Source organism: Pseudophryne corroboree, chromosome 11, assembly GCF_028390025.1.
Source record: "Pseudophryne corroboree isolate aPseCor3 chromosome 11, aPseCor3.hap2, whole genome shotgun sequence".
Classification (NCBI taxonomy): Eukaryota; Metazoa; Chordata; class Amphibia; order Anura; family Myobatrachidae; genus Pseudophryne; species Pseudophryne corroboree.
The window spans coordinates 93,306,035-93,450,213 of record NC_086454.1 but is presented as its reverse complement, the minus strand read 5'-3'; the positions used below and the strand labels follow the sequence as shown (position 1 = coordinate 93,450,213).

General features: G+C 48.4%; 2 protein-coding genes across 5 annotated transcripts in view; one reads left to right on the top strand and one right to left on the bottom strand.

Annotated features, from left to right (window-relative positions):
- AGBL2 (AGBL carboxypeptidase 2) overlaps positions 1-26,293 on the top strand; it is a 226,613-nt gene extending 200,320 nt beyond the window's left edge. For all 4 annotated transcript variants that reach the window (XM_063944554.1, XM_063944555.1, XM_063944553.1 and 1 more), the window contains one exon: positions 25,997-26,293. In XM_063944554.1, coding sequence (XP_063800624.1) covers positions 25,997-26,011 — 15 coding nt within the window. In that variant the 3' untranslated portion in view covers positions 26,012-26,293. The remainder of the gene's footprint in view (positions 1-25,996) is intronic.
- A 25,159-nt stretch (positions 26,294-51,452) lies between these two features.
- On the bottom strand, positions 51,453-98,838 carry FNBP4 (formin binding protein 4). Its single transcript, XM_063944552.1, has 17 exons — positions 98,667-98,838; positions 61,954-62,040; positions 61,732-61,868; positions 61,024-61,216; positions 60,610-60,757; positions 60,413-60,533; positions 59,968-60,291; positions 59,114-59,306; positions 58,891-59,006; positions 58,456-58,560; positions 58,233-58,366; positions 57,104-57,291; positions 56,610-56,908; positions 55,276-55,402; positions 54,929-55,185; positions 54,258-54,415; positions 51,453-53,010 (listed from the first exon to the last, which is right to left on the bottom strand). Exons 1-17 carry the CDS (start codon positions 98,770-98,772, stop codon positions 52,920-52,922), a joined length of 2,784 nt encoding a protein of 927 aa, XP_063800622.1. The 5' UTR covers positions 98,773-98,838; the 3' UTR covers positions 51,453-52,919.
- Positions 98,839-144,179: the final 45,341 nt, after the last annotated feature.

Below are 144,179 nucleotides of genomic sequence, written 5' to 3'. Positions count from 1 at the left end.
TGATGGTTACTTGGGGTCGATGGCGGAACACCGATGGTTACTGGGGATCGATGGCGGAACACCGATGGTTACTGGGGATCGATGGCGGAACACCGGTGGTTACTGGGGATCAATGGCGGAACACCGATGGTTACTTGGGATCGATGGCGGAACACCGATGGTTACTTGGGATCGATGGCGGAACACCGATGGTTACTTGGGATCGATGGCTGTATTGCAGAGAAAGTCCATGGGAGGACTGCACACTGGAATCACTGAAGACAATTGAAGCACTGACATCTTTCCACCCCAGGAACAGGATATTTATACCTGCTGGGAAGCAGAGATTGGCTGGCTGATTAAGCAGAGTCTAGAGTGCAGCTGCTGGATAATTAGGTAGAAACCAGAGTGCAGCTAATAGGCTGAAAAGTAACATGTGACTAGGAAAACATGGCTGCGCCCATGTTAGCTTTTGGAGGGAAAGATTGTTTGTAACTTGAATGTGAAACTTAACCCTGATGCTGCCAGAATCACGGGGAAGAGATTTGAGACAATGAGATGCAGCGTGCTTCACACAGACAGCGCAGATGGAATCCAGGCCTGGAACGCTGGGACAGTCTCAGGAGGCAATTGGAAGGTAAATACTGATAAGGAATTACCTGGATCGTGACAGCACCCCCTCCTTTAGGAGTGGCCCCAGGACACTTCTTATAAGTTCTTTACCTGAACAAACGGAAGGATCTAGATTGAATCCTGATGAACTTGAACTGGCTGGAACCAGAGGAGACTGTACCGGACTTATGGACGAGACCAGATTGAGTCCAGACAAACTTGAACCGGCTGAGACCGGCGGAGACTTTGGACCGACGGATAGGACAGGATTAGATCCGAAGGTGCTGTAATCGGCTGGAATCGAAGGAGGCTGATCCGGGCAGACGGATGGGACCGGATTGGGTCCGGAAAAGCTTGAACCGGCTGGGACCGGAGGAGTCTTCGGATTGACAGTTGAATCAGCTGGAACTGAAGGAGTCTTTGGACCTACGGATGGAACCGGATTGGGTCCAGAGATATCGGAATCGGCTGGAACCGAAGGAGTCTTCAGACAGACGGATGGAACCGGATTGAGTCTGGAGACAGTTGAATCAGCTGGAACTGGAGGAGTCAGAATCCGGTTAAAACCGGAATGAGTGGTATCCGAGTGTTCAGTTAGACCATCCTGGATCTGGTCCATGCTGGATGCCAACAAGGTGGTGCTCTCTGAAGACTGCAAACAGGAGTTCATAACTGCATCTGTAGCACAAAAAATTCCATCTGGGAACTTGGCTCTGGATACTTCCCTTGGGGCTGAAATTCCGGTGACCCCTCCTGGGGTTGACGAATCAGACACCTCTCTCAGGGTTGTTTTCTCCAGCACCCCTCCTGGGGTTGACAGATCAGAAACTCCTTTTTGAGAAGACTCATATGCCCCTACTAGAGCTTGAACATTGGAAACCCCTTCTTGGCCTGTAGACACAGACGCCCCTTCTTGGGCTGTAGACACAGAGGCCCCTTCTTGGGTTCCATCCAGCCAGGTGGAAAGGTCCTGGAGACAGCGAATCACATGGCCCTGTGCAGCCTCCTGACGTTCAAGGCAGGCTGCAAGTTCTTGCATCGGCCTGGTCGCTTGGACCTGGTCTCTGGCCGGATCCATTAGGTCAGTGCTTACTGTCACAACTGAGGGCTGGTGCTGACCAGGGGAAGCCTCAATTGTAGGGGCTGAGGTATATGTGAACCTGGGAAGCAGTACAGAGTTCTTAGACATGCAGGGAACCTTTACCACAGATGCCCGAAGGCGTGACCACGACAACAAAGGAAAGTTCAAAGGTTTTATTGAAACTCAGCTCACAAGCATATGTCGGCAGTTAGCAAGATTAAGAACAGCATATAAGTCACAGTTCCCAGGAGTGCATATAGGCAGTCTCTAGGTGTGGTATAATTAAGCACAGTCTTGAAGGACTTGGAGATGATATGTCCTTACCAACACCGATGCACTGGGTAGCTGATGGGAAACATATGCCGATGACTGAACTGCCGGGAAATGCCGGATAGAACCGACACAGGTGGTGAGCTGTGAAATGGTGTCAGATACCAGTGTAATGGAAGATCAGATGCAGAAACACTGGTGATGCTAGAGATCGATGACAGAGCACCGATGGTGACTTGGGATCGATGACGGAACACCAATGGTTACTTGGGATCGATAGCGGAACACCGATGGTTACTTGGGATCGATGGCGGAACACCGATGGTTACTTGGGATCGATGGCGGAACACCGATGGTTACTGGGGATCGATGGCGGAACACCGATGGTTACTTGGGATCGATGGCGGAACACCGATGGTTACTTGGGATCGATGGCGGAACACCGATGGTTACTTGGGATCGATGGCTGTATTGCAGAGAAAGTCCATGGGAGGACTGCACACTGGAATCACTGAAGACAATTGAAGCACTGACATCTTTCCACCCCAGGAACAGGATATTTATACCTGCTGGGAAGCAGAGATTGGCTGGCTGATTAAGCAGAGTCTAGAGTGCAGCTGCTGGATAATTAGGTAGAAACCAGAGTGCAGCTAATAGGCTGAAAAGTAACATGTGACTAGGAAAACATGGCTGCGCCCATGTTAGCTTTTGGAGGGAAAGATTGTTTGTAACTTGAATGTGAAACTTAACCCTGATGCTGCCAGAATCACAGGGAAGAGATTTGAGACAATGAGATGCAGCGTGCTTCACACACACAGCGCAGATGGAATCCAGGCCTGGAACGCTGGGACAGTCTCAGGAGGCAATTGGAAGGTAAATACTGATAAGGAATTACCTGGATCGTGACAGCACCCCCTCCTTTAGGAGTGGCCCCAGGACACTTCTTATAAGTTCTTTACCTGAACAAACGGAAGGATCTAGATTGAATCCTGATGAACTTGAACTGGCTGGAACCAGAGGAGACTGTACCGGACTTATGGACGAGACCAGATTGAGTCCAGACAAACTTGAACCGGCTGAGACCGGCGGAGACTTTGGACCGACGGATAGGACAGGATTAGATCCGAAGGTGCTGTAATCGGCTGGAACCGAAGGAGGCTGATCCGGGCAGACGGATGGGACCGGATTGGGTCCGGAAAAGCTTGAACCGGCTGGGACCGGAGGAGTCTTCGGATTGACAGTTGAATCAGCTGGAACTGAAGGAGTCTTTGGACCTACGGATGGAACCGGATTGGGTCCAGAGATATCGGAATCGGCTGGTACCGAAGGAGTCTTCAGACAGACGGATGGAACCGGATTGAGTCTGGAGACAGTTGAATCAGCTGGAACTGGAGGAGTCAGAATCCGGTTAAAACCGGAATGAGTGGTATCCGAGTGTTCAGTTAGACCATCCTGGATCTGGTCCATGCTGGATGCCAACAAGGTGGTGCTCTCTGAAGACTGCAAACAGGAGTTCATAATGGCATCTGTAGCACAAAAAATTCCATCTGGGAACTTGGCTCTGGATACTTCCCTTGGGGCTGAAATTCCGGTGACCCCTCCTGGGGTTGACGATTCAGACACCTCTCTCAGGGTTGTTTTCTCCAGCACCCCTCCTGGGGTTGACAGATCAGAAACTCCTTTTTGAGAAGACTCATATGCCCCTACTAGAGCTTGAACATTGGAAACCCCTTCTTGGCCTGTAGACACAGACGCCCCTTCTTGGGCTGTAGACACAGACGCCCCTTCTTGGATTCCATCCAGCCAGGTGGAAAGGTCCTGGAGACAGCGAATCACATGGCCCTGTGCAGCCTCCTGACGTTCAAGGCAGGCTGCAAGTTCTTGCATCGGCCTGGTCGCTTGGACCTGGTCTCTGGCCGGATCCATTAGGTCAGTGCTTACTGTCACAACTGAGGGCTGGTGCTGACCAGGGGAAGCCTCAATTGTAGGGGCTGAGGTATATGTGAACCTGGGAAGCAGTACAGAGTTCTTAGACATGCAGGGAACCTTTACCACAGATGCCCGAAGGCGTGACCACGACAACAAAGGAAAGTTCAAAGGTTTTATTGAAACTCAGCTCACAAGCATATGTCGGCAGTTAGCAAGATTAAGAACAGCATATAAGTCACAGTTCCCAGGAGTGCATATAGGCAGTCTCTAGGTGTGGTATAATTAAGCAGTCTTGAAGGACTTGGAGATGATATGTCCTTACCAACACCGATGCACTGGGTAGCTGATGGGTAACAGAAGCCGATGACTGAACTGTCGGGAAATGCCGGATAGAACCGACACAGGTGGTGAGCTGTGAAATGGTGTCAGATACCAGTGTAATGGAAGATCAGATGCAGAAACACTGGTGATGCTAGAGATCGATGACAGAGCACCGATGGTGACTTGGGATCGATGACGGAACACCAATGGTTACTTGGGATCGATGGCAGAACACCGATGGTTACTTGGGAACGATGGCGGAACACCGATGGTTACTGGGGATCGATGGCTGAACACCGATGGTTACTGGGGATCGATGGCTGAACACCGATGGTTACTGGGGATCGATGGCGGAACACCGATGGTTACTTGGGATCGATGGCGGAACACCGATGGTTACTTGGGATCGATGGCGGAACACCGATGGTTACTTGGGATCGATGACGGAACACCGATGGTTACTTGGGATCGATGGCTGTACTGCAGAGAAAGTCCATGGGAGGACTGCACACTGGAATCACTGAAGACAATTGAAGCACTGACATCTTTCCACCCCAGGAACAGGATATTTATACCTGCTGGGAAGCAGGGATTGGCTGGCTGATTAAGCAGAGTCTAGAGTGCAGCTGCTGGATAATTAGGTAGAAACCAGAGTGCAGCTGATAGGCTGAAAAGTAACATGTGTGAAAGGAATACAAGGAAGGTCTCAGTGCGCAAAAGATCAAAGCTGCTGGATATTATCCCCCCTCTCCAAAGAAGGTTCCCAATTCCTTCACCACACGTGTCTAACAAAAAAATTGAGAAAGAGGGACTTATCCTGCACTTCACAATTGGATGACGTCTCAATAGATCCCAGAGTTATTTGTGAACTCGTAGAGACATAAAAAAGAGGAATATTGGCCCTCATTCCGAGTTGATCGGTCGCAAGGCGAATTTAGCAGAGTTACACACGCTAAGCCGCCGCCTACTGGGAGTGAATCTTAGCTTCTTAAAATTGCGACCGATGTATTCGCAATATTGCGATTACTAACTACTTAGCAGTTTCAGAGTAGCTCCAGACTTACTCTGCCTGTGCGATCATTTCAGTGCTTGTCGTTCCTGGTTGACGTCACAAACACACCCAGCGTTCGCCCAGGCACTCCCACCGTTTCCCCGGCCACTCCTGCGTTTTTTCCGGAAACGGTAGCGTTTTCAGCCACACGCCCCTGAAACGCCGTGTTTCCGCCCAGTAACACCCATTTCCTGTCAATCACATTACGATCGCCGGAGCGAAGAAAAAGCCGTGAGTAAAAATACTTTCTTCATAGTAAAGTTACTTGGCGCAGTCGCAGTGCGAACATTGCGCATGCGTACTAAGCGGATTTTCACTGCGATGCGATGAAAAATACCGAGCGAACAACTCGGAATGAGGGCCATTGTACATATATAGTGAAGTACAGTTTTAATTTTATACACATAAAACAAATTAAGCAGACAATAAAAACATCATACACTTTCCAATAGGAATGTATAGCAGCAATTGGATAACAATTTATAGCAGCATATCAAACTGGGGTGGGGAATGGTGAGGAAATTACCAGATAGTCTGAACTGTGTATACAGTTCAAAGCCAGCTTGCGGGTTTATTAGGTGCAGGGAAACCCGGGAATCCCCTGTGCCTCGCTGCACTGGAATGGCTCAGTCCTCTCCTGTCCCCTCCTTACAGTCCTGTAGTCACCAACGCGTTTCTACCTGTAACATAGGTCTTTTTCAAGGTGCAATAACATGTGCTGCTGTGGAGCTTATTTAAATGGTTTCTAGCCAATCAACTCACAGATGCAGCAGCTGGACCCTATACAGAGTAACCACCTAATCAAGTCCCGTGGTCCGTTGCCGCATACTGTGGTTTCCGAATTTGCCCATCGTCATAGTAACTGTGGTAAACTTCCGGTATCGTCATCCGGATTCCTCCCCGGTTGTCATAGTAACCGTTCTCCGCTTTCGGTTACAACGTCCCACAGTATCTTACTGATTGTGTTATACAACCTGATCCACACGGATCCCCATCGTGGTTAAATGTTAAAAGAAAGTCTGAGTCTCAGTGCCATCGCCATTGTAAAATCGCGTCACGTCACTTCCTGTAGTTTTTTTCTCTGGGGAAACTCGACGGAGTCATTCTTCCAAATAGTGGAACGTCACTTCCGGTCACGGATGTAAACAAAGAGCGATGTCTCCCTTGTTATACATATTAGGAAGATACAGATGGGTAAAAAATTCAATATGTAGTAAGAAAACAATAACTTAGATGAATCTTAAAAACTAATCAATACCTTTCAATCTAATTATTCTAAAAAGGGCAGTGATCTTAAAAATGATTTTTTATCATTGCAGAGGAATAGATTAAAAATAGATTAAAATTAAACAGATGGATTAGGACTTTAGAAATGGTATTCTCACCATTATTTCACTCTAAAATCCTTCATAGAAACCATTTAATTTCAAAGTCGCAGTTCAGGCCCTCAGGTTTTTTTTTTTTTTTTTTTAATATTTTTATTAAGTCGAGTAAACTGTTACAATACAGACAGGAGATGACAACTCCGAGTAAATATTGAATCACATACAAGTTATCCCGTGGAGGGGTAACCCAATATAACAAGAACAAAGGAGTGCGTCAATGATGACAAATGTGTATATCGACTACAGTTTTTCTGAGTTTAAACAATGATAAACATAAAGAGGAGAAGTAGTAAGAGGAAAGAATAATCTGAGGAGGAGACAGAAAGAGTGGGAGAAAGAGAAGGAAAGGGAGGGGGGGATGGGAGAGTGGTGGATCGTCAGAGAAGTTAGCAGGGTGGGAGTGTGCCTTGGAGGGCAAAACCTCCCTGGCACAGACCCAGTCAACTGTCCAACCAAGGACGGCATAGCATCTCTTATATTTATTATGACCTTTTTGGTATAGGTTAATGCATCATACCGCATCACATTACATCACACCCCTGAGGTGGAGGGTGTAATAAAGATGAACCAAGGTTCCCATATCCTCCTATATTTGTCCGATCTGTCATGTAGGGATGCTGTAATTTTCTCCATTGTGGAGATATGCCAAATTTTAGCTATTAGCATGCTCCTACGGGGGGTAATGGTTTTTTTCCAATTCTTAGCTATAACACAGCGGGCTGCATGTAAGATTTGAAGTACTAGGCTATTTGCATGGCTATCTAAATTGGGTAAGGGAAGGCCCAGCAGGGCTGACCATGGGCCCAGGGTTATTCGTGAACAGAAGATAGAACTAATGAGAGCTTCCACCTGAGTCCAGAACATGTGTATTTTTGGGCAAGACCACCATATGTGTTTGAAATCTCCGGTTTGGCCGCATTCACGCCAACATAGTGGAGAGGACCCTGGAAAAATCCTGTGCAGGGTCGCAGGGACCCGATACCATCTCGTGTAGACTTTATAAGAATTTTCCTTTACTAAGGAGGAGATTGAAGATTGGGCTACTTTTTGTCTAATGGTTTCCCAGGAGTCTTCATCGGGAGGTGGGCCTAGGTCCTGTTCCCACTTACTTTCATGGGGGAGTAGATCAACAGCCTTCAGGGAACGTAACAAACCATAGAGTATGGATATAATGCCCTGCCGCATAGGAGAATAAATACAAAGACGCTCCAAGGGGGTAGGCTGGCGAAAAACCTGGGATTTGGGAAGGGAGCTTAAAAAGGAGCGGAGTTGTAAGTATTCATATGCCACAGGTTGGGAAATATTATATCTGTCACACAGCGATTGAAGGGACCGCCATGAGGACCCATCTATAAAATCAAACACCAGACCCGGGCGCGGGTCCAAATGGAGCCACGAGTGGGATCGCAATGTTGAGCCTGGGGGGAAATCCCGGTTATCCCAAATAGATGTGATGGGTGAAGGGAAAGTGGACAGGCCGTAATGTCGAATGCAGAAAAGCCACAGGGAGCAGGTGAGTTTTGTTGAAGGGATACAAGTATGCATTGGCCGTAGTGGCTTAGTTGGCGTAAGGAGGGAAACCAAAGTGGAGACCCCGGCCGCAAAGAGTTCAATTTGGATCCAGGGTAGGCGGGGGGTTGGGGAGAACCATGCTAGAGCCTGACTCAGGTGGGTTGCATGATAGTATTTACGGATATCCGGCAATCCCCTACCTCCCATTAATGGGTCACGTACTAGGGTGGAGGTCTTGATTCTAGGGGGTTTATTAGACCATATAAATTTTACGAAGAGTTTCTGCATTCGACGTAAGGCCTCCGCGGGGATACTTACGGGAATTGTTTGAATCAGATACAGAATCCTGGGGAGGATGTTCATTTTTACTGAGACTATCCGTCCGAACCAGGCTATGATCTGTTTATCCCAAGCTCGAAGGTCTGACTCTATACACTTAAACAGAGCTGGGAAGTTCTCCGAGTATAGAGAGTCGTAGGAATTAGTGATATACACGCCTAGATACTTAATTTTCTTAGTGCGCCAGGAAAAGTTAAAGTTAGCAGCTAGGAGAGATCTGGTATTCCCGTCAAGATGCAGAGGGAGGGCTTCTGATTTAGAGTAATTAATGCGATATCCCGAATAGTGAGAATATAATGATAGGGTTTTAAATAGATTAGGGATAGAAATATTAGGAGAGGAGAGAGTTAAAAGAACGTCGTCAGCGAATAATGACAATTTGAATTCCTCCCCACCAACAGGGATTCCCTTAATGTCGGGGTTGGACCTAACCATACACGCCAGAGGTTCGATCGTCATGGCAAAAATTAGTGGTGACAGGGGGCACCCCTGGCGTGTACCGTTACTGATGTGAAAGAGGTGAGAGTCTTTGCCATTAACCCGGACTCTAGCAGAGGGGTTGGAGTATAGTGCCTGAATACCCTGAAGTAGGCTTCCTCCCAGGCCGAACCTGCGCAGAGTGGCGAACATGAAAGGCCATAGTATTTTGTCAAAAGCCTTCTCTGCGTCAAGCGAGAGAAGGATGGAGGGCAATCTGGTTTTGTTAATAAGATGGACCAGATTAATAGTTCTCCGTGTATTGTCTCTAGCCTGCCGGCCTGGGATGAAGCCCACCTGGTCAGCGTGTATTAGATGTGGGAGAATTGGGTTTAATCTTAGGGCTAGGATTTTAGCAAATAGTTTAATATCGTTATTTAATAAAGAAATGGGGCGGTAGCTAGCACAGGAGTTAGGATCTTTCCCAGGCTTATGGATCAAAACTATTCGTGCCTCCAATGCGCGGGGAGAAAGGGGGTTACCGTTTAGAAATCCATTGAAGAGCCTGCAAAGGTGGGGTAATAAAGTCCCCTTAAATTTCTTATAGTACATAATTGAGATCCCATCAGGTCCAGGGGCTTTACCTGGTTTCTGAGTTTTGAGAGCATTCTCTAATTCCTCGACAGTAATCTCTGAGCTCAACTGAGAAATTGTCGAGCTACTCACGGATGGTAGATTACATTTATCTAGGAGGGAGTCGATCCCCTCATCAAATCTCTGTGATGAGGAGGAGGACGCTTCCGAGTTATACAATGATTTGTAAAACCCTTCGAATTCATCCAAAATGCGATCAGGGTCATGAGTCAGAGTTCCTTGTTTGGTGCGAATGGATAAAATATTTTTGGAAGAAATCTGAGCCCTCAACTTTCTGGCTAGGAGTTTATCTGCTTTGTCTCCTTTTTCATAATATAACTGATTAAGACGTCTAAGGCACTGTTCAGTTTTGTGTGATAAAAGCATATTGAGTTCGCCCCTGACTTTAAGTACCTTTTCTAAATCAGCAGATTTTAGGGAGGCCTTATGGGTTTCCTCCAACTGATGAAGTTGATTAGATAGCTCTAAAATTTTTTGGGAATGCTGTTTATGGAGTCTGGCCGCGGTCTGGATGAAGTGGCCCCGAAGGACCGCTTTATGTGCCTCCCACAGGGTCATGTCAGATATACCGGGTGTTTGGTTCTCGGTGAAATAATCAGTCAATGCCTGAGTGGTTTGTTGTAGCACTTCAGGCTGTTGAAGAAGGGCATCATTAAGGGACCAAGAGGGGGGGGAGGAAGAACGAGCCAACCCCGACAAAGTCAAAGAAATAGGGGCGTGGTCGGACCACGTTATTGGGTAAATACGGCAATTCTGTATTTTAGAGGTCAGGTCTCTTCCGACCATTATCATGTCAATTCTAGTATATAAATTGTGGACTGGGGAAAAAAACGTATAATCTTTAATTAAAGGGTCGGCAACCCTCCAGGAGTCAAATAGTAGATGATTTTTAAGTAGCGAGTGCAAGGCTCTGGAGTTACGGGCGCTTAAGTGTGACTGGGAGGGTGGGAGGGGGTGGGATCGATCAAGATTATGGTGTAGTATAGTATTAAAGTCTCCCGCTATTAAGAGGTCACCTTTCCTACATTGGGCAATTTTAGAGTCTAAGGAAGCAAAGAACGAGGCCTGATTAACGTTGGGAGCGTAAATATTGACCATAGTGATGGGAGCATTATTGAGTTTGCCTACTATAATAAGGAACCTACCGCGTTTGTCTTTAATGATTCGGTCTGGTTCCAAATGTAAATGAGCGGGAATCAGAATGGCGACCCCTCTTTTCTTTTGGGTGCGGTCGCAGGCGTGTATGGCGACAGGGTGGCGTCTAGAGCGTAGTTCAGGATGGGAGACACCTCTAAAATGCGTCTCCTGAAGGAACACCAGATCTCCCCCTACCTGTTTCAGGAACAGAAATAATTTGGTCCTCTTTTGGGGACTATTGAGACCCTTCACATTATAGGATATTACATTAATAGACATATTGTTACCAGTATGAGCTTATCATAATTAAACCTGACGGTCCAGGGATGATCTCCCGGGGAGACAAGGGGGACAAGGGGGAAAGGAAGAGAAGGAAGAGAAGAAAGAGGGGAAAGAGACCGGAGAAATAAAAAGAAACATCTAGAAGACTGTAAAATAAACATGTGTATTTGACCGAGCCAACGACCCATTGTACACGGCGTACGGGTCCGTATGTTTGAGCACCCGTATGGGGAATCTAAGGGAGATAGGAACTCCCCTATGCTCAAACTTGACTATAGTGGCTCGGCGGGGGGACGCAGCTCCGACCACCAAGGGGCCCACCAACTAAACCTGATGGGGGCGACCAAGGGGGTCGGAATAACATCCAACCATAATGAACCACCGTTAAGAACCGATAAACAGAATAAACATAAGCTAAATTATATAAGCTCAGCTCAGGGAGGAACTTTTAAACCTCCAAATCAGATAGCATAACAGTATCAGTGAACATATAATAACCCATCAGAGCATCTATAAAGGAGCTTTCATGGTGGGTCCTGATTTGTAGGAATCTTCTCCGGGACTGTCGACCAAAGGCGTCGAGGAGCTCGCTGTGGGAGGGGAGAGTTCGGTGAATGTCGGGGATCTGGTGCTTCTCGTGGGGAGGATGATTTATTGGGCTCCGGTGGGGATAAGTTCAGTCTTAACAGGAGCCTGTGAGCTTCCTCCTTGGATCGTGCCAGCATTCTCTTCCCATCAAGCTGTACAATTAGGGCAAAGGGAAAACCCCATCTGTAGCGTATGTTATTATCCCTGAGGATTTGGGTGTATTCCTTCAGGTCGAAGCGCCTCTTAAGAGTAGTAGGGGATAAATCCTGGAACACCAAGAGCTTGTGAGATTCGAACAGACAGACGTCCTTGTTCCGGGCAGCTATTAGGATTTTATCTTTAGTTTTGAAATAGTGGCAGCGTAGAACTACGTCGCGAGGAGGGGACGAGGTTGAGGGTTTTTGGCGAAGGGAACGGTGAGCCCTATCTAGGAGGAATTGTTCACGTGGGATGTCTGGCAGGAGGTGTTGAAAGAACCGGAGGAGGAAATCCTCCAGTTGTGTTGGTTCCACCGATTCCGGGATATATTTAATGCGCAGGTTATTACGTCGTGCGCGGTTATCAGCGTCCTCCTGTTGGTCCTGGATCAAGTAGATATCCTCTTGCATGACTTGAACAGAATGTTCTAGCTCTTGCTGGAAGGTGATGACCTCATCGATTTTCTGTTCAACATCATTGGTGCGGGCCCCGAGATCAGATATCTCCGCCTTGAGACCGGAGATGGCTTTGTGAATCTCGGAATGGAAGGCCTGTTTTAGCGACTTCATTTCCGTTAAAATTGAGGCGAAGCAATCTTTCATGGAGGGGTCTGGGACAGACGAGTCTTCCTCCGATTCCGAAGCCAAGTCAGGGTGGGGGGGCGGCAGGTAGTTTGGCTGCACTAGACTTCATTTTGGAAATGAAGGACGATATTTCCGCCGATGCTGCTGTGGCTTTCTTAGACTTGGATTTAGATTTAGGCATGGTGTGCGACAGTCCCGAAGATAGAGAGGGTCAAAGGTCAAAGCCGAGCCATAACGTGAGTAGTTAGTGATCCATCATGAAATGAGTATAGAGAATAAACATAGAAAGACCCCCAGGGTCGTACCCGCAGGCACTCAGCAAGCCATTCCCCCGGCCACCAGTATCATGGAGGGCTGATATGTAGAGGTGCACTGCCAATGTAGGGAAGAGAGATGATAGGCCAACATATGTGGGGGCCCAGCTGATCACAGCTTAGATGCCCAGCGCGGCTCACAATTGTGGTCCCGGCTACACACCGAGGGGAAGGCCGCAACCCGCAGGAGGGCTAAAAAAAGCGCTCCCCGATTCCGCGGGTCCCCCTCAGTGGTTGCAGCGGGGCTTATGAGAGTGTCAGAGGGGCTCCTGGGTTCTCAGGGAGGGGATGAAAATCCGTGGGGTTATATATTTTAAAGTGCCCACTGGAGTAGCATAGAATTATTTCTTCTCACTCTGCTAGCCCCTTTCACCAGTAATTTACCCCAAGTTAGCCACCGGGGGGAGCCCTTGGCTTGGGTTTTGCTGTGGAGCCTATGGTTTGGTGGGCCCTGTCATCAGCCAGGCAGTGTGCTTAAAGAGAGTCCCTGGACTCTGGATGGGGGCTAGGCCGCAGCCCGCAGGCAGGCGGCAGGGATCTCGACCAGGTCCCAATCTCCAGCCTCAGATGCAGGGGGGTGACCAAACCCCTTCATTAGCCACGAGTGCGGAGGTAGGGAGAGAGCGTGTGTGCCCTGCTGATCTGCGTAGCAGTGCTCTCCGGCCAGGACAGGTGTCCGGAAGTATGGCGGGTCCCGAGGTCCGCACAGCGCGCGGCGGGAGAGGACAGCGCGTCTCCCCCTCAAGGTGAGCCAGCAGCCAGGTGGTCCGGGCGGGTGAAGCCTCCGCGTCTCGGGGCCGCGGGCGGGGAGCGGCAGCTCAATGTGGGCAGCTGGCGCGGCAGTCACGGGACGGACTCCGGCTGTGGAGCGAACTCACCGCTGCGGAAGGGTCCCTCTCCAGGTCCTATGAGCAGGTCCCGATGGATGCAGGTAGGGGGTCCGGTCTCAGCAGGGTGCTCGCGCGCGCCGCCGGGCGAGCTCCTCCGGCTTCCGCTCCACTCCAGGCCCCGGCTTCCGTTTGGGGAGGTAGGCCGCAATCCGCAGGAGCGCTTAAAAGCGCTCCCCGACTCCGCGGGCTCCCCAGGTATCGGCAGTAGGGTCAGGCAAGCCTGAGAGGTGTTTTATGGCTGGATTGGGGTACAGGAGCAGGGGGAAAAAGGGCTTTATGAGCGCCGTTTAGGGAGAGCTAGTTTGCTGCACGTCTTCCCAGTTTGCCAGCCAGGCCACGCTCAGGCCCTCAGGTTTTAATGTTCCTAACTCATATATTGCCCTCCTCTCCGCTTTTGCTAACTGTGTCGCAATATCTTTGCGTCTCCAGTCGCCCTTAATATGTCGAATGGCGGAGATGAGGTCCGGGTAGACGAACGGTCCTTCTTGAAGACGATCTCTTCTTAGTGGTACAGGCCAAGGGTCTTCGATGGACATGGCCAGAAGATCCGCGTACCACACCCTCCGAAGCCAATCTGGGGCAATTAGAATTGCCTGGACTCCCAGATTTCTGATGTGCTTTAGCACCGTGGGGAGTAATGGAATCAGAGGAAACAGATAGACCAGCTGGTAAGGCCAAGGCGACGTCAGTGCATCCACTGCCCTCGCCTGAGGGTCTCTGGTTCGTGAGCAATACCAGGGAAGTTTCTTGTTGAGACGAGAAGCCATCACGTCAATTTGCAGGCAGCCCCACCGGTTGATGACCTGCTGGAGTCCGCACTCCTGGGTGGAGATCTTGACTACTCAGGAAGTCCGCTTCCCAGTTGTCCACACCGGGAATGAAGATTGCTGACATTGCTCTTGAATTTCTTTATCTTTGCCACCTCTCGCATGCAGGCTCTGCTTTTTGTCCCTCCTTGTCGAATGATATACGCCACTGCTGTGGCATTGTCCGACTGTACCTGGATCGCATGAACCTTGAGCAGAGGAGAGGCCTGAAGCAGAGCATTGTAGATTGCCCGAAGTTCCAGAATGTTGATCGGAAGGAGGCTTTCGTGAGCTGACCACCTGCCCTGGAACTGCGCCCCTTGGGTGACAGCTCCTCATCCTTGTAGACTCGCATCTGTCGTGAGGAGGGTCCAATCCTGAATTCCGAAAACTCCGGCCCTCCAGTAGATTGGAGGACTGCAGCCACCACAGGAGGGAAATCCTGGCCTGAGGCGACAGCTGTATCATCCGGTGCATCGGAATGTGAACAGGACCATTTGCTTAGGAGATCAAGCTGAAAAGTTCTGGCATTGAACCTGCCATATTGGATCGCCTTGTAGGAGGCATCCATCTTCCTCAACAATCTTATGCAGAGATGGATGGACACTCGAGCAGGGCCACCGTATCCATCAACATCCCCGGGAACAGAAGCCACTGAGTCAGCTCCAGGTGGGACTTCTGTAAGTTGAGGATCCACCCATGGCATGACAGAAGTTGGATAGTGTGGTCGATATGGAGCAACAAAAGCTCCCTGGATCTTGCTTTGATCAGAAGGTCGTCCAGGTAAGGAACAATGTTGACTGTCTGGACCCGGAGCTGGAACATCATTTCCGCCATCACCTTCGGGAACACCCTCAGAGCTGTGGACAGGACAAAGGGCAGTGCCTGGAATTGGAAGTGATTGTCCAGCAGTGCAAACGGCAGGTACGCCTGATGAGGCGGCCAAATTGGAATATGGAGGTAGGCATCCTTGATATCCAAGGAGACCATGAATTCCTGATCTTCCATGCCCGCAATCACTGCTCGCAGGGATTCCATTTTGAACTTGAACACTTTCAAGTAAGGATTCTAGGATTTTAGATTCAAAATGGGTCTTACCGATCCGGTTTCGGCACCACAAACAGGTTTGAGTAAAACCCTTTGCCACATTGTGATATTGGTACTGGAACAATGATGTGGGACTGGACCAACTTTAGGATGGCCTGTTGCAACGTAACTTGCATATCCTCCAAAGCTGGTAAGCTTGATTTTGAAAAATCGTTGGGGAGGAGTACTGTCGAACTCCAGCTTGTAGTCCTAAGAAATGAGACCTCTGACCCAGGTATCCTGGCAGGAAGCCTCCCAGATGCGGCTGAAGTGACGCAGTCGAGCTCCCACCTCGAGATCCCCCTCGGGGTTGTCTGTTCTTGAGAGCTGTTGCTTACAGGCTTTCTGGACTTACCTCTGGTTCCTCTATTCGCATTGGAAGCACCTCTGTCCTTAGATTGAAATCTGTGAGAATGAAAGGACTGGACAGACGGCCCCGGGTAGGAGCGTCTCGCCGGCGGCGCCCCAGAGGGGAGAAAATAGGATTTTAATACCTACCGGTAAATCCTTTTCTCTTAGTCCGTAGAGGATGCTGGGGACTCCAAAAGGACCATGGGGTATAGACGGGATCCACAGGAGACATGGGCACTTTAAGACTTTAAATGGGTGTGAACTGGCTCCTCCCTCTAGGCCCCTCCTCCAGACCTCAGTTATAGGAAGTGTGCCCAGGGAGACGGACATTTCGAGGAAAAGGATTTTTGTTAACCAAGGGTGAGACACATACCAGCTCACACCACAACACACCGTACAACATGGCATTTAACTAAACCAGTTAACAGCATGAACTAAAAAATCAGCAACAGGCTGAATGAAACCAAAACACAACCTTTGTGTAACAAAAGCAATAACTATGAACAAGTACTGCAGATAGAGTCCGCACTGGGACGGGTGCCCAGCAACCTCTACGGACTAAGAGAAAAGGATTTACCGGTAGGTATTAAAATCCTATTTTCTCCTTCGTCCTAGAGGATGCTGGGGACTCCAAAAGGACCATGGGGTCTATACCAAAGCTCCAGACCGGGCGGGAGAGTGCGGATGACTCTGCAGCACCGATTGCGTAAACATGAGGTCCTCATCAGCCAGGGTATCAAACTTGTAAAATTTTGCAAAAGTGTTTGAACCCGACTAAGTAGCTGCTCAGCAAAGTTGCAGCGCCGAGACTCCCCGGGCAGCCGCCCAAGATGAGCCCACCTTCCTGGTAGAATGGGCCTTCACTGATTTCGGTAACGGCAATCCAGCCGTAGAATGAGCATGTCGAATCACACTACAGATCCAGCGTGCAATAGTCTGCTGAGAAGCAGGAGCCCCAATCTTGTTGGAAGCGTACAAGACAAACAGAGCCTCTGTTTTCCTAATACGAGCCGTTCTGGCAACATAAATTTTCAAAGCTCTGACCACATCGACAGACTTTGAATCGGCCAAGGCTTCAGTAGCCACAGGTACCACAATAGGTTGGTTCATGTGAAATGAAAAAACCACCTTTGGTAAAAATTGTTGACGAGTTCTCAACTCCACTCTATCCTCGTGGAAAATCAAATAGGGGCTTTTGTGAGACAAAGCCGCCAATTCCGACACCCGCCTTGCGGACGCCAAGGCCAATAGCATGACCACTTTCCAAGTGAGAAATTTCAACTCAACAGTTTGTAAAGGTTCAAACCAATGTGACATAAGGAACTGTAACACCACGTTAAGGTCCCATGGTGCCACTGGGGGCACAAATGGAGGTTGGATGTGCCACGCCTTTCACAAAGTCTGTACTTCTGGAAGTGAGGCCAATTCCCTTTGAAAGAAAATTGATAAGGCCGAAATCTGCACTTTAATGGAGCCTAACTTCAGGCCCGCCTCCACACCTGCTTGTAAAAAATGGAGAAACCGACCCAGCTGAAATTCTTCCGTAGGAGCCTTCTTGGATTCACACCAAGACACATATTTTCTCCAAATACGGTGGTAATGCTTCACCGTTACCTCCTTCCTAGCTTTCAGTAGAGTGGGGATGACCTCACCGGGAATACCCTTTCGTGCTAGGATTTTGCGTTCAACCGCCACGCCGTCAAACGCAACTGCGGTAAGTCTTGGAACACGCACGGCCCTTGCTGTAACAGATCCTCTCTTAGCGGAAGAGGCCAGGGATCTTCTATGAGTAATTCCAGAAGATCCGGATACCAGGCCCTCCGTGGCCAATCTGGAACAACGAGTATCACCTGAACCCTTGTTTTTCTTATGATCCGTATCACCTTTGGGATGAGTGGAAGTGGAGGGAACACATAGACCGACTGATACACCCACGGTGTCACGAGGGCGTCCACTGCTACTGCTTGAGGGTCCCTCAACCTGGAACAATATGTCTGAAGTTTCTTGTTGAGGCGAGACGCCATCATGTCTATTTGAGGAATTCCCCAACGACTTGTCACTTCTGCAAAGACCTCTTGATGAAGACCCCACTCTCCTGGATGGAGATCTTGTCTGCTGAGGAAGTCTGCTTCCCAGTTGTCCACGCCTGGCATGAAGACCGCCGACAGAGCGCTTGCCTGTTTTTCCGCCCAGCGAAGAACTTTTGTGGCCTCCGCCATCGCCGCTCTGCTCCTCTGTGCGCCACTGCTGTTATGTTGTCCGACTGAATCGGGGCGGGCAGGCCGCAAAGAAGATGTTCTGCTTGTAGAAGGCCGTTGTAGATGGCCCTTAGTTCCAGAATGTTTGTTTATGTGCAGACAAGCCTTGGGAGACAGGCTTATCTTCCGGTGCATGCGTAGGTGAGACCCCGACCACTTGTCCAACAGGTCCCACTGAAAAACCCTGGCATGGAACCTGCCAAACGGGATGGCCTCGTAGGCCGCCACCATCTTCCCCAGCACCCGAGTGCATTGATGAATCGACACCCATGCCGGTTTCAGAATCCCCTTGACCATGTTCTGTATTTCCAGAGCTTTTTCCATCGGGAGAAAAATTCTCTGCAGTTCCGTGTCTAGAATCATGCCCAAAAACGTCAGCCGTCGGAATCAACTGAGACTTTGAAAAATTTAGGAGCCAACCATGTTGCTGCAGAACTGTCAGGGAGAGCGCAACGTTTTTTAGTAACTGCTCTTTTGATCTCGCCTTTATCAGGAGATCGTCCAAGTATGGGATAATTGTGACACCCTACTTGCGCAGGAGCACCATCATGTCCGCCATTACTTTGGTGAAAATCCTCGGGGCCGTGGAAAGACCAAACGGCAACATCTGAACTTGGTAATGACAATCCTGAACCGCAAACCTCAGGTAAGCATGATATGGAGGATATATGGGGACATGTAGGTAAGCATCCTCTATGTCGACTGACACCATAAAATCCCCTCCTTCAAGACTGGAAATCACTGCTCGGAGAGATTCCATCTTGAATTTGAATCTTTTCAAATATAGATTGAGGGATTTTAAATTCAGAATCGGTCTGACCGAGCCATCCGGCTTCGGGACCACGAACAGGTTCGAATAAAACCCGTCTCCCCGATGTGACGGGGGTACCGTGACAATGACTTGCTGTTGAGACAGCTTTTGTATTGCCGCGCACACCACTTCCCTTTCCGGAAGAGCAGCTGGCAAGTCGATTTGAAAAATCGGTGGGGGGGCACGTCTTGAAACTCCAGTTTGTATCCTTGGGCCACAATTTCCAGCACCCAAGGATCCAAGCACCCTGAGTGAGCCCAGACCCGACTGAAGAGTTGAAGACGCGCCCCCACCGGTGGAGCCCCAGCATCATGCGGTGGACTTGGCAGAAGCCGGGGAGGACTTCTGCTCCTGGGAGCTTGCCACAGCTGGTGATCTTTTTCCCCTTCCCTTACCTCTAACAGCAAGGAAGGAGGACCCTCGTCCTTTTTTGAATTTACTAGACCGAAAGGACTGCATCTGATACTGAGGCGTTTTCTTCTGCTGTGGAGGGACAAAAGGTAGAAAAGACGACTTACCCGCGGTAGCTGTAGATACCAGGTCCGCGAGGCCCTCACCAAACAAAACACCACCTTTATACGGCAGCGCCTCCATAGCCCTCTTAGAGTCAGCATCACCATTCCATTGATGAGTCCATAATGCTCTCCTAGCCGAGATTGCGATGGCATTGGCCCTTGATCCCAAGAGGCCAATATCTCTCGCAGCCTCCCTTAGATAGACTGCAGTGTCCCTGATATGACCCAGGGTCAAAAGAACGCTATCCCTATCCAGGGTGTCCAAGTCAGATGATAAGTTATCTGCCCACTTCTCAATTGCACTACTCACCCATGCTGATGCCACTGCAGGTCTGAGCAGCGTACCCGTAGTGACATAGATAGATTTCAAAGTAATTTCCTGCTTACGATCCGCAGGATCTTTTAGGGCCGCCGTGTCAGGGGACGGAAGCGCCACTTTCTTGGACAGCCGTACTAGTGCCTTGTCCACGTTGGGGGTCGACTCCCACATTTTCCTATCCTCAGAGGTAAACGGGTATGCCCAGGGCTGTAACTACGTGTGTGCCAAGTGGGCTTGGCACACAGCGCAGTTGCCCTGAGGGCGCACGGCCAGCGGCATGTAATGAGTCAAATTGACTCATTACATGCCGCCTCTGCTGTGTGCGCCGTGCTGTGGAGGGAGAAGAGACCAGTGCCGGGGCAGCGGAGAAGGAGGAGGAGGGAGGGGGAGCAGGGAGCCGCAGCAGCGCTATTTCATTGGTAGTAAGCGCCGCTGCAGCATCCCCATCTCCTTCTGTATTGGCTGCCCGGCGCTGCTGTGGATGCTGGGATGCGGTTCCTCCATCAGGACCCCACAAAGTCCTTTGGGGGGACAGAGAGAGAGTATGCCAGCACACACCAGAGCGCTATATAATGCAGGGATTAACACTATAACTGAGTGATTTTTCCCCCAATAGCTGCTTGTATACATATATTGCGCCTAAATTTAGTGCCCCCCCTCTCTTTTTAACCCTTTGAGCCTGAAAACTACAGGGGAGAGCCTGGGGAGCTGTCTTCCAGCTGCACTGTGAAGAAAAAATGGCGCCAGTGTGCTGAGGGAGATGGCCCCGCCCCTTTTTCGGCAGACATTCTCCCGCTTTTTCTGGAATACTGGCAGGGGTAATTTTACATCTATATAGCCTCTTGGACTATATATGATGTAGATTTGCCAGCCAAGGTGTCATATATTGCCCTCAGGGTGCCCCCCCCCCCATAAATTCAATATGGGTCTGACCGAACCGTCCGGTTTCAGGACTACAACATGGTCGAATAATAACCCTCTCCTTGTTGAAGGAGGGGAACTTTGACCACCCCCTGTTGAAGATACAATTTGTGAATTGCAGTTAACACTATTTCCCTCTCGTGGGGGGTAGCCGGCAGGGCCGTCGGTGAGGGGCCATCTCCTCTAAGTCCAGCTTGTATCCCTGAGACACAATATCTATTGCCTAGGGATCCAACAGGGAGTGAACCCACTTGTGGCTGAAATTTCTAAGACGTGCCCCCACCGGGCCTAGCTCCGCCTGTGGAGCCCCAGCGACATGCGGTGGATTTTGTAGAGGGCGGGGAGGACTTATGTTCCTGGGAACTAGCTGTGTTGTGCAGCTTCTTTCCTCTGCCCCTGGCAAGAAAGGACGCACCTCGGACTTTCTTGTTTCTTTGTGATCGAAAGGACTGCATTTGATGTCGTGCTTTCCTAGGTTGTGCTGGAATATAAGGCAAAAGATCAGAATTACCAGCTATAGCTGTGGAGACCAGGTCCGAGATCCCTTCTCCACACAATCCTCAGCCTTGTAAGGTAAACCTTCCATATGCCTCTTAAGTCGGCATCACCTGTCCATTGCATGTTCCACAGGACACGCCAAGCAGAAATCGACATAGCGTCGACTCTAGAACCCAGTAGACTAATGTCTCTTTGGGCATGTTATATATATATATATATATATATATCTAAGACAGCATCTTTTATATATATATATATATCTATATATATATACATACTAGGGTCTCAATTTCTGCTGATAAGGTATCTGTCCACGCTGCTACAGCGCTATAACCCCATGCCGACACAATTGCCGGTCTGAGTAGTGTAAATGGACTTCAAAGTACCTTTACTGCATGCTATCTGCAGGATCCCTGAGGATAGCTGTTAAGTCAGCGCTACCTTTTGGGCAAATGTGACACCCTAGGGCAGGCTTTCCCAACCACGGTCCTCAAGGCACACTAACAGTGCATGTTTTAGTGATATCCAGGCTTCAGCACAGGTGACTTAATTAGTAGCTCACTTATTTTGATTTAACCGTCTGTGCTGCAGCCTGGATATCACTAAAACCTGCACTGTTGGTGTGCCTTGAGGACCGTGGTTGGGAAAGCCTGCCCTAGGGGAAGATTCCCATCGTATCCTGGCCCTAGTAGGGAAAGGATACTCCCTGAGAATTCTTTGTGGGAAACTGCAGTCTCTTGTCTGGAGATTCCCGCTCTTTTTCTTCATGAGAGGAGGGAAATTTACCTCAGCTTTCTTCCCATTAAACATGTGTACCCTTGTGTCAGGGACAGATGACAGACACATGGTAGTTCAATCAGGGACAGATGAGTCATCAGTGATATGCAAAACATCTTTTATTACAATAATCATATATTGAATACTTTCCTGCCATTTTGGCTGTAACTTTGCATTATCATAGTCGACACTGGAGTCAGACTCCGTGTCGATATCAGTGTCTATTATTTTGGATAGTGAGCCTTGAGAGACTCTGAAGGTCTCTCAAGGCAATTTAAACATGCTTGGGACAGGCATATGAATATCCTTACAAAGAATTAAGGTTAAAAAAGGGTTGAGATTGCCTAAAGGATAAAATAAAAAAGGGGCAGACTAGATGGGCCAAGTGGTTCTTATCTGCCGTCAAATTCTATGTTTCTATGTCTCTGCGACATAGGGACAGACATGGGTAGATTCTCTGTCTGTTCTCTAATCTTTTGTGCAATAAATTTACCTTAGCACTTAATTTCACATATCCAAACAGGTGTCGGCGTTGTCGACGGAGACACCACTCACACACACATTTGCTCCATCTCCTCCTTAGAGGAGCCTTTTACCTCAGACATGTCGACACACACGTACCGACACACACCACACTCAGGGAATGCTCATCTGAAGACAATTCCCCCACAAGGCCCTTTGGAGAGACAGAGAGAGAGTATGCCAGCACACACCCCAGCGCTATAAACCCAGGAATAACACAGTAACTTAATCCCTTAAAACCCAGTATCTGCTGTTTATATAGATTTTTGCGCCTAATTATGTGCCCCCCCTCTCTTTTTACCCTCTTCTACCGTGTATCTGCAGGGGAGAGCCTGGGGAGCTTCCTCTCAGCGGAGCTGTGGAGAAAACATGGCGCAGGTGAGTGCTGAGGAAGAAGCCCCGCCCCCTCGACGGCAGGCTTCTGTCCCGCTAAAATATATATCTTTTTGGTGGGGGCTCATACATATACAGTGCCCAACTGTATATATGAGTACTTTTGCCAACAGAGGTCCATATGCTGCCCAGGGCGCCCCCCCCTGCGCCCTGCACCCTTACAGTGACCGGAGTATGTGAGGTGTGTTTGGGGCAATGGCGCACAGCTGCAGTGCTGTGCGTTACCTCATTTGAAGAATGGAGTCTTCTGCCGCCGATTTCGAAGTCTTCTTGCTTCTCCTTCTCACCTGGCTTCTGTCTTCCAGCTCTGCGAGGGGGACGGCGGCGCGGCTCTGGGATCGGACGACGAGGGTGAGATCCTGTGTACGATCCCTCTGGAGCTAATGGTGTCCAGTAGCCTAAGAAGCAGGACCTAGCTTCAGAGAGTAGGGCTGCTTCTCTCCCCTCTGTCCCACGATGCAGGGAGTCTGTTGCCAGCAGAGCTCCCTGAAAATAAAAAACCTAACAAAATACTTTCTCACAGCAAGCTCAGGAGAGCTCACTGAACAGCACCCAGCTCGTCCGGGCACAGATTCAAACTGAGGTCTGGAGGAGGGACATAGAGGGAGGAGCCAGTGTACACCAGAATCTAAATTCTTTCTTAAAGTGCCCATGTCTCCTGCGGAGCCCGTCTATTCCCCATGGTCCTTAAGGAGTCCCCAGCATCCACTAGGACGTTAGAGAAACATGGATTTCCTAGCAGTAACTTTGGAAATCCAGGTATCCAATTCAATCCCAAAGAGCCATTCCCCAGAAAAGGGGAGGGATTCCGCACTACATTTGGATTCTGCGTCCGCAATCCATTGACGCAACAGGGCCCTGCGCGCCGACACTGCCATGGCAGAAGTCCTAGCATTAATGTTCCCCATCTCCTTGAGCGAATCACAGAGGACACGTGTAGTGTCCTGAATGTGTTTTAGGAGGTTAATCATAGTGACCAAGGGCATATCCTCCGAGAGGCCCCCCTGACTTTGTTTCCCAGGAATGAATGGCATGGGTCATCTAGCAACCTGCAATGACCGGCCTTTGCAATACACTTGCTGCCATGTATAGAGATTTGAGTGTACTCTCTATTTTCCTATCCCCAGGATCCTTTATGGTAAAGGAGCCTGGGGCAGGCAGCACCGCCTTTTTGGACAGAGGAGAGACTGACATCAACCCCTGGGGGTTGCTCCCAAAATTTCCTACCTTCAGGAGCAAATGGGAAAGTGCGCAAATAATTTTGGGGCACTTGGAATTTTTTTGTCTGGATTTTTCCAGGCCAGCTTGAATAGGTCATCTAACTGCAGAATCAGTGAAAGTGACATTGTTTGTTTTGTACAAAAAAAAAAACCGCAGCGTCCTCTAGAGGGAGCTTTAACACATCCCGTATAGCCAGAATTAGGGGTTCAATACCCTGAGCAGAATCGGGATCCCCACTAACGGGGTCTAAGTCCTCCCCATCCTCATCTATATCAGAGAGTAGTGCAGGTTAACCATGCTTTTGTGGTCCTGCATGAGAGAAGGGAGGCTGTGCCGCATCTGCCCTAGCAGCTAAATCTGCAACAGCTTGCTGTAGCAACTACGTTTTCTGTACATTAGCAGTGAGCTGGGATGACATATCTGACATCATAGTTTTAAGAGACCCTAGCCAGTGGGGCTCTGGACCCTCTCCCCCAGCCCCTTCACTGATTTGTGAATATTGACTGCATTGTTCACATGAAATAGAATCAGAAGATAATGGAGAGAATCTGGTGTGGCATACACTACACAGCTTGTGTGTTTCACAGTAAGCACAATAACATACACATACATCCAGACAGTTATATTGCAAGCCTGCCCTACTGTATGTGAGAGCAGACCCACAGAGAGGACACCAGTACACCCTTAGCTGTACAGCCCCAGTGAGGCTGTTAGCTAACTATATCACAGTAAACACTAAAAAATTCTGTCCTGTAGAGGACCCAGATAGTGTACAATAGCGGCTCTCCCCCTTTGCTACACCCTGTACCAGATATCCAGCGTGGCTGCGGAGTCAGGAAGCGCTGTGTGTGCTGTAGATGACTGCAGTAAGCAGAAGAAGGCGCCAAAATGCCTCTTCCCGCTCTGAGGAAGCTCCGCCCCTTCCAATGGCGCTGGAGATACAGTTATTTATACTGGCAATGTCTTCTTTCAGCTAAAAAAACATCACAAGTGCCAGTCTACATGGGGGAACTTAGCGGGGAGACACCCCAATATCCCTTATGGATGTTAAGAGAAATAGGATTTTAATTACCTACCAGTAAATCCTTTTCTCATAGTCCATAAGGAATACTGGGCGCCCGCCTCTGTGGTTAGACTGTTCCTGCAAGTTTTTGTTCTTGTGTGACTAGGTTTCCATCTGTTGTTGCGGTTGCTAGTCTGTTCTGCCGTGTGCTGGTTCGTTAATCTCACCACTAGTTGTATTGTCATGTTTCCTCCTCTAAAGTATGTCCATCTCTTTCGGGCACAGTTTTCCTAGACTGAGCTGTGAAGGAGGGCATAGAGGGGAGGAGCCAGCACACCCCGTTTGAAGAAATTTAAAGTGCACCGACTACTTTGGACCTCATCTATACCTCATCGTACTAAGCGTCCCCAATATCCCTTATGAACTATGAGAAAAGGATTTACGGGTAGGTAATACAAAATACTATTTTTGTTGGGAGTCAATTAACCTACCAGTATATTTTTGGATTGTTGGAGGAAACCGGAGTACCTGGAGGAAACTCACGCAAGCACAGGGAGAATATATAAACTCCACACAGGGCCATGGTGGGAATCGAACCCATGACCACAGTGTTGTGAGGCAGTAATGCTAACCATTACACCATTCGAACCAAACCAGGTGATGAACTGTATATCTAGCAGGCTACCGCAAGGTTCAGCAGTCAGGGTGAGAAGCGTCAGAGGACTTCCTTGTCAGACTACCGCACCCCCCATCCCCAGGCTTCATATGTTTTCAATACCATTTGCTCATCAGACCTCATGACATTGTGTTTATGGAGAGACATGTAGATTTTTGTTTCCTGGCCCTATACTGGAAGACAGGTCATAATCTCAGTAATACCATCATGGGGATTATTATTTTTTTTATGTCTTTGGTTCCTATTTGTACTACAAAATGCAGTGTATCTATTTACCAGGATTATCTTTATTTTAGAAATCTACAATGTGAGCCAGATTTTCAAAACACAAACATGCCAATCTGCAGACCACCTCACACTTCGTGCCAGCAATGATGAAGATTGGAGGAGAGTGAATCATGATTTGGCAAAGTCCATACAAGGCCGGGACATCAGCGCAAATACCCAATGATCGCCAACGGCACACAGCTGCGGTATCCTTACACTACAGCCAGAAATGAGGGCGTCTGACAACTTCAGCTTTAATCAGTAAATTGATTTCATGCCAGTCCAGTATTTTCTGTTTATTGCTCAATAAACTGTAATTGAAGGTGTTAAGTGGTGGGCATTTTCAGCAATGGTGACCGCATGGCAAGTTGTGCAGTTTAATGCTGGGCATAGGTTATACATTTATCTGGCAGATCTGCTTTATAGCAGCGGATCACCCAGATAATTGTAGCATATGCGTTTGAACAATCCAAAACTTTCAATCAGTTGGGCAGGCAGAATTGTCCATCCTATGTGATATTTGGAAGTTGCAGGTTGGGCACATCAAGTAACATTTCCCATGTTCCCTCACAAAGTAGAAACGGGGAAATGTCTCCTGCTCAGGGGAGAAGAGAAGATATTGTAGCCATATACTATTAGAGTTCTACACTGCGAGAGATCTCAGTGTATGCCCAAGTTAACTGCAGGCTGTCAGACTGCCTGATTAAAGTCTGTTTCACAGGCATTTTTTATCGGACTATGTATTCATTTTTTGTTTTACATGGAGTTAACAAATATGTTAAACCCCCCATCCCCCCCAAAAAAAACAATCAAGTCTCTCATTTGAAATAAAAATTAAGCCATTGCCTGTATACCAGCAGTTAGGATGCACACAGGGAGAATGAATTCCAGTTTGGCAGATGGATAATAGGATTTTCTCTAACGTCCTAGTGGATGCTGGGGACTCCGTCAGGACCATGGGGAATAGCGGCTCCGCAGGAGACAGGGCACAAAAAGTAAGCTTTTAGGATCACATGGTGTGTACTGGCTCCTCCCCCTATGACCCTCCTCCAAGCCTCAGTTAGGTTTTTGTGCCCGTCCGAGCAGGGTGCAATCTAGGTGGCTCTCTTAAAGAGTTGCTTAGAAAAAGTTTTTAGGTTCTTTATTTTCAGTGAGTCCTGCTGGCAACAGGCTCACTGCTACGAGGGACTTAGGGGAGAGAAGTGAACTCACCTGCTTGCAGGATGGATTGGCTTCTTAGGCTACTGGACACCATTAGCTCCAGAGGGAGTCGGAACACAGGTCTCGCCCTGGGGTTCGTCCCGGAGCCGCGCCGCCGACCCCCCTTGCAGATGCTGAAGATTGAAGAGGTCCGGAACCAGGCGGCAGAAGACTTTCAGTCTTCATCAGGTAGCGCACAGCACTGCAGCTGTGCGCCATTGTTGTCAGCACACTTCACACAGCGGTCACGGAGGGTGCAGGGCGCGGGGGGGGGGCGCCCTGGGCAGCAATGTATAATACCTGTATGGCAAAAAATACATCACATATAGCCCTTGAGGCTATATGGATGTATTTAACCCCTGCCAGATATCACAAACTCCGGAGAAGAAGCCCGCCGAAAAGGGGGCGGGGCCTATTCTCCTCAGCACACAGCGCCATTTTCCCTCACAGAAATGCTGGTGGGAAGGCTCCCATGCTCTCCCCTGCACTGCACTACAGAAACAGGGTTAAAACAGAGAGGGGGGGCACTGATTTGGCGATATGAATATATATTAAATGCTATAAGGGAGGAACACTTATATAAAGGTTGTCCCTGTATAATTATAGCGTTTTGGTGTGTGCTGGCAAACTCTCCCTCTGTCTCCCCAAAGGGCTAGTGGGTCCTGTCCTCTATCAGAGCATTCCCTATGTGTGTGCTGTATGTCGGTACGTGTGTGTCGACATGTATGAGGAAAATGTTGGTGAGGAGGCGGAGCAAATTGCCTGTAATGGTGATGTCACTCTCTAGGGAGTCGACACCGGAATGGATGGCTTATTTATGGAATTACGTGATAATGTCAACACGCTGCAAGCCGGTTGAAGACATGAGACGGCCGGCGATCAAATTAGTACCTGTCCAGGCGTCTCAAACACCGTCAGGGGCTGTAAAACGCCCATTTACCTCAGTCGGTCGACACAGACCCAGACACGGACACTGATTTCAGTGTCGACGGTGAAGAAACAAACGTATTTTCCTTTAGGGCCACACGTTAAGGGCAATGAAGGAGGTGTTACATATTTCTGATACTACAAGTACCACAAAAAAGGGTATTATGTGGGATGTGAAAAAACTACCTGTAGTTTTTCCTGAATCAGATAAATTAAATGAAGTGTGTGATGATGCGTGGGTTTCCCCCGATAGAAAATTATTGGCGGTATACCCTTTCCCGCCAGAAGTTAGGGCGCGTTGGGAAACACCCCTTAGGGTGGATAAGGCGCTCACATGCTTATCAGAACAAGTGGCGGTACCATCTACAGATAGGGCCGTACTTAAGGAGCCAGCTGATAGGAGGCTGGAAAATATCCTAAAAAGTATACACACACATGCTGGTGTTATACTGCGACCAGCGATCGCCTCAGCCTGGATGTGCAGAGCTGAGGTGGCTTGGTCGGATTCCCTGACTAAAAATATTGATACCCTTGACAGGGACAGTATTTTATTGACTATAGAGCATTTAAAGGATGCATTTCTATATATGCGAGATGCGCAGAGGGATATTTGCACTCTAGCATCAAGAGTAAATGCGATGTCCATATCTGCAAGAAGATGTTTATGGACACGACAGTGGTCAGGTGATGCAGATTCCAAACGGCACAAAGATGTATTGCCGTATAAAGGGGAGGAGTTATTTGGGGTCGGTCCATGGGACCTGGTGGCCACGGCAACTGCTGGAAAATCCACCGTTTTTTACCCTAAGTCACATCTCTGCAGAAAAAGACACCGTCTTTTCAGCCTCAGTCCTTTCGTCCCTATAAGAGTCATATCTGCCCAGGGATAGAGGAAAGGGAAGAAGACTGCAGCAGGCAGCCCATTCCCAGGAACAGAAGCCCTCCACCGCTTCTACCAAGTTCTCAGCATGACGCTAGGACCGTACAGGACCCCTGGATCCTACAAGTAGTATCCAAGGGGTACAGATTGGAATGTCGAGACGTTTCCCCCTCGCAGGTTCCTGTAGTCTGCTGTACCAATGTCTCCCTCCGACAGGGAGGCAGTATTGAAAACAATTCACAAGCTGTATTCCCAGCAGGTGATAATAAAATTACCCCTCCTACAACAGGGAAAGGGGTATTATTCCACACTATATTGTGGTACTGAAGCCAGAAGGCTAGGTGAGACCTATTCTAAATCTGAAATATTTGAACACTTACAAAGGTTCAAATCCAGATGGAGTCACTCAGAGCAGTGATAGCGAACCGGGAAGAAGGGGACTATATGGTGTCCCGGGACATCAGGGATGCTTACCTCCATGTCCCAAAATTTGCCTTTCTCACCAAGGGTATCTCAGGTTCGTGGTACAGAACTGTCACTATCAGTTTCAGACGATGCCGTTGGATTGTCCAAGGCACCCCGGGTCCTTACCAAGGTAATGACCGAAATGAGGATTCGTCTTCAAAGAAAATGGACGACCTCCTGATAAGAACAAGGTCCAGAGAACAGTTGGAGGTCGGAGTAGCACTATCTCAAGTAGTTCTACGACAACACGGGTGGATTCTAAATATTCCAAAACCGCAGTTGTTCCGACGACACGTCTGCTGGTCCTAGGGATGATTCTGGACACAGTCCAGAAAAAGGTGTTTCTCCCAGAGGAGAAAGCCAGGGAGTTATCCGAGCTAATCGGGATCCTCCTAAAACCAGGAAAAGTGTCAGTGCATCATTGCACAAGAGTCCTGGTAAAAATGGTGGCTTATTACGAAGCGATTCCATTCGGCAGATTTCACGCAAGAACTCTTCAGTGGGATCTGCTGGACAAATGGTCCGGATCGCATCTTCAGATGCATCAGCGGATAACCCTATATCCAAGGACAAGGGTGTCTCTCCTGTGGTGATTACAGAGTGCTCATCTTCTAGAGGGCCGTAGATTCGGCATTCAGGATTGGATGCTGGTGACCACGGAGGCCAGCCTGAGAGGCTGGGGAGCAGTCACACAGGGAAAAAAATTTCCAGGGAGTGTGATCAAGTCTGGAGAATTCTCTCCACATAAATATACTGGAGCTAAGAGCAAATTTATAATGCTCTAAACTTAGCAAGACCTCTGCTTCAAGGTCAGCCGGTATTGATCCAGTGGGATAACATCACGGCAGTCGCCCACGTAAACAGAAAGGGCGGCACAAGAAGCAGGAGGGCAGTGGCAAAACTGCAAGGATTTTTCGCTAGTTGGAAAATCATGTGATAGCACTGTCAGCAGTGTTCATTCCGGGAGTGGACGACTGGGAAGCAGACTTCCTCAGCAGGCACGACCTCCACCCGGGAGAGTGGGAACTTCATAGGGAAGTTTTCCGCATGATTGTGAACCGTTGGGAAAGACCAAAGGTGGACATGATGGCGTCCCGCCCGAACAAAAAACGGGACAGGTATTGCGCCAGGTCACGAGACCTTCAGGCGATAGCTGTGGATGTCCTGGTAACACCGTGGGTGTAACAGTCGGTGTATGTGTTCCCTCCTCTGCTTCTCATAACCAAGGTATTGAGAATTATAAGACGTAGAGGAGTAAGAACTATACTCGTGGCTCCGGATTGGCCAAGAGGGACTTGGTACCCGGAACTTCAAGAGATGCTCATAGAGGACTAATGGCCTCAGGAGCTAAGAAGGGACTTGCTTCAGCAAGTACCATGTCTGTTCCAAGACTTACCGCGGCTGCGTTTGACGGCATGGCGGTTGAACGCCGGATTCTAAGGGAAAAGGCATTCCGGAAGAGGTCATACCTACCCTGGTCAAAGCCAGGAAGGAGGTGACCGCACAACGTTATCACCACATGTGGTGAAAATATGTTGCGTGGGTGAGGCCAGGAAGGCCCCACGAAGAAATTTCAACTAGGTCGATTTCTGCACTTCCTGAAAACAGGAGTGTCTATGAGCCTCAAATTGGGGTCCATTAAGGTTCAAGTTTCGGCCCTGTAGATTTTCTTCCAGAAAGAATTGGCTTCAGTTCCTGAAGTCCAGACATTTGTCAAGGGAGTATTGCATATACAGCCCCTTTTGTGCCTCCAGTGGCACCGTGGGATCTCAAAGTAGTGTTGGGATTCCTCAAATCATATTGGTTTGAACCGCTCAAATCTGTGGATTTGAAATATCTCACATGGAAAGTGACCATGTTGTTGGCCCTGGCCTCGGCCAGGCGATTGTCAGAATTGGCGGCTTTGTCTTACAAAAGCCCATATTTGATTTTCCATTCGGACGGGGCAGAACTGGGACTCGTCCCCAGTTTCTTCCTAAGGTGGTGTCAGCGTTTCACCTGAAACAACCTATTGTGGTGCCTGCGGCTACTAGGGACTTGGAGGACTCCAAGTTGCTAGACGTTGTCAGGGCCCTGAAAATATATATATATATATATATATATATATATATATATATATATATATATATATATATATATATATATAATTCCAGGACGGCTGGAGTCAGAAAGTCTGATTTGCTGTTTATATTGTATGCACCCAAAAAGCTGGGTGCTCCTGCTTCTAAGCAGACTATTGCTCGTTGGATTTGTAGTACAATTCAACTTGCACATTCTGTGGCAGGCCTGCCACAGCCAAAATCTGTAAATGCCCATTCCACAAGGAAGGTGGGCTCATCTTGGGCGGCTGCCCGAGGGGTCTCGGCTTTACAACTTTGCCGAGCAGCTACGTGGTCAGGCGGGAACACGTTTGTAAAATTCTACAAATTTGATACCCTGGCTGAGGAGGACCTGGAGTTCTCTCATTCGGTGCTGCAGAGTCATCCGCACTCTCCCGCCCGTTTGGGAGCTTTGGTATAATCCCCATGGTCCTGACGGAGTCCCCAGCATCCACTAGAACGTTAGAGAAAATAAGATTTTACTTACCGATAAATCTATTTCTCATAGTCCGTAGTGGATGCTGGGCGCCCATCCCAAGTGCGGATTGTCTGCATTACTTGTACATAATTATTGTTACAAAAATCGGGTTATTATTGTTGTGGGCCATCTTTTCAGAGGCTCCTTCGTTGTTATCATACTGTTAACTGGGTTCAAATCACAGGTTGTACGGTGTGATTGGTGTGGCTGGTATGAGTCTTACCCGGGATTCAAGATCCTTCCTTATTGTGTACGCTCGTCCGGGCACAGTACCTAACTGAGGCTTGGAGGAGGGTCATAGGGGGAGGAGCCAGTACACACCATGTGATCCTAAAAGCTTACTTTTTGTGCCCTGTCTCCTGCGGAGCCGTTATTCCCCATGGTCCTGACGGAGTCCCCAGCATCCACTACGGACTATGAGAAATAGATTTATCGGTAAGTAAAATCTTATTTTAATACCTACCGGTAAATCCTTTTCTCTTAGGCCGTAGAGGATGCTGGGGACACTTCAAGAACCATGGGGTATGGACAGGATCCGCAGGAGACATGGGCACTTTAAGACTTTGAAAGGGGTGTGAACTGGCTCCTCCCTCTATGTCCCTCCTCCAGACTCCAGTTATAGGAACTGTGCCCAGGGAGACGGACATTTCGAGGAAAAGAATTTGTTAAACTAAGGTGAGATACATACCAGCTCACACCACAAACATGCCGTACAACATGGCATTCAACAGAACTCCAGTCAACGGCATGAACCATGTCAGCAACAGGCTGACTATAACAGAAACAGAACCTGTGTGTAAACATAACTAATAACTGCAGATAGAGTCCGCACTGGGACGGGCGCCCAGCATCCTCTATGGACTAAGAGAAAAGGATTTACCGGTAGGTATTAAAATCCTATTTTCTCATACATCCTAGAGGATGCTGGGGACACTTCAAGAACCATGGGGTTTAAACCAAAGCTCTAGACCGGGCGGGAGAGTGCGGATGACTCTGCAGCACAGATTGACCCAACATGAGGTCCTCATCAGCCAGGGTATCAAACTTGTAAAATTTCGCAAAAGTGTTTGAACCCGACCAAGTAGCTGCTCGGCAGAGTTGTAATGCAGAGACCCCCCGGGCAGCCGCCCAAGATGAGCCCACCTTTCTGGTAGAGTGGGCCTTCACTGATTTCGGTAACGGCAATCCAGCCGTAGAAAGAGCATGCTGAATCGTATTACAGATCCAGCGCGCAATAGTCTGCTTGGTAGCAGGCGTGCCAATCTTGTTGGCAGCGTACAGGACAAACAGAGTTTCCGTTTTCCTAAATTGAGCCGTTCTGGTGACATAAATCTTTAAGGCCCTGACAACATCGAGAGATTTTGACTCCGCGAAGGCGTCAGTAGGCACTCTTCATGGAAGATTAAATAAGGACTCTTGTGAGACAAAGCCGTTAACTCAGACACCCGCCTTGCGGATGCTAAGGCCAATAGCATGACCACTTTCCAAGTGAGAAATTTCAACTCTACCTTCTGAAAAGGTTCAAACCAATGTGATTGTAGGAAATACCAACACCACGTTAAGATCCCATGGTGCCACTGGGGGCACAAATGGAGGTTGGATGTGCAAAACTTCTTTCACGAAAGTCTGAACTTCTGGAAGGGAGGCCAATTGTTTTTGAAAGAAAACCGATAAAGCCAAAATTTGTACTTTAATCGAGCCTAACTTTAGGACCGCATCCACACCTGCTTGCAGGAAATGGAGAAAACGCCCTAGCTGAAATTCTTCCGTAAGAGCCTTCTTGGATTCACACAAAGACACATTTTCTCCAAATACTGTGATAATGTTTAGACGTTACTCCTTTTCTAGCCTGAAGTGTGGGAATGACTTCACTGGGAATACCCTTTCGGGCTAGGATCCGGCGTTCAACCGCCGAGCCATCAAACGTAGCCGCGGTAAGTCGTGATATACGCACGGCACCTGCTTTAACAGATCCTCTCAGAGGAAGAGGCCAGGGATCTCTTATGAATAATTCCTGAAGATCTGGATACCAAGTCCTCCTTGGCCAGTCCGGAACAATGAGGATCACCTGAACCTTTGTTCTTCTTATGATCTTTAGCACCTTCGGAATGAGTGGAAGCGGAGGGAACACGTACACCGACTGAAACACCCATGGTGTCTCCAGTGCGTCCACTGCTATTGCTTGAGGGTCCCTCGACCTGGAACAATATCTCTGAAGCTTATCGTTGAGGCGAGACACCATCATGTCTATTTGAGGAATTCCCCAAAGACTTGTCACTTTTGTGAAGACCTCTTGATGAAGACCCCACTCTCCTGGATGGAGATCGTGTCTGCTGAGGAAGTCTGCTTCCCAGTTGTCCACTCCTGGAATGAAGATTGCTGACAGAGCGCTTGCATGTCTTTCCGCCCAGCTGAGAATTTTTGTGGCCTCTGCCATTGCCGCCGTGCTCTTTGTTCCACCCTGGCGGTTTATGTGCGCTACTGCTGTTATGTTGTCCGACTGTATTAGGACAGGCAGATTGCGAAGAAGACGTTCCGCTTGAAGAAGGCCGTTGTAAATGGCCCTTAACTCTAGAACGTTTATGTGTAAACGAACTTCCTGGCTTGACCATTTTCCCTGGAAGGTTTGCCCCTGTGTGACTGCTCCCCAGCCTCGGAGACTCGCATCCGTGGTTACAAGGATCCAGTCCTGGATCCCGAACCTGCGTCCCTGTAGGAGGTGAGAGCTGTGCAGCCACAGAGTGAGATTCTGGTCTTAGAGGACAGGATTATTTTCCGGTGCATGTGGAGATGGGATCCGGACCACTTGTCCAATAGGTCCCACTGAAACACTCTGGCATGGAATCTGCCAAATTGAATGGCCTCGTAGGCCGCCACCATCTTCCCCAGCAATCGAGTGCATTGATGGATTGATACTCTCGCTGGTTTCAGAATTTGTTTGACCAAACCCTGAATTTCCAGAGCCTTCTCTACTGGAAGAAAAACTCTGCAATTCCATGTCCAGAATCATTCCCAAAAACGACAGCCGTTTCGTCGGATTTAACTGTGACTTTGGCAAGTTCAGGAGCCAACCATGTTGCTGCAGAACTGTCAGGGAGAGCGCAATGTCCTGCTCCAGCTTGTCTTTGGATCTCGCCTTTATCAGGAGATCGTCCAAGTAAGGGATAATTGTGACTCCTTGTTTGCGAAGGAGAACCATCATTTCTGCCATTACCTTGGTGAAAATCCTCGGAGCCGTGGACAGACCAAACGGCAACGTTTGAAATTGGTAATGACAATCCTGAATAGCAAACCTCAGGTAAGCCTGATGCGGAGGATATATGGGGACGTGTAAGTAGGCATCCTTTATGTCGACCGACACCATGAAATCCCCTTCCTCCAGACTGGAGATCACAGCTCGGAGAGATTCCATCTTGAATTTGAATTTTCTTAGGTAAAGATTGAGGGACTTTAGGTTCAGAATTGGCCTGACCGAGCCGTCCGGTTTCGGGACCACAAACAGGCTTGAATAAAAGCCTTCTCCCTGTTGTGACGGGGAAACCCTGATAATGACTTGATTCAGACACTACTTTTGTATTGCATCGCATACAACCTTCCTGTCCGGAAGAGAAGCTGGTAAGGCCGATTTGAAAAATCGGTGGGGGGGGGGAACGTCTTGAAACTCCAGTTTGTACTCCCTGGGACACTCTCTCTAAAACCCATGGGTCCAGGGCCGAACAAACCAGAATTGACTGAAGAGCTTGAGACGTGCCCCCACCGGTGCGGACTCCCGCAAAGGAGCCCCAGCGTCATGCAGTGGATTTGGCAGAAGCCGGGGAGGACTTCTGCTCCTGGGAACCTGCCACGGCCGGAGATCTTTTACCTTTTCCTCTTCCCCTATTAGTAAGGAAGGAATAACCTCGGCCTTTTTTGTATTTATTTGGCCGAAAGGACTGCATCTGAAAGTGGTTAGCTTTCTTTTGTTGTGGAGGAACATAAGGCAAAAATGAAGACTTAACCCGCGGTAGCCGTAGATACCAGATCAGCGAGACCCTCACCAAACAAAACACTACCTTTATATGGGAGAGACTCCATAGCTTTCTTAGAGTCAGCATCAGCATTCCATTGATGAATCCACAATGCCCCCCTAGCTGAAATCACCATGGCATTGGCTTTTGATCCCAAAATGCCAATATCTCTCGCCGCCTCCTTTAGATAGGCCGCAGCGTCCCCGATATAACTCAGTTAACAGGATGCTATCCATATCTAGGGTATCTATATCAGATGACAAATTCTCTGCCCACTTTTCGATAGAACTACTCACCTACGCAGATGCGATGGTTGGTCTGAGCAGTGTACCTGTGGTGACGTAAATGGATTTTAACATATTTTCCTGTCTACGATCCGCAGGATCCTTAAGGGCTGCCGTGTCAGGAGACGGTAAAGCCATCTTTTTAGACAACCGTGATAGAGCCTTGTCCACAATGGGGGATGACTCCCACTTTTCTCTATCCCCAGAGGGGAATGGATACGCCACCTGAATCCTTTTGGGAATCAGAAACTTTGTCAGGATTTTCCCACATTTTTTCAGAGTATTCAGTTCATGAGAGGGAGTAAACGTTACCTCAGGTTTCTTTCCCTTAAACATACAGACCCTAGTATCAGGAACCGCAGGGTCTTCAGTGATATGTAACACGTCTTTTATTGCCACAATCATGTACTGAATGTTCTTTGCCAATTTTGGGTCTAATATGGCATCACTATAGTCGACACTAAAGTCAGTGTCCATGTCGGTATCTGTGTCTGCCAACTGAGCAAACAAACGTTTGTGACCCCGAGGGGGTCTGAACCTGGGATAACAGATCCTCCACAGATTTCTTCCATGCCTGGTACTGAGAATCAGATCTATCTAATCTCTTATTAATAAGAGCTACATTAGCATTCAACACGTTTACCCAATCAGGAGTCGGCGGTGCCGACAGGGTCACTCCCACAGCCGTTTCTGTCCCTAACACAGTCTGCTCCTGGGAAGAGCACTCCGCCTCAGACATGCCGACACGCGCGTACAGACACCCACAGACACACTGGGCAAAAAGGGGACAGACACACTGGGCAAAAAGGGGACAGACCCACAGTAAAGCCTGTCAGAGAAACACAGAGGGAGTTTGCCAGCTCACAACCCAGCGCTCAATCCCGGTTCTGAAACGTTAATATAAAGCTTCAGACCTGTAGCGCTTTTATAATACTTATTTCTCTGACGTCCTAGTGGATGCTGGGAACTCCGTAAGGACCATGGAGAATAGACGGGCTCCGCAGGAGACTGGGCACTCTAAAAGAAAGATTAGGTACTATCTGGTGTGCACTGGCTCCTCCCACTATGACCCTCCTCCAGACCTCAGTTAGATTTCTGTGCCCGGCCGAGCTGGATGCACACTAGGGGCTCTCCTGAGCTCCTAGAAAGAAAGTTTATTTTAGGTTTTTATTTTACAGTGAGACCTGCTGGCAACAGGCTCACTGCAGCGAGGGACTAAGGGGAGAAGAAGCGAACCTACCTGCTTGCAGCTAGCTTGGGCTTCTTAGGCTACTGGACACCATTAGCTCCAGAGGGATCGACCGCAGGACCCGTCCTTGGTGTTCGTTCCCGGAGCCGCGCCGCCGTCCCCCTTACAGAGCCAGAAGCACGAAGATGGTCCGGAAAATCGGCGGCAGAAGACTTCAGTCTTCACCAAGGTAGCGCACAGCACTGCAGCTGTGCGCCATTGCTCCTCATGCACACTTCACACTCCGGTCACTGATGAGTGCAGGGCGCTGGGGGGGGGGGGGCGCCCTGAGCAGCAATAAAAACACCTTGGCTGGCAAAATAATCACAATATATAGCCCCAGAGGCTATATATGTGATAAATACCCCTGCCAGAATCCATAAAAAAGCGGGAGAAAAGTCAGCGAAAAAGGGGCAGAGCTATCTCCCTCAGCACACTGGCGCCATTTTCTCTTCACAGTGCAGCTGGAAGACAGCTCCCCAGGCTCTCCCCTGTAGTTTGCAGGCTCAAAGGGTTAAAAAGAGAGGGGGGGCACTAAATTTAGGCGCAATATTGTATATACAAGCAGCTATTGGGAAAAATTCTCTCAATATAGTGTTAATCCCTAAATTATATAGCGCTCTGGTGTGTGCTGGCATACTCTCTCTCTGTCTCCCCAAAGGGCTGTGTGGGGTCCTGTCCTCAGTCAGAGCATTCCCTGTGTGTGTGCGGTGTGTCGGTACGGCTGTGTCGATACGTTTGATGAGGAGGCTTATGTGGTGGCAGAGCAGATGCCGATAAATGTGATGTCGTCCCCTGTGGGGCCGACACCAGAGTGGATGGATAGGTGGAAGGTATAAACCGACAGTGTCAACTCCTTACATAAAAGGCTGGATGACGTAACAGCTGTGGGACAGCCGGCTTCTCAGCCCGCGCCTGCCTAGGCGTCTCAAAGGCCATCAGGGGCTCATAAACGCCCGCTCCCTCAGATGGCAGACACAGATGTCGACACGGAGTCTGACTCCAGTGTCGACGAGGTTGAGACATATACACAATCCACTAGGAACATCCGTTACATGATCCCGGCAATAAAAAATGTGTTACACAGTTCTGACATTAACCCAAGTACCACTAAAAAAGGGTTTTATGTTTGGGGAGAAAAAGCAGGCAGTGTTTTGTTCCCCCATCAAATGAGTGAATGAAGTGTGAAAAAGCGTGGGTTCCCCCGATAAGAAACTGGTAATTTCTAAAAAGTTACTGATGGCGTACCCTTTCCCGCCAGAGGATAAGTTACGCTGGGAGATATCCCCTAGGGTGGATAAGGCGCATACACGTTTGTCAAAAAAGGTGGCACTGTCGTCTTAGGATACGGCCACTTTAAAGGTACCTGCTGATAAAAAGCAGGAGGCTATCCTGAAGTCTGTATTTACACACTCAGGTACTAGACTGAGACCTGCAGATAGTGCTGCTGCAGCGTGGTCTGTGACCCTGTCAAACAGGATTACTATTTTGCGAATAAGAGCATATTAAAGACGTCGTCTTATATATGAGGGATGCACAGAGGGATATTTTGCCGGCTGGCATCCAGAATTAATGCAATGTCCATTCTGTCAGGAGGGTATTAGAGACCCGACACTGGACAGGTGATGCTCACTTTAAAAGGCACATAGAGCCTTATAAGGATGAGGAATTGTTTGGGGATGGTCTCTGGGACCTCGTATCCACAGCAACAGCTGGGAATAAAAATTTTTACCTCAGGTTTCCTCACAGCCTAAGAAAGCACTGTATTATCAGGTACAGTCCTTTCGGCTTCAGAAAAGCAAGCGGGTCAAAGGCGCTTCCTTTCTGCACAGAGACGAGGGAAGAGGGAAAAAGCTGCACCAGTCAGCCAGTTCCCAGAATCAAAATTCTTCCCCCGCTTCCTCTGAGTCCACCGCATGACGCGGGGGCTCCACAGGCGTAGCCAGGTACGGTGGGGGGCCGCCTCAAAAATTTCAGCGATCAGTGGGCTCGCTCACAGGTGGATCCCTGGATCCTTCAAGTAGTATCTCAGGGGTACAAGACGGAATTCGAGGCGTCTCCCCCCCCGCCGTTTCCTCAAATCTGCCTTGCCGACAACTCCCTCAGGCAGGGAGGCTGTGCTAGAGGCAATTCACAAGCTGTATTCCCAGCAGGTGATAGTCAAGGTGCCCCTACTTCAACAAGGACGGGGTTACTATTCCACACTGTTTGTGGTACCGAAACCGGACGGTTCGGTGAGACCCATTTTAAATTCGAAATCCTTGAATACATACATAAAAAAATTCAAGTTCAAGATGGAATCGCTCAGGGCGGTTATTGCAAGCCTGGAGGAGGGGGATTACATGGTATCCCTGGACATCAAGGATGCTTACCTACATGTCCCCATTTACCATCCTCACCAGGAGTACCTCAGATTTGTGGTACAGGATTGCCATTACCAATTCCAAACACTGCCGTTTGGACTGTCCACGGCACCGAGGGTCTTTACCAAGGTAATGGCAGAAATGATGATACTCCTTCGAAAAAAGGGAGTTTTAATTATCCCGTACTTGGACGATCTCCTTATAAAGGCGAGGTCCAAGGAGCAGTTGTTGGTCGGAGTAGCACTATCTCGGGAAGTGCTACAACAGCACGGATGGATTCTAAACATTCCAAAGTCACAGCTGGTTCCTACCACACGCCTACTGTTCCTGGGGATGGTTCTGGACACAGAACAGAAAAAAGTGTTTCTCCCGCAGGAGAAAGCCAAGGAGCTGTCATCTCTAGTCAGAGACCTCCTGAAACCAAAACAGGTATCGGTGCATCACTGCACACGAGTCCTGGGAAAAATGGTAGCTTCTTACGAAGCAAATTCCATTCGGCAGGTTCCATGCAAGAACCTTTCAGTGGGACCTCTTGGACAAGTGGTCGGGATCGCATCTTCAGATGCATCGGCTGATAACCCTGTCTCCAAGGACCAGGGTATCTCTACTGTGGTGGCTGCAGAGTGCTCATCTTCAAGAGGGCCGCAGATTCGGCATACAGGACTGGGTCCTGGTAACCACGGATGCCAGCCTTCGAGGCTGGGGGGCAGTCACACAGGGAAGAAATTTCTAAGGACTTTGGTCAAGTCAGGAGTCGTCCCTACACATAAATATTCTGGAACTGAGGGCCATTTACAATGCCCTAAGTCTGGCAAGGCCTCTGCTTCAAAACCAGCCGGTACTGATCCAATCAGACAACATCACGGCAGTCGCCCATGTAAACAGACAGGGCGGCACAAGAAGCAGGATGGCGATGGCAGAAGCCACAAGGATTCTCCGATAGGCGGAAAATCACGTCTTAGCACTGTCAGCAGTGTTCATTCTGGGAGTGGACAACTGGGAAGCAGACTTCCTCAGCAGACACGACCTACACCCGGGAGAGTGGGGACTTCATCCAGAAGTCTTCCAACTGTTGGTAAACCGTTGGGAAAGGCCACAGGTGGACATGATGGCGTCCCGCCTAAACAAAAAACTAGATATTGCGCCAGGTCAAGGGACCCTCAGGCAATAGCTGTGGACGCTCTAGTGACACCGTGGGTGTACCAGTCGGTTTATGTATTCCCTCCTCTGCCTCTCATACCAAAGGTACTGAGAATAATAAGAAAACGAGGAGTAAGAACGATACTCGTGGTTCCGGATGGGCCAAGAGGAGTTTGGTACCCAGAACTTCAAGAAATGATATCAGAGGACCCATGGCCTCTACCGCTCAGGCAGGATCTGCTACAGCAGGGGCCCTGTCTGTTCCAAGACTTACCGCGGCTGCGTTTGACGGCATGGCGGTTGAATTCCGGATCCTAAAGGAAAAGGGCATTCCGGAGGAAGTCATTCCTACGCTGATAAAAGCCAGGAAAGAAGTAACCGCAAACCATTATCACCGTATTTGGCGAAAATATGTTGCGTGGTGTGAGGCCAGGAAGGCCCCAACAGAGAAATTTCAGCTGGGTCGTTTTCTGCACTTCCTACAGTCAGGAGTGACTATGGGCCTAAACTTGGGTTCCATTAAGGTCCAGATTTCAGCTCTGTCGATTTTCTTCCAGAAAGAACTGGCTTCACTGCCTGGAGTTCAGACATTTGTAAAGGGAGTGCTACATATTCAGCCCCCTTTTGTGCCTCCTGTGGCACCTTGGGATCTCAACGTGGTGTTGAGTTTCCTAAAATCACATTGGTTTGAGCCACTTAAAACTGTGGATTTGAAATATCTCACGTGGAAAGTGGTCATGTTATTGGCCTTGGCTTCGGCCAGGCGTGTGTCAGAATTGGCGGCTTTGTCATGTAAAAGCCCTTATCTGATTTTCCATATGGATAGGGCAGAATTGAGGACTCGTCCCCAGTTTCTCCCTAAGGTGGTATCAGCTTTTCACTTGAACCAACCTATTGTAGTGCCTGCGGCTACTAGGGACTTGGAAGATTCCAAGTTACTGGACGTAGTCAGGGCCTTAAAAATTTATATTTCCAGGACGGCTGGAGTCAGGAAAACGGACTCGCTTTTATCCTGTAGGCACCCAACAAAATAGGTGCTCCTGCTTCTAAGCAGACTATTGCTCGCTGAATTTGTAGCACAATTCAGCTGGAGCATTCTGCGGCTGGATTGCCGCATCCTAAATCAGTAAAAGCCCATTCCACGGGGGCGTGGCCTGACTGGAGAGACGACTGGAAGCAAGGAATTAAACCTCCTGCTTTCCTTCAATAAAAGCACCTTAACCAGCGTTAATAATCACCCCCAACCTACCCTCACTACCTACACGGAGGCTCAGAGTGTCGGTGTACCTGGTCGCGGAGCCGGGAGACCGTTTGTACGGTCTCTGCAGGTTGTGGCCTACACTAGATACAGAAGCCGCGGCCTAAATTTCACTAGCTGCCCACCGAGGAGCTCCGGAAAGCAGACGCAGACACCGGGACTACCCGCGGCCGCAAAAAACACCCCGAGAGACCCTACGGCCAGCTGGGGAGCCTGAAAGATACCTCCCCCCCCCCCGCCTGCATCATACCTGAAGCCCTGCGAGACGGGAGTCGGGAACCGGAGCTCAGAGAAGAAGAGAGCCGCGGGACCGCACTTCCGGTGCTGCGCTGCCACGGGTCTCCCTCGGCGTACAATGAATCAGCTCTGACCAGGTGACAGCCTCCCTGCACCTCACTCCCCATTACCCCTGGCACTATTATACACATCAGCAGTGGGATCAGGAGGGACCCGGAGGGGAGAAGAAGTATTCATGTAATACATATATGAGCACTTGCCTGTATACAAATAAACACAGAGACACAACAAGTCTGCCATATCCTCCCTACCCCCACCCTCTACAGACTGATATACCTGGATAACAACATACTGAAACGGACCACTATAATTATTACTACAGCTGACCCCAAAATATAAAGCTATTTCTCCAGTCCGCTGCCACAAAGTGAATTACATCTTCACCCCCCCTCCCCACCGCCGTGTGTGTGGGAGGTGAGTGAGACCTACTCAATACCTACTAACCTAGCTCCAATTGGCGTGCTCGCGCGGTGATGCCGCAGGCCGGATTACCGTTGTGATTGAAATACTACATTATCAATATTATCTACCACGCTCTCTGAGTCTCACTACTACCACAGATATTGGCGGTAATAATCTTCTACCTGGTAGACACGACTACATTCTCCTGTCAATTTGGCGTACTACAACCGCTCTCAGTTCTCCACTGATGGAAACATTTCACAGTAAAATGTGAATCTACACCTACCGTCACTGTAATGTAGATCTCCTCTTAGTTTTATAATCAACGGCAAACCATACCACTCGTCCGACCCTCATGAGCTCATAACTACTAGTATGGACAAATACTTAAGATCTTCTACACCGAAACCCCAAAGAGGCAGGAGTGACGAGAAACGTAGAGAATCAGACACCACCTCCCCGCTACTATCCCACCATCCTACCAGTCTAGATAACACAGTTGAATCATTGTCTGCCATGGCACCAAAGGCTCCCCCCGCTCCTCCCTCCTACTCGGATATAGTGAAGGCAATTAAAGAGACTGTGGAACCTTTACTACAAACTCAGGCGGATAAATTTATGTCCGCAGTATCAGACCTGAAATCAGAGCTCGGCTCTATGTCCCGAAGAATTTCGGTAAACGAGAACAGGATTGGAGTTAACTTCAAAGAAATTGAAGACCTTAAAGAACAAGTCGTATCTTTAACAACTACACGTCAACACATGATGAAGATAGACGACCTAGAAAATCGTTCGAAACGTAACAACTTGAGAATTGTGGGTCTCAAGGAATCATTGAAAGGTCCGGATCTTCTGAAATTCCTCCTCTCCGATCTACCAGACCTCTTGGGTATTCCCGAGGAACTCTCGTCGCTGGAAATTGAACGAGCACATAGACTGGGCCCCCCACGTGATTCTAACCAATCTAGACCCCGCCCGGTAATCTTCAAATGCTTAAATTTCAGACACAAAGAACTGATATTGTCTGCGGCCCGAAGTAAAGGCCCACTCCAGTGGGATGGTCAACGGCTGTTCCTTTTTCAGGACTACTCCGCTGAAGTCTCTAGAGCTAGAAAAGAAATGTCTCCAATATGCTCCCATCTTGTGAAAAATGGTATCCGATTTGCTCTTCTTTACCCTGCGCGGCTGCGCATTTTCACCCCCCAGGGCCCGAAAGATTACACATCGGTGGATTCGGCTAAAGGATTTATGATGGAGCTGAGCAGATCCACACGGTCGCCCCCGACCTCAGTACCATCTTCTCCAAGCAAGACAGACGATAATGTTTGAAACCTGATACCGGGACTCGATTCATGTTCTTATACTAGTTGATATGGTTAATCGTTCTGCTCTACGGAGAGGTAATCTGGGATCCATTCCTATCATGACCACCTGGAAAAGCACTTACTTTTCTATACGGGTCATAGGGACGATCCCTTGAATTTATTATCTTCAGATTGTTTGTCGGTTATTATGCTATTCTATTGTTCTACATTGCAGTGACTTCAAGTTGAAAGCCTTTACTGATGTCTGCTAGAGTAGACGCTCGTATAGGTTATTTTTATTTTTACTTTTGTCTCTACCTTTCTTTCTTCTCCCTGACTTCCTTTACTTTCCTCTATAATATCACCTGTTTGCAGATACTTAACTGGCGGGGGTGGAAATTGTGCATCTCTATGATACTCTGGATTACTTGTATAACGATATTCCCTATCTTAAGGCCTCTTACTATACTCCTGTATTCCTCTGATGGTGTTGTAGATGTCACAACTTAATATAATATCGTGGAATGTAAGGGGTATTAACTCTCCTATTAAACGGAGACGCATCATTACATATTTAAATAAGATAAAAGCTGACGTCTCCATGCTCCAGGAGACACATTTGACTCCTCCTGAACACGCTAAACTTACTATGCTTAGACAAGAAGTTGTGGCGTCTTCTTCATTTTCATCCAAAGCAAGGGGGGTCGCTATCCTTATTCGTAAAGGCGTGTCATTTGACATACATCATCAGATTATCGACCCTCAGGGAAGATATATAGTATTAGATATCACCTTGGAGGGTACCAGATTAACATTATGCAATATTTATGCCCCGGCTGTCTATGACAAATCATTTTTATCTGGAAATAACGAATATTCTCCGCCCATATTCACATACCTCTCTCATCGTTGGAGGAGATATGAATATGGTATCCTCTTTGGTTTTAGACAGGAAGGGTGCCTCGTCTCAGAGAACCCGACTACCCAAGATCAACCTTGATTACATATCCAAACAGTTGGGACTGGTTGATATATGGCGCCTCCATAACCCTGTAGAACTAGAATATACTTACTACTCTTCAACCCATAATTCCTTCTCACGTATAGATTATTTTCTCGTCTCCACTGATCTATCACTCAGGATCACTGAGACAGCTATTAACCCTATAACCGTATCAGACCACGCCCCTATCTCACTAGTCCTTCAAGGTAGACTTACTTTAGGTTCTAACTCACAGTGGAGATTCCCTGCTAAGATGGCCGCCTCTCCAGACTTTAAAACAATGTTGGTGAATGCCTGGGACTCTTATGTTCTCAATAACTCTGACCATCTATCTGACCCTGCCTTATTTTGGCAGACTGCTAAAGCGGTTCTAAGGGGGGATATAATTGCATACATGACAAAGTATAAACGAGATCAAGATGCCACATATAGAGCAGCACAATCTGCACTCACTTCCTCATTCCAGACCTTTAAATCCTCACCTACGATAACTAACAAGCAGAAATAGAGACGCTAAGACCCAATTCGACCATACTCTGACTCATATGGATAATAGATTCCTTATAGCAGGTAAACAAACTCTTTCAATATGGAGACAAACCGAGCAGAATGCTTTTCAACTTACTTAAAACTGACAAGGGACCCCAATACGTGACAGCATTGAGGGATTCGGCCTCAGCAATACAGACCGAAGGGAAGGCGGTCACTGACATCTTCTACTCCTTTTTTAACGATTTATACTCCCATAGTAATATCGACCAACCTACCAAAACCTCTTTTTGGGACACTCTACAGCTGCCCCAGATTTCCGCAGAACAATCGGAATCCCTTACGGCTCCGGTTACTGTCACTGAAGTGACGGAGGCTATTAAAGCCCTTAAGACACTGAAGACACCAGGCCCCGACGGTTTGTCCGGGGAATTCTTTAAAATACTCTCACCTAAAATAGTAGATTCTTTAACAGCATTTTTCAATTCCATATTCTCCAACCTTACTATCCCACATTATTTTAACTCAGCTCTGATCCGAGTGATACCCAAACCTGGCAAAGACCCACTTCTCCCGTCTTCCTATCGCCCTATTTCCTTACTTAATGTAGATTACAAATTATTTACTAAGCTATTAGCAGACCGACTAAAATTTATCTTACCTGACATAATTCACAGTGATCAAACCGGTTTTATCACAGGCAGGCACTCGGTGACCAATATTCGTAAAGTTCTAACAGTTTTACAATCCCTGAAGGAGATTGAAACGGATGACCCTGCCTTCCTATTATCATTGGATGCGGAAAAGGCATTCGACCTGGTGACATGGGATCACCTATTTGAGACACTCCGACGCTTCGGATTCTCAGACCAATTTGTGGCCATTATACAAACCATATATCATAATGCATCTACACAAGTGTTCACAAATAGATATTTATCTCAGCCCTTAACGATACACAGGGGGACCAGACAGGGATGTCCTTTATCCCCTTTACTCTTTGCAGCAGCATTAGAACCCCTGGCAATAGCACTGAGACAATTATCAACCTTCTCGGGAATATCAGTGGGGAAAAGGGAAGTTAAACTTGGACTATTTGCGGATGATATGATCTTATTTGTCTCCAACCCACGCACTTCGATACCTGCCATTTTTGACACCATACACCGCTTTAGTACCTTTGCCGGCTACCGCATAAATACTCATAAATCCGAACTACTCCCTTTGACCAACATGACAGAACCTCTTCTTTATTCTGACTTCTCTTCCCAATTCACGCTGACCCCTACTAAACTAAAATACTTAGGTATCTATATCCCCTCGGTACTCTCCCGATTATAGCTATTCAACTATACACCCATTATTCAACAAATCAAAACACGGTTAGAATCATGGAAAGACCTCAAACTTTCTCTGTTGGGTAGGGTAGTAGTGATAAAGGCTATTATCTTCCCAAAATTGGCCTACCTACTTCAGATGCTCCCCGTCACAATCAATAAACAAGACACCATACTCTGTTCGCAAATATTCTCAAAATTTATTTGGAAAAACTCAAAACCACGCATGCCCAAAACCCGAACTTATATTAATAAACGAAAAGGCGGGTTGAGTATGCCCAATATAACAGTGTTTGCTAGGTCAGCACTGTTCAAGTTTGCCTCAGATTGGCTCTTACAGTCAAACACATTCACAAACCTAGAACTGGAAGAGGCATTGTTCTCTCCTTACTCACCTGCAGCATTGCTTCACACACCAAAGGCCAAACTACCTCAAGAAGTTAAGACTAATATCTTGTTTTGGGACACTTATAGAGCCTGGACCTCCATCCATAAACTATTTGGTACTGATCCATATGAGTCACTATACATACCCTTATGGGGAAACCCCAACTTTCCCTCCTCTTTAGACAACCGACACTTCTACACATGGAAATGTAAGGGGATACTCACTATTAGAGATGTTTTTGACCCTGGTGGAAGGATGCTCTCCTTCTTGCAATTGCGAGACAAATTCGCTTTACCCCACTTCAACTTCTTCATGTATCTCCAAGCTCGCCATTATATCAACTCTCTTAATGACCCCTTAGGTAAAATGTCCTCTACCCGAACAGTCCTCGATACTCTCACATTCTGCAGACATAATCCCTTCAAAATCCGGTATCTTTACAATGACCTGGTTGAGATGTCAGCCCCCTCTTGGTCCCCTCTCTCTGATTCCTGGAGACGGGAACTCCCAGAGGCACCTGACATGGGTGAGACCTCCACGAACATTGACCGAGTCCTTAAAGCCTTAAAGTCTGCTAAGTTACAAGAAATACATCTAAGGGTGGTAAACAGGATGTATATATCCCCCTCCCAAAGACAACACTTCCGCCCGGATGAGTCGGGCAATTGCCCTAAATGTGGAGTAAGGGGAGCTTCCCTGACCCACAATCTTTGGTCATGTGGGAAAATTAAACGTTTCTGGTGTAAGATTCTCCAATATCTATCCCGACTACTCAAAGTAACTCTCCCTGCTCTGGTAGCCCCGCTGCTGTATGCTGACTTTTCACCCTGGTTGTCACAATTAGATCTCACCCCGATGATCCCTCTACTGACTGTGATGGTCACGGTAGCAAAACAAGTGATACTGAGGCATTGGATATATAAAACTGCCCCATCATTAGGGGAATGGGAGTCCGCCTTATTGGATGTACTATTTTGTGAGAGAAAAATGGCTACCTTCCAAATTGAAAATGGAGTCATACTTTTTCATAAAAAATGGGGAATATATATTGAGAGTCTACCCTTAGACAGACGTGAATGCATCTGGAGGGTATTCCGGGACACAACGTGGTATTGGACTAACAGGATAACGGGAACTATAAGTTGATCTCAAGCTCCTTACAGATAGAATTACTGAGTGGACCCCACCTATAATATAGATCCTCCAAAAAGATCATACTACACACTACAACGCTCACCCCAAAACCAGGACTTCACCTCCTAATCCAGACTGTACTTCTGACTAACCCCCCACTCCATCCACCACCCCCCCCTGACAATATATACAATATTTGTTTATAGCATCCCTGCAATATCTCTCTATCTTTCCTTTCCATTTCTATCCTTTCCTTTCCTGTCTCCCTTTCTTCCTGACAGCTGAGATGTCTAGTTTACATATTATGTATGTTACCTGATGTTGGGGGTAAGGGCCCACCCCGGTGAATCATTCCCCCTAATATTGTTTCAGACAGCTGGGTAGAAATTACTCCAAGTGAAATGTTTTCGCTTTTCTTTCCCTTTTACTACAAAAAAAACAAAAAAGCTGTACAGCCCTCAATTTAATCTATTTTTATTCTTATTGAATTTGATTGTTTGTGTCACTGTTTAATATTCTTGTAACTCGACCCTGATAACTTATGTTGTGACTCTATGGCTGTATAATAAAGAAATTTATAAAAAAAAAAAAAAAAGCCCATTCCACGAGGAAAGTGGGCTCATCTTGGGCGGCTGCCTGAGGGGTCTCGGCTTTACAACTTTGCCGAGCTGCAACTTGGTCAGGGGCAAACACGTTTGCTAAATTCTACAAATTTGATACCCTGGCTGAGGAGGACCTTGAGTTCTCTCATTCGGTGCTGCAGAGTCATCCGCACTCTCCCACCCGTTTGGGAGCTTTGGTATAATCCCCATGGTCCTTACGGAGTTCCCAGCATCCACTAGGACGTCAGAGAAAATAAGATTTTACTCACCGGTAAATCTATTTCTCGTAGTCCGTAGTGGATGCTGGGCGCCCATCCCAAGTGCGGATTGTCTGCAATACTTGTATGTAGTTATTGCCTAAGGGTTATTGTTGAGCCATCTGTTGAGAGGCTAAGTTATATTTCATACTGTTAACTGGGTATAGTATCACGAGTTATATGGTGCGATTGGTGTGGCTGGTATGAGTCTTACCCGGGATTCAAAATCCTTCCTTATTGTGTCAGCTCTTCCGGGCACAGTATCCTAACTGAGGTCTGGAGGAGGGTCATAGTGGGAGGAGCCAGTGCACACCAGATAGTACCTAATCTTTCTTTTAGAGTGCCCAGTCTCCTGCGGAGCCCGTCTATTCCCCATGGTCCTTACGGAGTTCCCAGCATCCACTACGGACTACGAGAAATAGATTTACCGGTGAGTAAAATCTTATTATTTGCTCCGAATCAACTGCTCTCCCCCCCCCGTTTTTGCACCGTTACTTGTACAGCAGTGTTGAGGAAGGACCAGCGTCTCTGCAGCTCAGTGAAGAGAAAATGGCGCTGAGGAGAGCTGTGAGGGCTAAGCCCCGCCCCCTTAATAGCGCGCTTCAGCCCCGCTATTTTTTTTTATATAATCACACTGGCGGGGGTTAGGATTTTGTGTCTAAGCACTTAATTTCCACTTTGCCTGCCTTAATGAGTTTTATGCTGCCCAGGGCTCTCTTCCCCCCCCCCCCCCCACGCACCCTGTAGTGCCGCTGTGTGTGGGAGCATGGCGCGCAGCGCGATACCTCAGAAGCTGTCACTGAAGTCTTCTCTTCTTCTACTCACCTGTCTTCTGGCTCTGCAAGGGGGGTGACGGCGGCCTCTGGGAGTGAACCCCTAGGCGTACCTAGTGTTCCAAACCCTCAGGAGCTAATGGTGTCCTGTAGCCAAGAAGCAGAGCCTTTAAACTCACTAGAAGTAGGTCTGACTTCTCTCCCCTAAGTCCCACGAAGCAGGGAAACTGTTGCCAGCAGTCCTCCCTGAAAATAAAAAACCTAACAGTCTTTTCAGAGAAACTCAGTAGAGCTCTCCAAGTGCATTCAGTCTGCCTGGGCACAATTCTAAAACTGGAGTCTGGAGGAGGGGCATAGAGGGAGGAGCCAGTTCACACCCCTTCAAAGTCTTAACGTGCCCATGTCTCCTGCGGATCCCGTCCATACCCCATGGTTCTTGAAGTGTACCCAGCATTCTCTAAGACGTATGAGAAATATTTATCCATAAACTCTGTACATCTGTGTCCAGCCAGCTCTGGATCACTACAGTAGATGCTTTAACAAGGGTTTCTTTGCATTTAAGAGGACAATTAGCTACAATCATTTAGGGCCTGATTCAGAGCCAGACTCAATGGCGATGGTTGAATTGAGCAATGTTTCGCTATTGCATGCAAGTCCCTAAAAACTCATCTGGCACATGCGTGACACTGTATGCGCAGAGGCACGGTAGCGATTGTGACAATATCAGGAATGTGTTGGACATGTACTGGGTGGTGGCTATTCAGACGCAAAGCTGGTCAGATGGAAGTGTCGCCTAACTGGTCGCTGCCACTAGAGGCCATACTCCTGTTAATTCCGCACCTTGCAGGAGAATGGCAGAGGACGCCACTACGGCAATATGCTAAAGTCGCAGCAGCGGGTTGCACAGAATCAGGCCCTTCCTATTTACATACTACTATCAGTTCTTGCACAAAGTACACGTATTCTGTAAGGTGTACGGAACAGTTTCATGAATTCGCTGAATACCCATGTTCAGATGATGTCCAACAGAGCTACAATTGACTAGCTTCGTTGGGCACCATCTACTGGCTGCCGGTGGTTCAAACAATTGAAAACCACCCTAAGAGAGAAAAAAAAACTAGAAAAAAAAAAAAAAAAAAAAACACACCAACTTAAAGAACTACATGAATAGTCAGTAAAAATGCATTTTATTGATATTTACAGCATTTACAGAGAACAGTGGAAAATAATGAAGTTTAAAATATTTACTTCCTCATGGCAATGACCAGTTCACGTTTAGGACTGTTTGCTACACAAATTAGATATAGAACTGGCAGGAAATTTAGGAAGGTGCAGGATAGAAAAAGTCGGTGTCATTTTAGTGCTTTCTAACCTACTGCCTCAAAGAGCACTGACGCTTCTCACATCTGGAAAATTGGCAAAACGACCAAGGTGGTTGTCAGAGGGACTTAAGCAGACTAGTCAGCTCCACACCGTGCAGGCAGCCATGTTGTGAGCTGAACCAATATACCGTCCATCATTTCGCTAGAAAATGGCAATATCCCTGAGGATAGGCACTTTTTGGTTCAGCCTACAAAACAGTGGCTGCCACTCAATGTAGGCAACATGAAAGCTTTAAAAAAAAAAAAAAATTTTTTTTGATGTCGCCATCTTGTAAGCACCAAGTGCCTCAGCAATGTCACTGCTTTGACTAAAGTCTCACGATAACTTCCAAATTGTGATGTGTGTCCTTACCAACCCCAAGAGGCCTCTGCTAAATCTCATGGTGAACTGGAAATAATTTATTGCTTCACCCTCAAAATGCTATGGACATATTGCTGTAAAATCACTGTCGCTGTAAGACCACACTAATACAGTCCTAGCAGTAGAAGGCGGCGGCTCAGATTTGACACATTACAGTAGTCCACATTATCTTAACGCACAGGTTCTCAAACTGTGTCCTTAGGACCCCAAACAGTTCACATTTTCCAGGTCTCCTCACAGAATTACAAGCAAAATAAATCAGCTTCACCTGTGAATCTTTTAATAGGTATCAGTGAGCAATGTATACACCTGTGCAACTGCTAGGTAATCTGGAAAACGTGAACTGTGTGGATCCCTGAGGGCAGAGTTTGAGAACCACCATCCTAACACCTCCAGCAACAAAACAATATAAGAAAGAAGAGAAAATAATAATTAGGGGGGGCTTATACATCCTCTGCCTGACCAGTTGCTGGTCTGTCTAATATTATATATAAATAAAATGAATAAAAAAAACAAAAAAAAAAAAAACAAATGGGTGCAGTCACGGTCTACTGTATCATGAAGGAATGTACCTTTGTGTGGGAAAGTACTAATGAAATAAATTATATATTAAGAAACAACCCCCGACCAAAATAGAAGAAAATAATACATTGGGACATGTACAAAAGGAAAAGGCAGCTGTGTATCGGATCTTAAATCATTTGGCTAGAAGACCAGACAAGTGACCGTGAACAACCACATTGTGCAGAACCTCTGGAAATGACAAGCCTCCAGGTTTCTTTAGTCCAAGCACAAGAACCCCGGGGTGAAGGAAAAAAGGAAGGGTGCATTTTTTTTTATTTTTTTTTTACAGTATAAGTTGTGAAATATACAAGTGTACAAAATATTAAGTGGTCACGTGCTTGAAGTCATTTTCCGCCTTTTCAATCTGTTTCTCCAGTCATCTGGTAGCGCTTCAAAGTTGGCATTCTTCTCTGCCATGCCACTAAGAGAAGAATAAGCCATTAGATATCATGTCAGCCAGCAGCACAGGAAGATGTCATATCTTTCAGACCAAAATTTCAACTGGTTACACACTTGGCCAACCGCTCTAACGACTAGCAAGGTGTATGCACATTCGACTTTGTGCATACATTTCCAATCTGCCACCCGATATGCTTTGGCCAGAGGCACTGGTAGAGAGGTCATTGTTGGCGGTTCCTGTGGCCGGCTTACGGGCTGGTCATCGGGTCGTCTGTACACACAAACCAATATACCTGAGAGTTAGAATCTGCATTGGTCATGTGCAGGGCCAACCTGATATGTCTATGAACACTGTTGTTCAGACCCATAGGCTATACTGATGAGTAGATGATCCAGCCGATATATCATTCGTTGGCAAGTGTGGACCCATCATTAGTCTACAAGCTTTGCATTGTTTCTCAAGCATCTAATTAGGGGACACTGGATACCTTGGGGTATAGACTGCACTGACAGAACCTTGGGCACTGTAAATCAGTGATACTGTACTTCATATCTCTTGAAGTCCCCACCCAGGTGCTTTATCAACTACGGTCTTCTTGATAATACACAGTGTTTTTCCTGAGATAGCCACCCAGGAGAAGGATACGGAGAAGCTACTCCAGTCCAGGAATGACACAAAAGGATTGTTTTACAGATGTCTCTTTCTGGTCCAGAAAGAAAACAGTTCCTTACTTATTCTGAAACCCCTATTATTATGCTGAAGGTAAGCCGGCTCTAGATGGAGTCTTTCAGGTCAGTTAAAGAACCGGTTAAGTTCATGGACATCTAGCTTAAGTTACATTCTGAGCCAGTGCCGCCTCAGATTTACAGTCAAGCCACAGCACAGTAAAGGATCACAAAGATGACAGTTATTGATGCCCTTTCAGATCCACAAGGAGGTGGGCGACTCATCACTTATCGGGCAATCTGCTGACTTACTTTTGGGACTTGCTGCGCGTTCATTCTGGGAGACAGCAAAGTCCCTATTGGTTCACAGGCAGGTGTAGATTCACATTTGCCTAAAGGTCTACTCTAGGGGACATAGGGTGTCCACCTTTGAGGTGGTGCCATTTGCAGATTCATTCAAGGTTTCCAGGTCTAAAGAATCTCAAGATGGAACAAGTCTTCATTCTATTGTAGCCACCATTATGGTGTACTTTAAATCCATGTACCCTTATTTAATATCCGATTTCATATATAAAACAGATTACAATAGCAATGTCTGCCTACCTGGATAGCTGCTGTATTCTCCATTCGTCAATGCGTTTCTGGTTAAGGACCTTACGATCCTCATCACTAGAGCTTGAATTTTCCTCCTCGTCCAATTCCTTCTGGATGTTCTGCCATTTTTGGACTAGAGAAGGCATCTTTACCTTATTCTTTTTTACCTGCAAAGAATGCCAGAGCATTGAACAGAAGAGAAACACAATGATCCATCTTTATCATCTTAATACGCTGGACTTGATTCTGAATCTTTGGACCAAACCACTGAGAAAAAGGATAAAGTTTTTCCAAGACTTCTATAGATATTTAGACTGGTCCTGTCAACCTTCGGTACAAGTACTCCAGGTGTTACATAGAATCATAGAATACGACTGCAGATAAGAACCACTTGGCTCATCTACTCTGCCCCTTTTTTATCCTTTAGGTAATCTCAACCCTTCTGGAACCTTAGTTCTTTGTACCTCTAAACACTTGGTACAAACTTTAAAAGAAATAATAGCTCAATAAAACTAAACTAGAAGATCTTGCTGATGGTTGAGCTAGGCTGGATCTCCTCATCTGTGTTATGACCCTGGCAAGAGGTATAACCCTGAACTTGCCCCCTAAAAATGCAACCCAGTTTAAAATACTGTCTCATTTTCAAGAACATGCTCCTCTTATCTCCCAAAGGGCAATACCTTTAGTTTTTTGGCCTTCTTAAGCTTCTCTGTGGGTTGTGGTTTGCTTGCAGATGGCTGAGTTTGCGATGATGGAACTTGCTGTTCCAGGACTGTAGGTGTGGGCAGAGAAGTGTGTGGTAACACAAGTGGCATGGCTGGCACCATAGTACTGCTTGGAATGGCATAGTCCAAACTGCTCATCACTACTGGAGAAGGAACTTGGAGGGGAAGCCCTATGTAATTAGTTGGTACACTCATTGCTTGCAATGCAGGAGCTGAGAAGACAAGCAATTGACAAATGTTAGATCTAGAACTTGGAAGCATCAAACCTCTTGAGTTACAGAAGAAACTACACAAGGACACACCTGCTGATATCGACTGCTGAGTGTAGAGAACTGGACAACTTCCTATGGTGATAGACTGCTCTCCAAACACATCTGTAGCCGCCTTCCTCTTTGTGACCTTCCCTGGTGCAGGAGGTTCCACTTTTGCCTGAAACAAGAGACACAGGAGCTATTGCTAGGCTTTAAGCACAGAACAGAAGTTATCAGCAATAACATTAATGCAAAGTATTTCACTGTAAAACTGCATCTAAAAACAAAGTCCTTGCCATGTGCAGATTTATTACAGTAGCTTCTAAATCACTTAGTAGCCAAATTGGGGGGGGGGTCCTGCTCACTCTCAAGGAAATAGACCATTCTTCATTTTCGGAGCTCAGGGCCACCATATTTTAACTGCGTGGGCAAGCCTTACCATGAGGGGCCTTCAATAGCGAGTGTGGACAAGCATGGCATACAATATACAAAGAATAGAGCCTATAGCCTTCCGTAGTTTGCTTATAGGCGAAGGACAAACTGACCTGATTCCTTTAAAAGAAAAAAAAAGGCCCAAGAAAATATCCCGGTTTCCTACTTCATCCTACGCTCCCAAAGTGGAGCAAATGAGGCTGTTTGAGATGTGTCCCAATAAGACACAGGGCGGCAGAGAGTAGGATTGCATGACCTCCTACCTTGCTGCAAGTCTGGTTGTCAGAGTATGACTGACGGGTATTAAAGGCAAATGGGCACAAACAGCAGCCCCTATCATCCTCGCTGATGGTATTTAAAACTGGGGCTCCATTGTTTGTTAGAGGTTGGTGGGTGTTTGAGTAGGAGCCCAAACTTTAAAGCTGAGCACCTTGATCGGCAATAGAGGTGGAAAGGTTTCTACACATTGACACTAGTATCTCAAACATCTGGGTATACAGTTCTGTTCATTAAAACGTAAAAATGTGACCCTATGAAAAGAGCTGTAACCAATAGCAGTGCAGTAGTTTCAAATGCTGGTAACCATGCATTCCAACTGCTTGGCACAAATCAGAAACCCCAGATCCGTAAGCCATTCTAACAAATACTGAAGGACAGAAATTGCACAAGGACTAACGGCAATACATATTCGGCCACCCTGTGCTCCCATGCACTTGGCAGCTTATCTGCTTTTTATAGTACAGTTTAGAAAGTGCCCGATTAGAGATACCGTTTCTGCAGGTATCGTAGTTCATCACATCTACACCCCGAGCAGCTTGTAGCCATAGATTAAACGATCCATGTACTCTAGCTTAGTTCAGTACTACCAAACCATTTACAGAAGGTCTCTTCCACAACTTGCAGTCAGTACATGCTGATGACAGAGGCTTCATAAACAGGTCATGATCCCTCACCTTGGAGGCTGGAGGTTCAGAGCTCAGGGACTTCATAACCATATCTTCTGTTCCTGGAACAGGTGGCTCCTCAGTATCGTCATCTTCTTCCATTTCGACCTCTTCTATTTCTCCATCCTCAATGGGAGGAGGAGGAGGAGGGGGAGGTGGGGAGGGAGGAGGTGGAGGAGGAGGGGGAGAATCTGGAGGGGGAGGGGGTGGTGGAAGAGGCACTTCTAAAGGCAGAGGTGGCTGCACAAAGTCCCAGTAATGAGACACTGGAACAGTAGCTGCAACTGAAGGTTTATTAGCGATGGAATCTGGAAAAGATGAGAACTTTACGTCACTATGTACTTCTTGTTATTGTAGCGTAGATCACCCTTCCAAACCCATTAACTGCATGATACTCTACTTTAAAAGGAAGCAATGAGAATGGAGTAACTACCCATTTAGTAGCTTAAAGGGCCATAAAGCTATTCTTTAAAAAGGAATTATTTCAAGAATGTCACAATTACCTGGAAAAGTTGTTGGCGGTTCGGGAGGAGGAGCTGGGGCACTATCGAATCTCTCCTTTTCAGCCACTCTAAAGGCTGTGTCAGGTTTATTTTGGGGTGCCACTGCCCCTTCATCCTCCTCCACATCAGGAAACTCCCACTGCGACTCGCCTGAGATTTCGTTAACATAGAAATAACGTCTATGATCCCTGAATCACATAAAAAAAAGAGAGAGAGATTTTAAGTATCTGTTCCCCGGGCATCCATAACCTCATTGGGTCTGCTCTACTGTGGCTGCATCCAGCGAACAGGAGAGAACCAGACAAGAGAACTGCAATTCACAAAAGGAAACTCCATCCTAAAAACAAGGATGGTCTCTGTTTGCAGAGAGACTTTAACCCAGATTTGTGTAAACAGGGCAAGCCCTAAAAGCTAAACAGATATAAAATTTATAAAATTGCATTTGGAAGGTCGTGTGGATTAAACACTTTAAACAGTTGGGAACAGATGAGAGCACCATTCTGGTAATGTAAAGCTCAAATATGACATCCTCTAATAGATCCACTCATTGGGATAAACTAGGTAATTGTGTTTATTTTCTGAGAGCTGAAAGATAAGAGAGCAAAGATCTTCAATAAGCAGAATACAGAGAAAAAAACAAAAGAATAGAAATAAAAAATAAAATAAAAACACAAATATAAAAAAATGAAATAATTCGGTCTGACCTGCGTCAGGAGACAGTATCTTGGTTCTTCGTTGACACTTGGCACCATGAAAGCTTTGCGGAAACTTCACCGATGTTACACGGGAAATGAATGGATCCAGATATCCTGAAATGGTCACAGAGCTCTCGCATGCGCTTTCCCCCCTCTCCCTCCCAGATCAGGGCACTCAGCACTTTGAGCGAGTTCTAACCAATTTTTCTGTCCAATCAGGTAATTGTTTACATGGACACTACGTATACACATATACAAAAACTTAGTTTCTCCAATGTGCAGGCCCAAGTGCCCAGCGTGCTCCAGGAGCTGCCCACCCAGAACCTAAATTGCCGCTGCATTCAGTCTCCAGACAGATGAGGTCACGAGGTCAGGTGGTGATGTCACAAGTCATGTTTGAGATGTGAAAGGTGAAAATTGGGGAAGTTTCGTACCTGTCCCAGTGGCAGGACCAGCCTTTAGGAGTGGCGTTAATTTCATATTGTTTTATTTGTTCTGATGCGTCTTGCAGTTTGCGTTTCAGATAGCTCCCGCTGAGTGCCCCTTCCCGCCAATCTGAGATACGTGTCTGAAGGCGAAAAGACAGGAAGGACAGTATTAACACTGAGCATTGACCATCAATACTATGACAAAGTGGGGCACTGCGCAAACACTCACCTCAGTTTGAAACAGCAGTACGTGGAAGTTAGACACGGACTGTCTGTTAATACCCAAAAATTCCAGTTTACTTATCAGACTGTTAGCCAGTTCTCCAATCTGAAACTGTTAAGTACACGCATCAGAAACAGCCCAGTCCATCCAGCTATCTCTGGGCAAGGTAACTGGTATGCAGAAACAATGTAATGCAAAAGAACACTATACACCTCATCAACTTGAAGCTCAATAACAATGCAGCCTGGGTTGTGCCAAATATCTAACAATAGAGCATGCGACGCTTAATTGCTATATGGAACAACCAAACCGATCATCCAAATACATAAAGCGCTACATCAAAGATTAGGGTCCTACAGACTGTTACTTATCATCGTTTTATATGAAAAACGATGAAGTTAGATGCAATAAGGTTATGACTTCACATCATAACAAGGTTACCTTCAGATCATCGTTTTCCTCGTCCACCACTGGTTTTGGAAGTAATTTCACGGGCAGGTCTTCGTGCTCTGGCTCCTTTGCAGGAACTGGACACTCAGCAGCTTCTGCTCCCATTTCTCCAAAAACAAACAAACAAAAACAAAATAACCACAATGCATCATGACACAAATCCCAGCAGTGTAGTAAGCAGGAAAAGATATGTACAAGTCACGCAGCTGCTCACCTGTTTCGGGCGTCTCTCTCCCAGTTTTGGTGGAGCTGCGGCTAGTGGACTCGGGGCTGGCAGTTGGAACGAACACCTTCCACTTGCTGACGATAGGTTTGGCTTTCTGAGCCTCATCGGCCTGGCTGAAGTCAGAGCGTGGACTTGACCCAGACACGCTCACATCTCCCTCCTCCAACGCTCGCAGTTCAGCCTGGTGTAACAAAAGGAAATGAGCTACCTTGAGAATCCCACAGTGACATTTCATGCCAAGCAGAGAGGCATTCAACATAATGCAACAGGGGATGTAAGAAGCCCATTATTATTGTTTTATTTAAGCAGACCCACAATTTTAACCATCACTTAAAAAAAATTTTTTTTAAAGTGACTCCAATTATCCACCCGTCTATACCCCATTATCTACACTCCAATGTCCCCTAGTGAAATGAAGGATAAAAGAAAATCTGCAATACACCATCATTAATACAATGATACCACAAAGAAGCAGGGTCTTTATGAGGCTATGGTATGTCGTCATTTATTAGCCAGACACCAAGACAACATGTTCAGAATGTGGATGATATTTAAGTTAACACTAAACAATGTTGACAGTCAGAATGTCCACAGCACTTTTTTAGCCTGAAACTAAATAATCTAATCCCAAGTGTATCCTAACTGCATGTTTTTTCATTGTTACTGTTGATATTTAAAACATGTCAACATTCAAACACCATTGATATTCTCCAATATAGAGTTACAGCGCCAAGGTAAATACTAGTATCCAACAGCATTGCTCAAATCAACTGAATCATATGCTCACATAGATCCCTAGGTGTTTCAGTACAGGATATGGAAACTTGTAATATGGAACATACTTTCTTCCTCTCCAGCACCCTCTCCAGCTCCAGGGTATCTGGCTCCTCCATCTCCTCTTCGCTCTCTCCAGACTGGACGGTGCTGCATAAGTCATCCGGTGCCTGCTCATCCGTAGCCATCTCACTATCTGTACAAACAGCAGCCATGTCCTCCTCGTCCTCAGAGGCAGCTTCCACCACATCCTCTTTGCAGATGACTCTCCTCCGCCAGCGTTCCTCCTGCTCTTTCACCGACTCCGGTAACAGCGGAGCCAGAAGCGATGCAGCGACGCCCACTTTTTCCTCTTCCTTGTGGGAAAGGGCCTGAATTGCTTCATTCACTTCCTAAGGAAAAGATACAAACCAATAGCTCCTATTCACTACAATTTAAAGGGCAACTGCAAGTCCCAAAGTTAAAAAGCCGACAGGCAGCCAAGGTTATATAACTGAATAGAGGGAGACATACCTTCTTTATTTCTCTCTTTGCAAGCAGCGGCAAGCTGCAGAGACTGGAGTCTGGGGCCTCCTCCTTCACCTCTGGAAGAGGATCTGCCGTCACCGCACACACCAGCTCCGAAGCCTCAGTGCTAGAAATCAATAACAGCCTGTAAATACCAGTGTCACAACATGGCAGGACACACACTCTCTATCCCACTGCCTCACCTGTTTGTATATCTTTGAGCACCCTGAACCTGGGAAGCCAGACACTGAGGAAGCTCCCAGGTCACTTCATTGGTCTCCGTGTTCCAGTAGTAATAACAGCCGGTGTTTTCATCCCACACTTCCTGCCAGTCTCCCATCTCAACACCGACTAAAGAAACATTTTGGAAATAGTGACATTACATCCATTGATCAAAGCAACAGGTGAACAGTCCCTAAAACAGGGGGAGGGAACATGTGGCACGCTAGCTGCCATGGTACTATACATACCCAGAGACCGTTTTGCTGTTAAGACATGCTAAAACTGTGGGAGGGCATGCTAGGATGTGTAGTTCCACAGGAGTTAGGAGTGGCAAACGTTGCCTAGCCCTGTTATAAAACACTAATTAAGTGGTGGGACTGTGTGGAAGCCCTTACCTCCAGCCAGAGAACACTGCGTATCGTAATGCCACATATCCTCCGCAGCATTCGGACCTGTGCCATTATGTGTAAGAGAAGTCACTCCGTGGGGATCCTTAGGATCTGGTCTTGGTGGGGTTGGCGGGGGAGCGGTGGAGGCAGCTGTGGCTTCGTCTTCCGCTGGGAGAGGTGCAGTAATGGCATCAATCTCCTGATAACATACAAAAACAACATCTATAAAAAAGGTACCAGCACTCAATACCAGGTCGTCCTTCAAACTACTGGCTTGTACATAGCATGAATGAGTAATCACACTGCACCCCAACACCCTTTACATGGTGAGACTTAATACCTTTCATTAAATCCAACATATTCCAGCAATACTGGCACCATCAACTTTCTTATTTACATGACATTAACACTTGGCGGAGGATCACGTAGGTGACTCAACAAACATAAGTCATGGATATTCAGCCAAACAAGTAGCATTTACTGACACGTAGGAGGCAAAAGTGTTTCCTATCCCAATGATGTGCCTCATGCCTCAGTAACATCACTAGTATCAAAGAATCTTGTGAGCATGCACCTCTTAATGCTCAGTCCTGTTTTATTACTTTGTTCCCAACTGTAAAGGGCAATAGAATACGCTGGCACCACATAATTGAGAGTTAATAATGTCACCCAAAGCTGAAAACTCATTCTTAATTAAGCAAACATTACACTTACAGCAAGGAAATTGGCCAGTGTACTGTCAATGTCTGCAGAAGTGTTTCCTTTCCTGACAGGTGTGGGAGTGGGTTTCTCGGAGGAGTCCCCATCCTCATCATCGCTGTCTGTATAGGCGCCGAGCAAACAGAGACCACCTGTGAAAGGAGCAACCACATCAGTTTCCATGCACCATTTGTTGCGAGCCAACAGGACAGTAATGGCATGATAATAACTACGTACCTGTAGGCTTCACCACTGCAGCCTGTATTTCTGTGATCATCCCTGCTGTGGGTGGTGGTGGTACTTTCTGGGAATCTACATCATCCGCTGGGGAGGGAATAGATACATATATGAAAGTTACAGAAGGGTACTCGCCACATAAAGCCTGTACCTTTCATTTTGTTGCCACCGGGTTCACAGGGATTCGGTTATGCATTCCGGCAGTCGGGATGCCGAGAGTCATGTGACTAATGCTGGAATCCTGACACCACTCAGAATCCAGACGCCGGAATACTGACTGCCAACATCCCGAAGGCAAGTATGACGGTGACTTAGCCTTAGCAGTCACCCCTGGCGGGTTAGAGTAGGGGGGACAGGAGAAAGGTAATATAATGCCCCGTCCCCTGTCGGCATGTGCACTGTCGACATGCCAGTCATGTGACCGCCGGTATATGGTACCTCACGCGGTTTACATGTTGAGGGATATATGTACAGTTTGTAGGACGGATTCCTAAAAATAGATATCAAACTACCTTGCTAAGGATCCAACTGACCACATACTGTTCTTAAAGATATACACACACACACACACACACACACACACACACACACACACACACAGTAGATGGAAAAAAAAAAAATCACAATAATCAAGGACAGAAATAAATAGCAAACATTTGGGAACACAGCAGCTGGGCCTGACATATCGGATCAGGCTCTCTTATCTGTTGGAGGTCTCCTGTACATGTCAAAAGTAAAAATCTGCAATGCAAGTATTAACATTTTTGAAGGACAACTACAAGTCCGAGGATAGATTTTACATCAATAGACCTCTTTTTGCACTTAGAGATAGCTGAAATGTCAAGTACAGCACTAAAACTGGTAAATTAATTTATTTACCACTTGACATTTCTCGCAGCCTCCTGAGGAGGAAATGTGGGAAAAATCTGTGGTTTGGGCGCCTTAAGAATTTTAGACAGGCTTGGCCGCTATACACAGCTAAACTACCATCTATTTGGGCACGACAAGGGTGATGATTACTATGTGCGCGTAACAACTGCTCCGTCGTCTGCCCATTAATTATAGCGGCACCTTAAAGAATTACATTCCCCCCACCAGTTACCAAATTAGCACCAATGCCTCTAAAAATAAGAATTTACTTACCGATAATTCTATTTCTCGTAGTCCGTAGTGGATGCTGGGCACTCCGTAAGGACCATGGGGAATAGCGGCTCCGCAGGAGACAGGGCACATCTAAAGAAAGCTTTAGGATCACCTGGTGTGCACTGGCTCCTCCCCCTATGACCCTCCTCCAAGCCTCAGTTAGGATACTGTGCCCGGACGAGCGTACACAATAAGGAAGGATTTTGAATCCCGGGTAAGACTCATACCAGCCACACCAATCACACCGTATAACTTGTGATCTAAACCCAGTTAACAGCATGATAATAGAGAAGCCTCTCGAAAAGATGGCTCACTACAACAATAACCCGAATTTTTTTGGTAACAATAATTATGTACCAGTATTGCAGACAATCCGCACTTGGGATGGGCGCCCAGCATCCACTACGGACTACGAGAAATAGAATTATCGGTAAGTAAATTCTTATTTTCTCTGACGTCCTAGTGGATGCTGGGAACTCCGTAAGGACCATGGGGATTATACCAAAGCTCCCAAACGGGCGGGAGAGTGCGGATGACTCTGCAGCCCCCAATGAGAGAACTCCCGGTCCTCCTCAGCCAGGGTATCAAATTTGTAGAATTTTACAAACGTATTTGCTCCTGACCAAGTAACTGCTCGGCAAAGTTGTAAAGCTGAGACCCCTCAGGCAGCTGCCCAAGATGAGCCCACTTTCCGTGTGGAATGGGCATTTACAGATTTTTGGCTGTGGCAGGCCTGCCACAGAATGTGCAAGCTGAATTGTACTACAAATCCAACGAGCAATAGTCTGCTTAGAAGCAGGAGCACCCAGCTAGTTGGGTGCATAGAGGATAAACAGCGAGTCAGATTTCCTGACTCCAGCCGTCCTGGAAACATATATTTTCCGGGTCCTGACAACGTCTAGCAACTTGGAGTCCTCCAAGTCCCTAGTAGCCGCAGGCACCACAATAGGTTTGGTTCAGGTGAGACGCTGAAACCACCTTAGGGAGAAACTGAGGACGAGTCCTCAATTCCGCCCTGTCCGAATGGAAAATCAGATAAGGGCTTTTACAGGATAAAGCCACCAATTCTGACACGCGCCTGGCCCAGGCCAGAGCCAACAGCATGACCACTTTTTCTGTGAGATATTTTAACTCCACAGATTTAAGTGTGTCAAACCAATGTGACTTTTGGAACCCAAAAACCACCTGGAGATCCCAAAAGTGCCACTAAAGGCACAAAAGGAGGCTGTATATGCAGTACCCCTTTAACAAATGTCTGAACTTCAGGGACTGAAGCTAGTTCTTTTTTGGAAGAAAATTGACAGAGCCGAAATTTGAACCTTAAATGGACCCCAATTTCAGGCCCATAGATACTCCTGTTTGCAGGAAATGTAGGAATCGATCCAGTTGAATTTCCTCCGTCGAGCCTTACTGGCCTCGCACCACGCAACATATTTTCGCCAAATGCGGTGATAATGTTTTGCGGTTACATCCTTCCTGGCTTTGATCAGGATAGGGATGACTTCATCCGGAATGCCTTTTTCCTTCAGGATCCGGCGTTCAACCGCCATGCCGTCAACGCAGCCGCGGTAAGTCTTGGAACAGACAAGGTCCTTGCTGGAGCAGGTCCCTTCTTAGAGGTAGAGGCTACGGATCCTCCGTGAGCCTCTCTTGAAGTTCCGGTTACCAATTCCTTCTTGGCCAATCCGGAGCCACTAATATAGTGCTTACTCCTCTCCATCTTATCAATCTCAGTACCTTGGGTATGAGAGGCAGAGGAGGGAACCCATACACTGATTGGTACACCCACGGTGTTACCAGAGCATCTACAGCTATTGCCTGAGGGTCCCTTGACGTGGCGCAATACCCGTCGAGTTTTTCCCAATGGTTTATAATCATGTGGAAGACTTCTGGGTGAAGTCCTTACTCTCCCGGGTGGAGGTCGTGCTGAGGAAAACTGCTTCCCAGTTGTCCACTCCCGGAATGAAAACTGCTGACAGTGCTATCACATGGTTTTTCGCCCCGCGAAGAATCCTTGCAGCTTCTGCCATTGCCCTCCTGCTTCTTGCGGCACCCTGTCTGTTTACGTGGGTGACTGCCGTAATGTTGTCCGACTGGATCAACACCGGCTGACCTTGAAGCAGAGGTCTTGCTAAGCTTAGAGCATTGTAAATGGCCCTTAGCTTCAGGACATTTATGTGAAGTGATGTCTCCAGGCTTGACCATAAGCCCTGGATATTCCTTCCCTGTGTGACTGCTCCCCAGCCTCGCAGGCTGGCATCCGTGGCCACCAGGACCCAGTCCCGCATGCCGAATCTGCGGCCCTCTAGAAGATGAGCACTCTGCAACCACCACAGGAGGGATACCCTTGTCCCTGGTGACAGGGTTATCCGCTGAAGCATCTGAAGATGCGACCCGGACCATTTGTCCAGTAGGTTCCACTGGAAAGTCTTGCGTGGAATCTGCCGAATGGGATTGCTTCGTAGGAAGCCACCATTTTTACCCAGAACCCTTGTGCATTGATGCACTGAGACTTGGTTCGGTTTTAGGAGGTTCCTGACTAGCTCGGATAACTCCCTGGCTTTCTCCTCCGGGAGAAATACCTTCTTTCTGGACTGTGTCCAGGATCATCCCTAGGAACAGAAGACAAGTCGTCGGAACCAGCTGCGATTTTGGAATATTGAGAATCCAATCGTGCTGCCGCAACACTACCTGAGGTAGTGCTACACCGATCTCCAACTGTTCCCTGGATCTCACCCTTATCAGGGAATCGTCCAAGTAAAGGATAACTAAAATTCCCTTCCTTCGAAGGAATATCATCATTACGGTCATTACTTCAGTAAAGACCCGGGGTGCCGTGGACCATCCCTACGGCAGCGTCTGAACTGATAGTGACAGTTCTGTACCATAACCTGAGATACCCTTGGTGAGAAGGGTACATTTTGACATGAAGGTAAGCATCCTTGATGTCCCGAGACATCATGTAGTCCCCTTCTTCCAGGTTTGCAATCACTGCTCTGAGTGACTCAATTTTGAATTTGAACCTCTGTATGTAAGTGTTCAAAGATTTTAGATTTTAAAATCGGTCTCACCGAGCCGTCTGGCTTCGGTACCACAATAGTGTGGAATAATACCCCGTTCCCTGTTGCAGGAGGGGTACCTTAATTATCACCTGCTGGGAATACAGCTTGTGAATGGCTTCCAAAACTGCCTCCCTGTCAGCGGGAGACGTCGGTAAAACAGACTTTTGGAAACGGCGAGGGGAATACGTCTCGAATTCCAATTTGTACCCCTGAAATATTACCTGAAGGATCCAGGGGTCTACTTGCGAGTGAGCCCACTGCGCACTGAAATTCATTGAGAACGGGCCCCCACCGTGCCTGAACTTGTAAAGCCCTAGCGTCATACTGAGAGCTTGGCAGAGGCGGAAAAGGGTTTCTGTTCCTGGGAACTGGCTGATCTCTGCAGCCATTTTCCTCTCCCTCTGTCACGAGCAGAAAAGAGGAACCCTTTTGTCCGCTTGCCAACCAGGACTGCGCCTGATAATACGGCGTCTTATTTTGAGAGGCTACCTTTTTTAAGGCAATACTTCCAAATGCCGTTTGGAATCCGCATCACCTGACCACTTTACTGGTATAATTGGACAACGCACTTATACTTGATGCCAGTCGGCAAATATTCCGCTGTGCATCATGCATATATAGAAATGCATCTTTTAATTGCTCTATAGGCAATAATATACTGTCCTTATCTAGGATATCAAATTTCCAGTCAGGGAATCCGACCACGCCAACCCAGCACTGCACATCCAGGCTGAGGCGATTGCTGGTCGCAGTATAACACCAGTATGTGTGTAAATACATTTTAGGATACCCTCCTGCTTTCTATCAGCAGGATCCCTAAGGGCGGCCATCTCCAGAGAGGGTAGAGCCCTTGTTCTTACAAGCGTGTGAGCGCCTTATCCCCCTTAGGGGGTGTTTCCCAACGCACCCTAACCTCTGGCGGGAAAAGGTATACTGCCAATAACTTTTTAGAAATTATCAATTGTTATCGGGGGGAAACCCACGCATCATCACACACCTCATTTTATTTCTCAGATTCAGGAAAACTACAGGAAGTTTTTCCTCACCAAACATAATACCCCTTTTTTTGGTGGTATTTATATTATCAGAAGAGTGTAAACTTTTTCCATTGCCTCAATCATGCAATGTGTGGCCCTATTGGAAATCACGGTTGTCTCTTCACCGTCGACACAGGAGTCAGTATCCGTGTCGGCGTCTGTATCTGAGGTAACGGGCGCTTTAGAGCCCCTGTATGAGACGTCTGGACATGCACAAGCTGAGTAGCCGGCTGTCTCATGTCAACCACTGTCTTTTATACAAAGCTGACACGGTCACGCAATTTCAACAGTACATCCACTCAGGTGTCGACCCCCCAGGGGGTGACAACACTATTACAGACACTCTACTCCGTCTCCTCATCATTTTTCTCCTCATACATGTCGACACAAACGTACCGACACACAGCACACACACAGGGAATGCTCTGATAGAGGACAGGACCCCACTAGCCCTTTGGGGAGACAGAGGGAGAGTTTGCCAGCACACACCAGAGCGCTATATATATACAGGGATAACCTTATATAAGTGTTTTTCCCTTTATAGCTGCTGTATTGTTTATACTGCGCCTAATTTGTGCCCCCCTCTCTTTTTTAACCCCTTTCTGTAGTGTAGTGACTGCAGGGGAGAGCCAGGGAGCTTCCCTCCAACTGAGCTGTGAGGGAAAATGGCGCCAGTGTGCTGAGGAGATAAGGACGCCGAGAAAGGGGCGGAGCCTATCATCCGTTTTCTTGTATGTTTTGGCAGGGGTTAAATGCATCCATATAGCCCAGGAGTTATATGTGATGCATTTATTTTAGCCATAAAAGGTTTTCTATCGATTTATTGCGTCTCAGGGCGCTGCCCCCCCAGCGCCCTGCACCCTCAGTGACCGGAGTGTGAAGTGTGCTGAGAGCAATGGCGCACAGCTGCGGTGCTGTGCGCCTACCTTTATCTGAAGACAGGAAAGTCTTCTGCCGCCGATTTTTCCGGACCTCTTCGCTCTTCTGGCTCTGTAAGGGGGCCGGCGGCGCGGCTCCGGTGACCCATCCAGGCTGAACCTGTGATCGTCCCTCTGGAGCTAATGTCCAGTAGCCTAAGAAGCCCAATCCACTCTGCACGCAGGTGAGTTCGCTTCTTCTCCCCTTAGTCCCTCGATGCAGTGAGCCTGTTGCCAGCAGGTCTCACTGAAAATAATAAACCTAAACTAAAACTTTCACAAAGAGCTCAGGAGAGCCCCTAGTGTGCACCCTTCTCGTCGGGCACAGAAAATCTAACGGAGGCTTGGAGGAGGGTCATAGGGGGAGGAGCCAGTGCACACCAGGTGATCCTAAAGCTTTCTTTAGATGTGCCCTGTCTCCTGCGGAGCCGCTATTCCCCATGGTCCTTACGGAGTTCCCAGCATCCACTAGGACGTCAGAGAAAATAGCTTTTGCTTCCTCAATATGTCCCCATATTTTAACTTTTGCTTGCACAGTATACTAATACGGGTGGGTTCACTATGGTATGCCGGCGGACGGGCTCCCGGCGACCAGCATACCGGTGCCGGGAGCCCGACTGCCAGCGTACCAACTGTGTGGCGAGCACAAATGAGCCCCTTGCGGGCTCGCCGCGCGCCACGCTATTTGATTCTCCCTCCAGGGGGGTCGTGGACCCCCATGAGGGAGAACAATTGTCGGTATGCCGGCTGTCGGGATCCCGGCGCAGGTATACTGTGCGCCGGGATCCCGTCAGTCGGCATACTGAAGACCACCCAATACGGGTAGGGGTCATTGGGTCGACACAACTTAGGTCAACATGCATTGGGTCAATAGGGTCACTAGGTCGACATGGCCATTAGGTCGACATGAGTTTTTTTTAAAACTTTTTTTGTGTCGTTTTCTTTGTAAAGTGACCGGGAACCCCAATTAGTGCACCGTGTCCCCAAGCATGGCTCACCATGCTTCGGGCAAGGTGACTTGCTCCGCTACCGCTGCGCTCGGACAGGCTACCGTTCCCAATTGTAGTCTACATGGATCATAAACTATGAAAAAGTTTAAAAAAAACCAAAACAAAACTAATGACCATGTCGACCAATAGTGGTCGACCTAATGGTCGTATCCCACCAATGCCTCAATATGCCATAGTGCACTGCACAGTATACACCAGTGCCCATAAAGACCAGAGTCCCTTTACGGTTCTAGGGACACTACATACTACCCCAGAAACGGTACACACACAAGCAATGCAAAGCCTACACAGTATTGTAATACCCAAACAATGGCCACCAATGTTCCCATGGCAAACTAGCCTATACTCCCATAAACCAGACACTGACTCTCTGAAACGATAATTGGCATGACAAAATCTCGTGGCAATGCTAGTCACTGTGTAACCCACTCATACAAACTTTTCTTAAGAGATGGCTATATTTATTATTCTCCTTTGTCTAAAAGCCAACATGTCACATAGGGCTACACAGATTAGGTTAAAGCAGACTAGTCACTACAATCTAAATACAGTACCCCACACATATACACACTGGGGCCATCTTCACCACACCCCAATTAAGTTGCTAGTATGAACTTATACTGTGGGAGCAAGGCAGACCACACAGGCACGGAGGAGCGTGCATGGGAGAGAAGTGAGCCAATTGTCCCAGTACAAATAATGCTAGTATGGTTTTCTGCTTGTGACAGGACAATCTGTATATCACTCAAGTATGTGGGTGATCCCGCACTGGTCAGATATCAAAACTATAAACTACAAAAACCAAAATAGACAATTGAAAGACTATATTTTTTTGTCTGGTTGGATACACTTATCCACCTTTAATAGATTAAATAAAACTATATTTTTATCTACTTATTTATTATTCTTTTTGATCAATCCTAAGAGTGCACCCACACAAGTCATCTTTTTCTCTCATTTTGAATCTGTATATCACCATTAGTGTTCAGCAGCCGTCACAGGCCCACCATACAGTACCAACTGATGCGTTCACTCTGATTTACATTTGCCTCTTTGTGGTTGGGCAAACAGGCCTCACTGAACCCCATGCAGAAAATAATCTACAGGATGGATTGGCATGAGAGGCAGACAGGACATGGATAATTACGACAAATTGCACAGCACTGTGGCAGTGACCGTAGGACAGACAGAAAACATGTAATAGGCCCTATTATGCAGGTCTATGGAGAGACCCTGAATTCTCAGCCATAGGCCTAAGACATACAAAGGGGGAGATTTAGCAAAACATGGAGTGAGATAAGAATTTACTCACCGATAATTCTATTTCTCGTAGTCCGTAGTGGATGCTGGGAACTCCGTAAGGACCATGGGGAATAGACGGGCTCCGCAGGAGACTGAGTACTCTAAAAGAAAGATTAGGTACTATCTGGTGTGCACTGGCTCCTCCCTCTATGCCCCTCCTCCAGACCTCAGTTAAGGAAACTGTGCCCGGAAGAGCCGACACAACAAGGAAAGGATTTGGAATCAAGGGTAAGATTCATACCAGCCACACCAATCACACTGTACAACTTGTGATAACCATACCCAGTTAACAGTATGAACAACTGAGCCTCAGTAACAGATGGCTCATAACAATAACCCTTTAGTTAAGCAATAACTATATACATGTATTGCAGAGAGTCCGCACTTGGGACGGGCGCCCAGCATCCACTACGGACTACGAGAAATAGAATTACCGGTGAGTAAATTCTTATTTTCTCTGACGTCCTAGTGGATGCTGGGAACTCCGTAAGGACCATGGGGATTATACCAAAGCTCCCAAACGGGCGGGAGAGTGCGGATGACTCTGCAGCACCGAATGAGCAAAGGAAAGGTCCTCCTCAGCCAGGGTATCAAACTTGTAGAACTTAGCAAATGTGTTTGAACCCGACCAAGAAGCAGCTCGGCAAAGCTGTAAAGCAGAGACCCCTCGGGAGGCCGCCCAAGAAGAGCCCCCCTTACTTGTGGAATGGGCTTTTACTGATTTAGGATGCGGTAACCCTGCCGCAGAATGAGCTTGCTGAATCGTGTTACAGATCCAGCGCGCAATAGTTTGCTTTGAAGCCGGAGCACCCAGTTTGTTGGGTGCATGCAGGATAAACAGCGAGTCAGTTTTCCTGACTCCAGCCGTCCTGACTACATAGATTTTCAAAGCCCTGACTACGTCCAGCAACTTGGAGGCCTCCAAGTCCCGAGTAGCCGCAGGCACCACAATAGGTTGGTTCAAATGAAACGCCGATACCACCTTTGGGAGAAATTGGGGACGAGTCCTCAATTCTGCCCTGTCCATATGGAAGATCAGATACAGGCTTTTACATGACAAAGCCGCCAATTCTGACACACGCCTAGCTGAAGCCAAGGCCAACAGCATGACCACCTTCCACGTGAGATACTTTAGCTCCACGGTCTTAAGTGGCTCAAACCAGTGTGATTTCAGGAAATCCAACACAACGTTAAGATCTTAAGGTGCCACTGGAGGCACAAAAGGGGGCTGAATATGCAGCACTCCCTTAACAAACGTCTGAACTTCAGGCAGTGAAGCCAGTTCTTTTTGAAAGAAAATAGATAGGGCCGAAATCTGGACCTTTATGGATCCTAATTTTAGGCCCATAGTCACTCCTGACTGTAGGAAGTGCAGGAATCGACCCAGCTGGAACTCCTCTGTAGGGGCCTTCCTGGCATCACACCAAGCAACATATTTTCGCCATATACGGTGATAATGTTTTGCCGTCACATCTTTCCTAGCCTTTATAAGCGTAGGAATAACTTCATCCGGAATGCCCTTTTCCGTTAGGATCCGGCGTTCAACCGCCATGCCGTCAAACGCAGCCGCGGTAAGTCTTGGAACAGACAGGGCCCCTGCTGTAACAGGTCCTGTCTGAGAGGCAGAGGCCATGGGTCCTCTGAGATCATTTCTTGTAGTTCTGGGTACCAAGTTCTTCTTGGCCAATCCGGAACGATGAGTATAGTTCTTACTCCTCTCTTTCTTACTATCCTCAGTACCTTGGGTATGAGAGGAAGAGGAGGGAACACATAAACCGACTGGTACACCCACGGTGTCACTAGTGCGTCCACAGCTATCGCCTGAGGGTCCCGTGACCTGGCGCAATACTTTTTTAACTTTTTGTTGAGGCGGGACGCCATCAAGTCCACCTGGGGCAGTTCCCAACGGTTTACTATCTGCGTGAAGACTTCTTGATGAAGTCCCCACTCTCCCGGGTGGAGGTCGTGCCTGCTGAGGAAGTCTGCTACCCAGTTGTCCACTCCCGGAATGAACACTGCTGACAGTGCTAGCACGTGATTCTCCGCCCATCGAAGAATCCTTGTGGCTTCCGCCATTGCCATCCTGCTTCTTGTGCCGCCCTGGCGGTTTACATGGGCGACCGCCGTGATGTTGTCTGACTGAATCAGTACAGATTGGTTTTGAAGCAGGGGCTCTGCTTGACTCAGAGCGTTGTAGATGGCCCTTAGTTCCAATATATTTATGTGTAGAAAAGTCTCCAGACTTGACCACTGTCCTTGGAAGTTTCTTCCCTGAGTGACTGCCCCCCATCCTCGGAGGCTTGCATCCGTGGTCACCAGGATCCAGTCCTGTATGCCGAACCTGCGTCCCTCGAGAAGATGAGCACTCTGCAGCCACCACAGCAGAGACACCCTGGCCCTTGGGGACAGGGTGATCAACCGATGCATCTGAAGATGCGATCCGGACCATTTGTCCAACAGATCCCACTGAAAGATCCTTGCATGGAACCTGCCGAAGGGAATTGCTTCGTAAGAAGCCACCATCTTTCCCAGGACTCACGTGCAGTGATGCACCGACACCTGTTTTGGTTTCAGGAGGTCCCTGACCAGAGATGACAATTCCTGGGCCTACTCCACCGGGAGAAACACCCTCTTCTGTTCTGTGTCCAGAATCATTCCCAGGAAAAGCAGACGATCAGCTGCGACTTTGGGATATTCAGAATCCAGCCGTGCTGTTGCAACACTTCCTGAGAGAGTGCTACGCTGACCAACAACTGCTCTTTGGACCTCGCCTTTATGAGGAGATCGTCCAAGTACAGGATAATTATAACTCCCTTTCTTCGAAGGAGTATCATCATTTCGGCCATTACCTTGGTAAATATTCTCGGAGCCGTGGAGAGACCAAACGGCAACGTCTGGAATTGGTAATGACAGTTCTGTACCACAAACCTGAGGTACTCCTGGTGAGGTGGGAAAATGGGGACATGCAAGTAAGCATCCTTGATGTCCAGCGACACCATAAAATCCCCCTCTTCCAGGCTTGCAATAACCACCCTGAGCGATTCCATTTTGAACTTCTTTATATAAGTGTTCAAGGATTTTAAATTCAGGATGGGTCTCACCGAACCGTCCGGTTTCGGTACCACAAACATTGTGGAATAGTAACCCCTGCCCTGTTGAAGGAGGGGGACCTTGATTATCACCTGCTGGAGGTACAGCTTGTGAATTGCCGCCAGTACTACCTCCCTTTCCCTGGGAGCAGCTGGCAAGGCTGATTTGAGGTAACGGCGAGGGGGAGTCGCCTCGAACTCCAGCTTGTATCCCTGAGATACAATTTGTACAGCCCATAGATCCACTTGTGAGCGAACCCACTAGTTGCTGAAGTTTCGGAGACGCGCCCCCACCGCACCTGGCTCCGCCTGTGGAGCCCCAACGTCATGCGGTGGACTTAGTCGAAGCAGGGGAGAATTTTTGTTCCTGGGAACTGGCTGCCTGGTGCAGCTTCTTACCTCTACCCTTGCCTCTGGCCAGAAAGGATGCTCCTCTGACCCGCTTGCCTTTCTGAGGCCGAAAGGACTGCATTTGATAATACGGTGCTTTCTTAGGCTGTGAGGGAACCGGAGGTAAAAAGGTCGACTTCCCAGCAGTTGCTGTGGATACGAGGTCCGAGAGACAGTCCCCAAATAGTTCCTCACCCTTATAAGGCAAAACCTCCATGTGTTTTTTAGAATCAGCATCACCTGTCCACTGCCGAGTCCATAATACTCTCCTGGCAGAAATGGACATTGCATTAATTCTAGATGCCAGCAGGCAAATGTCCCTCTGTGCATCCCGCATATATAAGACGACGTCTTTTATATGTTCGATGGTTAGCAAAATAGTATCCCTGTCGAAGGAATCAATGTTGTCTGACAGGGTATCAGTCCATGCTGCTGCAGCACTACACATCCAGGCTGAAGCAATAGGGCGGCCGTATCCTGAGACGGCAGTGCCACCCTTTTAGATAAGCGTGTTAGCGCCTTGTCCACCCTAGGGGATGTTTCCCAACGTAACCTATCCGTTGGCGGGAAAGGGTACGCCATCAGTAACCTCTTAGAAATCACTAGTTTCTTATCAGGGGAACTCCACGCTTCTTCACACAAATCATTTAATTCATCAGATGGGGGAAAAGTCACTGGCTGCTTTTTCTCCCCAAACATAATACCCCTTTTGGTGGTAACCGGGTTAATATCAGAAATGTGTAATACATCTTTCATTGCAGTAATCATGCATCGGATGGCTTTTGTAGACTGTACATTTGTCTCATCCTCATCTACACTGGAGTCAGACTCCGTGTCGACATCTGTGTCTACCATCAGAGCTAGCGGGCGTTTATGAGCCCCTGACGGCTTCTGAGTCGCCTGGGCAGGCGCGGGCTGAGACCCCGGCTGTCCCAAGGCTGCTGCGTCATCAAACCTTTTATGTAAGGAGTTGACACTGTCGGTTAAGACCTTCCACATATCCATCCAATCAGGTGTCGGCCCCGTCGGGGGCGACACCACATGTATCTGCCCCTGCTCCGCCTCCACGTAACCCTCCTCATCAAACATGTCGACACAGCCGTACCGACACACCGCACACACACAGGGAATGCTCAGACTGAGGACAGGACCCCACAAAGTCCTTTGGGGAGACAGAGAGAGAGTATGCCAGCACACACCACAGCGCTATATAACACAGGGATTTACAAAACTAATAAGTGATTTTCCCAATAGCTGCTTGTTTGTACCGATTTGCGCGTAAATTTATGTGCCCCCCCTCTCTTTTTAACACGTCTTGTACCTGGATACTGCAGGGGAGAGCCTGGGGAGCATGCTTCCAGCGGAGCTGTGAAGGGAAAATGGCGCTGGTGTGCGGAGGAAGAAGGCCCCGCCCCCTCAGCGGCGGGCTTCTGTCCCGCGTTTTCTTTAACTTAATGGCGGGGTTTTTTACACATATACAGTTTACTGACTGTATTATGTGTATATTTAGCCAAAAGGTAATATAATTGCTGCCCAGGGCGCCCCCCCCCAGCGCCCTGCACCCTACAGTGACCGGAGTGTGTGGTGTGCTGTGGGAGCAATGGCGCACAGCTGCAGTGCTGTGCGCTACCTTAATGAAGACCGGAGTCTTCTGCCGCCAATTTCATCTCCTTCTTCTGTCTTCTGGCTCTGCAAGGGGGACGGCGGCGCGGCTCCGGGTTTGCTTCTCTCCCCTCAGTCCCACGTAGCAGTGAGTCTGTTGCCAGCAGATCTCACTGAAAATAATAAGATTTTACTCACCGGTAAATCTATTTCTCGTAGTCCGTAGTGGATGCTGGGAACTCCGTAAGGACCATGGGGAATAGACGGGCTCCGCAGGAGACTGGGCACTCTAAAAGAAAGATTAGGTACTATCTGGTGTGCACTGGCTCCTCCCTCCATGCCCCTCCTCCAGACCTCAGTTAGAATACTGTGCCCCGGAAGAGCTGACACAATAAGGAAGGATTTTGAATCCCGGGTAAGACTCATACCAGCCACACCAATCACACCGTATAACTCGTGATACTATACCCAGTTAACAGTATGAAATATAACAGCCTCTCAACAGATGGCTCAACAATAACCCTTTAGTTAGGCAATAACTATATACAAGTATTGCAGACAATCCGCACTTGGGATGGGCGCCCAGCATCCACTACGGACTACGAGAAATAGATTTACCGGTGAGTAAAATCTTATTTTCTCTGACGTCCTAGTGGATGCTGGGAACTCCGTAAGGACCATGGGGATTATACCAAAGCTCCCAAACGGGCGGGAGAGTGCGGATGACTCTGCAGCACCGAATGAGAGAACTCAAGGTCCTCCTCAGCCAGGGTATCAAATTTGTAGAATTTAGCAAACGTGTTTACCCCTGACCAAGTTGCAGCTCGGCAAAGTTGTAAAGCCGAGACCCCTCGGGCAGCCGCCCAAGAAGAGCCCACTTTCCTCGTGGAATGGGCTTTTACTGATTTAGGATGCGGCAATCCAGCCGCAGAATGCGCCAGCTGAATTGTGCTACAAATCCAGCGAGCAATAGTCTGCTTAGAAGCAGGAGCACCTAGTTTGTTGGGTGCATACAGGATAAAAAGCGAGTCAGTTTTCCTGACTCCAGCCGTCCTGGAAACATAAATTTTCAAGGCCCTGACTACGTCCAGTAACTTGGAATCTTCCAAGCCCCTAGTAGCCGCAGGCACTACAATAGGTTGGTTCAAGTGAAAAGCTGATACCACCTTAGGGAGAAACTGGGGACGAGTCCTCAATTCTGCCCTATCCATATGGAAAATCAGATAAGGGCTTTTACATGACAAAGCCGCCAATTCTGACACACGCCTGGCCGAAGCCAAGGCCAATAACATGACCACTTTCCACGTGAGATATTTCAGATCCACAGTTTTAAGTGGCTCAAACCAATGCGATTTCAGGAAACTCAACACCACGTTGAGATCCCAAGGTGCCACAGGAGGCACAAAAGGGGGCTGAATATGTAGCACTCCCTTTACAAATGTCTGAACTTCAGGCATTGAAGCCAGCTCTTTCTGGAAGAAAATCGACAGAGCCGAAATCTGGACCTTAATGGAACCCAATTTTAGGCCCATAGTCACTCCCGACTGTAGGAAGTGCAGAAAACGACCTAGCTGAAATTCCTCTGTAGGGGCCTTCCTGGCCTCACACCACGCAACATATTTTCGCCAAATACGGTGATAATGGTTTGCGGTTACTTCTTTCCTGGCTTTTATCAGCGTAGGAATGACTTCCTCCGGAATGCCCTTTTCCTTTAGGATCCGGAATTCAACCGCCATGCCGTCAAACGCAGCCGCGGTAAGTCTTGGAACAGACAGGGCCCCTGCTGTAGCAGATCCTGTCTGAGCGGTAGAGGCCATGGGTCCTCTGATATCATTTCTTGAAGTTCTGGGTACCAAGCTCTTCTTGGCCAATCCGGAACCACGAGTATCGTTCTTACTCCTCGCCTTCTTATTATTCTCAGTACCTTTGGTATGAGAGGCAGTGGAGGGAACACATAAAACGACTGGTACACCCACGGTGTCACTAGAGCGTCCACAGCTATCGCCTGAGGGTCCCTTGACCTGGCGCAATATTTCTTTAGCTTTTTGTTGAGGCGGGACGCCATCATGTCCACTTGTGGCCTTTCCCAACGGTTTACCAACAGTTGGAAGACTTATGGATGAAGTCCCCACTCTCCCGGGTGTAGGTCGCGTCTGCTGAGGAAGTCTGCTTCCCAGTTGTCCACTCCCGGAATGAACACTGCTGACAGTGCTAAGACGTGATTTTCCGCCCATCGGAGAATCCTTGTGGCTTCTGCCATTGCCATCCTGCTTCTTGTGCCGTCCTGTCGGTTTACATGGGCGACTGCCGTGATGTTGTCTGATTGGATCAGTACCGGCTGGTTTTGAAGCAGGGGCCTTGCCTGACTTAGGGCATTGTAAATGGCCCTCAGTTCCAGAATATTTATGTGTAGGGACGACTCCTGACTTGACCAAAGTCCTTGGAAATTTCTTCCCTGTGTGACTGCCCCCCAGCCTCGAAGGCTGGCATCCGTGGTCACCAGGACCCAGTCCTGTATGCCGAATCTGCGGCCCTCTAGAAGAAGAGCACTCTGCAGCCACCACAGCAGAGACACCCTGGTCCTTGGAGACAGGGTTATCAGCCGATGCATCTGAAGATGCGATCCCGACCACTTGTCCAAGAGGTCCCACTGAAAGGTTCTTGCATGGAACCTGCCGAATGGAATTGCTTCGTATGAAGCTACCATTTTTCCGAGGATTCGTGTGCAGAGATGCACCGATACCTGTTTTGGTTTCAGGAGGTCTCTGACTAGAGATGACAGCTCCTTGGCTTTCTCCTGCGGGAGAAACACTTTTTTCTGTTCTGTGTCCAGAACCATCCCCAGGAACAGTAGGCGTGTGGAAGGAACCAGCTGTGGAATGTTTAGAATCCATCCGTGCTGTTGTAGCACTTCCCGAGATAGTGCTATTCCGACCAACAACTGCTCCTTGGACCTCGCCCTTATAAGGAGAACGTCCAAGTACGGGATAATTAAAACTCCCTTTTTCCGAAGGAGTATCATCATTTCTGCCATTACCTTGGTAAACACCCTCGGTGCCGTGGACAGTCCAAACGGCAGTGTCTGGAATTGGTAATGGCAATCCTGTACCACAAATCTGAGGTACTCCTGGTGAGGATGGTAAATGGGGACATGCAGGTAAGCATCCTTGATGTCCAGGAATACCATGTAATCCCCCTCGTCCAGGCTTGCAATAACCGCCCTGAGCGATTCCATCTTGAACTTTAATTTTTTTATGTATGTGTTCAAGGATTTCAAATTTAAAATGGGTCTCACCGAACCGTCCGGTTTCGGTACCACAAACAGTGTGGAATAGTAACCCCCTCCTTGTTGAAGTAGGGGCACCTTGACTATCACCTGCTGGGAATACAGCTTGTGACTTGCCTCTAGCACAGCCTCCCTGCCCGAGGGAGTTGTCGGCAAGGCAGATTTGAGGAAAACGGCGGGGGGGGGGGAGACATCTCGAATTCCAACTTGTACCCCTGAGATACTACTTGAAGGATCCAGGGATCCTGTGAGCGAGCCCACTGATTGCTGAAATTTTTGAGGCGGCCCCCCACCGTACTTGGCTACGCCTGTGGAGCCCCCGCATCATGCGGTGGGCTCAGAGGAAGCGGGGGAAGAATTTTGATTCTGGGAACTGGCTGACTGGAGCAGCTTTTTCCCTCTTCCCTAGTCTCTGTGCAGAAAGGAAGCGCCTTTGACCCGCTTGCTTTTCTGAAGCCGAAAGGACTGTACCTGATAATACAGTGCTTTCTTAGGCTGTGAGGAAACCTGAGGTAAAATATTTTCTTCCCAGCTGTTGCTGTGGATACGAGGTCCCAGAGACCATCCCCAAACAATTCCTCACCCGTATAAGGCAGATCCATGTGCCTTTTAAAGTCAGCATTACCTGTCCAGTGTCGGGTCTCTAATACCCTCCCGACAGAATGGACATTACATTAATTCTGGATGCCAGCCGGTAAAATATCCCTCTGTGCGTCCTTCATATATAAGACGACGTCTTTAATATGCTCTTATGTTAGCAAACTAGTATCCCTGTTTGACAGGGTCACAGACCACGCTGCAGCAGCAATATCTGCAGGTCTCAGTCTAGTACCTGAGTGTGTAAATACAGACTTCAGGATAGCCTCCTGCTTTTTATCAACAGGTACCTTCAAAGTGGCCGTATCCTAAGACGGCAGTGCCACCTTTTTTGACAAACGTGTGAGCGCCTTATCCACCCTAGGGGATATCTCCCAGCGTAACTTATCCTCTGGCGGGAAAGGGTACGCCAACAGTAACTTTTTAGAAATTACCAGTTTCTTATCGGGGGAACCCACGCTTTTTCACACACTTCATTCACTCATCTGATGGGGGAACAAAACACTGCCTGCTTTTTCTCCCCAAACATAAAACCCTTTTTAGTGGTACTTGGGTTAATGTCAGAAATGTGTAACACATTTTTTATTGCCGGGATCAAGTCACGGATGTTCCTAGTGGATTGTGTATATGTCTCAACCTCGTCGACACTGGAGTCAGACTCCGTGTCGACATCTGTGTCTGCCATCTGAGGGAGCGGGCGTTTTTGAGCCCCTGATGGCCTTTGAGACGCCTGGGCAGGCGCGGGCTGAAAAGCCGGCTGTCCCATAGCTGTTACGTCATCCAGCCTTTTATGTAAGGAGTTGACACTGTCGGTTAATACCTTCCACCTATCCATCCACTCTGGTGTCGGCCCCACAGGGGGCGACATCACATTTATCGGCATCTGCTCCGTCACCATATAAGCCTCCTCATCAAAACTTGTCGACACAGCCGTACCGACACCGCACACACACAGGGAATGCTCTGACTGAGGACAGGACCCCACAAAGCCCTTTGGGGAGACAGAGAGAGAGTATGCCAGCACACACCAGAGCGCTATATAATGTGGGGATTAACACTATAACTGAGTGAATTTTCCCCAATAGCTGCTTGTATATACAATATTGCGCCTAAATTTAGTGCCCCCCCTCTCTTTCTAACCCTTTGAGCCTGAAAACTACAGGGGAGAGCCTGGGGAGCTGTCTTCCAGCTGCACTGTGAAGAGAAAATGGCGCCAGTGTGCTGAGGGAGATAGCTCCGCCCCTTTTTCGCTGACTTTTCTCCCGCCTTTTTATGGATTCTGGCAGGGGTATTTATCACATATATAGCCTCTGGGGCTATATATTGTGATTATTTTGCCAGCCAAGCCCCCCCCCAGCGCCCTGCACCCATCAGTGACCGGAGTGTGAGGTGTACATGAGGAGCAATGGCGCACAGCTGCAGTGCTGTGCGCTACCTTGGTGAAGACTGAAGTCTTCTGCCGCCGATTTTCCGGACCATCTTCATGCTTCTGGCTCTGTAAGGGGGACGGCGGCGCGGCTCCGGGAACTAACACCAAGGACGGGTCCTGCGGTCGATCCCTCTGGAGCTAATGGTGTCCAGTAGCCTAAGAAGCCCAAGCTAGCTGCAAGCAGGTAGGTTCGCTTCTTCTCCCCTTAGTCCCTCGTTGCAGTGAGCCTGTTGCCAGCAGGTCTCACTGTAAAATAAAAAACCTAAAATATACTTTCTTTCTAGGAGCTCAGGAGAGCCCCTAGTGTGCATCCAGCTCGGCCGGGCACAGAAATCTAACTGAGGTCTGGAGGAGGGGCATGGAGGGAGGAGCCAGTGCACACCAGATAGTACCTAATCTTTCTTTTAGAGTGCCCAGTCTCCTGCGGAGCCCGTCTATTCCCCATGGTCCTTACGGAGTTCCCAGCATCCACTAGGACGTCAGAGAAAAAGTACTAACCAATCAGCTTCTGTCACTTTACAGGCTGTGTTTGAAAAATGACAGCTAGGATCTGATTGGCTGGTAAGCTAGATCTCGGTAAGCTTTGATATATCTCCCCATATTATTTACAGGGTGATATGCATTGAGGGCTTGGGCCTTGCTGAGCTTTGTGTATACCAGCTCTCAGTAATTCCCCCGGCACACCACCTATCACAGAGTCTATACTACCCCTGTGCCCCATACACAGTTCAAGCAGAGTCTATAGGCTTATAGACAATGAGGGCTGAGGCTCCTGTGCCCCATCTCACGAGGCTGAAGTTAACTTCTTATTCGGACAGCTTCTTATTCACTTCTTATTTGAGCTTCAGCTTCTTATTCAGATCATTCAGTTTTGCAAGGGTTAATGAGTCTTGGACAACAAATTTGACACCTGAAATTCACAGAGTAGGGTCCCTTTTATATGACCCACCTGTATTTTGGCTTGCCCAATGCTGGTTTGGGCATGAAATACGCTGGCAAAGTGGGCACATACTCTATAATTTACCATTTTGAATAAGTAGCTGTAGTTTTGCAAGGGTTAACGAGTCTCGGGCAACAGTTTTGACACCTGCAATCAATAGAGTCGGGCCACTTGCATATGACCCACATGGATTTTGACTTGCCCAACACTGGTTTGGGCATGAAATACGCTTCCCAAGTGGGCACCTTAACACTATCATTTTCTATTATGAATAAGTAGCTGTAGCTTTGCAAGGGTTAACGAGTCTCGGGCAACAATTTTGACACACACAATCAATAGTCGGGTCACTTGCATATGACCCACATGGATTTTGCCTTGCCCAACACTGTTTTGGGCATGAAATACGCTGGCAAGGTGGGCACATGCACAGTATTATGAATTACTATTTTGAATAAGTAGCTGTAGTTTTGCAAGGGTTAACGAGTGTCGGGCAACAATTTTGACACCTGAAATCAATAGAGGCGGGTCACTTGCATATGACCCACATGTATTTTGCCTTGCCCAACACTGGTTTGGGCATGAAATAAGCTGCCCAATTGGGCACGTTAACACTATCATTTTCCATTATGAATAAGTAGCTGTAGTTTGGCAAAGGTTAACACTGGTTTGGGCATGAAATACGCTGCCCAAGTGGGCACCTTAACACTATAATTTTCTGTCAATCGAGCAGATTGTTGCGGGGTGGGGGGCGTCGACGCTACCTTTCCAGGGAGGAGACAGAATGTTGCGGGGCAGCGCAAACGGCAGGCAGGGCGCCGCAAATGGGGGTGGTGTCATAGGCATGATTGTGGCAGCTGTGTTATTTCACATGCAGCCGCCACAATGGGTAAGATGGCACCGGTTCTCCTGCAGGCGCATCTAAGCTGTGCCGGCAAGAGGCATCAATAGGTTTTACGATGAAGCAGAAACTGCATCTTTTACATCCTAGAGGATGCTGGGGTCCAGATTACTACCATGGGGTATAGATGGGTCCACCAGGAGCCACTGGCACTTTAAGAGTTTAAGAGTGTGGGCTGGCTCCTACCTCTATGCCCCTCTTACCAGACTCCGTTTAGAAAATGTGCTCGGAGGAGCCGGTCACAGCTAGGGGGGCTCCATAGGAGTTTCTTTAGCTTTATTTTTTCAATAGAGTTTAGGCACAAGGAGGCTGCTGGCAACAGCCTCCCTACTACGTGGGACTAAGGGGGGGGGAGTAGTCTCCGCCCTGCGGGGTCTGAGCCACTATCTCCGCTGACAGGACACTGAGCTCCTGGGGGATCGAACGTTCATCACCACAGGGGATCGCTCACCCCAGCAGCATGCCGCCAACCCCCGTACAGAGCCAGAAGACTTCGGTTGCGAGTTAGTTACCGGACCCCCTGACAAGTAGGGACCAGGTATGAAGAAGGCGGCATCAGGGTAGGGAGTGCAGTACTAACTGCGCTCCAGGGCTTAGTGGTACTTGGTGCGGCGCTGAGAGGGGTGACCTGAGCCAGCGCTTACAGCCTACACTATTTAGAAAGCCTGTCAGGGTCCCAGGATCACCGCCAGCACATACCTCAGGCCAGTATAATTCAAATCAGAGCGGGAAGCAGCGCAATGAAAGGGGGCGGAGCTTCTCAGAGCGGACCCAGCAGCGTTCAGCATCATCTTTCTTGCATGCAGGGACGCTGACAGGAGAGAGCTGTCCCTCCACATCAACTCCAGCTACCTGTACGTTACCAGGGGGTTGTAGAAGGGGGGGGGAGGCTGTGTAATAGACTTTGTAAACTATTAAGGCACACAGTTAGCGCTGGTAAGGGGTATCCTTTATCTTAACATGCGCTGTGTGTGGGTTAGCTCCAAACTCTGTGTCTCTCTGTTAGGTACCGCGGTCCGCTGCGCCGCTCGGTCTGCTTCCGAGCGACGCCCACGGCCGCCGCACCTCCCTCCCTGCCCGGCACCTAGCAATGCCAGGACGCCGTGCGTACTGTAGCCGCCGGGTCCCTGGCAACGCTAGGACGCCGGGCGTCCTCAGCCGCTGGGTCCATAGCAACAGGGACGCCATTGGCGGACCGCGTTCCCCGTTGCCAGATAGGATTGTTTAGTTGCTCGTGCAGCAGGGCAGCTGCACAGCAACTAGTAATTAGGGTCTGGGGTCTGGTCTTGCTGGCCCTCCTGTCATTGGCCAGCAGGGTCTTTTTATGGGAGCCAGCACACTGCAGCCTCGCCGGTGATAGCTTCCTGTATGCTGTTCCTGCCTTGCAACGTCTGTTCCTGGTCAGCTGTATCTGGTCGATCCTGCTCCCTGTGCTCCTGAGTTCTGGAGTTCTGAAGCCGGTCCTGGGAATCCTTCCTGTCCAAGTGAACCTGTTGCAGTCATCTGGGGGTTCTCGCTTGTTGGGGTTCTCTCCCGGTTTCGTGAGTAGCGGCTTCTGCCGCGTGTTGCGGCCTAGGCCGCTTAGTCCTTGTGTTACTTTTGTACTGGTGGTTTTTGCGGAGGTTTCCGCTTTTCACCGTCCTCCCCAGAACTCGGCGGTGCCGTGTGGGGGAGTGGACAGTGGTATCTTTTGTTGTTCTTTTCCTTTGGCGGCGTACCGCACATATATTTAGTTTTAGGGTAGTTAGTAGCCCCTAGCTTTCCGTTTGCTTTAGTTAGAGGTCCCCTTGTTATTATCCTGTCTCGGTTCACGCCTTGTCTCACTCTAAGATCTGGGGGCATCGGAGTTGGGCAGACCTAATCCGCCCTTCAAACGCGGCTGCCGTGGGCCCAAGAAACCATAGTCACTCAGGCGTGAACTGACCACACGGGTAAAACAACGGAGGTAGGGTGCTAGGGGCTATTCCCGTACCACCCCTTATTTCAGCGTCACGTCCTGGTGCTCTGGACTCTCTTCGCAACATCTCTCTAGTTCTGAGCACCAGGAACCTAACACTCTCTCGACATTCTCAGTGGGGAAACTCTGTCTGCCATTTCCCTGTGTGTGTGGGGGTGTTTGCTGTCTCACAAAAAGCCATGTCTAGGAACTCTGTGTCATATGCTGCATAGGATATGTCCTCTCAGGATGATCCCATTCCATGTGATAAGGATTGCTGTGGTTTAACATAGATTCCAATAAGAGAAACTGAGTGGTTAACCTCTATTAAGAGTATGATCTCTCAGATTTCTGCTAGGGTAGCACAGAATGAAACTGCAACTCAGGTTTTACAGAATTCTATGGCTGTTTGGTCTAGGTTGGCACCTTCAGGGCCCCCTGGCACTCACTCTCAAAAGCGTGCTCTTGCTCAGATTATGCAAGATGACACGGATACCGACTCTGACACGGTAGGCGGTGATGGGGACATGCTGAAGGGGGCGGCATCTCTTGCAAAGTGGGTACAGTTGATGATTGAAGCCATTAGAGATGTGTTAAATATTGCTGACACAAAACCTGAGCAGGTTGAGGAGGCTTACTTCACAGATAATAAGAAAGCCTTGCTAACCTTTCCTGCGTCTAAAGAGTTAAATGCTATATTTGAAAAATCCTGGTAAAACCCAGATAAAAAAAACGACAGATCACCAGAAAGGTTCTGGTGGCATTCCCCTTCCCTGAGGAGGATAGAAAGAAATGGGAAAACCCACCCATAGTTGACGCATCGGTGTCCAGACTGTCAAAGAATGTGGTTTTACCTGTCCCGGGATCTGCCACATTGAACGAACCAGCTGATCACAAAATTGACACTGCGCTCAAATCCATATACATGGCTTCGGGGACGATACTACGGCCTACCATTGCCTGTGCATGGATTTCTAAAGCTATAGTAAAGTGGTCTGGCACGTTACTTGAGGACTTGGAACAATGGATAAAAGGGACGTTGAATTGTTTTTACGTAACATACAGGATTCTACGGTATTTACCAATCCATGAATGACCTGGGTTCTATGGCTGCTGCGATATCTTCTATGTCGGTCTCGGCTCGTAGAGGACTCTGGCTGCGCCAATGGTCTGCTGACACGGAATCCAGGAGAGGCGTGGAGAACCTGCACTACACAGGTCAGGCTCTATTTGGGGAAGCACTGGATGCGTGGATTTCAACGACAACTGCGGGTAAGTCACCTTTTCTTCCTTCAGCTGTGCCTGCTATGAAGAAGCCCTTTTCTTCAGCTACGTCAAAGTCCATTCGGACTCCTAAATCAAGAAACAACAAGCCGCATAACACCTTCTTTAGAGGAGGGTGGGAAAATCCCCAAAACCTGCTACTGCAGGCTCCCAGGACCAGAAGCCTCCTTCTGGTACATCAAAATCCTCAGCATGACGTGGATCACATGGCCTGGAGGAGGGGCAGGTGGTGGTGAGGCTAAGACGATTCAGCCATGTGTGGGTGTCGTCTGGTATGGACCCCTGGGTACAGGACATTGTGTCCCAGGGGTACAGGCTGGAGTTTCGAAAACCCCCACCTCCCCGATTCTTCAAATCAGGCTTACCAGCTTTGCTGGCAGACAGGGCTATCCTACAGGAAGCCATCCAAAAATTGGAAGGGTCAAAGGTCATTGTCCCAGTTCCACCTCATATGCACAACAAGGGATACTATTAAAACCTTTTCATGGTACCGAAACCGGATGGTTCAGTCAGGCCAATTTTGAATTTTAAATCGTTAAACCCCTATCTGAGGGAGTTCAAATTCAAAATGGAGTCTCTGAAAGCGGTGATCTCAGGCCTGGAGGAGGGGGAGTTTCTGGTATCCCTGGATATCAAGGATGCATACCTCCACATTCCAATTTGGCAGACGCATTAGGCTTATCTCCGTTGCGCACTGTTGGACATTCACTTTCAGTTCCAGGCACTGCCATTCGGTCTCTCCATGGCACCGAGGGTGTTCACCAAGGTGATGTCAGAGATGATGGTTCTCCTCCGCAGGCAGGCAGTGAACATAATTCCATACCTGGACGATCTACTGGTAAAGACAGTGTCCAGGGAGAGGTTATTGCAGTCTATTGCTCTTATGACTCAACTGCTCAGGAATCCTGAACCTTCCAAAATCACATCTGGAGCCGACAAGGAGATTGTCTTTCCTGGGGATGGTCCTCGACACAAAAGTGTAGAGGGTGTTTTTTCCAAGGGAAAAAGCGTTGGCGATTCAATCCATGTTCCGGGATGTCTTGAAACCTGCCCGGGTATCGGTTCATCAGTGCATTCGCCTTCTGGGGAAGATGGTTGCCTCCTACATGGCTCTACAGTGTGGGAGATTCCATGCTCGACCCTTCCAGTTGGATCTCCTAGACAAATGATCGGGATCTCATCTGCACATGCACCAGAAGATACGTCTCTCACCAAAGGCAAGGATTCTTCTCCTCTGGTGGTTGCAAATGCTTCACCTTCTGGAGGGCCGCATGTTCAGAATCCAGAACTGGATCCTTCTGACCATGGATGCAAGTCTCAGAGGCTGGGGAGCGTTCACCCAAGGAGAAACCTTCCAAGGCAGATGGTCAAATCAGGAAGAAATTCTTCAAATAAACATTCTGAAACTAAGAGCCGTGTCTTCTCCAAGCGACTCATCTTCTACAAGATTGGGCCATTCAAGTACAGTCAGACAATGTGACGATGGTGGCATACATAAACCGACAGGGAGGAACAAAAAGCAGGGCTGCAATGTCAGAGGTGACAAGAATCCTTCTCTGGGCAGAAAGGCACGTGTTGGCGCTGTCAGCGATCTTCCTTCTAGGAGAGGACAACTGGGAAGCAGATTTCCTCAGCAGACATGATCTCCATCCAGGAGAATGGGGCCTCCATCCAGAGGTGTTCACAGATGTGACCAGTCATTGTGGCGTGCCTCAAATAGACATGATAGCCTCATGTCTCAACAAGAAATTTCTGAGGTACTGTTCCAGGTCGGGAGACCCACAAGCAGTGGCGGTGGATGCCCTGGTAACTCCATGGGTGTTCAAGTCAGTGTATGTGTTCCCTCCACTTCCACTCATTCCAAGAATTCTAAAGCTCATAAAGAGAACAAGGGTTCAGGCAATTCTCATTGCTCCGGACTGGCCAAGGCGAGCTTGGTACGCAGATCTTCTGGACCTACTGCTGGAAGATCTGTGGCCTCTTCCTCTTTGCGAGGACCTTCTGCAACAGGGGCCGTTTGCCTATCAGGACTTACTGCGGCTACATTTGACGGCATGTCTGTAGAACGCCAGATCTTAGCCCAAGAAATTTCCTACGGTGGAGTTTCAACTTGGACGGTTTCTCATCTTCCTGCAAGCAGGTGTGGATATGGGTCTGCGTTTGAGATCGATAAAGGTCCAAATTTCGGCCTTATACATTTTCTTTCAGAAACAATTGTCTGCCCTCCCTGAGGTCCAAACCTTTTTGAAATGGGTTCTGCACATCCAACCTCCCTTTGTGGCGCCTAAGGCACCCTGGGATCTTAACATGGTGTTGCAGTTCCTGCAGTCGGATTGGTTTGAGCCTTTACAGGAGGCTGAAATTAAGTTTCTCATGGAAGGCTGTCACTTTGTTGGACTTAGCTTCTGCTCGACTAGTGTTCACTCTAGGCTGTTTTAGCAGGGCGCCGCGCCCTGCCCGTTTTTTTAACAGGCAAAACCCGCCCTGCCCCTTTTGCGGCGCCCTGCTAGAACAGCCGCTCGCTCCCTGCCCTCCCGGCGTGTATAGATGCCGTGCGCATGCGCGCGGCATCCATTCACGCATTGGGAGAGGGCTGGGGGAAGCCCAGCACCGATGGAGGTGCTGGGCATGCCCCCGACAGTGACGTCGGCGGCCACAGACGCTCTCTATAGTAGCGTCTGTGGGCCGCACCGCCCCCTAAAATGACGGAGGCGTGGCCACGCCCCCTAATTTGCGTGGCCGCGCCCCCATTTTGGACGCACGCGCTGTGCCCCCCTGAGTCCGGCGCCCTGCCCCATTTCACTCCTAGAGTGAACACTATCGACTTGTGTCGGAATTGGGGGCTTTGTCCTGTAAGAGCCCCTATTTAATCTACCATGAAGCTAGAGCTGAGCTCAGGACGTGTCAGCAGTTCCTTCCAAAGGTTGTGTCGGCTTTTCATATCAACCAACCTATTGTGGTGCCAGTGGCTACTGACTTCTCGATAACATCAAAGTCCTTGGATGTTGTGAGGTCTTTGAGAATCTATGTGAAGAGGACTTTTCGTCACAGAAAATCGGACTCTCCGTTTGTCCTGTATGATCCCAAGAAAATTGGGTGTCCTGCTTCTAAGCAGACGATTTCTCGCTGGATCAGGTTCATTATCCAGCATGCATACTCTACGGCAGGATTGCAGTGTCCGAAATTGGTTAAGACTCACTCTACTCGTAAGGTGGGGTCTTCCTGGGCAGCTGCCCGGGTTGTCTCAGCTTTACAGCTTTGCCGAGCGGCTACTTGGTCGGGGTGGAACATGTTTGCTAAGTTCTACAAGTTCGATACTTTGGCCTCTGAGGACCTGAAGTTTGGTCAATCAGTTCTGCAGGAGCCTCCACGATCTCCCTCCCGTTCTGAGAGCTTTGGTACATCCCCATGGTACTAATGTGGACCCCAGCATCCTCTAGGACGTAAGAGAGAATAGGATTTTAATTAGCTACCGGTTAATCCTTTTCTCGTAGTCCGTAGAGGATGCTGAGTCAACCCAGTGCTTCGTTTTCCTGCAGTGGTTATTTGGTTCAGTACAACTTTGTTTTTAGTTAAGTACTGCATTGTTATTTGGTAAGTAATGTTTCAGCGGCTGCTGAGTTTCAAGCTACAGTAGTTAGCTGATGGGATGCGATCACAGATTGATTGACAGATGATGGGCGTTTATGTGCATTTTCAGGGAGTGGTTAAAAAAATGCAGGAGTGTCATGGTGGTTTTCAACGCATGCATCTGACGTCAGCTGCTATTGATGTGACTTAAAACATAATGTCCAATGCAACTGCATACTCAATATTCTGAGTAGCCCAGGGTCAACCAAAATTTTCAAAGGTACAGTACTTATTATTTGTGATGAAACGGTGACCGTCTTGGTGGGTGGATTGTCCTGTGCTGGACATCATTTTTACATGCTGTGTGCTGACTGGGTAGATAGGGAGTGTCCTCTCTCTGCCTGATGTGCACCCCTTGTAGCGGTCATGGGCGCACCCCTTCACCTCCCTTCCCCAATCCCCTCCCTACACAGTGTTATGGGGGAATGGAATAAATCTGGTCAAGAGATGGATTACCTACTGATCGAGGGAACAAGGGGGGCTGAGTAAGGTCAACCCTGCAGTGTTTTTCGCTACAACTTATTTAAAGCTAAATCTAGGGAGTTTGTTTCTAGAAACTCCCCCTTGATGGGTAGAAAGTTTTAGGGCCTAGGTGTCTCCCTTCCTCGGGTTATGGATGTATGGTGTCCGAGTAAAAACCCTTGGAGTCCGGCATGGCTACCTCCCGATCTACGTTATACTGTGCTTGAAGATGACGAGGCTTTGGGGGCTGGAGGCGGGTGAAGTCAAAAACTTCTCTAGAAGGGAGTTGGAGAGAAGATTTTTATAGACTCACTTCTATGCCCCGCTGTCATTAAGGGACTGCCCGGTCAGTGTCTGCTCAGTTGGGTTGTCTCTGATTAATTCTCGGAGAATCCCACTGAAGTTCAGGGATATTGCCTGGCTTTCCTTCCAAGGGAGAATTTATGTGCGGGGTAATCTCAAGTGCCAAAGTGCCGATGATCGTGGTTGCCCACGTGAGGAATGTCTAGGGGAGGAGGAGACAATGGACCACTTCCTCCTTGAGTGTCCCTTCAATATAAAGGTTTGTAAAGCAGTTTCAAGGGCCTTATGCATCCCGTGCCTTTCGGGCATAGTTACCCTGAGTGGGTTTATGGGACGTTCAAAGGGTATGAAGGATATAATTTAAACCAAATTTTTTTAGTTAGTTTAGCAATTAGGTTTCACACATGGAGTGCACGGTGTCAGGTTTCCCTCAGAGCAAAGGTCCTCCCCTGTGAAGTGGTGGTGGGAAATATTCTACACGAGATTAGGGAGGATGATGGATATGGACAGGAGGAGGTTGGATGCTGTCGAGTGGTCCAGGCTCTGACACCACTTGAAACCCCCTTGATTGGGTAGCAGAAATCCTTTTCTTGTTCATCTTCTGGCTTTCTGTTCTTCACCTCCCCGTAGATTGTCTTTTTTTTTTTTTTTTGAAACGGTTTACATGTGGCTAAAAATAAGAATTTACTTACCGATAATTCTATTTCTCGGAGTCCGTAGTGGATGCTGGGGTTCCTGAAAGGACCATGGGGAATAGCGGCTCCGCAGGAGACAGGGCACAAAAGTAAAGCTTTTACAGGTCAGGTGGTGTGTACTGGCTCCTCCCCCTATGACCCTCCTCCAGACTCCAGTTAGGTACTGTGCCCGGACGAGCGTACACAATAAGGGAGGATTTTGAATCCCGGGTAAGACTCATACCAGCCACACCAATCACACCGTACAACTTGTGATCTAAACCCAGTTAACAGTATGATAACAGAGGAGCCTCTGAAAGATGGCTTCCTAAACAATAACCCGAATTAGTTAACAATAACTATGTACAAGTATTGCAGATAATCCGCACTTGGGATGGGCGCCCAGCATCCACTACGGACTCCGAGAAATAGAATTATCGGTAAGTAAATTCTTATTTTCTCTATCGTCCTAAGTGGATGCTGGGGTTCCTGAAAGGACCATGGGGATTATACCAAAGCTCCCAAACGGGCGGGAGAGTGCGGATGACTCTGCAGCACCGAATGAGAGAACTCCAGGTCCTCCTTTGCCAGGGTATCAAATTTGTAAAAATTTACAAACGTGTTCTCCCCTGACCACGTAGCTGCTCGGCAGAGTTGTAATGCCGAGACCCCTCGGGCAGCCGCCCAAGATGAGCCCACCTTCCTTGCGGAATGGGCCTTAACAGATTTAGGCTGTGGCAGGCCTGCCACAGAATGTACAAGTTGAATTTTGTTACAAATCCAACGAGCAATCGACTGCTTAGAAGCAGGTGCACCCAACTTGTTGGGTGCATACAGTATAAACAGCGAGTCAGATTTTCTGACTCCAGCCGTCCTTTAAATGTATATTTTTAAGGCTCTGACAACGTCCAACAACTTGGAGTCCTTCAAGTCGTCTGTAGCCGCAGGCACTACAATAGGCTGGTTCAGGTGAAACGCTGATACCACCTTAGGGAGAAAATGCGGACGCGTCCGCAGCTCTGCCCTATGTCGAATGGAAAATTAAATAAGGGCTTTTATAAAACAAAGCCGCCAGTTCAGATACTCTCCCGGCCGAAGCCAGGGCCAGTAACATAGTCACTTTCCATGTGAGATATTTCAAATCCACATTCTTTAGTGGTTCAAACCAATTGGATTTGAGGAAATCTAAAACTACATTTAGATCCCACGGTGCCACCTTAGGCACCACAGGAGGCTGTATATGCAGTACTCCTTTGATAAAAATCTGGACCTCAGGGACTGAGGCCAATTCTTTTTGGAAGAATATTGATAGGGCCGAAATTTGAACCTTAATAGATCCCAATTTGAGACCCATAGACAATCCTGATTGCAGGAAATGTAGGAAAACGACCCAGTTGAAATTCCTCCATCGGAGCACTCCGCTGCTCGCACCACGCAACATATTTTCGCCAAATACGGCGATAATGCTTCGCGGTGACTTCCTTCCTTGCCTTTATCAAGGTAGGAATGACTTCTTCTGGAATGCCTTTTCCTTTTAGGATCTGGCATTCAAACGCCATGCCGTCAAACGCAGCCGCGGTAATTCTTGAAAAAGACAAGTACCCTGCTGAAGCAGGTCCCTTCTCAGAAGTAGAGGCCACGGATCGTCCGTGACCATCTCTTGAAGTTCCGGGTACCAAGTCCTTCTTGGCCAATCCGGAGCCACTAGTCTTACTCCTCTTTGCCGTATAATCCTCAATACCCTTGGTATGAGAGGCAGAGGAGGAAACACATATACCGACTGGTACACCCAAGGTGTTACCAGCGCGTCCACAGCTATTGCCTGCGGATCTCTTGACCTGGCGCAATACCTGTCCAGTGTTTTGTTGAGGCGAGACGCCATCATGTCCACCATTGGTTTTACCCAACGGTTTAATAGCATGTGGAAAACTTCTGGATGAAGTCCCCACTCTCCCGGGTGAAGGTCGTGTCTGCTGAGGAAGTCTGCTTCCCAGTTGTCCACGCCCGGGATGAATACTGCTGACAGTGCTATCACGTGATTCTCCGCCCAGCGAAGGATCCTGGCAGCTTCTGCCATTGCCCTCCTGCTTCTTGTGCCGCCCTGTCTGTTTACATGGGCGACTGCCGTGATGTTGTCCGACTGGATCAACACCGGTCTTCCTTGAAGCAGAGGTTCCGCCTGGCTTAGAGCATTGTAGATTGCTCTTAGTTCCAGAATGCTTATGTGAAGAGACTTTTTCAGGCTCGACCACACTCCCTGGAAATTTCTTCCCTGTGTGACTGCTCCCCAGCCTCTCAGGCTGGCCTCCGTGGTCACCAGGATCCAATCCTGCATGCCGAATCTGCGGCCCTCCAATAGATGAGCCTCCTGCAATCACCACAGAAGGGATACCCTTGTCCTCGGCGACAGGGTTATCCGCAGGTGCATCTGAAGATGCGACCCTGACCATTTGTCCAACAGATCCCTTTGCATGGAATCTGCCGAAAGGGATTGCTTCGTAAGAAGCTACCATTTTTTCCCAGGACTCTTGTGCATTGATGTACAGACACCTTTCCTGGTTTTAGGAGGTTCCTGACCAGGTCAGATAACTCCTTGGCTTTTTCTTCGGGAAGAAAAACCTTTTTCTGAACTGTGTCCAGAATCATCCCCAGGAACAGCAGACGAGTTGTCGGCATTAATTGGGATTTTGGAATATTCAGAATCCATCCGTGCTGCTTTAGCACCTCTTGAGATAGTGCTAAACCCATCTCTAGCTGTTCTCTGGACCTTGCCCTTATTAGGAGATCGTCCAAGTATGGGATAATTAATACGCCTTTTCTTCGAAGAAGAAATATTATCTCGGCCATTACCTTTGTAAAGACCCGAGGTGCCGTGGACAAACCAATCGGCAGCGTCTGAAACTGATAGTGACAGTTTTGTACAACGAACCTGAGGTACCCCTGGTGTGAGGGGTAATTGGAACGTGGAGATACGCATCCTTGATGTCCAAGGATACCATAAAGTCCCCTTCTTCCAGGTTCGCTATCACTGCTCTGAGTGACTCCATCTTGAACTTGGACTTCTTTATGTACAGGTTCAAGGACTTCAGATTTAGAATAGGCCTTACCGAGCCATCCGGCTTCGGTACCACAAAAAGAGTGGAATAATACCCCTTCCCTTGTTGTAGAAGAGGTACCTTGACTATCACCTGCTGAGAATACAGCTTGTGAATGGCTTCCAAAACCGTCTCCCTTTCTGAGGGGGACGTTGGTAAAGCAGACTTCAGGAAACGGCGAGGTGGCTCTGTCTCTAATTTCAACCTGTACCCCTGAGATATTATCTGCAGGATCCAGGGATTTACCTGCGAGTGAGCCCACTGCGCGCTGTAATTCTTGAGACGACCGCCTACCGCCCCCGAGTCCGCTTGCGAAGCCCCAGCGTCATGCTGAGGCTTTTGTAGAAGCCGGGGAGGGCTTCTGTTCCTGGGAAGGAGCTGCCTGTTGCTGTCTCTTCCCTCGTCCTCTGCCTCGTGGCAGATATGAATAGCCCTTTGCTCTCTTATTTTTAAAGGAACGAAAGGGCTGCGTTGAAAAGTCGGTGCCTTTTTCAGTTGGGGAGTGACTTGAGGTAGAAAGGTGGATTTCCCGGCCGTAGCCGTGGCCACCAAATCCGATAGACCGACCCCAAATAACTCCTCTACGCATCGCCTGTCCACTGTCGTGTCCATAAAGCTCTTCTGGCCGAAATGGACATAGCACTTACCCGTGATGCCAGTGTGCAGATATCTCTCTGTGCATCACGCATATAAAGAAATGCATCCTTTATTTGTTCTAACGACAGTAAAATATTGTCCCTGTCCAGGGTATCAATATTTTCGATCAGGGACTCTGACCAAACTACCCCAGCACTGCACATCCAGGCAGTCGCAATAGCTGGTCATAGTATAACACCTGCATGTGTGTATATACCTTTTTGGATATTTTCCATCCTCCTATCTGATGGATCTTTAAGTGCGGCCGTCTCAGGAGAGGGTAACGCCACTTGTTTTGATGAGCGTGTTAGCGCTTTGTCCACCCTAGGAGGTGTTTCCCAGCGCTCCCTAACCTCTGGCGGGAAAGGGTATAAAGCCAATAACTTCTTTGAAATTAGCAGTTTTTTATCGGGGCACCCCACGCTTCATCACACACGTCATTTAATTCTTCTGATTCGGTAAAAACTACTGGTAGTTTTTTCACACCCCACATAATACCCTGTTTAGTGGTACCTGTAGTATCAGCTAAATGTAACATCTCCTTTATTGCCAAAATCATATAACGTGTGGCCCTACTGGAAAATACGGTTGATTCGTCACCTTCACCACCGGAATCAGTGCCTGTGTCTGGGTCTGTGTCGACCGACTGAGGCAAGGGGCGTTTTACAGCCCCTGACGGTGTTTGAGGCGCCTGGACAGGCACTAATTGAGTGTCCGGCCGCCTCATGTCGGCAAACGACTGCTTAAGCGAGTTGACGCTATCCCGTAATTCCACAAATAAAGGCATCCATTCTGGTGTCGACCCCCTAGAAGGTGACATCCTCATATTTGGCAATTGCTCCGCCTCCACACCAATAACGTCCTCATACATGTCGACACACACGTACCGACACACAGCAGACACACAGGGAATGCTCTATACGAAGACAGGACCCACTAGCCCTTTGGGGAGACAGAGGGAGAGTCTGCCAGCACACACCAAAAAGCACTATATATGACAGGGATAGCCTTATGATTAAGTGCTCCCTTATAGCTGCTTTTATATTAATATATTGCCATTTATTTTGCCCCCCCTCTCTGTTATACCCTGTTTCTGTAGTGCAGTGCAGGGGAGAGACCTGGGAGCCTTCCTGACCAGCGGAGCTGTGACAGAAAATGGCGCCGTGTGCTGAGGAGATAGGCCCCGCCCCTTTTCCGGCGGGCTCGTCTCCCGCTATTTAGTACATTTAGGCAGGGGTAAATATCTCCATATAGCCTCTGGGGCTATATGTGAGGTATTTTTAGCCTTTTTAAAGGTTTTCATTTGCCTCCCAGGGCGCCCCCCCCCCAGCGCCCTGCACCCTCAGTGACTGCCGTGTGAAGTGTGCTGAGAGGAAAATGGCGCACAGCTGCAGTGCTGTGCGCTACCTTAAGAAGACTGCAGGAGTCTTCAGCCGCCGATTCTGGACCTCTTCTTGCTTCAGCATCTGTGAGGGGGCCGGCGGCGTGGCTCCGGTGACCATCCAGGCTGTACCTGTGATCGTCCCTCTGGAGCTTCATGTCCAGTAGCCAAGAAGCCAATCCATCCTGCACGCAGGTGAGTTCACTTCTTCTCCCCTCTGTCCCTCGTTGCAGTGATCCTGTTGCCAGCAGGAATCACTGTAAAATAAAAAACCTAAGCTAAACTCTCTAAGCAGCTCTTTATGAGAGCCACCTAGAATTGCACCCTTCTCGGCCGGGCACAAAAATCTAACTGGAGTCTGGAGGAGGGTCATAGGGGGAGGAGCCAGTACACACCACCTGACCTGTAAAAGCTTTACTTTTGTGCCCTGTCTCCTGCGGAGCCGCTATTCCCCATGGTCCTTTCAGGAACCCCAGCATCCACTTAGGACGATAGAGAAAGGTTTTATTCATTTTTTCATTGCTTGTGGTTATGATGTGTATTGTTTGTATAGTAGGTTGGTTTTGTCTAGATGATTTGTGTTAAGCTGTACTGGCAGTGTGTGCAGCCATAGAAGCTTTGTTGCTTTCTGTTTGGTTAGCTAGACAACAATTCAGTGTATACTGTGTGTCTTGTTTTATGAATTTTACCATATTTATATAATATATGCTGCAATTTTCTTATTAAAAGATACCCCTCCCCGTAGATTTTCTTTTTCTGTTTTTTTTTTTGTTGAAATGGTTTACATGTGGCTAAAAGGTTTCATTCATTTTTTCATTGCTTGTGGTTATTATGTTTATTGTTTGTATAGTAGGTTGGTTTCGTCTAGATCAGGCATGTCCAAACTGCGGCCCTCCAGCTGTTGTGAAACTACATATCCCAGCATGCCCTGACACAGTTTTGCTGTCAGGGAATGATAAGCTGTGTCAGGGCATGCTGGGATGTGTAGTTTCACAACAGCTGGAGGGACACAATTTGGACATGCCTGGTCTAGATGATTTGTGTTAAGCTGTACTAGCAGTGTGTGCAGCCATACAAGCTTTGTTGCTTTCTTTTTGGTTAGCTTAACAACAATTCAGTGTATATTGTGTGTCTTGTTTTATGAATTTTACCATATTTATCATATAAATGTAGCAATTTTATTATTAAAAAGATACCCACTCTGTTGATTTCAGGTGTCAAATTTGTTGCCGGAGACTCATTAACCCTTGCAAAACTACAGCTACTTATTCATAATAGTAAATCAAAATGTGGTGTATGTGCCCACTTTGCCAGGGTATTTCATGCCCAAACCAGTGTTGGGCAAGGCAAAATCCATGTGGGTCATATGCAAGTGACCAGACTCAGTTGATTTCAGGTGTCAAAATAGTTGCCCGAGACTCGTTAACCCTTGCAAAACTACAGCTACTTATTCAAAATAGTAATTCATAATACTATGTATGTGCCCACCTTGCCAGCGTATTTCATGACCAAACCAGTGTTGGGCAAGGCAAAATACATGTGGGTCATATGCAAGTGTCCCGACTATTGATTTCAGATGTCAAAATTGTTGCCCGAGACTCGTTAACCCTTGCAAAACTACAGCTACTTATTCATAATAGAAAATGATACTGTTAAGGTGCCCACTTGGGCAGCGTATTTCATGCCCCAACCAGTGTTGGGCAAGACAAAATACATGTGGGTCAAATGCAAGTGACCCGACTATTGATTTCAGGTGTCAAAATTGTTGCCCGAGACTCGTTAACCCTTGCAAAACTACAGCTACTTATTCATAATAGAAACGGTAGTGTTAAGGTGCCCAAGAGGCAGCGTATTTCATGCCCAAACCAGTGTTGGGCAAGGCAAAATCCACGTGGGTCATATGCAAGTGACCCGACTCTATTGATTTCAGGTGTCAAAATGTTTGCCCGACACTCGTTAACCCTTGCAAAACTACAGCTACTTATTAATAATAGAAAATGATAGTGTTAAGGTGCCCACTTTGCCAGCGTATTTCATGCCCAAACCAGTGTTGGGCAAGGCAAAATACATGTGGGTCATATGCAAGTGACCCGACTCAGTTGATTTCAGGTGTCAAAATTGTTGCCCGAGACTCGTTAACCCTTGCAAAACTACAGCTACTTATTCAAAATGGTAAATTATAGTGTATGTGCCCACTTTGCCAGCGTATTTCATGCCCAAACCAGTGTTGGGCAAGCCAAAATACAGGTGGGTCATATGAAAGGGACCTTACTCTGTGAATTTCAGGTGTCAAATGTGTTGCCCAACACTCATTAACCCTTGCAAAACTGAATGATCTGAATAAGAAGCTGAAGCTCGAATAAGAAGCTGGCCGAATAAGAAGCTAACATCAGCCTCGTCCCCATCTCTCAGTAATAACCAGGCACACTATATAATGCCACTACAGAGTCTATACTCCCCATGTGCCCCAATACACAGTACACGCAGAGTCTACAGGGAGACACACAATGAGGGCTGACGCGGCACAGGGCCCCAGCTATCACTAGGCCGCCATCATCTTTGTAGGCCCCGGCAACACTCAAGCACCCGCCTCTAACACCGGGGACTCACCCTCTGAGCCAGAGCCGGCCTCCTCCCGAGTGGCGGCCCGGGGTCCCGGCGGCGATAGCTGCAGGATTGGTCTCCGACCTGAGAGGCCCCGCGTTTTCTTCCCCATGAGAGCGCCGGGAACTGGTCACCCTGCGGGCGCGGACGTAACGCGTCACTACCTCACGTCTCCAGGGGGCCGGCCACCTGATTAGCCAAAGCGCTGACAGACGTGACGTCTCATGGCCCCGCCCCCATGTGTGCTTGTCTTACATAAAGGGGCATTCCCTAATTACTCATCGACGTGTGAACGTGACAGTGACTGGGATTACGGATGTGGCCTCGCCTTGCCTGTGTTACTGCTCTAGGGGGAGATGTACTAAGCAGTGATAAGAGTGGAGAAGTTGCCCATTGCAACCAATCAGCGCTGAAGTAACATTTATAATTTGCCTACTATAAAATAATACAGAGCAGCTGATTGTTTGCCATGGACAACTTCTCCACTGGCTCACTTCTCCACTCATCACTGCTTAGTACATCTCCCCCTAAAGTGTTCTCCGTATGCTGCTCCTCAACATAATCTGCCCAGTAAAGGAGCAGTGCGTATTTGTTTCTCAAGATCGATATTCATCTACCCAATCATGCCAATTCTGCATTGATCAGGAAGATCGATACAGGACTGCCGATTGGCCATCCCTGCTCGGGAGATGTATCAAACCGTCTCAAGCAACCAGATTCAAGCTTACACTTTTTGAACATTCTATCAAAGGAAAGCTACAATCTGATTGGTTGCCTGTGGGCAACACCTCCATTTGTCCTCTTCAGATGGTTTGATACATCTCCCCCTATGTATTTTGTTTCGTTGATAAATTTCCTACTGTTTAGCATAAATACCATTATTTTATTAGGAGAGTCCTTAAGGTGCGTACTCACTAGGACATGTCGCTGATGATGTGCGCCTTTGTGCGTCATCAGCGATATTCTTCATCTGACCTACATGCAGGTCCGATGGGCAACATCGCCGCAGAGGGTCATGCTGGCCCCCTCTCCCCTCACCGTCGCTCGTCGCTGCTGGCACAGTGTGTATGCACTTTCCCAAGGCCGGCACCCCCGCTGAGTCTGTCGATGACGACATTGCATCGTATGCGAGTCGTCCTAGGGTGTACCCACCTTTAGTCTCTGCTCAAGCTTTTAAGGGATCCATGTGTGTCTTCACAGAGAAGACTCTGCATAACTGTGGCCTGAAGATGGGCTTCTACGGGTATTATTGTCCCCTCCAAAACTTTACTGCTGTCTACGCCTTTCTCATATACAACTACCCTATTAGAATCCATTAAAGCAGCCTTTTTCAAGAGGTGTGCCGCGACCAGTTGCTAGGTGTGCCGCCGCCAGAGGTGCCCGCCGCACAGACCCAACGCCGCCTGCCTCCAGCCATACAGACCCACCACCCGCTAGACAGTCCAGCAGCAGCCGGCAGCCTGATATGCCTGCACGGCCAGCGACAGCTGGCTCGTGACCCATGGTGACGCATAGGTCACGCACCGTATGTCGCATTCTCACTCTCCCGCCCACTCACTCACACACACACACACACACTGCTACTCCATGCTGCCTGGTCCCAGCGCAGCACAGGAGATATATACAATCCAACAGTGGCATGTCAGAGATGCAGAAACTAACAGGATATCAGAGCTGAGTGATAAATGATAACGCTTGCGGGTTCCTTCCTACATAAGGGACATGGGTGGTCATTCCGAGTTGTTCGCTCGTTGCCGTTTTTCGCAACACAGCGATTAGTTGTAAAATGCGCATGCGCATGGTACACAGTGCGCATGCGCTATGTAATTTAACACAAAACTTTGTAGATTTGCACAAGCTTGAGCGACGTTTTTTCATCGCTCGAGTGATCGTAGTGCGATTGACAGGAAGTGGGTGTTTCTGGGTAGCAACTTGGCGTTTTCAGGGAGTGTGCTAAAAAACGCAGGCGTGCCAGGCAAAAACACAGGAGTGGCTGGAGAAACGGGGGAGTGGCTGACCAAACGCAGGGCGAAACCAGGAACTAAACAGTCTGCAGTGATCGCAATCTAGGAGTAGGTCTGGAACTACTCAGAAACTGCAAGGAATTATTTAGTAGCAGTTCTGCTAATCTTTCGTTCGCTATTCTGCTAAGATAAGATACACTCCCAGAGGGCGGCGGTCTAGTGTTTGCAATGCTGCTAAAAGCAGCTAGCGAGCAAACAACTCGGAATGACCACCCTGGTGCTGTACAAAAACATGGTGCTGTACAATGCCCACCTGTCAACATCCACACCTGCCCGCTGCTCAGTGCTCGTAGCACTGGGAGCAACCCCCGCCACTGAGGGGGTTCCGGTATGAATGGTCGACCATGTTATGGTCGACAGTCATTAGGTCGACCACTATTGGTCGACATTGACATGGACACATGGTCGACACATGAAAATGGTCGACACGTGAAAGGTCGACACATGAAAATGTCGACATGAGTTTTGTTTTGTTTTTTAGTTTTTTTGGTGTCGTTTTTTGCGTAATGTGACTGGGAACCCCAATTAGTGCACCTCGTCCCCTCGCATGGCTCGCTTCGCTCGCCATGCTTCGGGCATGGTGCCTTCGCTTCGCTCGGCACAGATTACCGTTCCAATCGTAGTCCACGTGGATCGTAAAGTATGGAAAAGTTCCCCAAAAGAAAAAAAGTTAAAAAACTCATGCCAACCTTTTCATGTGTCGACCTTTCATGTGTCGACCATTTTCATGTATCGACCGTGTGTCCATGTCGACCATGTCAATGTCGACCAATAGTGGTCGACCTAATGACTGTCGACCATAACATGGTCGACCATGTGAACGGATACCCACTGAGGGACAGGGAGGAGAACAGATGACAAGTAGGGGGCAATATTTGTTATTTTATTTTTCCAGTGGGGAGCAATATGATCTATGGGGGTCATTCCGAGTTGTTCGCTCGTTCCCGATTTTTGCTATATTGCGATTAGTCGCTTACTGCGCATGCGCAAGGTTCGCAGAGCGCATGCGCTTAGTTATTTTACACAAAAGTTAGGTATTTTACTCACGGCATAACAAGGTTTTTTCATCGTTCTGGTGATCGTACTGTGATTGACAGGAAGTGGGTGTTTCTGGGCGGAAACTTGCCGTTTTCTGGGCGTGTGCGAAAAAACGCTGGCGTTTCTGGGAAAAACGCGGGAGTGTCTGAAGAAACGGGGGAGTGTCTGGGCGAACACTGGGTGTGTTTGTGACGTCAAACCAGGAACGAAACTGACTGAACTGATCGCAATGGCTGAGTAAGTCTCGAGCTACTCAGAAACTGCTAAGAAATTTCTATTCGCTATTCTGCTAATCTTTCGTTCGCAATTGTGCTATGCTAAGATTCACTCCGAGAGGGCGGCGGCTTAGCGTGTGCAATGCTGCTAAAAGCAGCTAGCGAGCGAACAACTCGGAATGAGGGCCTATGTGGGGAACTATGTGATTGATTTATGTGGGGCGCAATATGATTTATAATAGGATTTTAATACCTACCGGTAAATCCTTTTCTCTTAGTCCGTAGAGGATGCTGGGGACTCCAAAAAGACCATGGGGTATAGACGGGATCTGCAGGAGAAATGGGCACTTCAAGACTTTAAATGGGTGTGGCCTGGCTCCTCCCTCTATGCCCCTCCTCCAGACCTCAGTTATAGAAACTGTGCCCAGGGAGACGGACATTTTGAGGAAAAGGATTTTTGTTAAACCAAGGGTGAGATACACACCAGCTCACACCACAACACACCGTACAACATGGCTATTAACTAACAGCAGTTAACGGCATGAACCAAAATCAGCAACAGGCTGATCTTAACCAAAACACAACCGTCGTGTAACCTAAGCAATAACTACGAACAAGTACTGCAGCCAGAGTCCGCACTGGGACAGGCGCCCAGCATCCTCTACGGACTAAGAGAAAAGGATTTACCGGTAGGTATTAAAATCCTATTTTCTCATACGTCCTAGAGGATGCTGGGGACTCCAAAAGGACCATGGGGTTTATACCAAAGCTCCAGACCGGGCGGGAGAGTGCGGACGCCTCTGCAGCACCGATTGAGCAAACATGAGGTCCTCATCAGCCAGGGTATCAAACTTGTAGAACTTAGCAAAAGTGTTTGAACCCGACCAAGTAGCTGCTCTGCAAAGTTGAACCGCTGAGACTCCTCGGGCAGCCGCCCAAGATGAGTCCACCTTCCTAGTAGAATGGGCCTTCGCCGAATCCGGTAACGGCAATCCGCCGTAGAATGAGCATGCCGAATCGTATCACAGATCCAGTGTGCAATAGTCTGTTTAGAAGCAGGAGCCCCAATTATGTTGGGAGCATACAGGATGAACAGAGCCTCTGTTTTCCTAATACGAGCCATTCTGGCTACATACACTTTCAAAGCTCTTACTACATCGAGAGACTTTGAATCAGCCAAGGCTTCAGTAGCCACAGGCACCACAATAGGTTGGTTCATGTGAAACGAAGAAACCACCTTTGGCAGAAACTGTTGACGAGTTCTCAATTCCGCTCTATCCTCATGGTAGATCAAATAGGGGCTCTTGTGAGACAAAGCCGCTAATTCCGACACCCGCCTTGCGGACGCCAAGGCTAAAAGCATGACGACTTTCCAAGTGAGAAATTTTAACTCAACCTTTCATAAAGGTTCAAACCAGTGTGACATAAGAAACTGCAACACCACGTTAAGATCCCATGGTGCCACCGGGGGCACAAAAGGAGGTTGGATGTGCAGCACTCCCTTCACGAAAGTCTGAACCTCTGGAAGGGCGGCCAATTCTTTTTGAAAGAAAATCGATAAGGCCAAAATCTGCACTTTAATGGAGCCCAACTTTAGGCCTTCATCCACACCTGCTTGCAAAAAATGGAGGAAACAACCCAGCTGAAATTCTTCCGTAGGAGCCTTCTTGGATTCACACCAAGACACATATTTTCTCCAAATAAGGTGACAATGCTTCGCCGTTACTTCCTTTCTAGCTTTAAGTAGAGTGGGGATGACTTCACCAGGAATACCCTTCCGAGCTAGGATTTGGCGTTCAACCACCACGCCATCAAACGCAACCGCGGTAAGTCTTGGAACATGCACGGCTCTTGCTGTAATAGGTCCTCTCTCAGAGGAAGAGGCCAGGGATTTCCCATGAGTAATTCCTGAAGATCCAGATACCAGGCCCTCCGTGGCCAATCTGGAACAATGAGTATCGCCTGAACCCTTGTTCTTCTTATGAACCTTATCACCTTTGGAATGAGTGGAAGCGGAGGGAACACATATACCGACTGAAAAACTCACGGTGACACCAGGGCGTCCACTGCACTGGCTTGAGGGTCCCTCGACCTGGAACAATACCTCTGAAGCTTCTTGTTGAGGCGAGATGCCATCATGTCTATTTGAGGAATTCCCCAATGACTTGTCACTTCTGCAAAGACCTCTTGATGCAGACCTCACTCTCCTGGATGAAGATCGTGTCTGCTGAGGAAGTCTGCTTCCCAGTTGTCCACGCCCGGAATGAAGACCACTGACAGAGCGCTTGCATGTTTTTCCGCCCAGTGGAGAACTTTTGTGGCCTCCGCCATTGCCGCTCTGCTCTTTGTTCCACCCTGGCGGTTTATGTACGCCACTGCTGTAATGTTGTCCGACTGAGACAGGAAGGGCAGACCGCGAAGAAGATGTTCCGCTTTTAGAAGGCCGTTGTAGATGGCTCTTAATTCCAGAATGTTTATGTGCAGACAAGCTTCCTGGCTTGACCATTTTCCCTGGAAATTTTCCCCCTGTGTGACTGCTTCCCAGCCTCGGAGACTCGCATCCGTAGTCACCAGGACCCAGTCCTGGATCCCGAACTTGCGCCCCTCCAGGAGGTGAGTACTTTGGAGCCACCACAGGAGAGATACTCTGGACCTGGAGGATAGGCTTATTTTCCGGTGCATGTGCAGGTGAGACCCGGACCACTTGTCCAACAGGTCCCACTGAAACACCCTGGCATGGAATCTGCCAAACGGAATGGCTTCGTATGCTGCCACCATCTTCCCCAGCACCCGCGTGCATTGATGAATCGACACTCTTGCCGGTTTCAAAATCTCCTTGACCATGTACTGGATTTCCAGAGCTTTTTCTACTGGGAGAAACACTCTCTGCAGTTCCGTGTCCAGGATCATGCCCAAGAATGACAGCCGTGTTGTCGGAACCAACTGTGACTTTGCCAAATTTAGGAGCCAACCATGTTGTTGCAGGACTGTCAGGGAGAGCGCAACGTTTCTTAATAACTGCTCCTTTGATCTCGCCTTTATCAGGAGATCGTCCAAGTACGGGATAATTGTGACACCCTGCTTGCGCAGGATCACCATCATTTCCGCCATTACTTTGGTGAAAACCCTCGGAGCCGTGGACAGACCAAACGGCAACGTCTGAAGTTGGTAATGACAATCCTGAACAGCAAACCTCAGGAAAGCTTGATGTGGAGGATATATTGGGACATGCAAGTAGGCATCCTTTATGTCAACTGATGCCATAAAATCCCCCCCTTCCAGACTGGAGATTACTGCTCGGAGAGATTCCATCTTGAATTTGAATTTTTTTAGAAAGAAATTGAGGGATTTTAGGTTCAGAATCGGTCTGACCGAGCCATCCGGCTTCGGGACCACGAATAGGCTCCCCGTTGTGACGGGGGGACTGTGACAATAACCTGCTGTAGACACAGCTTTTGTATCGCAGCGCATACTACCTCCCTTTCCGGAAGAGAAGCTGGTAAATTCAATTTGAAAAATCGGTAAAGGAGCATGTCTTGAAACTCCAGTTTGTATCCTTGGACCACTATTTCTAGCACCCAAGGATCCAGGGCCAAACGAGCCCAGACCTGACTGAAGAGTTGAAGACGTGCCCCCACCGGTGCGGGCTCCAGCAGTGGAGCCCCAGCGTCATGCGGTGGATTTGGCAGCGGCCGAGGAGGACTTCTGCTCTTGGGAGCTTGCTGCAGCCGGCAACTTTTTTCCTCTTCCCCTACCTCTAGCAGCAAGGAAGGAGGACCCTCGTCCTTTTTTGAATTTATTAGACCGAAAGGACTGCATCTGATAAAGAGGCGCTTTCTTTTGTTGTGCAGGGACATACGGTAGAAAAAATGACTTACCCACGGTAGCTGTAGATACCAGGTTCGCGAGGTCCTCACCAAACAAAACACCACCTTTATACGGCAGCGCCTCCATAGCCCTCTTAGAGTCCGCATCACCATGCCATTGATGAGTCCATAGCGCTCCCCTAGCCGAGATTGCCATGGCATTGTCCTTCGATCCCAAGAGACCAATATCTCTCGCAGCCTCCCGTAGATAAACTGCAGCGTCCCTGATATGACCCAGTGTCAAAAGAATGCTATCCCTATCCAGGGTGTCCAAGTCAGATGACAAGTTATCTGTCCACTTTTCAATTGCACTACTCACCCAAGCCGATGCTACGGCAGGTCTGAGCAGCGTACCCGTAGTGGCGTAAATAGATTTCAAAGTAGTTTCCTGCTTACGATCCGCAGGATCCCATAGGGCCGCAGTGTCAGGGGACGGAAGCGCCACCTTCTTGGACAGCCGCACTAGAGCCTTGTCCACATTGGGGGTTGACTCCCACTTATTCCTATCCTCAGAGGGGAACGGGTATGCCATAATAATTCTCTTGGGAATCAGCAACTTCTTGTCAGGATTTTCCCAAGCCCTTTCAAAAAGAGTGTTCAGTTCATGAGAGGGAGGAAACGTTAGCGGAGGTTTCTTTCCTTTAAACATACAGACCCTCGTCTCAGGAACAGCAGGGTCTTCCGTGATATGTAACACTTCCTTTATTGCCACAATCATGTACTGAATGCTCTTAGCCAGTTTAGGATTCAACCTGGCATCACCATAGTCGACACTGGAATCCGAATCCGTGTCGGTATCTGTGTCTGCTATCTGGGTAAACGGACGTTTCTGTGACCCTGAGGAAGACTGCGTTTGGGATAAAGCATCTTCCATGTATTGTCTCCATGTTTGGTTCTGAGCCTCAGATTTATCCAATCTCTTATTTAATAAAGCCACATTTGTATTCAAGGCACTCAACATATTTACCCAATCAGCAGTCGGCGGTGCCGACAGATTCACTCCCCCACACTGCTCTATCCCCACACCATTCTCCTCCTGGGAAGAGCCTTCAGCCTCAGACATGTCGACACTCGTACCGACACCACTATCATATCGGCTATAGGGGACAGACCCACAATAAGGCCTATCAGAGAGAACACAGAAGGAGTTTGCCAGCTCACACCCAGCGCCCAACCCGGTCTGAAAGCATATAATAATGCCCCAGACCTGTCAGCGCTGTTTAGAATAATAATCAACACCAAAATTTGCCGTGCCCCCCCCCCCCCCCCCCCCCGTTTAACACCCTGTTACTTGTGACAGAAGTGTAGGAGGCCAGGACCAGCGTCTCTGCAGCTCACAGTGGAGAGAAAATGGCGCTGAGTAGAGCTGGAAGGACCAAGCCTCGCCCCCTTCATGGCGCGCTTATGTCCCGCTATTTTTTTCAAAATACTGGCGGGGGTCTGTATACAGTGCCTATGCACTGTATACTACTTCTGCCAGGCTGAATGTGAGGTATTATTGCTGCCCAGGGCGCCCCCCCTGCGCCCTGCACCCATGTAGTGCTGCTTGTGTGTGGGAGCAATGGCGCGCAGCGCGACCGCTGCGCGGTACCTCCGAGACTGAAGTCTTCTGCCGTCTGTAATGAAGTCTTCTTTGCTTCGGTTACTCACCCAGCTTCTTTCTTCTGGCTCTGTGAGGGGGACGACGGCGCGGCTCCGGGAACGAGCAGCTAGGCTATACCAAATGATCAGACCCTCTGGAGCTAATGGTGTCCAGTAGCCTAAGAAGCAGAGCCTTTAACGCACAGAAGTATGTCTGCATACCTCCCAACTGTCCCGATTTCAGCGGGACAGTCCCGCTATTCAGACACTGTCCCGCGGGCGGGGGGGCAGTTGGGGAGGCTTTGATCACCCGCTGCTCTGCTCTGCAAAGCAGCGAGTGATCTCTAAATAGATGCTGTGCGCACGCGCACAGCATCTATTCAGTGCAGGGAGTGAGCCGGGGGCTGCCCAGCTGCTCAGGGAGCGCTGGGCACGCCCCCAAAATGACTAAAACGGACCCACGACACGTGGCCACGCCCACTTTATTGTAGCCACGCCCCTCCCATACGAGGTCACACACCCTTTTCGGGCCGCGCGCGGCTATGCCGCGCGCAGTGTACCGATTTAGGAACATTCAAAGTTTGGAGGTATGTGTCTGCTTCTCTCCCCTCAGTCCCACGAAGCAGGGAGCCTGTTGCCCGAAGTGCTCCCTGAAAACAATAAACCTAAAAAAAGTATTTTTCCAGAGAAACTCAGGAGAGCTCCCCTGGTGTGTGTCCAGTCTCTCTGGGCACAGAATCTAACTGAGGTCTGGAGGAGGGGCATAGAGGGAGGAGCCAGTTCACACGCATTTAAAGTCTTGAAGTGCCCATGTCTCCTGCGGATCCCGTCTATACCCCATGGTCCATTTGGAGTCCCCAGCATCCTCTAGGACGTATGAGAAATGGGGAGCGAGATGATTAATCTATGTGCGGAGCAACGTGATTGATTTTTCTTTGGAGGAGCAATTTCATTGTTTTTTTCTGGTGAGGCCAATGTATGTGTTTGTTTTTACTTTGGAGGACAATGGGCCTAATTCCAAGTTGATCGCAGCAGGAATTTTGGGGGTCATTCCGAGTTGTTCGCTCGGTAAAAATCTTCGCATCGCAGCGATTTTCCGCTTAATGCGCATGCGCAATGTCCGCACTGCGACTGCGCCAAGTAAATTTGCTATGCAGTTAGGTTTTTTACTCACGGCCTTTTCATCGTTCTGGCGATCGTAATGTGATTGACAGGAAATGGGTGTTACTGGGCGGAAACAGGCCGTTTTATGGGCGTGTGGGAAAAAACGCTACCGTTTCCGGAAAAAACGCGGGAGTGGCCGGAGAAACGGAGGAGTGTCTGGGCGAACGCTGGGTGTGTTTGTGACGTCAAACCAGGAACGACAAGCAGTGAAATGATCGCAGATGCTGAGTAAGTCTGGAGCTACTCAGAAACTGCTACGAGGTGTGTAATCGCAATATTGCGAATACATCGTTCGCAATTTTAAGATGCTAAGATTCACTCCCAGTAGGCGGCGGCTTAGCATGAGCAAATCTGCTAAAATCCGCTTGCGAGCGAACAACTCGGAATGACCCCCTTTGTTAGAAATTGGGCAAAACCATGTGCACTGCAGGGGAGGCAGATATAACATGTGCAGAGAGAGTTAGATTTGGGTGTGGTGTGTTCAATCTGCAATCTAATTTGCAGTGTAAAATTAGAGCAGCCAGTATTTACCCTGCACAGAAACAAAATAACCCACCCAAATTTAACTCTTTCTGCACATGTTATATCTGCCTCCCCTGCAGTGCACATGGTTTTGCCCAACTGCTAACTAAATTCCTGCTGCGATCAACTTGGAATTACCCCCAATGTATGTTGTTGTTTTTTTTCCTGTGGAGGCCAATATATGTGTGGGTTTGTTTATACTGTGGGGGTCAATGTGTGTGGTTTATTCCCGAGGGGGGCTGATGGTGTGCCTTGGCAATTTTAAAATATTGCTCGGTGTGCCGCGAGTTAAAAAAGGTAAAAAATCACTGCATTAAAGTACAGTTCACTCTCGTCTGCAGCCAAAGTTCTTTAAAGTTGACATTATTATGTCATCATCCATTTCTGACCAGCTTTGTATAGTTATTGTTTGGGCAGGGAGAAAATCAATGCTTATAAGTCTTATTTGTCTAACGTCCTAGAGGATGCTGGGGACTCCGTAAGGACCATGGGGAATAGACGGGCTCCGCAGGAGATAGGGCACTTTAAGAAAGCTTTGGATTCTGGGTGTGCACTGGCTCCTCCCTCTATGTCCCTCCTCCAGACCTCAGTTTTACACTGTGCCCAGAGCGAGATGGGTGCACTGCAGGGAGCTCCCCGGAGTTCTCTGCCTAGGAAGCATTTTTGTTTGGATTTTTTCTACATTTTAACAGGGAGTACTGCTTGCAACAGGCCCCCTGCATCGAGGGACTGAGGAGAGAGGGGCAGACCTTCTTAATTGATAGGCTCTGCTTCCTCGGCTACTGGACACCATTAGCTCCAGAGGGGGTGAACGCAGGTTCTTACTGGGCGTCCACCCCCAGAGCCGCGCCGCCGTTCTCCTCACAGAGCCAGAAGAAACGAAGTCAGAAGACGTCTCAGGCGGCAGAAGCCTTCAGAGCTTCACTGAGGTAACGCACAGCACTGCAGCTGTGCGTCATTGCTCCCATACACCTCACATACTCCGGTCACTGTAAGGGTGCAGGGCTCAGGGGGTGTGCCCTGGGCAGCAATATAACACCTCTCTTATGGCAAAAGACAATATACATGTACAGGTGGGCACTGTACATGTATATAAAAGAGCCCCCGACATTTTTTAATAACTTCGAGCGCCATTTTCTCTCCACAGCACCGCTGAGAGGAAGCTCCCCGGACTCTCCCCTGCTTACACACGGTGAAGGGGTGTTTAAAAGAGAAGGGGGGGGGGGGGGGGCACATAATTGGCGGATAACATATTATACAGTGCGGCTGGGGAAAAACATTCTGTGTTGGTCTCCAGGGTCATTGCGCTGGGGTGTGTGCTGGCATACTCTCTCTCTGTCTCTCCAAAGGGCCTTAAAGGGGATACTGTCTTCAGAAAAGAGTTTCCCTGTGTGTATGTGAAGTGTGTCGGTACGCGTGTGTCGACATGTTTGACAAGGAAGGCTCGCTTAATGTGGAGGGGGAGTGCTTGAATGTCATATCGCCGTCGGCAGCGCCGACACAGGAATGGATGGATATGCTGAATGTCTTAAATGCAAATGTCAATCTATTGCATAAAAGGTTAGACAAGGTTGAAGTTAGGGATCAGTCAGGTAGCCAGACCATGCCTGTCCCTGTGGCGCCAGGACCTTCGGGGCCTCAGAAGCGCTCCATATCCCAGATCGATGACACAGATACCGACACGGATACTGACTCTAGTGTCGACTATGAAGATGCAAAATTACAGCCGAAGGTGGCAAAAGGTATTCGGTACATGATTATTGCCATTAAAGACGTTTTGCATATTACTGAGGAACCCCTTGTCCTTGACACGAGGGTACACATGTATAAAGGGAAAAAGCCTGAGGTCACCTTTCCGTCCTCATTTGAGCTGAGCGAATTGTGCGAAAAGGCTTGGGAATCTCCAGATAGGAGACCACAAGTTCCCAAAAGGATTCTTACGGCGTATCCTTTTCCACAAACGGATAGGATACGATGGGAATCTTCGCCTAAAGTAGACAAGGCGCTGACACGCTTATCCAAAAAGGTGGCACTGCCTTCGCAGGATACGGCTTCCCTCAAGGATCCTGCTGATCACAGACAGGAAATTACCATGAAGCACATTTACGCTTATTCCGGTACTATTGTTAGACTTGCTATGGCGTCGGCCTGGGTTTGTAGTTTTTGGAGTTGTTTGGAGACGGCCTCTCGGACCTTGTCTCTACTGCTACGGCTGGTAAGTCAAATTTCTTACCTTATGTTCCCCCGCAGCATACAAAAAAGGCACCTCATTATCAAATGCAGTCCTTTCGTTCCAATAAGAGCAAGAAGGTATGGGGATCGTCCTTTGTTGCCAGAGGAAAAGGCACGGGAAAAAGGCTGCACACAGCTAGTTCCCAGGAGCAGAAGTCCTCCCCTGCATCTGCAAAGTCCACCGCATGACGCTGGGGCTTCCCGGGGGGAGGCAGATCTAGTGGGGGCTCGTCTTCGGTTTTTCAGCCACGTCTGGGTTCGCTCGCAGGTGGATCCCTGGGCATTAGAGATTGTTTCTCAGGGATACAGGCTGGAATTCGAAGACTTGCCTCCTCGCCGGTTTTTCAAATCGGCTCTGCCGGCTTCCCCGTCAGAGAGGGAGCTAGTGTTGGCAGCAATCCAAAAATTGTATATTCAACAGGTGATTATCACAGTTCCTCATCTCCAGCAAGGAGAGGGATATTACTCAACCCTGTTTGTGGTCCCGAAACCAGACGGTTCGATCAGACCCATTTTAAATCTAAAATCCCTGAACCTGTACTTGAAGAGGTTCAAGTTCAAAATGGAATCACTCAGGGCGGTCATCGCCAGCCTGGAGGGGGGGGGGGGATTGGATGGTGTCCCTGGACATAAAGGATGCGTACCTTCATGTTCCAATATTCCCCCCTCACCAGGCGTTCCTGAGATTTGCAGTGCAGGACTGTCACTACCAATTTCAGACGTTGCCGTTTGGGCTTTCCACGGCCCCAAGAATTTTCACCAAGGTAATGGCAGAAATGATGGTGCTCCTGCGCAGGCAGGGTGTCACAATTATCCCATACTTGGACGATCTCCTCATAAAGGCGAGATCTCGGGAGAAGTTGCTGGACAGCGTGTCTCTGTCCATGAAGACGTTGCAGTTACACGGCTGGATTCTCAATATACCGAAGTCCCAGCTAGTCCCTACAACGCGTCTGACCTTTTTGGGCCTGATTCTGGACACAGACCAGAAAAAGGTTTTTCTTCCGATCGAAAAGGTTCAGGAGCTCATAGCCCTGGTCAGGAACCTATTAAAGCCAAAAAAGGTTTCAGTGCATCATTGCACACGGGTGCTGGGGAAGATGGTAGCTTCATACGAGGCCATCCCCTTCGACAGGTTCCATGCGAGGACTTTTCAATGGGACCTCTTGGACAAGTGGTCAGGGTCCCATTTACAAATGCATCAAAGGATCACCCTGTCTCCCAGGACCAGGGTATCTCTCCTGTGGTGGCTGCACAGTGCTCACCTACTAGAGGGTCGCAGTTTCGGCATTCAGGACTGGGTCCTGGTGACCACGGACGCAAGCCTCCGAGGCTGGGGAGCAGTCACACTGGGAAGAAATTTCCAAGGTCTCTGGTCAAATCTAGAGACTTGTCTCCACATCAACGTCCTGGAGTTGAGGGCCATATACAACGCCCTGCGTCGAGCGGAGGAATTGCTTCGGGAAAAACCGGTTCTGATTCAATCAGACAATGTCACGGCAGTGGCTCATGTAAACCGCCAAGGCGGAACGCGAAGCAGAGTGGCCATGGCAGAAGCGACCAGGATTCTACGCTGGGCGGAAGGCCATGTAAGCACACTATCAGCAGTGTTCATCCCGGGGGTGGACAACTGGGAGGCGGATTTCCTCAGCAGGCACGACCTGCATCCGGGAGAGTGGGGACTTCATCAAGAAGTCTTCGCACAGATCACGGGTCGGTGGGGGCTGCCTCAAATAGACATGATGGTGTCCCGTCTCAACAAAAAGCGAAAGCGGTATTGCGCCAGGTCAAGGGACCCTCAGGCGGTAGCGGTAGACGCTCTGGTGACACCTTGGGTGTTCAGATCGGTCTATGTGTTTCCTCCTCTTCCTCTCATACCCAAGGTGTTGAGAATAATAAGAATAAGCAGGGTCAGAACAATCCTCATTGTTCCAGATTGGCCACGGAGGACTTGGTATCCGGAGCTGCAAGAGTTGCTCACAGAAGATCCGTGGCCTCTTCCTCTAAGGCAGGACCTGCTGCAGCATGGGCCCTGTCTGTTCCAAGACTTACCGCGGCTGCGTTTGACGGCATGGCGGTTGAATGCCAGATCCTAGCGGAAAAAGGGATTCTGGAGGAGGTCATTCCTACCCTGATCAAGGCTAGGAAAGACGTGACGTCGAAACATTATCACCGTATATGGCGAAAATATGTTTCTTGGTGTGAGGCCAGAGCTGCTCCTACGGAGGAGTTCCAGTTGGGCCGTCTGCTTCACTTCCTTCAAACGGGAGTGAATTTGGGCCTAAAATTAGGGTCCATAAAGGTTCAAATTTCGGCCTTATCCATTTTCTTTCAAAGAGAATTGGCTTCTCTTCCTGAAGTACAGACTTTTGTGAAGGGCGTGCTGCATATTCAGCCTCCCTTTGTACCTCCGGTGGCGCCTTGGGACCTAAACGTGGTATTAAGTTTCCTCAAGTCACCTTGGTTTGAACCACTCAAAACAGTGGAGTTGAAATACCTCACTTGGAAAGTGGTCATGTTGTTGGCCTTAGTTTCTGCAAGGCGGGTTTCGGAATTGGCGGCTTTATCATATAAAAGCCCATACCTGATTTTTCACGTGGATAGGGCAGAGTTGAGGACTCGTCCTCAATTTCTGCCCAAGGTGGTCTCATCTTTTCATATGAACCAACCTATTGTCGTGCCTGTGGCTACACGGGACTTGGAGGATTCCGATTCCCTGGATGTGGTCCGGGCTTTGAAGATTTATGTGACCAGAACAGCTAGGATCAGGAAGACCGAAGCTCTGTTTGTTCTGTATGCGGCCAATAAGGTTGGCGCTCCTGCTTCAAAGCAGACTATTGCTCGCTGGATCTGTAACACGATTCAGCAGGCGCATTCTTCGGCAGGATTGCCATTGCCTAAATCGGTTAAGGCCCATTACACTAGGAAGGTGGGCTACTCTTGGGCGGCTGCCCGGGGGGTCTCGGCACTACAACTGTGCCGAGCTGCTACTTTGTCGGGGTCAAACACCTTTGCAAAGTTCTATAAGTTTGATACCCTGGCTGAGGAGGACCTCCTGTTTGCTCAATCGGTGCTGCAGAGTCATCCGCACTCTCCCGCCCGTTTGGGAGCTTTGGTATAATCCCCATGGTCCTTACGGAGTCCCCAGCATCCTCTAGGACGTTAGAGAAAATAAGATTTTACTTACCGGTAAATCTATTTCTCGTAGTCCGTAGAGGATGCTGGGCGCCCGTCCCAAGTGCGGACTTCTTCTGCAAGACTTGTATATAGTTATTGCTTACATAAGGGTTATGTTATAGTTGATCGGGTTTGAACCGAGGCTATGTTATTGTTCATACTGTTAACTGTGTAGTTTATCACAAGTTATACGGTGTGATTGGTGTGGCTGGTATGAATCTTGCCCTTAGATTTACAAAAATCCTTTCCTCGTACTGTTCATCTCTGGGCACAGTTTCTCTAACTGAGGTCTGGAGGAGGGACATAGAGGGAGGAGCCAGTGCACACCCAGAATCCAAAGCGTTCTTAAAGTGCCCTATCTCCTGCGGAGCCCGTCTATTCCCCATGGTCCTTACGGAGTCCCCAGCATCCTCTACGGACTACGAGAAATAGATTTACCGGTAAGTGAAATCTTATTTTCAGAGATATTATAGCAGTAAAATGGTGAATAATTTTAAAAGCCATCTTGTCACTTGAGTGGTTAGTTTACCATTGTCCCTGTTATCATGAATCCAGATTTAGGGACCCATCTATCAAACAGTATTTGTGTCCATGGGGGTCATTCCGAGTTGATCGCTCACTGCCGTTTTTTGCAGCGCAGCGAACAGGTTACTACTGCGCATGTGTTTGCACCGCAATGCCCAGGCGCGTCGTACGGGTACAAAGCAAATCGTTGCTGGGCGATGGGTTTTACGAAGAATCTATTCGCACAGCCGATCGCAAGGAGATTGACAGGAAGAGGGCATTTATGGGTGTCAACTGACCGTTTTCTGGGTGTGTTTGGAAAAATGCAGGCGTTACCAGGTCGGGTTTCTGACGTCAATTCCGGGTCTAAAAAGACTGAAGAGATCACAAGGGCTGAGTAAGTCCAGAGCTACTCAGAAACTGCAAAAACGTTTTCTTCCCGCTCGGCTGCACACACGTTCGCACACTTGCAAAGCGAAAATACACTCCCCCGTGGGTGGCGACTATGCATATGCACAGCTGCTAAAAGTAGCTGGCGAGCGATCAACTCGGAATAACCTCCCATGTCCCTGAAAAACACACATTTTCTGGGGGTTAGCCGCAAATACTATGTAACCCTGCAATGTATGAAGCAGGGATCACAGCAGGAATCTCCAATACCTGCTATGATCCCTCTATTGCTGCCCCCGCATCCCCCATAGGTAGGCATTACTCCATGGCTGCATGCTAAAATGCCCGACTGGAGGGCAAAATCCGCGTGACGTAGGGCGCCTGTGACCCCATTCAGAACAAAAATGTATTTCCTCTATAGAGGCAATAACATCACAAGCAACACGCTCGCTGCGCTCGCCACAGGTTCTATTCTCACTTTATGGGTGTCGTGGACACCCACGAGTGGAAATAGTCCCTGTTAGTCGGCATAGAAACATAGAAACATAGAATTTGTCGGCAGATAAGAACCACTTGGCCCATCTAGTCTGCCCCTTATTTTTTTTTTTTTTATATTATTTTTTATCACTAACCTTATTCGATCCTTATTTCTTTGTAAGGATATCCTTATGTCTATCCCATGCATGTTTAAATTGCTCTACTGTCTTAGCCTCTACCACCTCTGATGGGAGGCTATTCCACTTGTCCACTACCCTTTCTGTGAAATAATTTTTCCGCAAATTTCCCCTGAACCTCCCCCCCTCCAGTCTCAGTGCATGTCCTCGTGTCCTATTGCTTCTCTTCATTTGGAGAATGTTTCCCTCCTGGACTTTGTTAAAACCCTTCATATATTTGAAAGTTTCTATCATGTCCCCCCTTTCCCTTCTCTGCTCCAAACTATACATATTGAGATTTCTTAGTCTTTCTGGGTATGTTTTGTGATGTAGGCCATGCACCATTTTAGTTGCCCTCCTTTGTACAGTTTCTAATGTATTAATATCCTTTCGAAGATATGGCCTCCAGAACTGAATACAGTATTCTAGATGAGGCCGTACCAATGACCTATACAGTGGCATTATTACTTCTTTCTTTCTGCTGCTGATTCCTCTCCCAATGCAGCCAAGCATCTGACTAGCCTTCCTCATTGCCTTGTTACATTGCTTACCTGCTTTTAAGTCATCTGAAATAGTGACTCCTAGATCCCTTTCCTCCTCAGTAGTTTCCAGTATAGTGCCATTAATACTGTATTTAGCTTTAGGATTTTTGAGACCCAAGTGCATGATTTTGCATTTTTTGGCATTAAACTGTAATTGCCAGACTCTTGACCATTCCTCTAGTCTACCTAGATCCTCAATCATTTGTTTTACCCCACCTGGTGTGTCTACCCTGTTGCATACCTTTGTGTCATCTGCAAAAAGGCATACTTTCCCTTTAATGCCATTTGCAATGTCACCAATAAAGATATTAAAAAGCACTGGTCCAAGTACAGATCCCTGGGGTACTCCACTGGTAACATTTCCCTCCTGTGAATGCACTCCATTTACCACAGCTCTCTGTTTTCTATCCTTCAACCAAGATCTTATCCATTCAATAATCCTAATATCCAATCCCAAACTTTCAAGTTTATTTAGCAGTCTGCGATGTGGAACTGTGTCAAAAGCCTTACTAAAGTCTAGATAAGCTATATCCATGGCTCCACCTTTATCCATCACTTTAGTCACACAATCAAAAAAGTCAATAAGATTTGTTTGACATGATCTCCCCCCAGTGAATCCATGCTGTTTGGGATCCAGTAAATTGCCGGATTTGAGATAATCTACAACTCTTTCTTTTAAGAGTGTTTCCATCAATTTCCCTACTACTGATGTAAGACTCACTGGTCTGTAGTTGTTTGCCTCTTCCTTGCTTCCACTTTTGTGCAGTGGGACTACGTTTGCTCTTTTCCAGTCCCCTGGAATTTCTCCTGTAGCTAATGACTGGTTGAATAATTCTGTCAATGGTGCTACCAGCACCTCTTTAAGTTCTTTTAGTATCCTTGGATGTATCCCATCCGGCCCCATAGATTTGTCCACTTTCAGCTTTGAGAGTTCTGTTAGGACCTTCTCCTCTGTAAATGTACTTGTTTCATTTTCCTGAATATCCCTGCAACTTAACTGTGGCCCCTTCCCCTCTCTTTCAGTAGTAAATACTGAGCAAAAATAATCATTAAGATGATCTGCTATTAAATTGTCTCCTTCAACAAGACTCCCAGTGTCCGTCTTTAGTTTTATAATTCCGCCTTTTGTTTTTCTCTTTTCGCTTATATACCTAAAAAAAGTTTTGCCTCCTTTACCCACTGACTGGGCCATTTTCTCCTCAGCTTGTGCCTTTGCACATCTGATTACCTTCTTTGTCTCCTTCTGTCTAACAAGATATATCTTTTTGTCTTCATTATTTTGTGTCTGCTTATATTTCCTAAAAGCCATCTTTTTTGCTCTCACAATATTTGCTACTTCTTTTGCAAACCACACTGGCTTCCTTTTCCTTGTGTTTTTCCTAACAGTTTTGATACAAATGTCTGTTGCCTTCAATATTGCACATTTGAATGTTTCCCACCTCTCCTGCACTGTTTCCAAGTTCCTCCACTCTGCCAAAGAATCACTTACACATTTTCCCATCCCTACAAAATCAGCCTTCCTAAAATCCAACACCTTTGTTTTTGTATGGGACGAGTCAGTCTCTGTCTTAATGCTGAACCATACTGCTTGATGATCACTGGATCCCAGGTTTTCACCCACTTTTACGTCCGATAATCTGTCTCCATTTGTAAGTATTAAGTCTAATATTGCGTCTTTCCGAGTGGGCTCCCTCACCAATTGGTGGAGGGATGCTCCCTGAAGGGAATTTAAAATGTTCCTACTTCTAGTGGAACTAGCAACAGACACCTCCCAGTTTACATCAGGAAGATTAAAGTCTCCCATGATTATTACCTCTCCTTTTAATGCCATTTTAGTTATGTCCTGCAATAGGTTCTTGTCATGTTCCTCTTCCTGACCTGGTGGCCTGTATATCACGCCAATACAAATAATCAACTTTTCCCCTGTTTCTATGGTCACCCAAAGGGCCTCAGTTTTTTCTTCAATACTTTGTATTAATGTAGTATTTATGGCATTTTTTACATACATTGCTACCCCTCCTCCGATTTTTCCAATTCTGTCCTTCCTAAATAAAGTATATCCCGGTATAGCTATGTCCCAGTCATGATTTTCATTGTACCATGACTCTGTAATTGCCACAATGTCTAGATCATCCCTTGTCATTATTGCAGTTAGTTCTGGGATTTTATTTCCTAAACTCCTAGCATTTGCACACATAGCTTTTAGAGTTTTGTTTGTGCTTTTTCTGTTCCTAGCTATGTTTTTCTCTCTGCCTATTTTTATTTGGTTTTGATCTGAATTATCTTCTGTTGCTGTGGATATGCTTCCTATTCCCTTTGCCTGCAGAAACAATACCTCTGTGTTGGGGGAGCAGATTTCTTTATTCCTATTTGGTTCACTGCCCCCCTTTGTTAGTTTAAATAGTTCTTGATGAAGCATCCAAACTGTTCAGTTAGTATTCTCGTTCCCCTTGAAGATGGGTGCAGGCTGTCACTTTTGTATAAGCTCCTATCTTGCCAGATGGTGTGACTTGTTATGCAAAACAGATGGACTCACAGACAAACTGGGGGATATGACATAACGTACACAGAAGGTGATAGGGTAACAAAATACACACAAAGTGAACAGAGAAGCCCAGAGGCTAAGGAACTGGGTATCTCCCTTGTATTAGAACTGCTAAGATGGAAAAAGCAAGATGTTGTGTTTTAATACGTAGAGTACCCGAAATGCTGTTGCTAAGGGCAACAGCAAAACCCTAAAGGGTTACCAACGGGTGTGGCAGTAAACTCCTTGGTCAGAGATGGAATGATAGACACAAGGAGAATCTCCACAATCCAAATTCTCACTTGCAGTGCACAGGTTTTAGCTTACTGCCACTAAACTGACCCCTGACACCTAGCACAGTGAGACAGGATTAGACAGGCAAGTCTTAGAATACAGCCGCAAACTTGCTAAGTTCACAGAGTAGTAACAGAACCCCAGCAAGCTAAACGACTGACTCCAGTCTTACTGCTAGGTCTGGATTGGCAGAGTGTAATACCAAATTCCCAGGCCTATTTGCAGTAAGCAACAAACAAATACAAAGCTACACAGTACTGGCTAACGTTCATGAACTGACTAACCAACAAAGATTCAGCAGCATCTGCTTACCCTGAAAAGAGGCCTTATAAAGCAGGTGCTGTCCACGCCCCACTCAGACCTCACAGACTGTGAGCACAAAAACCAGCACCGGATCCCCTGCCGTGCACAGAGCCTATAACCACTGCACAGCAAAAGACCCGAACCGGAGTATCAGCTGCGCTCAGGTTACTCCACTAGCACTTGTCTCCCGGTTGCCATGACGACGTGGCAGCACAGGGCAGGAGACCCTAACAGTACCCCCCCTCTGACGAGGGGTCAAAGAACCCCTACCACCGGGTTTATCAGGGAACTGCGAGAAGAAAGAGCGTATCAGTCTGGGGGCATGAAGATCACAACTGCGCACCCACGACCGCTCCTCCGGGCCATACCCCTTCCAGTGCACCAAAAATGACAGCCGACCCCGAACCACCTTGGAGTCAAGAATCCTTTCAACAACAAACTCCCTCTGGCCACGTATCAGAAGAGGGGAAGGTCTTCCACTGGTAGAAGGATTACTAATCGCCCGTTTTAAAAGGGAACAATGAAATGTTTTATTGATACCCAAAGAACGGGGCAGATCTAACTGAAATGCCACCGGATTGATAACCCTGGTGATCTTATAAGGGCCGATGAACCGGGGCCCTAACTTATGAGATGGCTGTCTCAACTTCAAATTCTTGGTAGACAACCAGACGAAGTCTCCTAATTTGAAGCTGCAGGGTCTTTTCCGCTTATCAAAAACCCTTTTGGTCACTAATGACACAGACACAAGGGCTTTCTTCACTTTCCGCCAAATACCTCTAAGGACCGAAACCACAGAGGAACCACCAGGCGTGGAGTCCACGGGGTCAAAATAATTGGCCTTAGGATGATGCCCATACACACAAAGGAAGGGAGAGATCCCTGTAGCAGAGTGAGCCGCGTTGTTATAGGCAAACTCCGCCATGGACAGATGAGCAACCCAGTCAGTCTGACACTTGGAGACATAACACCTGAGGAACTGCTCCAAGGACTGGTTCACCCTTTCAGTCTGCCCATTAGACTGCGGATGGTAGCCTGACGACAAGCTGACAGAAATCTGGAGATCGGAACAAAATGCCCTCCAGAATTTGGCCACAAACTGGGATCCGCGGTCAGAGACCACATCAAGTGGCAACCCGTGGAGACGCACAACATGCAGCATAAATAATTCAGACAGGCGTCTGGCTGATGGCAGCCCAACCAGTGGAACGAAGTGCGCCATCTTCGAAAACCTGTCAACGACAACCCAGATGGCTGTCATCCCCGAGGATTTGGGCAAGTCCACCACAAAATCCATTGAAATGTGGGTCCATGGCTTAGATGGGATAGAGAGTGGATGTAATGGGCCAACAGGAACCCCTCTAGGAGTCTTATTTCGGGCACAGATGTCACATGCCCGAACCCACTGATCCACATCCTTAGCCACCGAGGGCCACCACACCGCCCTAGATAGCAACTCCCGAGTTCTGGCAATACCCGGGTGACCTGCCGACTTCTTGGCATGGAATTCCAGGAACACTCGCTGTCTTAACCTAGGAGGCACAAACAAAAGACCTACCGGAAGGTCTGGAGGAGCCTGCTCCTGTGCTCTAAGGACTAATGATAAGAGGTCCTGGGTAATGCCCACTTTAATACATGATGGGGAAACAATGGGCAACGGCTCCTCGGTGGTCTCCTGGATTGGAGCAAAACTCCGCGAGAGCGCATCAGCCTTGATGTTTTTTGACCCAGGGCGATATGTTATCAAAAAATTAAAGCGAGCAAAAAACAAAGCCCATCGTGCCTGCCTGGCATTGAGACGCTTCGCTGACTCTAAATATGCCAGATTCTTATGGTCAGTGAGAATTGAGACCACAAACTTAGCCCCCTCAAGCCAGTGTCTCCACTCCTCGAGTGCATCCTTAATAGCCAACAATTCCCGGTTACCCACGTCATAATTCATCTCGGCAGGCGAAAATTTACGGGAAAAGTAAGCACAGGGATAAAGGCGATTATCAGACACTCCCATCTGAGAAAGCACTGCCCCAATACCCATCTCAGAGGCATCCACCTCCACCACAAAAGGACGCTCTGGATCTGGGTGTCGCAGCACCTTGGCCGAAACAAATGCCCTTTTGAGACGGGCAAAAGCCGCTTTAGCCTCACAAGACCAGTGAGCAACATCCGCCCCTTTCTTAGTGAGTGCCACCAAGGGCGCCACTATAGACGAAAATCCAGCGATAAATCGTCTATAAAAATTCGCAAAGCCCAGGAAACGCTGAAGCGCCTTCAAACTAGTGGGCTGCACCCAATCCAGGACTGCCTGTACCTTGGAACCCTCCATTTGGAAACCTTCTGGGGAGATAATATATCCTAGAAATGCGATTTGCTGAACTTCAAATTCGCACTTCTCCAGCTTTGCCCCAAGACGGTGGTCTCTGAGTTTCTGGAGGACTAAGCGTACATGCTTCCGATGTTCCTCCAGGGAATGGGAGAAGATTAGGATGTCATCTAAGTATACAACTAAGAATCTATCCAAATATTCCCTGAGCACATCATTCATGAAATCCTGGAAGACTGCCGGGGCATTACAGAGCCCAAAAGGCATCACCAAATATTCATAATGCCCTGAGTGGGTATTAAAGGCAGTCTTCCATTCATCCCCCTCTCTTATTCGGATTAGATTGTACGCACCGCGTAGGTCAATCTTAGAAAAAATGGTGGCAGTACGAAGCTGGTCAAACAAGACCGAAATGAGAGGCAGTGGGTATGAGTTTTTAATCGTGATACGGTTCAATTCCCTGAAGTCGATGCAGGGTCGCAACGAACCGTCCTTTTTACCCACGAAGAAGAACCCCGACCCAACTGGAGACTGTGAAGGTCTGATAAATCCCTTAGCCAAGTTCTCCTGAATGTACTCTGCCATAGCCTGAGTCTCAGGACGTGACAGGGAGTACAACCTGCTCTTGGGAAGCTTAGCATTTGGCAACAAATCAATGGCACAGTCATAGGGGCGATGGGGAGGTAGTACCTCTGCAACTTTTTTGGAGAACACGTCCGCAAAATCTGCATAACACCCTGGCAATCCTGGCAAACTTAGCTGCGAGAGCCTGACTGGAAGGCTCAAGCAACTCCTGAAACAATCAGTACCCCAACTAAGAATCTCCCCAGAGACCCAGTCAAATTGAGGATTGTGGGCCCTTAACCAGGGTAACCCCAACACCAATGGGGCAAAAGTACAGACAGTCACATAAAAGGACAATTTTTCAGAGTGTGTGGCTCCAATAAACAAAGAAATCTGGCTAGTGCAAGAGGTAATTTTACCTTGGGATAATGGTTCCCCGTTTAACCCACAAATCTCAATTTCCGATGCCAAGGGTACTAAGGGAACAGAGTGTTTCAGGGCGAATTGGCGGTCCATAAAAACCCCGTCGGCCCCACTGTCCACAAAGACCTCAGTCTTGACAGTTTGACCGAGGATCTTCAAGGTCACCGGAATGATAAAAGTCTTCTTGGGAAATTCTGACTTCTGGCCTGACAGGATATTTCCCATCACCCTCAGGCCCTGAAGTTTTCCGGCTTTTCTGGGCATGATACTACCACATGACCTTTATTCCCACAGTACAAACACAACCCCTGCTGTCTCCTCCGCGTCTTCTCACGCGAGGAGAGGCGGGTAGCCCCAATCTGCATAGGCTCCTCAGAAAATTCCTCAGAGTCTGAGGTTCCCTTGGGAAGGAAGGAAATCTCAGTCTCCCTTTCAAGCCTACGCTCTCTCAGCCGTCTATCCACCCGGATGGATAGCTGCATGAGCTGATCCAAGCTATCAGGCAAGGGATATTGTACCAGTTGGTCCTTTATCTGGTTAGAAAGACCTCTTCGGTACTGGTGTCTCAGGGCTGGGTCATTCCACTGGGTATCATGGGCCAACCTCCGAAACTCCGTACAGTAAACCTCAACTGGCCTGCGCCCTTGCTTAAGGATCGAAATCTGAGCCTCGGCTGAGGCCGTCTTGTCAGGGTCATCATACAACATGCCCAGTGCCGTAAAAAAAGCATCAACACTTTTAAGCGACGGACAGTCAGGCTGCAACCCATATGCCCAGACCTGTGGGTCTCCTTGTAGCAAGGAAATCACTATGCCCACCCGCTGAATCTCCGACCCAGAAGACTGAGGCCTAAGCCGGAAGTATAGCTTGCAGCTCTCCTTGAAACAAAAGAACTGCGAGCGATCTCCAGAAAAACGATCCGGGAGATTTACTTTCGGCTCCTTAACCCCTGCAGGTGCTGCTGCTGCGGGAGCTCCGCCAGCAGCCTGGGAGGTGTGCATTTTAATGGACAAATCATTAAATTGTCGAGTCAGGACCTGCACCTGATCGACCACCTGTTGCAACGTATTTTGAGGGGTATGCTCCATATTCCCACAAAATTTCAACAGGAGTATTAGGCTGCTGAATATGTTATGCAAAACAGATGGACTCACAGACAAACTGGGGGATATGACATAACGTACACAGAAGGTGATAGGGTAACAAAATACACACAAAGTGAACAGAGAAGCCCAGAGGCTAAGGAACTGGGTATCTCCCTTGTATTAGAACTGCTAAGATGGAAAAAGCAAGATGTTGTGTTTTAATACGTAGAGTACCCGAAATGCTGTTGCTAAGGGCAACAGCAAAACCCTAAAGGGTTACCAACGGGTGTGGCAGTAAACTCCTTGGTCAGAGATGGAATGATAGACACAAGGAGAATCTCCACAATCCAAATTCTCACTTGCAGTGCACAGGTTTTAGCTTACTGCCACTAAACTGACCCCTGACACCTAGCACAGTGAGACAGGATTAGACAGGCAAGTCTTAGAATACAGCCGCAAACTTGCTAAGTTCACAGAGTAGTAACAGAACCCCAGCAAGCTAAACGACTGACTCCAGTCTTACTGCTAGGTCTGGATTGGCAGAGTGTAATACCAAATTCCCAGGCCTATTTGCAGTAAGCAACAAACAAATACAAAGCTACACAGTACTGGCTAACGTTCATGAACTGACTAACCAACAAAGATTCAGCAGCATCTGCTTACCCTGAAAAGAGGCCTTATAAAGCAGGTGCTGTCCACGCCCCACTCAGACCTCACAGACTGTGAGCACAAAAACCAGCACCGGATCCCCTGCCGTGCACAGAGCCTATAACCACTGCACAGCAAAAGACCCGAACCGGAGTATCAGCTGCGCTCAGGTTACTCCACTAGCACTTGTCTCCCGGTTGCCATGACGACGTGGCAGCACAGGGCAGGAGACCCTAACATGACTATGGCCTATAAATCCAAATCTCTGCTCATTGCACCATGTCCTTAGCCAAACATTGAAGTTTCTGATGCAATGAGTTCTGTCTTCCCCTCTGTGTACTGGCAATACTTCTGAAAAAGATACAGTGGTTGCCACCTGCTTCAGAGCAGTCCCTAACTTCCTAAATTCATCTTTTACAGCCATGAGTTCAGCATTTGCCAGGTCATTTGTCCCTAGGTGGACAATGACATCCACCTCCCCATCTTTTCTTGCTGCCTTCGCAATTCTTAGCATGCGCTCTTTATCCCTTGGAGCTGTGGCTCCAGGTAAGCACCTTACTTGTTTCTCTACTTCATTTGCATTTCCCAGATGTATTCCTCTAATAATGGAATCTCCCAAGAGAAGTGCAGTCCTTTTTGGAGATTCAATTTTCCTGTTCCATTTCCTGTTCCTATGGTTGGTAGATGTCCCCATATCCTCCTGTTCTGTAGTGCCTCTATTAGTTGTATCTTCCAGCCCTGCAAGAGTAGCATACGAGTTTTGCAGTGTCACCGCTTGCCGACTGTCGGGATGTGTGGTAGTTGGGATGCCGGCGTTCATATACTGACCAGCGGTATTCCGACCGCCAGTCACATAACTACATCCCCTTCTGTAAAATGCTAATAACAATACACACAGTCAGTGTCGGACTGGGGCATGAAGAGCCCACCGGGGGAATGCTGTTGTAGGGGCCCATGCTTAAAGGTGTGGCCAGGCTCCACTGGGGCGTGGCCAGCCACCACAGAGGTTTGGATAACCATTACAGAGTACATGTTCTGTGCCCCTTGGTAAATATATAATAAACCATATTATTGTGAAGTATAATGTAACATATTGTAACACTGTAGGGGTGCAAGGTGCCTTTTCCTGGGGAATATGGCAGCACGCAGCAGCTGAGGAACAACACAAGTCCAGTTTCTGGTACAACTGACCCCGGCCAGTTTTATTGAAACAGAAAATAAAACAAACCCCAAAATAAAAATACCTTGCCTGTCCGGCACTAACTAAACATAAGATGTTCCTAACTGTCACTAAACAAAACACAGAGTTCTTCAGTACATACTGTATAGCTTACTTGCATCAGAAAGCGTGTCTCTCACACACAGATCCTGCAGCCTTCCCAGGCAGTCTGCCCATACTAATCAGGTTAGAAGCACTATATCACTCTTACACAGCTGAAACCCTGATTAGCCCTCTGTGAGGCCAAAGACCCGAACTGGGCCCAATGTCTAGAACTCGCCTTATCTCTCTCTCAGAGACTTTACCCAGCTTTTACAGCAAACTGAAAAGGTTCAGACAAAACAAAAAGCATTTTTCCTAGAAGTTAACATTTTCTAAAACATGTAAGACAAGAACCTGGGACAAATATACCTGCCCTCAAACACTATCCCAGTGTTCTTGTCACATATCCCCCTCCCCTGTTTCGACCTAGGGGCCGGAACACTTGTAGCCCCCAAACAGAAGATGCGAGACAATGCATCTGCGTTGGCCAATTGTGTTCCCGGTCTATGTTCGACCGTAAACTTAAAGTCCTGCAACGCTAGAAACCATCTAGTTACACGAGCATTCTTGCCTCTATTTACATACATCCATTTTAAAGGGGCATGGTCTGTCACTAGTCTGAATTGTCTACCCAAGAGGTAATATCTCAAGGTATCTAGTGCCCACTTAATGGCCAAAGCCTCCTTTTCCACAATGGCATACCTTTTTTCATGCTCATTGAGTTTCCTACTCAAATAAATGATAGGGTGTTCGTCCCCATCTCTGGTTTGGGACAGCACAGCACCTATCCCAACCTCTGAGGCATCTGTCTGTACCACAAATTCTTTTGAAAAATCTGGTGTTATCAACACCGTGTTATGATTCCTGTACTCCAGACCGGAGGAGATCTTATGGCAGGGATCTGAGTACAGGAAAATAAGCTGGTTGTGGGAGCTGGATAGCCTAGTAACCCCTGGCGCCCTAACTCCGTTGTCTCGCCCGTGTTATCAGAAATCCCCTGCGAGACTATGGTTGCTTGAGCCCATGGCAGCCGCGTTCGAAGGGCGGATTATGTCTGCCCAACCCCGATGCCCCCGCAGGTCTTAATGGGAGACAAGGGGAAGTCCGAGACAGGGTGATAACAAGGGGCCCTCTGACTAAGCAACCAGGCCAGGGGTTACAAGCTAACTAACTAAATCAAAAGGTATGTGCGGACTAGCCGCCAGGAAAAAGGACAACCAAGGATCCACTGATCCGACACTCCTATCCGGCACCGCCGGACACCAGAGTGGATCTGTGGAAGCGGAATCCTCCGCAAAGCTCCAGAACACAATTAAACAAAATAATAAACAGAAGCGGACAAGCCGCAACACACGGCTGCGCCGCGACTCACGAACACCACCAGATGTTAAAGGTGCTCGGTCAGACTCCAGGAACAGATGGTAACTTCCGAGTACAGGATCTCTGAGGACAGGAACAACCGAAAAGACCGGGACTGGGAACTCTCTGCAGCAGACACAGGCAAACAGGAAGCTATCACCGGCGTCTGTAAGAAGTCCTGAGGGTGCCTTTATTCAGGCACCCTCCAATCAGGATCCAGACAGGACAATCAAATAGAAATGCCGTGCAGCTTGCATGCTGCACGGCCAGCACATAATCAGGGTAAAGAGAATAGACCCAGCAACGGGGAACGCGGCTGAACGTGGCGTCCCCGTTGCTAAGGTCAGAGCGGCTCCGTGCGCCCGGCGTCTTAGCGTTGCCAGGGAGCCGGCGGCTGAACGCGCACGGCGTCCCTGGTTGCTAGGCGCCGGGCCGCACGGCCGAGCGGACCCCGGCGCCTAACACACCGGTTGTGAACACAAAGCCACTTTTAACGCTTGGAACGCCTTTTCTGCATCAGGGTTCCATTTCACCACATTTGACTGCTTCCCTTTGGTAAGGTCTGACAACGGCACCGCTGTTGTCGCAAAATTAGGAATAAACCGTCTATAGTACCCAGTAATTCCCAAAAAAGCCCTTACCTGTTTTTTATTCACTGGACGAGGCCAGTTTTGAATAGCATCAACTTTATTCAATTGGGGCCTAATCAGACCTCTGCCTATGGTGAAGCCCAAGTATTTGACCTCCTCCATTGCGAGGCAGCACTTCTTTGGGTTAGCAGTTAACCCTGCCTCTCTGATTGAGTCCAGTACTGCTTGTACTTTAACCAAATGTGACCCCCAGTCTGTACTGTGAATTACCACATCATCCAAATAGGCAGCTGCATATTTTCTATGGGGCCTCAAAATTTTATCCATCGCCCGTTGAAAGGTTGCTGGAGCCCCATGCAACCCAAAGGGTAACATCTTATACTGGTACAGCCCCTCCGGAACCGAAAAGGCTGTTTTTAGACCCAGCAACGGGGAACGCGGCTGAACGTGGCGTCCCCGTTGCTAAGGTCAGAGCGGCTCCGTGCGCCCGGCGTCTTAGCGTTGCCAGGGAGCCGGCGGCTGAACGCGCACGGCGTCCCTGGTTGCTAGGCGCCGGGCCGCACGGCCGAGCGGACCCCGGCGCCTAACAGTACCCCCCCCTTGAGGAGGGGTCAAGGAACCCCTAAAGCCAGGTTTCCGAGGAAATTCACGAAAAAATGCCCTTTTGAGCTTTGGGGCATGAAGGTCTTCATCCAGGACCCACGACCTTTCCTCTGGCCCATAACCTCTCCAATGCACCAAAAAATAAAGCCGACCCCGGGACAACTTGGAATCGAGAACCTTCTCAACCAAGAACTCTTGCTGACCCTGTACATTAACTGGTGATCTCCCCTGAGATTTTTTACGAGGAAATCTGCTGGACGAAACATATGGTTTAAGCAATGAGCAATGGAAGGTATTTCCGATCCGTAAAGTTTTTGGTAAACGTAACCGGAAAGCAACTGGATTGACTTTTTTGATAATGAGAAATGGTCCAATATATCTAGGACCCAATCTGGCTGAGGTTTGTCGAAGTTTGATGTTGCGAGTCGACAACCACACCCTGTCTCCTACTTTAAAAGTGCACGGCCGCCGGAGCCTGTCAGAAATTTTTTTTTCCCGGAAAGCTGCTTTTCTGAGAGCCAGGTGCACTTTTTTCCAAATAAGTTTAAGATGAGAGGTCAGGGCCAGAGAGGAGACAGAGGAATGTTGAAAAAATGAATTCGCTCTGGGGTGGAAACCAAAAACTGCAAAAAATGGAGACACATTGGTGGAGGAATGACAGGCATTATTATAAGCAAACTCCGCCAATGGAAGAAACTCAGACCAGTCATTTTGGAGTTTGGCCGAGTACAAACGCAAATATTGTTTTAGAGATTGGTTAACTCGCTCAGTCTGTCCATTGGATTGTGGATGATAGCCGGAGGTTAATGATAATTTCATCTTTAATGAAGCACAAAAAGACTTCCAAAATTGCGCAATGAATTGTGGACCCCTGTCAGAAACAATATCAGTGGGTAACCCATGGAGTCTGAAAACATGACGGAGGAACAAGACTGCCAATCCCTGGGCAGATGGCAATCGGGGAAGAGCAATAAAATGGGCCATCTTGCTAAAACGGTCCACTACCACCCATATGACTCGGCATCCGGCTGACAGAGGGAGATCCACCACAAAATCCATGGAGATATGCGACCATGGCCTAAGAGGAACTTTCAAGGGCATAAGTTGACCAATAGGCAAAGAACGGGGAACTTTATGCTGTGCACAGACCTGACACGAAAAAACAAACTCTTTAATGTCTTTGGAAAGACCAGGCCACCATACTGAGCGGGATACTAATTCCAAAGTCTTAGCGATTCCCGGATGCCCTGCAACTTTGCTATCATGAAATTCCGCCAAAACAGTTGCTCTCAAAAACTCAGGAACAAAAAGACGACTAGCAGGAGTATTTCCCGGAGCTTGATGTTGAAGCAGCTTTAATTGGGAAAATACATCCTGTGTGAGACCTGCCTGAATGACTGAAGGCGGAAGTATGGGAGTAACAGGACTGTTGTCTTGAACCGGAAGGAAACTGCGTGACAGGGCATCTGCCTTGGTATTCTTGGAACCTGGTCTGAAGGTGATAATGAATTTGAAACGAGTAAAAAATAAAGCCCAACGAGCCTGTCGGGCATTCAGTCGTTTAGCCGATTCAATGTATTGAAGATTTTTGTGATCAGTCAAAACTGAAATGGTGTGGGTAGCTCCTTCAAGCCAATGTCTCCACTCCTCGAAAGCCCATTTAATAGCCAGCAATTCCCGGTTACCAACATCGTAGTTGGATTCTGCAGATGAGAATTTCCTGGACATAAAGGCACAAGGATGTAACTCAAGGGAATCTGGATCCTTCTGAGAAAGGATAGCCCCTACTCCAACCTCCAAGGCATCCACCTCAATAATGAAAGGTAATTCTGGGTTGGGATGTCTAAGGACAGGGGCTGAGACAAAGGCTTGTTTTAAGGCCTGAAAAGATAACTCCGCTTCACATGACCAATTGGTAGGATCTGCTCCCTTCTTAGTAAGTGCCACAATGGGAGCAACTAGGTCAGAGAAAGAGTGAATAAATCTTCTATAGTAGTTTGCAAACCCTAAAAAGCGCTGAATTGCTTTTAAATTGGTGGGTTGCGCCCAACTAAGGATGGCTTGGAGCTTTTTTGGTTCCATTCGGAATCCCCGAGGGGAAATAATGTACCCTAAAAAGGATACTTCCGTGACATGAAATTCACACTTCTCCAGCTTGGCATATAAGTGATTTTCACGTAATCTCTTTAGCACCTGACGCACCTGGGTAACATGTTGTTCCACGGAGTCAGAATATATCAAAATATCGTCTAAATAGACCACGACGAATCTTCCCAGAAACTCACGGAGCACATCATTAATGAGATCCTGGAAAACTGCCGGAGCGTTAGATAGGCCGAATGGCATGACCAGATACTCATAGTGGCCCGACTGAGTACTAAATGCCGTTTTCCACTCATCCCCTGACCTGATTCTGATGAGGTTATATGCTCCTCTAAGATCAATCTTAGAAAAAATAACAGCCGAACGTAGCTGATCAAAGAGGACAGAGATCAGCGGCAGAGGGTAAGTATTCTTTACTGAGATTTTATTCAAAGCTCTAAAGTCAATGCAGGGTCTGAGTGAACCATCCTTCTTCTCTACGAAGAAGAAACCTGCACTTAAAGGGGATTTAGATGGCCTGATAAACCCTTTCCCAAGGCTTTCTTTCACATACTCATTCATGGCCACAGTTTCAGGACCAGACAATGCATATAACCTTCCTTTAGGCAACGTGGCACCAGGAATTAACTCAATGGCACAATCATAAGGCCTATGGGGAGGCAAAATATCCGCATTGCCCTTGGAAAACACATCAACAAAATCCTGGTATTCCCCAGGAATATGTGCGGAACTGGCGGCAGCTACTCGGATAGGAAGCGTAATACATTCTTTATCACAGATGGTACCCCATTGTAGGATCTCCCCAGACTGCCAATCAATGACGGGATTATGAAAGGCCAGCCAAGGATGACCCAGAACCACAGGAACTGCTGGACAATGGGTAAGGAAAAACTCAATTTTTTCAGAATGCAGAGCTCCCACCGAGAGCAAAACAGGAGGTGTACATAGAGAAATAACCCCATTGGATAAAGGACTCCCATCTAAACCATGCATGGTGATACACCTACCTAAGGTTAGCTGAGGAATACCTAAGGCCTTGGCCCATGTTAAATCCATAAAGTTTCCTGCAGCTCCACTGTCCACAAAAGCAGAGACCGAGGAACAGAGGCTGCCATAGGAAACTTTAGCAGGAACCAACAGTGAATTATTTGAGGAGATGAGCTGCAGACCAAAGTGAACCCCCTCACAATTCACTTGGTCAGGAAGTTTCCCAACTTGTTTGGACAACTACGGGCAAAATGTCCCTTACCTCCGCAGTATAAACACAGACCATAATTTTGCCTCCTGGTTCTTTCTTCCGGAGACAATTTGGAGAGACCAATCTGCATAGGCTCCTCTATGTCTACAGGAATGGAAGGAACCCAGGGAGAGGACCCGACAGATGCCCCTTTTTCAGCCCTCCGCTCTCTGAGCCGACGATCTATTTTAATAGATAGCTCCATGAGGTTATCGAGGGTCTCAGGAGCGGGATACTGGAGGAGACTGTCTTTTATAGATTCCGATAAGCCGAGGCGAAACTGACTGCGCAGGGCTGGGTCATTCCAGCCACAGTCGTTCGACCAACGGCGAAACTCCGTACAATAATTCTCTGCGGGATTCCTACCCTGTCTAAGAGCACGCAACTGACTTTCTGCGGACGCCTCTCTATCAGGGTCGTCATACAATAGCCCTAAAGATTTTAAAAAGGCGTCTACAGACGATAAGGCCAGATCGTCTGTCTTTAAACCAAAAGCCCAGGTCTGAGGATCCCCCTGAAGTAGAGAAATAATAATCCCAACCCGCTGAGCCTCTGTACCTGAGGTAACTGGTCTTAAACGAAAATACAGTTTGCAAGATTCTTTGAAATTAAAAAACTGTTTTCTATCCCCAGAAAAACGGTCAGGCAGATGCATTTTTGGTTCAGGGATGACCCTCGGGGAAGTCCGTCACAGATCTTCCTGTGACCTCACCCGGAGGGACAGATCCTGAACCATCTGAGTAAGTTCCTGAATCTGACTAACAAGAAGCTGGCCAGGGTTTGGCCCAACACCGGTGGGATTCATAAGGCCGACAAAAATCTCCCAACTAAAAAGTGAAAAAATTTACTGTAAGTTAAATCTTTTCTTTTGTAGGCCGGTGATAATGTTATGATTCCTGTACTCCAGACCGGAGGAGATCTTATGGCAGGGATCTGAGTACAGGAAAATAAGCTGGTTGTGGGAGCTGGATAGCCTAGTAACCCCTGGCGCCCTAACTCCGTTGTCTCGCCCGTGTTATCAGAAATCCCCTGCGAGACTATGGTTGCTTGAGCCCATGGCAGCCGCGTTCGAAGGGCGGATTATGTCTGCCCAACCCCGATGCCCCCGCAGGTCTTAATGGGAGACAAGGGGAAGTCCGAGACAGGGTGATAACAAGGGGCCCTCTGACTAAGCAACCAGGCCAGGGGTTACAAGCTAACTAACTAAATCAAAAGGTATGTGCGGACTAGCCGCCAGGAAAAAGGACAACCAAGGATCCACTGATCCGACACTCCTATCCGGCACCGCCGGACACCAGAGTGGATCTGTGGAAGCGGAATCCTCCGCAAAGCTCCAGAACACAATTAAACAAAATAATAAACAGAAGCGGACAAGCCGCAACACACAGGCTGCGCCGCGACTCACGAACACCACCAGATGTTAAAGGTGCTCGGTCAGACTCCAGGAACAGATGGTAACTTCCGAGTACAGGATCTCTGAGGACAGGAACAACCGAAAAGACCGGGACTGGGAACTCTCTGCAGCAGACACAGGCAAACAGGAAGCTATCACCGGCGTCTGTAAGAAGTCCTGAGGGTGCCTTTATTCAGGCACCCTCCAATCAGGATCCAGACAGGACAATCAAATAGAAATGCCGTGCAGCTTGCATGCTGCACGGCCAGCACATAATCAGGGTAAAGAGAATAGACCCAGCAACGGGGAACGCGGCTGAACGTGGCGTCCCCGTTGCTAAGGTCAGAGCGGCTCCGTGCGCCCGGCGTCTTAGCGTTGCCAGGGAGCCGGCGGCTGAACGCGCACGGCGTCCCTGGTTGCTAGGCGCCGGGCCGCACGGCCGAGCGGACCCCGGCGCCTAACACACCGGTTGTGAACACAAAGCCACTTTTAACGCTTGGAACGCCTTTTCTGCATCAGGGTTCCATTTCACCACATTTGACTGCTTCCCTTTGGTAAGGTCTGACAACGGCACCGCTGTTGTCGCAAAATTAGGAATAAACCGTCTATAGTACCCAGTAATTCCCAAAAAAGCCCTTACCTGTTTTTTATTCACTGGACGAGGCCAGTTTTGAATAGCATCAACTTTATTCAATTGGGGCCTAATCAGACCTCTGCCTATGGTGAAGCCCAAGTATTTGACCTCCTCCATTGCGAGGCAGCACTTCTTTGGGTTAGCAGTTAACCCTGCCTCTCTGATTGAGTCCAGTACTGCTTGTACTTTAACCAAATGTGACCCCCAGTCTGTACTGTGAATTACCACATCATCCAAATAGGCAGCTGCATATTTTCTATGGGGCCTCAAAATTTTATCCATCGCCCGTTGAAAGGTTGCTGGAGCCCCATGCAACCCAAAGGGTAACATCTTATACTGGTACAGCCCCTCCGGAACCGAAAAGGCTGTTTTTTCTTTGGCGCTATCAGATAAAGGTATTTGCCAGTAACCTTTGGTCAGGTCCAATGTGGTGAGAAACCTGGCTGTTCCCAGCCTTTCTACAAGCTCATCCACACGGGGCATGGGGTATGCGTCAAACTTGGACACCTCATTTAACTTACGAAAGTCATTACAGAAGCGTATGCTACCGTCGGGCTTCGGGATGAGCACTATGGGACTGGACCACTCACTGTTAGACTCCTCTATGACTCCAAGTTCTAACATGGTTTTAACTTCCTTAGAAATAGCTTCTCGCTGAGCTTCAGGAATCCTATATGGCTTTAAATGAACCCTGACCCCTGGTTCTGTGACAATGTCATGTTTTATTATGGTCGTTCGGCCAGGCAGCTCTGAAAATACCTCCCTATTTTGGATGAGAAATTCTTTAACCTGATTGTTCTGATCAGCTGATAATGTCTCTGACACCTTCACTGCGGGAAGCAACCGGGGTGAAGACACCGAAGGGCAAGGCTCCGCTGACAGAGACAACCTATCTTTCCAGGGTTTGATTAAGTTAACATGGTAGATCTGTTCGGGTTTTCTCTTTCCCGGCTGGTATACTTTGTAATTAACCTCATTCACTTTTTCCCTAATCTCAAATGGACCCTGCCATTTAGCTAGGAATTTGCTTTCCACAGTGGGTACCAAAACAAGAACTCTATCTCCAGGAGCAAATTCCCGTATCTTGGCACTCCGGTTATAGACCCTCTGTTGAGCACTTTGGGCCTGTTCCATGTGCTCTCTGACAACAGGTACCACGGCTGCAATCCTATCCTGCATTTGTGTTACATGCTCAATAACGCTTCTATAAGGAGTGGGCTGTCCTTCCCACGTCTCTTTGGCAACATCCAACAGCCCTCTGGGGTGTCTACCATACAACAAATCAAATGGAGAAAACCCCGTAGAGGACTGAGGAACTTCTCTGATGGCCATTAACAAGTAGGGCAACAAACAATCCCAGTTTTTCCCATCTCTCTCAACAACCTTTTTTAACATACTTTTTAATGTTTTATTAAACCTTTCCACCAACCCGTCAGTTTGGGGATGGTAGATGGACGTCCTGAGGTGAGTGACCTTAAATAACTTGCACAATTCTTTCATGATCCTTGACATAAATGGAGTACCTTGGTCAGTCAAAATTTCTTTTGGTATTCCCACTCTACTAAATACCTGCACCAGCTCCCTAGCTATCGCCTTGGTTGTGATAGTGCGTAAAGGGACAGCCTCAGGATATCGAGTGGCATAGTCCATAATTACCAGGATATACTGATGGCCCCGAGCAGACTTTAACAAGGGCCCCACGAGATCCATGGCTATTCTGTCAAACGGGACCTCTATAATAGGCATGGGAACTAGTGGGCTCCTGAAATGGGGTCTAGGGGCATGATACTGGCATTCAGGACAGGAAGAACAATATTCAGACACTTCTTTATAAACCCCTGGCCAAAAGAACCTTTGTAAAACTCTTTCAGTGGTTTTTTCTGCCCCTAAATGTCCTGCGGTAACGTGACTATGAGCTAAATCTAGTACCGTTCTCCGATAAGGCTGGGGAACTACCAGCTGTTCCACCACATCCTCACCCCTTTTGACAATGTGGTACAAGAGCTCATTACAGATGGCCATGTGGGGATACGTAACCCTGTCACCTGGTACCACAGGTTCCCCATTAACAATCTTAACATTCTCTCTAGCCTTTATTAAGGTAGGATCCTTTAACTGTTCAGACGCAAACAGATCCTTCTTTACCTCCAGGTCAGGCACGCTTTCAGTTCTAACTACTATGTCTCTGTTCCCGGCAAGAGGGTCCTCACTGGACTCCCCATCTGTCACTTCCCCAGCCAAACTAGCAAAAGGCAAAGGGCCAGAAAGTTCCGAAGACCCACGTACATCCATAAAATCACCGGTATTATCAACTGGCTTTTTACTTCTCACATCTGTTGATAACCGTGATTCCCACAGTTTCCAAAAATGAGGAAAATCCCTCCCTATTATGGCCTCATGCACCAAGGTAGGGACCAGTCCCACTTTAACCATTGCTGACCCACAACAAGTTTCTATATTCACCTCAGCAGTGGCATAATATTGGGTATCCCCATGTATGCAAGTTACCCCAATAGGTATTTGCTGGACCTTTAAGGGGTTCACTAACCCAGCTTTCACGAGGGTAACTAAACTTCCTGAATCTAGCAAGGCCTCTATCCGGTTACCTTCTAAGAACACATCACACATTTGTTTTTCCAGCTCAGGTGAAGGTACCACAGTACAGGCTAACCTAGCAAAGAAAGACATTCTGCGACATTCAAAGGCAGCATCACATTGCATGGGTTCTTGCGTGACTGGGCAATTGGCAATAACATGACCTGGCATACCACACCTAAAACATTTAACCACACGATTATCAACCCATTTGGGCAGCATAGACCGTTCTAGCCCCATTGGCCTGTTTCCAGGGCCAGTGTTTACAGTCTCTCCAGCCTTGCGTTCTCTTAACCGCCCAGCAACGTTTTCCCACGGAACAGTCTTACCAGTCTTTACTGAAGGGCGCTGTCGAGGATCTATGGGTTGCTGGGTGGTCATCAGTAGTTCCTCTGCTGCCAAATACCTCTCTACCATGTCCACTAATTGGTCAGCAGTACCCGGGTTTCCATGGCTCATCCACTTGCGCAGGACCATGGGCAAAGATCTCAAGAAGCGGTCCATGACGACTCTTTCCACCATCTGGGGACCAGTTAATGTCTCTGGCTGCAGCCATTTTTTTGTTAGCTGAATAAGGTCGTGCATCTGGGAGCGCGGAGGCTTCTCCATGGCGTACAGCCAACGGTGCACCCGTTGTGCTCGTACTGACAGCGTGACTGCCAGGCGGGTCAGGATCTCAGTCTTTAGTTTATCATAGTCCCGAGCCTCAGCAGGGCTTAAATCAAAGTAAGCTTTTTGGGGCTCACCTGACAGGAAAGGTGCCAGCAGACTGGCCCACTGTGCTTTCGGCCAGTTCTCACGCTCGGCAGTCCTTTCAAACGTGGTCAGATAGGCCTCCACATCATCAGCCTCTGTCATTTTCTGCAGGAAGTGACTGGCTCGTATAGAACTAGAGCTGGTTGGAGCACTGACGGCCACATCTCCAACCCGAGCTGCAAGTCTCTGCACCACTTCTGCTAAGGCCTCTCTATCCTGACGCTGTTGCCTGTAAAGTTCATCAACAACTGCCTGCTGTTGTCTCTTATTTTCCTCCATTGCCACCTGCTGCTGTCTGTTGGCCTCCTGCTGTAGTCTCCAATTTTCCTCCATTGCCACCTGCTGTTGTCTCCTATTTTCCTCCATTGCCACCTGCTGCTGTCGGTTGGCCTCCTGCTGAGCCGCTGTAGCTTGCAGCAAGGCTTTAAGCAGATCCTCCATGTCAACAGATTTTTCAGGCGGCTTTGCAGCTGCTTTCACCCAGGACATATATCAAACCCTCAGGGGTGAGTCTCAGTAACTTCACACTGGGCTGTATCTGCATAAACCACCGTTTTCTGCAGGCCTCACAAAGCTGCTGCTTTCACTTATGCGCAGAACGGCCTGCTCGCATTCTCCACCAAGTTGTAACACTGTAGGGGTGCAAGGTGCCTTTTCCTGGGGAATATGGCAGCACGCAGCAGCTGAGGAACAACACAAGTCCAGTTTCTGGTACAACTGACCCCGGCCAGTTTTATTGAAACAGAAAATAAAACAAACCCCAAAATAAAAATACCTTGCCTGTCCGGCACTAACTAAACATAAGATGTTCCTAACTGTCACTAAACAAAACACAGAGTTCTTCAGTACATACTGTATAGCTTACTTGCATCAGAAAGCGTGTCTCTCACACACAGATCCTGCAGCCTTCCCAGGCAGTCTGCCCATACTAATCAGGTTAGAAGCACTATATCACTCTTACACAGCTGAAACCCTGATTAGCCCTCTGTGAGGCCAAAGACCCGAACTGGGCCCAATGTCTAGAACTCGCCTTATCTCTCTCTCAGAGACTTTACCCAGCTTTTACAGCAAACTGAAAAGGTTCAGACAAAACAAAAAGCATTTTTCCTAGAAGTTAACATTTTCTAAAACATGTAAGACAAGAACCTGGGACAAATATACCTGCCCTCAAACACTATCCCAGTGTTCTTGTCACAATATGTATAATGCATAATTTAAGTGCTCTAGGATTGAGTCTGGAACCTGATCCCTAGAGGAGGAGGAGGAAGGCCCACAGGCAGTGGGGCCCACCAGTCAGAGCCGGATTAAGGGGGGGGAACCGGGGATACATACCCTGGGCCCCCCTTTCCAAAAGGGCCCCCTGTCACACCACAGATCGGATCTCTCTTCCGATCCGATCTGTGGTGCTGCGCTCTCGTCCGCACTGCAGCCGTACAACGGCTCAGCTGTCCAATAATGTATGACTGAAGTAGTCTGCCCCAATGGCTGAGCGGCAGGCTGCTTCACTCATACCTGATTGGAGAGCTGAGCCGTCGCTCAGCTGTCTGTGCGGTTGGCAGGGACAGGAGCACAGTGTGATCGGGCTGTGGCTGGTATGTGACCCCCCCCACACACACACACACACACCCCTTCTCTTGAATAGGGGCCCCTCTGTCTTAAGTGCCCCGGATCCCCCATGCTCTTAATCCGGCTCTGCCACCAGTAGTTTGCCCTGTTCCCATGTGGGCCAGTCCGACCCTGCACACAGTGGCAGCAAGAACCAAGCTGTGTCTTGTTACATTACGTATAACTGAATGATAAAGCTCCCTCTCCAGTAAGGTTATGAATTCATGTGATGTGCTATGTTATGTTTATTTTGGCTGTGTTTTTTCCTTTGTTTTTTTCTTTCTATTTTTCCTGATAACGACATATAAACGGTGCAGTTACTGAGCCATTTAGTATAACCACCCTGAACACCTAGCAGTTCTGATTTAGGGGGTAATTCAGACCTGATTGCAGCAGCAAATTTGTTAGCAGTTGGGCAAAACCATGGGGGTCATTCCGACATTATCGCACGCTGCCGTTTTTCGCAGCGGTGCGATCAGGTCTGTATTGCGCCTGCGCATTGGTCACAATGCGCAGGCGCATCGCTCCCTGGTGGCGGCCGGCGCCAGGGAGCGACAGAACTAACGAAGAAAGCGATCGTACCCGCGACCGCAAGAAGATTGACAGGAAGAGGCCGGCCAGAGGCGTCAACTGACCGTTTTCAGAGAGTGTCCGTCCGAACATAGGCGTGCCCAGCCGTTTTCAGGGAGGGATCCTGACGTCATCTCCGTCCCGGATGATCGCAGAGGGTGAGTTAGTCCTGAGCTGTGCAGAGACTGCACAAACTTTTGTTTGTGCAGCTCTCTGCACAAGTAAGCGCAGCCCAGCACAGCGATTCCCCCCTCACCTGCAGGCGGCGACTACCTGATCGCAGCAGTGCTAAAAGTAGCCTGCTAGCAATCAGGTCGGAATGACCCCCCCATGTGCACTGCAGGGGGGCAGATATAACATGTGCAGAGACAGTTAGATTTGGGTGGGTTATTTTGTTTCTGTGCAGAGTAAATACTGGCTGCTTTATTTTTACACTGCAATTTAGATTTCAGTTTAAACACACCCCACCCAAATCTAACTCTCTCTGCACATGTTATATGACGCGGGCGCTGGGCGGGAGGGGGCGGGCCGGCGGCGTTTGGCCACCGTTTGGGGGGCGTGGTCCTGGCAAAGCAAGCGCACCCGGACTGTGCGCCTCCTCTGACTGCAAGGAACACCCCTCCCCCCCCCACCCCAGACTGCAAGGAACACCTTCCCCAGTTCTCCCTACTGCAGGAAACCCCCCACGCCCTGGCTCTACAGGTAACACCCCAACACCCCCCTTCCCCCGACCGCAGGGAAAACACCACCCCAACTGCAGGAAGCACACTACCCCAACTGCAGGGACACCCCTTCCCCCCAACTGCAGAGGACACACTGCACAGAACACATCACCCCAACCTCAGGGAATACACCATCCCAACTGCAGTGAGCACACCACCCCAACTGCAGGGAACATACACCCCAACTGCATGGAACATACCCCCACAACTGCAAGGAACACACCACCCAAACTGCAGGGAACACACCAACCCAACTACAGGGAACATACCCCCACAACTGCAGGGAACATACCCCCACAACTGCAAGGAACACACCACCCAAACTGCAGGGAACACACCAACCCAACTACAGGGAACATACCCCCACAACTGCAGGAAACATACCGCCACAAATGCAGGGAACACACCACCCGAACTGCAGGGAACACACCACCCGAACTGCAGGGAACAGACCACCCAAACTGCAGGGAACACACCACCCCAACTGCAGGAAACACCCCACCCCAACTGCAGGGAACATACCCCACAACTGCAGGAAACACATCTACCCCAACTGCAGGGAATACACCACCCAACTGCAGGGAACACAATACCCCAACTGCAGGGAACACACCACCCCAACTGCAGGGAACATACCACCCCAACTGCAGGGAACATACCACCCCAACTGCAGGGAACATACTTCCACAACTGCAGGGAACATACTCCCACAACTGCAGGGAACACACCACCACAACTGCAGGGAACACACCGCCACAATTACAGGAAACATACCACCCCAACTGCAGGAAACACACCACCCCAACTGCAGGGAACATACCCCCACAACAGCAGGGAACACACCACCCCAACTGCAAGAAACACACCACTCCAACTGCAGGGAACATACCCCACAACTGCAGGGAACATACCTCCCCAACTGCAGGGAACACACCTACCCCAACTGCAGGGAACACACCGCCCCAACTGCAGGGAACATACCACCACAACTGCAGGGAATACAGCATCCCAACTGTAGGGAACATACCACCCCAACTGCAGGGAACATACCACCACAACTGCAGGGAATACACCATCCCAACTGTAGGGAACATACCCCCACAACTGCAAGGAACACACCACCCAAACTGCAGGGAACACACCAACCCAACTACAGGGAACATACCCCCACAACTGCAGGAAACATACCGCCACAAATGCAGGGAACACACCACCCGAACTGCAGGGAACACACCACCCGAACTGCAGGGAACAGACCACCCAAACTGCAGGGAACACACCACCCCAACTGCAGGAAACACCCCACCCCAACTGCAGGGAACATACCCCACAACTGCAGGAAACACATCTACCCCAACTGCAGGGAATACACCACCCAACTGCAGGGAACACAATACCCCAACTGCAGGGAACACACCACCCCAACTGCAGGGAACATACCACCCCAACTGCAGGGAACATACCACCCCAACTGCAGGGAACATACCACCCCAACTGCAGGGAACATACCACCCCAACTGCAGGGAACATACTTCCACAACTGCAGGGAACATACTCCCACAACTGCAGGGAACACACCACCACAACTGCAGGGAACACACCGCCACAATTACAGGAAACATACCACCCCAACTGCAGGAAACACACCACCCCAACTGCAGGGAACATACCCCCACAACAGCAGGGAACACACCACCCCAACTGCAAGAAACACACCACTCCAACTGCAGGGAACATACCCCACAACTGCAGGGAACATACCTCCCCAACTGCAGGGAACACACCTACCCCAACTGCAGGGAACACACCGCCCCAACTGCAGGGAACATACCACCACAACTGCAGGGAATACAGCATCCCAACTGTAGGGAACATACCACCCCAACTGCAGGGAACATACCACCACAACTGCAGGGAATACACCATCCCAACTGTAGGGAACATACCACCCCAACTGCAGAGAATACACCATCCCAACTGCAGGTCACATACCTCCACAACTGCAAGGAACAGACCACCCAAACTGCAGGGAACACACCACCCAAACTGCAGGGAACGCCTACCCCCCCCACCCCCCCCAACTGCAGGGAACATACCCCACAACTGCAGGGAACATACCACCCCAACTGCAGGGAACACACCTACCCCAACTGCAGGGAACACACCACCCCAACTGCAGGGAACACACCTACCCCAACTGCAGGGAACACACCACCCCAACTGCAGGGAACACACCGCCCCAACTGTAGGGAACACCCCACCCCAACTGCTGGGAACATACCACCACAACTGCAGAGAATACACCATCCCAACTGTAGGGAACACACCACCCCAACTGCAGGGAATACATCATCCCAACTGTAGGGAACATACCACCCCAACTGCAGGGAATACACCATCCCAACTGTAGGGAACATAACACCCCAACTGCAGGGAATATACCACCACAACTGCAGGGAATACACCATCCCAACTGTAGGGAACATACCACCCCAACTGCAGGGAATATACCACCACAACTGCAGGGAATACACCATCTCAACTGTAGGGAAAATACCACCCCAACTGCAGGGAACAGACCACCCAAACTGCAGGGAACACACCACCCCAACTGCAGGGAACACACACCCCCAACTGCAGGGAACATACCCCACAACTGCAGGGAACATACCACCCCAACTGCAGGAAACACACCTACCCCAACTGTAGGGAACACACCACCCCAACTGCAGGGAACACACCTACCCCAACTGCAGGGAACACACCACCCCAACTGCAGGGAACACACCGCCCCAACTGTAGGGAACACCCCACCCCAACTGCTGGGAACATACCACCACAACTGCAGAGAATACACCATCCCAACTGTAGGGAACATACCACCCCAACTGCAGGGAATATACCACCACAGCTGCAGGGAATACACCATCCCAACTGTAGGGAACATACCACCCCAACTGCAGAGAATACACCATCCCAACTGCTGGTCACATACCTCCACAACTACAGGGAACACACCGGCCCAACTGCAGGGAACACACACCCCCAACTGCAGGGAACACACCGGCCCAACTGCTGGTCACATACCTCCACAACTGCAGGGAACACACCGGCCCAACTGCAGGGAACACACCGGCCCAACTGCAGGGAACACACCTACCCCAACTGCAGGGAACACACCACCCCAACTGCAGGGAACACACCACCCCAACTGCAGGGAACACACCACCACAACTGCAGGGAATACACCATCCCAACTGTAGGGAACATACCACCCCAACTGCAGGGAATATACCATCACAACTGCAGGGAATACACCATCCCAACTGCAGGGAACAGACCACCCAAACTGCAGGGAACAGACCACCCAAACTGCAGGGAACACCCCCCCCCCCCCCCCCCAACTGCAGGGAACACACCCCCACAACTGCAGGGAACATACCCCACAACTGCAGGGAACATACCCCACAACTGCAGGGAACATACCACCCCAACTGCAGGGAACACACCTACCCCAACTGCAGAAAACACACCACCCCAAATGCAGGGAACACACCTACCCCAACTGCAGGGAACACACCACCCCAACTGCAGGGAACACACCGCCCCAACTGTAGGGAACACCCCACCCCAACTGCTGGGAACATACCACCACAACTGCAGGGAATACACTATCCCAACTGTAGGGAACATACCACCCCAACTGCAGGGAATATACCATCCCAACTGTAGGGAACATACCACCCCAACTGCAGGGAACATACCACCACAACTGCAGGAAATACACCATCCCAACTGTAGGGCACACCCCACCCCAACTGCAGGGAACATACCACCACAACTGCAGGGAATAAACCATCCCAACTGTAGGGAACACCCCACCCCAACTGTAGGGAACATACCACCACAACTGCAGGGAATACACCATCCCAACTGTAGGGAACATACCACCCAAACTGCAGAGAATACACCATCCCAACTGCAGGTCACATACCTCCACAACTGCAGGAAACAGACCACCC

Bases quoted from the DNA above. Each gene is read 5' to 3' on its own strand.
- FNBP4 (XM_063944552.1), bottom strand. From the start codon at position 98,772: ATGGGGAAGAAAACGCGGGGCCTCTCAGGTCGGAGACCAATCCTGCAG. The intron at 61,217-61,731 runs GTAAGTGTAATG...GTATGTTATCAG, and splicing joins CACTGGCCAATTTCCTTGCT to GAGATTGATGCCATTACTGC. The intron at 55,403-56,609 runs GTGAGGGATCAT...CTCTTGTTTCAG, and splicing joins CTGAACCTCCAGCCTCCAAG to GCAAAAGTGGAACCTCCTGC.